This window comes from Lathamus discolor, chromosome Z, assembly GCF_037157495.1.
Source record: "Lathamus discolor isolate bLatDis1 chromosome Z, bLatDis1.hap1, whole genome shotgun sequence".
Classification (NCBI taxonomy): domain Eukaryota; kingdom Metazoa; phylum Chordata; class Aves; order Psittaciformes; family Psittacidae; genus Lathamus; species Lathamus discolor.
In genome coordinates this window covers 10393429-10537607 of record NC_088909.1, presented here as the reverse complement: position 1 = coordinate 10537607, position 144179 = coordinate 10393429, and the positions used below count along the sequence as shown (strand labels likewise).

The window sequence follows — 144179 nt, the reverse complement described above, 5'->3', positions numbered from 1 at the left end:
ACAGTATCTCCTCCTGGATTGTGCAGTGGGTATTTGGAGTGCTCACGTTTGTCAGAGGCGCTTGCAGTCAGGAAAGGAGGAAGCTGCTCTGTTCTTGATTAGGAAAAGAAGCAGTAGACATTTATGGATTGAAGCATGGAAGAGCTAGATTAGATGTTAGGAGAAACAGACAAATGGCAAAGAGGGTGAAGTACTGGAACAGATTCCCTTGGGCTTGGGGAACCTCCATCACTAAAGGGTTTTAGAGAGAATTAGGCAGATATCTGCCAGGAGTTATGCAGGTATTGTTGATCCTGCCTTGAGCAGGGGTGTGGATTGGCTCACCTATTGAGTTCCCTTCCAGCCCTATTTGTTATGATTTTATGTTGCAGAGAAGCATCTGTGCTCAGAGTTTTATGAAGTACAGAATCTCTACCATTTGTGGTTGTACAGCTGAAAGGAAGGCAAAGCTTTAGTCTTAAAAAATCTCATTATAGATATCAGGAAATTTCTGTTCTACAGGGCAGTTTGTTTCTTTGCTTGTTTATTATATTTTGTTTTAAATGCATGTGTAAATCTAGTCTGGATTAGCAAGGCAATAAAATAAAATTAACCAATAAGGCTGTTGTTTAATTGCTGTGTTTCAGACAAAATGAATGCCTTATTCATAAACTCTAGTGCTTGATTCTTGACTTGATCACTGATTTTTTCTGCTCCTTCCCCAGAACCATGAAATTAATGGCTCCATCTTACAGGACTCTTTTCAGTAAGCAGTTCACAGTTATCTAAACTGTTGTTTCCCTGTACTACTTTCCCTTTAACTTTTCAACTTTATTGACTCTGTGTGGTTTTTGTGTCATTCAAGAGCCCATATGCAGCCCCTGTAATGTCAGCTCTGTGTTTTTCTTGCCTGCAGTTCTGTGGTGTATAGCTTAGTAGATGTGATAACAATCTGCAAAAATCTTAAGACTGTAAACACCAAAGAGAAGCAGGAATGGGCCCAAGTATGTGTGGGAAGAAGTTGACCAAAGAAGCGTGTATATTGAATGCTGTGATAAGTATCTTCACAGTTGGATTTATGCGAATGGAATATGCATTCAAAGATTTTCAGACCAGTTTAAATAAATAGTGAAAACTGGTCTGCACTGTCAGCTGTTGATGGTGCTGTGGCTCTTACCACTCCATCAGAGCACATATGCTCATTCTTTCCTCCATAAAACTAGCTAAAAGACATGAAAAACTTCCACTGCAGCTGCCATATGTCATAAGATAAAATTCCTTGGAGTTTTATTGCTGGTTTGAAAATTCAAAAGCTGCTTGTGATCCTCAGTACAGCTAAATTTCTCTACAGACTCAGCCCTTCTGCTCCCCTATTTGAGATTTCTATGGGTCTCAAGTAGCAAATTTTGCTCTCCTACTTGAAGGATCTATTAGTACTTCATTTCCTAGTATTCCAAACCAAGAAGGTTTTAATGAATTCCATATACTTTTCTGCTCCTTGCAAGCCCTGTTTGCTTATGCAATGTGAAAATGCTAATGGCAGTAATAAATTTAGTACATTTGCTGTCTTCTGAAATGAAACCTCCCTGGGCTAGGTGATAAGAATGTAACTGCATCTTCATAGGTTTGTCTTGCCTGTTGAGCTCTGAGAAGCTGGGCAGATATGAAGCATTATGAGGCATGCAAGGGACAGCCTCTGCTGTAATTATAGTCCTATAAATCTTTGAGGCTACATAGATCTGTGATTCAGTGAAAGATCTCTTCAACCTGTTGTCCTCCCAGGCAAAAATTCAACAGCCACACTTCTGTTGACGTAGGGTCCCTTCTGTCACCTCCAAGTGTGGTCTTGGCGAGCAGAGTGGTAGTCATCCCTCTATATTATTTCCTATGATACTGTGAGCAGAAAAACTGGTCTTGTTTCTAAATGATGCTGTGAGTGTTTGTCCTCCCACCCTTCTCCATGTGCTTGCTTCAAATGGAGCCCATTAGAAATGGTGTTTGTTTTGTGCGCATTCTCAGAGGCTTTTCTAGCAGACACCCTACTCCTGTCCAGAATCTGGGTGCAAATGTATCATTAATGCTACAGCAGAGAATCTGATAAGACTTTCAGGTTTTCCCACCATGCTTTAAAACACCATTATCGGTTTTCTGTCACTTGTCTTCAGGCCTGATTAATACTACGTAAAACCGAAGATTTCACAGCTATTCTTCAAAAGGATTTAAAGTCCCCTGATTTCCCACAGTGAAGTAAGCAATTGCGTTATTTCAATGTGAAGGAGAGAAAATTGAGATCAATATCCTATTGTAAATACGATGCTGCAATTCGTAATAACAATGGTGACGTAGTTTTTTTGAAAGCCAAGGGGCCAAATATGCAGCAGTTACTGTATTCTTTCATAGCTATGTATTTATGTGCTAAACTGCTCCAGTTAGTCGACTTGATGTTACAGGGCTCGAGGAATGTCTTCTGGATCTGTTCTGAAGAAAATATCAAGAAACTTTCTTTCACAAAATTTGGGGGAAACTTTGCTTGTCCCAAGCATTTTCCGGGCTCTGTGGTGATCCAGGCTTCCTTTCAACCCCAGGCAACAAAAAGTGGAAGAGATTATACACAATCAGTCTGGAAATGGTTCATCTGAGGCCTGTTTAGCTTATACATGAAGATTTAAATGCCTGCCACCAGATTCAGAAAAGGTAAAGATTACTGATGAGCACTTTGAAGAATTAAGTTTTCTTGCACAGAAGTGGGACATTTCTCATACTCTGATGCTTCAACTTGGAGGCAGCAACATCCTGCAGGTAGCAGGACAGAAAAACTGGCAATTAGTTATTTTTTAGAAACCATGAAGTTAGGGTGCTTTTGATTAAATCATGTGAGAACTGAAACACAGTAGACGTGCTCATATAGCTGAAGAGCAAGGCATATATGTGCAAAGATATTACAGCAAAGACAGAATCTTAAAATCTGAACACTAAATCCTTGGAGGTAGGAATGACTATTAATATTAACATGAAGCAAAAAAATCTTTTAGGGACTACTGGAAAATATAAGATGCAAAGTAACCATGTATTCACAGTAAGAATAGGAACATAATAGAGTACGTTATTTGTCTCATAGAATCATAGAAAAGATAGAGTTGGAAAGGACCTTAAGATCTTTTAGTTCCAACCCTCCTGCCATAGGCAGGGACACTTCACTTTAGACCATGTAGCCCAAGACTCTGTCCAACCTGGCTTCAACCTGGCATCAAATTAAAAATATAGATTACCATGTAATAAAATGTGATGTCTATCTCTTTTGCTGTTACTTGTATAGACCTTAGCAGGGATTATATAAATTTACGGATGCAGGTTCTCTACAGCTAGGCAGCGTAAATTCAGGTCTCTCCGTGGGTAACAAAACCTGGCTAACAAATTCATATTCCTTATCATCCACATCCAGAAAGACTGATTTCCAGGATTCCTTGTGTTGCTGAGAAATTGCTGAAACCCTAGATTTTTTTGTTTGTTTGTTTGCTTGTTTTTTTGTTGTTGTTTTTGGTTTTGGTTTTTTTGTTTTTTTTTTTTTAGATGACTTGGTTCATTTTTTAGTGTCTGGAGCCAGATGGGGAAGGTAATAAACTCTTTTGGGGGTTGAGGGATTGAACTGGTGAAGTGTTGGGTAGGAGCTAGAATTAATTTCATATCCAGAGATGCCTGAATGTAGTTTGTGATAACTCTAGAAGTCTAACTATTGGACTAGATTTTCTTGAAGAAAATATATATTAAGAGAGTGAAAAAAAGGTTAGGTGCTTCTTGTGCAGAGAGACTAGGGAACTGCAGAATTTATGGATCCTCTCTGTGGCTGAGATTAGATAGCCAGCAACAGTAGCTAAGGGAAAAATCTACTATAATTTGCATGCAGCCAGGTAATTACAAGTTCCTCCATTAAATCTTCACCTCTGCATATGGATCTATGGTTTAGCTGGGACAAGCCCAATTACCTTCCTACGCTTTACATGGAAATCTACTTGAAGTTCACTTGGGGCAGAATAAGGCTGCCAGTATGTTTGGTGATATTAGTTTGATGTGAATATACTGTAACAGCTGGAGAGCTGTGGTGTGTTTCCATTTGCTTCTATGTATAATTCAGGATGTTCATAAAGAGCATGAACATCCTGGATATCTGAAGGATACTTTGTGGCCATCAAGGGAGTTCAATTGATTGGTTATGAGACGAGCAGTTGAAAAATTTCACTTCAGCCAGTAAAATAATTTCAGGCTTCCAGTTAGTATAACATTCAAACCATTTCTGTTAGCAGAGCAGGAAGAATGGATGCAAGTAATGGAACCCTGGGCTTTTTATTGAATCTCAGCCCTTTAATACATCTTTGTATAATAATAGCAAGGTGTCATCAGTTCTGCACATGCGTTGTGCTATTCCTCCAGAAAATATGCTTGAAAGCTAGCTTCTTCCTGTCTGTTGCTTCCTCTCTGACAGTCTTCCAGTCAAGAGGTTTTTAGACTAAATCATTTCTGATTATTCTTTCACAAGATCTTTAAGACAAAGTAAAAATAACATTCATTTTTTGTCTAAGAAGTCTTTTAAAGTTCAGTTTTGCCAGTGCTGCTTTTACAGTGAGTCTGGGCTGTGACCCTGTAGCCCACATTCCAATGAGAAGTGACTAATTAATTTTTCATGTCCATCCAAGTAGGTGATCCTTGGAGGGAAAAGAAGTCTGATGTCATGCTGCTGTCCAGTGAAGGCTGTAATGAAATGACTGACCACATTTCAAATGCTTATTTCAGCTTATTTTTCACTCTGGTATCTGAAGGATTAAGACAGCATTAAACTGCAAGATCTTACTTTCTCTCCATCTCTTCTTCATTCACTCCTTGCTGATAAATAATAGATACAGAAGAACGAATAAAGCACTAAACCTGTGCCTCTGGGACCAAAGTTTACAGCTAATTGGTGGTCCAGTCCAGTGTGAAATCTATTTGGTGGTTTGGTCCTTCTGGAACAGTATTCTTCCTGTGAAGTTATTAAATGTAAAAAAAGGCAGCACAGCAAAGCAATTATAGTGTCTGTTTGAGAAAGGCCAAAGATTAAGTTAACATAGAAGCAGATTTACCTCCCACTCATACAGAAGAGTATCTACAGGTCAGCCTTTACTAGAATGCAATGAGGGAAATGGTATTGTGCCTACACACGCTCTCTGTCTAGCTTCTGGTCACTAGACAACTTCTGATTTTCAGTGTTTGGGCTTTCAAGTAGATGATTTTTATATGTTGTATTTATTTTTATGTATGTATTCATAAGTATAATGATAAATGCATGTACAAATGCATAGATATACATGTATACATATATATGTGTGTATATGGACATATATACAAAATTTAAAAATATTCCCCTCACTGTTGATTCAGATAGGGGAAAACAGCTGGTTATGACTGGAAAAGCAAATGTCTAATGCCACTGTAACATCACTGTAAGAACTATCTAAAAAAGAAAGAAAGAAATCTACAGCTGTTACAAATGTGCTGATTGCAAATCTTCATAGTTCACATGTGTAAAATAAATACACTGGTTTTGATTTTGTTTTTTTTTTTTAGCTTAATATATCCTTTGTATCTTGAAAGTTGAATAGAATTAGACAGAAGTTATTCAGAGTTGGTCATTTCAGCTCATATTCTGTGCCTTTTGGATTCCTATGAAAAGTGCATTTCCGTACAATCACTTGTCTTCCTTCAAATGAGTAATGGTAATTTTATATGAATTATCTTCTCATGCCAGAATGACCTCAGAAACCTAGCTGAGATTCATTGGCAGAAAAATGCTGAAATAGGGAACATTTAAGCACCTGTATATGAATGCAGGGCCAGTTCAGTGGTTTTTAATGTATTTAAAAGTGACAGCGTCAGAACATTCTGAATGCAGTAATTGGTGCTGTGGTCTGAAATCATATGTGTATTTTGTAGTCTGGGCTTGCCATTAAGGGGCACTAACTACAAAATTGTTCATGGCAGTGCTGGTCCCTAAAAGTATTCCCTTGTGCTTAAAAATTATTCTAGTTTTGCTTCTCATCTCTATAATCACAAGAGCAGTTGGTGGTATGTGGCATTAAGAAAATTATTTTTGTGTTAGGAGCATTAGGAATGTTATGAGTTGGCTAGTCCCTTCCCCAGACTTCCACTATCCAGGGCTTGGGATAGGTATTGTAATTTCTGAGATCCATCCAGTCTGTGTAACAATTGTTCAGACACCTGGAGATGTCTGTATGAAGCCAATTAAAGTTAGCGGTGGGTGAGATACAAAGTTTTGTAATCATGCTTTTATTTGTGGATAACAGACTACATAAAAGATTAAAAGATATGACAGACTTAGAAATTACTGAAATTATCTCAGTTTTTTTTTCTGTCTAATAACACAGAGAGTATTCCAACATCCCCTGTAAAACTTTGTTACATTGCAGAATAAAAAATTCAAAGTGTGCTGAGGTCAACAGAAAATTATTGTTGGCTTCAGTGAATATTGAAGCAGCTGCTAAATTAAATCTCACTGTAAACCCACAATGTTTATATTTTCTTCTTGTGGGGGGAAGGCAGTAGATGGGAAAGGCAAGATATGTAAACAAGCTATGCATTGCTGTTCACTGCAAAGTAAACCTTAGTGAAGAGCTCTTAGAATCTCAGCAATAGTGTCTGGTGGAAGAACTTCAAAACAAGAGATAAGAACAGTGAAGCTTTCCATCTTCCAGTAGTGTCAGTATGTCTCTCCCAACAGAAGACACACTGCAGCAGCCATTGCTGGCAGGCAGTGGGGGGTCAGGTCCATATCTCTAATGAAAAGCCTTATGAAGCAGGAGATGCCAAACCGGTGGCTCTTTCCAAGCAGAATTTCTGAGTTTCAAAGGCAATCTGCTTAAAAAGCAGATTAAAACTGCTGTTTATCTTCATCCTTGAGAAATCTCTTCAATAACAAACTGGAATGTTAACGAATAACAACCAAAATTTCTGACCAGAATATTGAATGTGCTAAATAAAAAGCTGTCTTATTGAATAGCTTGTGTGATGTGTCCAAGACACAAACTTCAGCAAGTTCCTGCTCATCACCATCTGTCCTCTTGAAGGTAATAAATAATATAAACCGTTGGAAATAAGTGTTTCAGTAGTTTATCTTGGCTTTAGATGTTGCTAAACCTCATGACTATGTCCAAAGGAATTGTTTCATATAGATCCATGTCAATAAGATCTTATGTGAGCTAAACCGACCAATTCAAGAGTGCAAGACTCAGTCATCTTGTTGACAAGCTGCTTTCATGTTAGATATATTTTGTTATTGATGTAATTTTCAACAGATCCCAGAATAATACTAGGTTTGTTCTAAAATTAATATCCTTTTTCATGGTTCATTAGTTCAATGAGGTCTGGATAACAGGGCTACAAAAACCAAGCAAACAATAGCTCACATTTCATCTCAGATCAAATTTTGAAATTAAAGGTGTGTTTTGTGTTTTGTTGGGTTTTTCGTGGGGCTTCCTGGCTTTGGGGGGAGTGCAGGTTTCTTGCTTGCTGTTTGTTGGTTGTTGTTTTTTTTTCTGGATTGTGGGTTTGGGTTTTTTTGTTTGTTTTTATTTTGAACTTTTAGGAATCTTTATAGAAATGCTAAAAATGGCATGACCATTTTTCCTTTCACTTTCACATGCCTAACTAGTCCTAATCAGAGTGATAATTAAAATGTTAAAATACAGTGAAATAATCTATCTGCAAAGTGTTTCTAACCAGAAATTAAGATCTCTTGCAAGATTTACAGCTGATATGTGCAGATCCAGAGGATCTAGCTATTTCTGATAAACCCAGATAAGGCCATGGACTTCTGAATACTTATCAGACCTGAACTGAGAGTTTGAGCTTGATGAAGTTCACCTGTTTCTAATTTAAGTTGTTTTATCAGCTGTCATTATATAACTTTCCTTCCTCTTCCCACCTTCAACATCCCTCCTACCTCCCACCCCCCCCCCCGCCCCTAATCCAGCCTGGCATTTTAGATGCAAATCCCATTTAAATATTATTAACTTCAATACAATAGTTATTAGATCAATATATTTTAATTGATATCTACAGACCCTGGTAGAGATCAACAACTGTATTACACAGCAAGGGTGTTTAAAGCCCTCACAGATTTAAAAATCTATAGAATCTTGGATGACATAATTTCCACCCATAAGTATTTAGTTGCTAAAGAAGTAGTTCAATAAGAATTAATGTAAGTTTACACCTATGCTTTCCTTCTTATAAACAATAATTTCTATTGCACTGTTAAACACAATCCTGTATTCTTTCAGTTTCCCCAAGAGCTCAGAATATTACTGCGTCTTTTTTAACCTCAATTTCATAGCAAGGTAAACCTGCCTGAATAGTTCTAATTATTTCCCAAACATAGTATCTATAATGTTCTTGTTGTAATTAGGAACAATTCATTATAATGGTAGATTTTTTTTAAGAGAGTAATTTATGCTTGCTAGTCTGTGTTCAACAAGGCTCATCACTTTAAATTTAGAAATGTTTAAAGGTAATTATACACATCTTGAGTTGTAGTGAAAAAGCACACAATTACAAGTTTGCTTAAGGGCTGTACAACACTAATGTTTTTGTTTTAAACTCTTCCCTCTTCAAGATTTATAATTGTCCAGGACACTCACATGATTTGCCTAACTGACTTTGTTACTAGAGTGATACTTGGCGATACATAAGCATAGCTCAGAAAAACACATTCAGAGGTCTCTAACTGGAGTCTAATCCAAATTTCTGCAGTTCAAGGGAATGCCCCTTATGTTTATGATTTTTAGAACATCTGCTTCCATAATAGAATTAGCATTGTCATTATTAATGTGTGATTCCATAATTACTTGATATTTAACCTTCTTATCCCACTTGGGGAGGGATTGAAAAATTATAATTTTCTATGGGACACAACTTCCAAATTTTAATCATTTTGATGTTAAGTTTCTGCATTTTCAGGTATGGAATAATTTGGTTTAATTATTTTGTTATTTAAAGTGCTCTTCCACTTCATTCCAATGTCATTTCAATTCCCTGTTGGAATTTCTGGGTGCTTTTAATGTTCTGCTCAACACTAGACGGAAACTCATATCAAGAAATGAGAACTTACATATTTCTATCTAGCAAGGTGTATTGTAATCTTTTGCATTCTTAATTCAACTTAAACAGGAACATAAAGTTTATGTAACCAAACATAAAAAGCTGGCTTTTTAAGATGCTACATCAGATGCTGAAGAAAATATAAAAGGGATGAGGCTATGTAACATTGCAAATTCAAGATCTAGTGTGAAGCAATGTGCCTTGTCTGACAAGTATTAGAAGGGTAAGGCCATGCCTAATGCCAAATGCTTCTGTGCCCTACAATGGTGACAGGAATGTAGCACAATTATGTGCCAGTGATGCTCTCTCTCTAGCAGAATATGAGTTAGTAACTGTGTTCCTTTTTTTTTTTTTTTTTTTTTTGTAGAGAAAATTGATTACTAAGGGCAGTTCTTATAAATATTATAAGACAAAGATTCGCGCTCTGAAAAATGGCAAAGAAAATTTCTGATCTGATTTTCATCTTCTCTTTGAAAGTGGAGGTGAATCTTGTATATACACAGACAGATTGGAGAACTGTATCTTTCCCCCTCAAGCTGTGCATTTAAAGGTCCTTAGGAGATTATATAAAAGATGTTGACAGTTTGTGAAACAGGAATGCTGCAGATTCATCTGCCATGTAGAGGAATCTTTATTTCTGACAATTATAAATTAGTTATAGTCAGGCAAGCTTAAAAAGCTGTAAAGTTCTCACTTATTGTGCCTGTTCAGATTAAATTATTAGTTGAAAACTTACGTTTCTAGAATTTCCATCTCAGAAGACTTGAAGCAGTTATTCAGACTTCTTGGTGAATGGTGTTGCTTTAAACACAAGATGAAAATATGTTATAGCTGTAATGCTATTGATTCCTTATTGCAGATGTTAATATTTTTTTTTTTAGCAGTAAACAACAAAGATGGGCAAGGGGAATAGGATGAGCTTCCCAATGGAATATTAAGTAAATAGATTTTGGGCTGTGACTGCTGGATGTAGGTATTTCATGTAAGAATTCTGCTTTTTCACAGCTCTTTCTACAATGTCATGTCTGCATTTTAGGTAGGAAAAGGTGAACTCTGCGTAGTTACACATTTTTACTCAACTTTATGGCTTTGGGAGGATGACTCACATTCATATTCAGTTTCCACTATGAAGAGAACTGGCAAAGAGCAGAATGGAGATGAGAAACAGAAGACTCTTTTTCCTGCATATGGGTGTGAAAACAAAAGTGAAGTAAAAAACAAATAGGGGGCAGTAGGATTTTTTGAAAGCATTGGGTTAGATTCTTATTCATATTCAGACTGAAAAAAAAGTTTGTCTTCATTTTCAGAATTGTTCAGCATTTTCTAAATTCACTGTGAGAGATTTGAGCTCTGTACATCTTAAAACCTAGGCACTTCTTTTACCTTAAATACAGACAAGAGACCAATTGTAGCTCTTCTTTTTTTTCTTATGCTGGGCCTAAGTGTACTATATACTATCAGTATATCCAGTGAATCTCTAGCTCATGGAAGTTATTTTTCTATCCCTTAAGACATTTGTAAAACCAACATAAAAAACTCAGCCTGGTAAAATGGTTTGAATTACCCAGAGGCAGATCTTGCTAAGGCAGTTGAATTTTGTGAGCCTAAAACAGCCTTTGAAAGGTATACACACTATCCAGTAGTGTGTCGCTTAGCTGCTTCCCCGGGTAACCAGTCATTTGGATGACAAATGGTGTGGTTAGGCAAGGCATTGGGCATTTTGGACTCCTGAATTTTTATTAGGATTGAGGGTGTCTGTCATTTTCTGCGCTGGATACAAATGACAAAGATCTGCTGTAATTGAGGATAGGACTTTCTACTTCTAGTAGAGTTTGGTAGGTATCTAATGTGATGTAAGATATGTTAGGTGTAAGACAGACTGGCAAGTTTTTAAGAAGTTCGACTGGAGCAATTTTCTTTATTACAACTGGCAGATTAAGGATGTCTTTACCTTTTAGATAGTGTTGTAAGTAAAGCTTTCAGTTGGTGACATGATCACTGATAGTAATGACAGACAATTGGATCTGTCTGCCCATTTTAATGAGGTCTTGCTGCAAAGGCCCTCTCCAAAGCAATCATTGTGTCACTAATCCTCCTAGTGCCTATGAGATTAAAGTGAGATGTTTCTGGAAATGTTCAAATGATTTATTTTATTTTATTAATTTAATTTTATTTTATTTTATTTTATTCTGTTTTCTAGGTGGAAAATCGGGCTTTCAGGATAGATTTCTGTTGGAAACTTGGATCTGGATCCTCCAGAGCCAGTTTTTGTTTATTCTGTATGCTGTCTCACTTCCATGGCCTGAAATTTTCCTTTTTAACACCTGAATAAGATTGAAGCCTATGACACATCTATCTAAAGAATTCTGAAATCATTGATCACTAGAGAACAAACAATTGGGTGTATTAATAAGCTCTCAATAGCTATTCTAGAAAGTATTTGGGAATAAATTTTTTTTCTTCATTATTCTTTATCCGAAGAAATCTACATCTTCCAATGGAAAAAAAATAGCAGTCTTCAACCAGGTATATTTAAATACAGATCTGTAGTTCCAGGATGAATAGTTCTGTTTATATGATGAATACAATATGACATAGAAGTTTACTTTTGATAAGTTTATTCCAAGAACAGAATAGACGTGAGAGAGAAACGGATGCAGTCTGCAAATAACCTGTTTAATGATTGAGACAAAACCCAGGTTACCCAGAGGATGGCCATAATAGAAGTAAAAATGTGTGTTTATGACAAAACCCTAATCAGTACCAACACAACTGTCATCTGCATCTTAAAACCTCTATTTTTATGAAGTTTGATTAATTTACGCTTTCTGAAACACACCAACATTTTTCACCCATTTCTTTGGCTTCTTCTCTGAAAGAAACAAATGTATGTTAATTTATTTAGAAAAACAGGATGCTTTGCAGAAGAAATTTTCACATTCCTGTCCAGCTGACTTTCAATCCCTACATCAAGAACTGCTTAACACAATGACATGCCTGCATGCAATACAAATTAGGAAAGACTGTGTTTTAAGTTTTTGTGCTAGCAAAGTATAAGAATACAGACTGTGGTAGTAGAACATATCACTTATTTTGTATGTGATGCAGAATATTAATGTTCTCTGTAGCTGGTATTGACTAATGCAGTCTGAGTAAGTGCACTGTTTTCTGGATCAGATTCAGTGATTGTGCAACCCATACCCTAGAGGAATAGTCCATGTTACTTTTGCTGGCAAAATACATGGGGTCGTCATGGACTGTTTTCTTTTAACCCTGGCTCTCATGTAGTATTTTCAACAATCACGTATGTTTGCAGGCAGTATTTTGAAGCTCAGGGTACGGTAATGTACAGTACCAGTTAAATTAGCAACAGAAACTTTACTGACTTACATATTGTTTTTATTCAAGGGTTGTTTTTTTTTTCTCTCTGTGCTTTCCCTTTTTAGACTGAAATTCTGTAACATGCGTCAGTATGTAGGAGTTCTTCTAAAAACTACTGCTAATGGAAGGCTTGATTATTAATGCAGAGATTGGGAGATAAATGCAGGTATCTTGTGCCAAGAATGAGGGCAGAATCAGACTACACTGCACTGCAGCCATCCAGTATGGCAATTTGCACCTGGGTTTTCATCCCATGTCAGGTAAATGCTCTCTAAACTGACCTGACAAGATGAATGACTAGAATGGAGATTCTACCCTTAGCCATACAAGCCTGTAGTACTATAAATCTAACTGTAAGACTAAAAAAAGCCCAAGATTTTTAGATTTGCTAATGTTTCCAAAATGTAATTTGATTAATTATGGACAAATATGCAGAAGTAATGAAAGGATTTCATAATTACCCAATGTACATATAAAATATTTTAAAAATATATTAGCTGTAGGTGAAACTGGCCAACACTTACATCAGTGTGTTTTATCATTTGAGCAAATGGACTTGAAGTCAAATTAGTCACTTATTTTGCTGTCATTTCTGCTCATTAATGGAAAAAAAGAATAGATATAAAACCCCAAAATTGTTCTAAAATGTAATATTTAAGGAAATGTGTCCTAGCATATACTTAAGGCTATGTAAATGAGAGCTTTGCTGTGTCTGTACAAAAACATAATCAAAATATTCCCTCAAATTAATTTATCTTCGTTTATCAGAATAAAATGTGTGAGGTATTAGAGGCCCTACATTTCCTCCTTCTGGTAACAGCAGACCTTGTTTACTTCTTGTGGCTTTTCATGGGTTTGGTTGACCTGAATTTTTTTTTTTTTTACTGTTTTAGGAAATACTTGGTTCTTATTTTTCTGACATAGGACGAGTCTAATATAATTGTGCTAAACTTTATCCTCCTTCTCATAATGAGTTGTTACTGTTGTGGTGTAGATAAAAAGAAGTGGGAACAGGAAATTACTCTGGTTTTTAAATAGGTTTTTTATGAGTGCCTTCCAGGAGTGCATTAAGCAACATGACTTACATCTGTCTCATCTTGTGTTTTGTTCTCTGGTTCTCTCCCTAAGGGAGAATGGTGTGTGCGGCGGAGCATTTTGTTTTGGTAGAGTTTGTCATTTGATTTGCTTTATATACAAACTGTCTCTGTTTATGCTGGACAGAAGGGTGTCTTGCATTTGGAGCACAGGTGGTGAACTGTATGATGCCTCTTAAGGCTTGTAGGAGTCATTGAAGGAAATGCCACAATGCCAAGCTACTGACATAATTTTAAAGAGTCTTAACATGACAATTCTTGTTAAACATTTTTAAAACTCATTTATTCAAAGCATTTTGTGGGGATTTGTCTGAATTTTAATTTGGGGATTCATTTTTTATTGGTTGCATTAGCAATTCCTCCATCTAAGTGGAAAACCTCTGTATCCAGAGGGTGACACTGAGTTATAAATATCAATCAGAGCCTCCCCACCTCCCCCCCCCCCCCGCCAAAGACTTTCAATACAAACCAACCTCTTCATTTACTAACAATATTTTTTATCTTCTCAATGAACAACACAAGAAAAAAATAATAGGGATAAAAGCTGATGGGAAGAAGTATGGTTTGCTATTATTACCATTCTTCATCGGGTTTAGGTAGTGTCCAGAAAGACCAATTAGAATTAGACTCCTCTTGTGTTAGACCCTATATATACTAGAGTAAATTTTACAGCTTATTTTCATCTGTGTATCATTTATAAGTACATTGCTTGGTGTAGGCAGACAGGTTGAACGCCAAGCAATGCAGACAATGCAGGAAATCACGTGGCCTCCTTTACAGTATATGCAACTATGTAGTGTTGTATTTGTTTCTGCTGTTGTGTTCAGCCCTGTACAACAGAGAAGTACATCTACATCTGGGCTGGCATTTTTCTGTGTCGTACATTATCTGCTAGACAACAACAGTAATTAGACTAAATTTAGAATGTACAGAGTGGTGAATTTAAGTTTTCAAAACAGCCTTACACTGGAGTTATGCACACAAGAATGTCATAAATTAGGTATTGAAAGAAAAAAGAAATGGCCTAAATCACTTATAATTTTCTGGAGAAAAAAATGTCTGTAACATATGCTAAAGGATACAAATGGGCAGAAAATGCCATTGTAAGCTGGAATTCAGATCTGATCTCATTTCTTGTCCAGCTGTAAGACTAGGAAGAATAGAATTTTTGTCAGATTTGTACAGTCTTGACTGTATCCTTGTGATGTTACTGTTGTAACAATGAGATATTTACTTTAGTCATTGAGCAGATGCAGAAAGGGTGCATATTCTGCTAAAAAGAGACTAACATAATTGTGTGTAAACTGTGAATACAGCATTGCCTGTGCAAATGGTATGAATATTTGAAAGTAAAGAAGGAAGAGCAGTCTGGTCTGAAGATGTGTACTGGAAGAGATACTACTTTTGTGGGTTTTTTTTTTATTTACCATTAGGGTTCCCAATAAAAAAAAAAATGTAGATCAGGAAATTTAATCTTATTTTTGTTCTGTTTACTATTTTGCCACTTTATGATATGTCAAGTTCAGTCAGACATTTGAATGGAACAGAAAATCTGTTTTGTTCTAATGCTACTAAATATTGGAAAAGTTAAGAAGAATAAGGAAAACTCATGCTTTTTGTTAAGATGCTTCAACTTATAACTGAATCGGTAAGAAAATCACACTTTCTTACAGAATGCGTAACTAAAAGCTGCTCAGGACCAGTATATTTGTAAAGTCTGTATACATTTTTCTAACATTTGAAAAGAACTTCTAGAAATCACATCATTAAGAAACTGTCTAAAATTAATAAAAATATTTTGCATTCTTACATCACTGTTAGTTTTAAAATCAGAGGAAATAATGCTCTCCTGTTTCCTGCAGTAGGTAAAGCAGAAAAGTGAGCACTGAACAAATGAGTTGTGTGGCTTTGGTTGGCGAAGCAATGCCAGAAGGTTTGCAGCCTAGTGCCAGGGAGTGGCAGATTCGCTTTCCCTGGGGCAGTTTGTTGCTATTTTTTACTTGGCAGATACAAATATTCTGTATTTTGCTAACTGTACTTATTTGAATATAATATTTTTTTTTTTTATCCTACATAATTATTTTCAAGTAATGACTTACATTAGTTCTCTTTTTATTCTGTTGTTTTTTTTTTTTGAGACAAAAGTGACACATTTTTATTTTACTTTCTTAAAGAAATAAAACTTAGTTTTCTTGGGGAGCTGGGATTGAAAGAAAAACATGCAGCATGTCAAAATCTGCAGTAAAGTAATGAGCTCTCATTAACACTGTATTTCACCCAAAGTTTCTTGCTCTTCCTAATAGCTTTTTCATACCAACAGTTTTCCCAGTACAATACTTTCCCAGTACTATGCTTTGTATAGTACCTAACTTTAAGATGACAGATGCGTTCAAAGACATGTTGCTGAGATTTTTGCTTACAGATTAGCTAAAATAAACACATATTTCCTTCTAATTTCCATGCAAACACAATAAATACACAAAATTGCATCTTGCTAAAATGTTAAGCTTTTCAGCTATTTTTTTTTAACTTTTCCTAATATAAAACATTCCTCAAAATATATATTGTATTTAAAGATATAGTGCTAACTGAATTCTTGCAATACTTTTCCACAGTATTTCTATGGAAAAAACAAAAAAATTAATGGGAATTTAAATAATGGTGAGGACTTTATCAGTATTTTTAGTACAACCTTTTTATTTATTTTGTTACAATCCATCACTAAACCCCTACACAAATAGAGGATTTAAAATTATATTAATACACAATATACAGGGCACAGGGACTGGATGAAGATGGAGATGACAGTGGTCTGCTTACTGAAGTCTTAGAAACTAAATGAAATTGCGTTTCTAAAGGGGTATGCAGCGTATGCGGATGTAGGATGGAAGTGAAGTGAAAGGGAAAGTAGGTGATAGCTTGTTGCATTATAAATGTTCAGCAGTAGGTATTTGGAATGGCTCCCTCACTTCCATACTGTGGAATCATAAGGGAGTTATGCTGCATCCCAAATGAGTGCTAATGAAACCTTTATAGCGAGCACCATCATGTATTGTGCATCTGCTACATATGATGTGGAAAAGCTCAAATTAAAATTGAGGGGGAGAAAGAACATGACATGGAGTGGCATAACGGTTTTATCAGCACAGGGTTAGGAGGGGGTGCCTTACTCACAAAAACAAAGCTGAATTTATTAGTTCACATTTTTGTCTCCCTCTGAGCCCTCACTCTTGGCACTCACTGTAGAACTTGGGCTTACGGGCACAGGCTACAAAACCAGTTTTGATATCCTTTTTTAACCCACCTTTTTATCTTTTAATAAATACTTTTTTGACAGAATATATGAGTTCAAGGTACAAAAGTCTTACCAGCACTTGTTTGGAATGCTCTGCATTTCTCACTCCTAATTTTGCAGTCTGGAAATGCGTGTGTATGTGCATTTGGGTGCTTTTGAACTCCCATATCTGAGCTTCAGCCATTCATCTAGCCAACTGACACAAAAAAGTTTCTTGTAAGAATCAACATTTCTTCCTGCATCTTCCCTCTTCACCTTCTCTACCAGAAAATGATCTTTTTTTCCTTTCTCCTTAGGTGTATCAGTTGTTATCCCTTCCTGACTCTCAGCATCTGGACACTGTGCAATTCTGGATTAGTGATTTTGATGTTGTAACCCAAGAGTGATAGAAAGTTGGGAATGTGAGAGTGCTGCACAGGCTCTCCCATTTGGTTTATATCAGTGAAGCTCATTGTAGGTATTGGAGGTAATTTTGTGGAAATTTTAAAACTGCTGCCTTCCCAAGGTCAGTGCAGTTTTGAGTCATGATGCTTTTACAAATCAATAAACATCTAAAATAGCTTAAAGAAAAAAAAAAAAAGGCTGAGATCTATAGTCATGCATCATTCGGCTTGTAGTAGTGATAGTTATATGTGCAAAATCAAGCATTTCCAGGAAAGTAACCACTGTGAAATACTTGTGCCATTAGAAGTAGCTTCCTACCTTCACCTTTGTTTTCAACAATATTACTTCTGGTCTCTCTCTCTCTTTCTGTAGTATTTTGTTTGGCCTGTCCGTAGCTGTAGTTCTAGAACAACCAGTAGTAGTACAATTTTTTAACATGTTAGCTGACTTATGCTTTTTGGACTAGAAACAGGCAGAAGCAGTCTTTAATAAAGATGACCTTTAGTTACACTGCATGATAAGTAGTGAGAGAGGAAGGGAAAATATACTAAAGCATTAAGAGTTTGTGGTGCTTCTTAGTGACAGGAAAAAGCTATGCAAATCTTTTTTTACTCATTAAGATCAATTGATCATTATGTTCTTGCATCTATTGCATGATTTTACAAAGGTAATGTAGCATGGAGAAAGGTTTTTTCCTTCTATGTCTTGTCTTCTTTCTGGCCTGAAGCTTTCACTCAACAGCAGAAATTCCTCATCTCATTTTTTCCTGGTTGCCCAAAATGAGTCCTTTAATAGCACTTCATCTTCCCCCCTCTCCTCCCACCCGAAAGAAAAATCATACATTACCATAAAAAAAAAAAAAAAAAAAAAAGGCAGGTAGAAGGTCTGGAATATTTGTTCCTACATATGATAAAGTTTTAAATATTTTTTTTTATTATTATTGCTCAAATATATTTTCTCTGCTGTGTGGATAATGGAGAAAAAAAACAAATCATGGGAAGAGAAATGGAAACTATTCTTGCCATAAATCTTCCCTTTTTCTCTATTTACTGAAATAGAAAATTGGCTACGAGTTGAAATGCAGTTTGTATATGCGTGTCTGCATGCTTCTGAACCTTTCTCACCAATGTAAGAAGTGACATTTTCCTAATTTTAATTTATATAAAAAGGCTTTGCATGACTTTGATTTTCATAACACGAAGGTCAAAAAATTCAGAGTAGAAACAATAATATTCTTCAGAAATTGACCCATGAAATTGTATTCAAGTGGTTTCTGGAATACTGCCCTTCAAAACTCCTTCCCAAGTAAACTTGCAATGTCATTTCAAAGAGAGAACATGGATACCAGTAACTACGGGGAATTTTTTGGATTGTTTCTGCTAATTTAGTAACCACACACAAAATACCTGTTGCACAAATCAAACTCTAGTAATTTATTGTCCAGGTGCCTGATCTTGTAACAGCCACCATGCTGAGAAAACATTTGAGGATATTCAGCTCAGTTTATATACATTCTGTATTGCTTTTTTTCTTACTTTGATTGTTGATCTAACTTCCTGAGGCCTTTAATATTGAAAGAGATAAAGCTACTGCCCTGTTAAAGCACAAGGAATTCAAATATCAGAGTAATTTGATGCCAAATAGGTCATTCAGTTAAGAATTGAGATTTCATCATGGTTTTATATATTTTTTTGTTCTTTTTCATAAAGAAATAAAATGTGGTGTTGCCTAGCTGGACTCAAGTGTTTGGGTGAGATAAATGTACTGACTGTGTAGACGTAATACCTCCATACCTTCAGCAATAACAGGGACAGGAAGGATTGTTAGAACTGGAAAATCGCAGGTCTGGAGTGTCTGGGGATCTGTCTTATCTTCCCATCTCTGTCAGACTTCATAAGTGAAGCTTTGCAACAGCTTTCGGAGGTAAGTACAGATCATCCTCCTTTTACAGAAAGGAAAACTGAACAACAGAGTGATTCTCAGGAACTTAAAGGCAGTATGTACATTTTACCTGAAGACACAGAAGTAGCCTAGCAGAGTTCGGAAGCTAGCTCAGAAGCCCTCCTGAGGTTTGGTACAGAGGATTTGTGTGGCAAGTTCATCCTGAATATTCTTTGAATGTAGACAGTCAAGTTAGGAGGCTTTGCTTTTACTGGAGATACTGCAAAAGTGTGAGAAGGGGAAGGGGTTTTGTTAGAAAATTTACAAAGAACAAATCTTTATTTAACCTTCTGTGGATATTCTTTGACCTCTGTCTTGAGCTCTCTCTCCTTTGTTGCAGGATATTACCTAATACTTAAGAAGCATATATATATATAAGTATTAGGTAATATCCTGCAGATATTATAAGAATATTCTCATAAGAATACTTTATGAGTATGTTAAATAATGTATTGGAAAACATACAAGACACTGCAGTGATGAGGATCTGGTGAAGGATAAAACCTCCCCATCTCTGATTAACTGTTCATAGGCATGGAGGAGTTCATGCACTGAGAAAACTCTGGCTGGGTCCTGTGCCATGTGCTGGGAGCACAGCTGGAAAACCAAAAGGCCTGATTCACAGGGCAAGTCTTGCTTAATGTCTGGGTAGTTTTGCCTTCCTGGGTAGCACATTACTTGCCTAGTGACTCTTTTGATATGATGCCTGAGCCTTGAAAAGGAAATACTTGACACCAGCTCTCATTAGTGTTAGTCTTATTAATTATGTATTATCTATATGCTAGATAAAAGTTGAAGCAGCTGTATAGAATACCTGGTGGAATTTTATTTAAAATATATATAGCTTCTTAAAGACTGAGTGTAGCTGTGGATGAATATGCAGGTCCATTTGTTCTACAAAAACGTACCCATGAAAACAAATATGAGTTGTCCATGTTTCAATTTTATAATTTTGGAAGTAATTACGCTATGGATTTCTTCTGTTTGTTGCCCTCTGGTTTTAGTTCTTTAAATTTAGACCTGACTAATTTTTTCTATTTCTCTCGCCTTTTTAAAAAAGGAAAAGATATTTTTAGACTGAAAAACCTTATGACACGATTTCTAAAGGAAATACCACGTATTGATCCATAGTCGTGTGGTCTGTTGTGGTTGGCATTGTTTTATTGCCTAGGTTTAATGGTTTTTATTGGTTAAAGCTTTTAGTCTCAAGTCACAGCAGTTACAAGGGAGCATTGTGAATGTCTTGTGGTTGTAAGTAGGGTATTAACCTGTCTTGTTTAACTGCTCGCTCATTCCTCTGGAGGCATCATGCTTGTCAGATCATTTTTCAACTGTGCCACACAGGCCTGTGATTTTATTCTCCCTGCAACAAGTTCTTTAATCTATAGATGGGGTGCTTAGGAGCTCTGTTTTGTTGCATACTGTTATTATAATGAATTTTAAAGTAAGTTTTGGATAGGTCTTTCTTTTTTTTAGCTCTTTTATATCAAAACGTGTATTGTGCACTGAGTGCACTGAGTAATCTTGTTATGATGTGTGGTAATTGAGAGTTATGAGTCTCTTCTCTGGTTTGAGTACAACGTGACCAGATGGCAGTAGCCAGTGCAATTTCTTTTGTTGCCACTGAATTTCAGCTTAGCTTCCTGTAGCCTTTCAGCTACTTTCAAAGGCTTCTCAGGGGGACTGGAATCCCATGGTTATCACATAGTATGTGAAGCCGAACCATGAGGAGGCTGCTGTTTGCCCTAAATGTTCTTGGCTCTGACCCTTGAACACTTGAAAATGTGTACCTATGGCACAGGATCAAAGCTGGAAAACAGCTGTGTTTCTGTGCCAGAAAAGCATGTTCCTGATTTGAAGACCAAGGGAGTATTTCTTCATCTGGAAGAAGTTTGCTACTCTCTTTTAGCTGCTGTCAGTCACCTTTATTTCTCTCAGGTATTTATAAGGCACCTATCCCTTCAGGATCTAAATGATGCGGGCCTCCTATGGAAGGCAGTTTGGATAAAATAACTAAGTGGAATAACTGACAGACAGCAGAGTCTCTCCAGATGTGAATTCACTTGGGAGAATGAATAAATCCTACACCATTTAGCTACTAACATGTAAACTCAGTTGTAGATATTTATACTGTACAGTATAGCATATTTGGGGTACATTGTCCATAAAATCTTGATATTTTGAGAATAGTAGAATTTAATTTTCATATATTTCATGTAACTGTATTTTTAATCAATTTTCCACAGAACTATATGCTGAACTGCAGGAGGAGTAAAGTAAATACTAATGAAAACACATTTAGCATAATCTTTTAATAATGAAGATCTACTTGGTAATACTAGAGTATTGTATTATAGATACAAAAATATACCTGGCTAAATTCTGAAGTCATACTGTAAGATGGGTTTCCAGAGCTTCAATTAGCAGATTCCAAATGAAGGAATGATAGATTTGGAGCAGTATATGTTTTCCTTTAGGTTTGAATGGTGACGGATAGAAATATTTTGAGAATGTTGCTTGGGTGTCACTGAAATGCTACGTTCTGCAGTAGTAAAATTCAGGATCAAAAATCTATTGCTTTTTTTACACTTAGCTTGGATAACAGGGAGAAGTATTTCAGTTTAATAAAATATCTGATAATCATTTTAGTGGAAACAGAACTGTTCAGAAGATAGGGGTTACTTTAAGAGGAATATGGTATAGGCAGAGGTAAATTAAAGAATCTGTTAACACGTTCTAATGAAAATGCTTGAGCATCATCTATGTATTTTACTTAGAGTTCCAGGTTCACAGACTTTTAATCATTCTCACAAGTATTGCTCCCAATAATGTTAAACTTTGGAATGTTGCAACTGTAGTGAATATACAATAAAGAAACGGGTACAATTTATTTAGTTAAAATCTGTAAATCAAAGGAAGGGAAAACGCATTAAAAATTACCTGCTGTTTTGCTGTTATTAGAAAAGCAAAAGTTTGAAGTGTTTAGGGGAGGTTTAGCTCTTTGCATTGACCCCATTTCATATGTTCAAGTGTTCTGCAGGTAAAACTGTTACCAGGCACTAAGTGTGCTTCAATTTATCTCCTCTCATGAGCTCTAAATCCGAAAAGGTGGCAAAAATGGCTGTTTCAGTGAACTCTTTCACAGCATCATGCTAGACCTAAACCCCAGAGCATCTATAACACACACACACCATGCTTTGAACAAGTAGAATATATTTTCAACTCCTAAATAAAGTTTAATATTTTTTGTCTGGAGTTGGTTTTCTACTGTCAGCAAAAAAAAGACCATGGATGCAGTTGTGTATTTATGAGCAAATTTTATCTCTAAACAGATTTGTAACTAAAAACAGAAATATCTTTTTATGGGAGACAGCTGGTTGGGAGATTAAAGAAACACAGCAAGGGAGGGGAGTTCAAATTAACAAACATTCCTAGACAAGGAATGCCTGTAAGCTTTAGCAAGCTTTTAGCTTGCGACCTAAAAACATACCTAATCTCATCCATGGTCTGTACTGATGGGTTTCACTTTGTTATTTGCTGATAAATCTTTGAAAAGCCCAGTGTGGAGCCCTAAGTCTTGTACATCTTTAAGTGTTAGACAAACCCTACAGATATGTGTCAGCCTGAAAATTTCCAATTATGCCATGAGATGGGGCTCAAATAGTGTGAAGCAGTTAAATCTAACATGGCTTGTGCTGGTAAAGTTTTCACTGGGATAAATTGCTTTGAGCCTTTAGCACCTTCACAGGAAGCTACTGGGTCCTTGGGCAGTCTTGCAGAGACTTTTCACCGGAGCAGATGTTTTGTTGTAGAGAAGACAAAATTTGCTCCCTAAAGAGCAAAATATCTGAATATGGGCAGAATTGGCTTGTCCACAGCACACTCAGTGTGTAAGGCAGGTCATAATGGTCCATGGTGTTGAGCACTCAAAACCCTGTCACAAGAAACTGCAAGAAAATTTGCATTATGTTTTTGCTGGCATCAAGATGGTAGCCTCAGATAGAAGCTTCTAAGCACATGTTTAATAACTCTACAAAAAGGCAGCTCTCAAAAAAAAAGAGGCAATTGTTCTGTGCAGAAGCATGTGAATAGCTAGGCCTTGTTATTTGACAAATCTGGTTGAACTTTTCTCATAAAGTATACAGCAATATGTCATTTAAAAATAGTTGGAATATGCTTGTGCATATTGTATTCTGTCTTTCCTTATTTAAATATTATTATTGGGAATGCTGCCAACTTCTAACAGAACTATTGTTTGTTTTTAAATCAGTATAGCTACATTTGGAATTGTGTTCATCCTTCATACTGTGTTCATTTTTATTTCATTTTTCAAGTTTGTCTTATAAGGGCACATCATCTGCTGGAGTAAACTGCCTCAGATCTACTGACTTTCAATTGCACCGTAACAGAATCTTATCTGTGATGTTCAGAAAATTTCCAGAAATATTTGGGCCAAAGAGAGAAACTGAAGTAAAGCATTCTTAACATCATCTTTGAAGCCAGTTTTTTTTTTTTTCTTCTTAAGTTTTGCCTGACATATAATTATGTTTTTTGTGCTATAGCTCATAAAAAAAAAAAAAAAAGAGAAAAAGGGTGGAAAATCCTATTCTCAGCGTAGTTAGTTAAATACAAGTTGCCTAATATCCATATGTTCATCACATCTGCTTTACTTGTTTAAAAAAACCATGTTTGCTCTGAAAGAATGATGAGAAGAAGGGAGACAAAAAATAACTACTCTGACAGCCTATAAATCCCAGAAAGAGGGAGAAGAATGGCCAGTATGTGACTGACTTTGTGTTGCAGATAAAATCTTGAAGAAAAATTTGGAGCAAGTTTCTATGCTAGAAAGCATGCGCTTGCACATCTTTGTGCTCTGACCCCAATTCCCCCAAGAAGCTTCTGAATGCTGATATCCAGCCATTAAATATGGTTTGATGAAGGGATGCAGGTGAATATGAACATAAATGAGTTGAGATACTTTACCTCTGTTCCTTGGTTTCTTGTCTTCTGTTTCACTTATGTGACTTTATTTCTCCTGCTCCACTCAGGATTCAAGGTATTTTGTGGAAGATAGATGATCTCATCTATGTCTGACATCCAAATTCCCCAGTAGAAGTTTGTTTGAAAACATGCAGAATCAAATCTTCTTAGGAGACATCAGAGATTACTTGGATGTTGTACTCAATGCAAATACTAAGCCTATATGCTGTGGAAGATTTCTCATTACTGACTTTTAGATCAAAGAACAAAATATATGGTTGTTGAAAAGCAAGCAAAATACATTTTAAGATGGAAGTTATAGGATCCTTATATTATGTTTCTGTCAAATCACAGATCCAATTGAGGTTTCTTCTTTTTGGTGTTTTTGTTGGGTTTGGTTGGTTGGTTTTTGTCTGCTTTTATGCAAGATATGAAAAAATATTTAGGCACTTATATACATAGTAAGGGTGGGTTTCTTTGGGTTTGTTTTTTTTTCTGTAAGGCTTGTGACAAATATTTTGAGGATTAAATATGGACTTTAGAATTATTATTTACTTTTTAAAACATATTGAATGCAGCTGTTTGTAGCACTTCATGCTTTTCACCTTTGTTGCTGCTATTGTGTATATACATTCTAAATTCAAAACTCTACCTCTAAAAATTTTTCTTTCATTGCTTTGTGAGTTTAGATCTTGCTCACACATGTTCATGATTATATCCTAATGAGGAAACATTTTTCAAATTCATAAGTTAAAAAAAGGGTAAACTGTATCTGATTCTTCAACCCAAGAAAGTAATGCGAGATTTGCTTTGTTTTGACTGGAATTCTTTCTTCATTATGTGCAATTCTAATCCAGAACACATTTTTATTCTCCTCCAATTGACATTCTTTCAGCATGTGCTTAGATAGAGATCAGCAAAAAGACTTAAATACATAGTGAAAGCACTTTCTTTTTCTTTTTTTACATAAAAATAATATTGGTGAACACGTATTCCGCATATTTATGCATGGAATATTGCCCTTTTCATACTCATTGCTGTTGGCTGGCCAGTCATATAAATTGACATGTAAGGGACCTATCAATTGGTGTATTTGTCTGCTATACAAAGATATTCACTAGGTATTTTAAGATTAGATTTGTTGGCTTGGTGGTGGCTTTATGGGTTTGGTGGGTTTTGGTTTGTTTTTTTTTTTTTTTTTTGTTTTTTTTTGTTGTTGTTGTTGTTTTTTCCCCCAAAATTGCATGATTTGTCTCTTCCATTTACATTTATGCCATATTAACTAAACTTGGCAAGTCATATCTTAGATATTTCTGTGGACAGTACTTAAATCCTATTTTCATTTATTTTAAGAACATATCTTGAGTGCATCCTGGTACATTCTACTGTTCAGGAAAAAAAATAGGATATTTTTCATAAACAAAAAAATATAATCTAAACTTTTGATTTGAGCAGTGTCCAATTTTTTCAGTGTGAATAGCCTTTGGTGCATACTGCCTAGTGCATACTATAGAATGTTCATACCCTTTAGTAGGGTATACTAATCTTGAAAATATCAACCATAAAGTCATAAAGGGGCAAGTTCTATTGAAAATAAAAACCAAAAAGTTAATAGACTTCTTCTGCTAACTTGTTTCTTAAGCATTTAAAAAATAAATAAATGAATAAATAAATCAACATGAAGAATAGCAACTGGAAGTAAAGGAGCACTATGAAAGAAATTCTGTCTGTAGTACAGGCATTTATGAAGGCATGCAGATGTATAGAGCTTAGAGAGCAAGTAATCAAAAAGTGTTTTTAATTTCAGAATTGGATAGAACCATTAGATTATCTGGTTTGACCTTTTATGTGCAATAAATCTTGCCCTTTAACTTTACTGTAGTGGGCCCCATGATGCAAATGAGGTAAATAGCACTTTAACAAGAAAAGCATCTAGATGGGAAAATGTGAAGGCACCATCCTCAATTATTGCTGTGTTCAATTATCCATTACAAATATATGCCCCGTTTGAATTTTTCTGATTTAAGGATGTTTTACGTCAGTTACGTTTAGGATTTCTCCAGCTGAGATTGAGCTCTTAAGTTCACTATATTCATCTTAGAGTTTAATACTGTTCTTCTTGTCCTGGATTCAGCAGTAGCAGTTATTTTTCTCCTTAGTGCTGGTGCAGTGCTGTTTTTGACTTTCAGCCTAGGAACAGCGCTGATAACACCAATGTTTTTAGTTGCTGCTCAGTAATGTTTACTTTGACAAGGACTTTCTGAGTCTCATGCTCTGCCAGGGTGGAAGGGAAGTCAGGAGGAGACAGAGACAGGACACCTGACCCAAACTAACCAAAGAGGTATTCCATACCATAGAACATCATGCCCAGTATATAAACTGGGGGCAGTTACCCAGAAGGGCTAGATCACTGCTTGGGTTGGGCTGGATATTGGTCTGCTTGTGGTGAGCGGTTGTATTCTCTTGCCTTGTTATTTCCCTTATCATTATTATTATTGATGGTAGCAGTAGTGGTTTGTGTTATACCTTAGTTACTGGACTGTTCTTATCTCAGCCCGTGGGAGTTACATGTCAGCTGGTGTAGCTGCTGTAATTGGAGTTGGAGTAGCTGCGTTATCTCTTGCAGTCAGAGTTTGAGTAGCTGCTGTACTTGTCACTAGGGTTGGTGTAGCTGCTGTATTTGGAGATGGAGTAGCTGCTGTATTTGGAGTTGGAGTAGCTGCTGTATTTGGAGTTAAGAGTAGCTGCTTTGTCAGTTGCTTTGCCATCAGATCCAGAGACGTTTTTTTCCTTTGAAGGTGCTGGACGTTGTTGAATGGGGTTCTGTAAGCATAGGCCAAGCCCCAGCACATTGCCATGATTTGTCCCTCTCTGGTACAACAGGGATGACAACACACCTCATTTAAATATTTTACTAATTTTTCTGGATTTTGCACTTGTTCAGTGGTGAAGTACCAATGCAAGGACAGTATCCACCCCTTATTCCATACCATTCACATCATGCTCAGGTCCTACATTTTCAATATACCATCGCTCTTATCTCATACATATACATGTACATGTACATATACATATACATATACGTATACGTGTACGTATACGTATACATATATCCGCAGAGAGAGAGAAAGATCATTCCTTAGTGCATGGACCAGTCCCAATAAAGCTGCTGCGTCCATTCGGTCTATGATGTCGGGCTCCATCTCTTGTAACAGTCTTTCTGAGCAGGAGAGGCTGTGTGCAGTGTTGGATCGTTGCCTGCTGGTGATACCACAGAACTTGTCTGGTTTCATCAAAGTTCGTTCATAGTTGGGATGATGGTTGGAGGGAAGTCAGGGCCAGTCTCTGGTGACCTGAAGACATCTAGTTGGTGGGCTACAAAAGTGCTACATAGCAGGCAACAGCACACAATTAAGTTCATTGGCTGTTTTCCCCTAAAATCAAATCCACTTGAGGTACACATCGGACTTCCCCATCTTCCCGCATTACCCACCAAGTATATCCGGGTCCCTGAGCAAAAGCAATCCCACGAGTGAGTTTGCCTTTACCTGAAGCAGGAATAACCCAGACTGTCTTCCCGAGCAAATTCTTTATGTGCACCACAGGAACTTTATCTGCCTCTACAATATGTAAAAGTTCTGACTGGGCTGGGCCAGCCCTGTTGGCAGATCCTCTGGTGTTGACCAACCAGGTGACCTTTGGTAAATATGTATCCCAGCTTGAAAGTCCCACACCCACTGCTCTCAGTGTAGTTTTTAATAGCCCATTGTACCGTTTGATTTTCCCAGAGGCTGGTGCATGGTAGGGGATGTGATACATCCACTCAATGCCATGCTTTTTGGTCCAACTGTCTATAAGTTTGTTCCGGAAATAAGTCCCATTGTCTGACAGAAGAATTTTGACAGTGCTTTCTTAGTAGCCATAACACTTATTAATTCTGTTAGGGTTATGTTTATACTCTGCAGAACTAAAATCATAAAAATCCCTAGTAAACAGGTAAAATAATAAGATATCCACAATTACAACAAACCTGAAAAGTAGGTATGCTCCTTTTTTTCTTCAAGTTTGTACTACTTCCCCTTATTGGCAGGGCTACATCAGTACCAGTATTCTAATGCCTTGCTGTCAACTTATCAGTGAGAATTCCAAGGACTTTTAAGTTAATTCTTATTTAAATGTTGAAGGATACAATGCAGTGAACTGTTGCTGTCATACAACCAGGTCTAGAGTTCTGTGCAGATCCAAAATAAGTCATTGACAGTGAGATGAAATTAAGACAAGGATCTTAGTTAGTGTCACTCAAGCATTTTTCAAATTCTGGAAAATAATAAGTACAGTTGCAGTAACAATTGTAAGCACTGCAAATAACAGAAAACACATTCTTATCATACTGGAAACATTAAAAAGTGATGTTAAGGAGAAGAAAACCTCCTGATATTAGTACAAAAAGAAAGAAGATTATGCATCACACTATTGATTTAGTACAATTATTACAGCTGTTCAGTGGTTAAGTAAATGGTTAGCTGAAGATTAAATAAGAGTAATAATAAAGTAGAAATAAAGAAGAAAAAGAAGCAGAGGAAGAGACAGAAAGATAGAGTGGAATTATCTTATCGATAGCCTGGATCAATTATATTTTTCCTCAAGAGACTTTACAAGATGTCCTATCATCCTTCCATAATTATCTCCTGCTACCGCAGTAGCTTTTTCTCTCTTCTGGCAGCCAGGCAGTTCTGCACTGACAATGTAGAATCCAATTTATTTTTATGTTGTATTCTTCATTCAAGGCATAACAAAATGCTTTTCAAATAGAGGCAACTTTACATTTTTTTCATAAAATTTCCATTGCTATTTTCCCCTGTGAATTTTCCTAGATGGAAGCACTGTTCACTACAGCAGTAGTCCAAGACATGTAACATATAGATGGGTTTGGATGGGATTAATTGATACTGCTATATTGTAGTGAGCAAGTCAATATCAACAGGTCACAGATAGAGTTAGCCTAACAGGAGATTTTTAATAAGAATGTCTAAACCAAACATGTCTTTGCTGGATGTTTCAGTATGTTCTGGTGGATATTTTAGTCCATAATAATCCCTTACCACTGTCAAAGTTTGAGGATTTCTTTGGCTTCCTGTAAGGAATCTGTAAATACTAAGAGTTTTATGACTGCAGACCCTCAAGGTGATATAGAATGTTTTAATCGTGACTTGTGCAGCATATGCTGTTTATTCTCATACTAATAAATGAGCCATTTTATACAAGAAAATTCAGAAGAAATGGGGTGTAGTGCAGCTTTTCCATAGATTTTATATAATTCAGATCCTAGCATGGCCTGTACCAAAAAGTTTGAGGAAAAATGGAATTTTGTAACCTTGATAGGTGACTAAAGGTGGAATAAATATTTCAGCTGAAATGGGATGAACGTTTCAAGGTGAAGAAAAGTTCCTTTAGTGTCCTTGAAACAGGAAGATTCCATGTAGATCTGGTCTGGAAGGCAAGGTAGAGTCAGGTTTAACCTACCTTTTGTGCAATAGAGAGTATAATAAAACTTATTTCTAAGATGAGTGATTGATGGCTGTGTAAGAATTGAGAACAGTTACTTTTTACCCCAAAACCGGTGAAATACTGACTGAGAAAAAAAAACCAAACAAAACTTAGCAGGAGATCATGTTTATTTTTGCATTACATACCATATTATTTTTAATCTGCTTAGAGAAAATAACATAGACATGTGATTTAGGATTTACTAATGTAGGTCATTAATTCTGCTGTTCTTGATCTTTTGGAATGGTTTAGTTTAAACATTATCTTGATGCATATCTTGCCACATTCAAAGCATCAGTGGAGGAAAACAGAGCTAATGCTTCTGTCAGAAGACACTGAAGTGTATGAACACTATGAAAAAACATGGTTGTGTATAGGCACTCGTACTCCATAGTGACGGGACTGCGCTGCAGAGTCTTAGTAGTTCCCAAAAGGCTCTCCAAGGAGCTATGAAAAATTCTTTTAACTAGTGTTTTCTTAGACTAAGACGGAACCTCTACAGCTAAAAGTATATTTTTCTGCAAATTTCTTTCAATTACTTGAACATGATACGTAAAAACCATGAAGAAAGTGCATTCTGATGTATTTACTTTCACAGTAAATAAAATAATTAGTTAAAACACAAACATTTTCTATTTTTAAAAGTGATAGTTTAAGCAAATCTATGAAATGCATTATAAATTAATAAGCCGAGGGACTCCTAAAATGGTATTTTATGTATCTCCAGAAGGTTATGCTGAATGATGCAAATAACCATGTTAACTTACCAAGACAATATCCACAAAGGACGGTGTAATGATTGATTAAGGACACTGTATTAAGTACACCTGTTTGCTTTTACAAATCCAATGAAATCTAGTGTAATTTACTTAGAATATTCTAGGTATTTTCTTTTTTTTTGGTTGGTTAGTTGGTTGAGTTTTTTTTTTTTTGTTTTTTTTTTTTGCTTTTTTTTGGCTCTGTTTTTGAAGTGTTCTATCTGAAATGTTATCCTTCCATGCCAACAGGAAGAGTAAGTATTGCTAGTTACAGTGTTCTGGAAAACTGCATATTTTTAAGGTGAACAGCAATTAGCACATTTTTATTTTAAGATTATTTTAAATATCTCTTTTCTTTCACCTTTGTACATTGCCTTGTGGCTATTATCCTCACTGTTTTATACTGCATTTGATGTCTGGTTTAGGGGTTTTTCTGTCTTGTGATTCAGACATCAAGTGTTTATGATTTTTGTAGGTCCCTTCAATGTTATATTCATATTGGATTCTTTCAGGCAGTCTGTGCTTTGAACAGAAGCAGCAATATGTAGTTTTTTCCTGTACCTTTCTCTTCACTTTGTATTTTTTTTTTTTGGCTTCTTGGACAGTGTTTCATATGTCTCTATGTTTTATTGGAGGATCAACACTTTATTTTTTATAATCACGTTGTGAACTGGAGAGTGACAAGGATCAACATATAAACAGAATATTTCTGTTTGCCAGTGGCATAAATGTGGATGAGTTTAGTGGTGACTTGAAGAACATGAGAAAGCATAAGAAGAGCAGCATAAGAAGAGAAATTGTATTCTGAATCAGAGGAAAATAAGTAGCTGTGTAGAGCAAATGCTACTTCAAGCAACATTAACTTCCCTGTGTACTCTGTGGACTTTCCATAAAAATCTGGTAGTCTGTAAGACAAGAACCAGTGGACTGCTGGTTCTTACACAATGTTAAGAAAATGGGAACCTCAGCAGTTGTCAAGTTGGCTTCTGTCAGAAGTTCCATAAATTTTGGTGGTTTGGTCTCCTCTGACTTCTGAGCCATAGAGTATGTCTTGTGGGTTCTGCACAGGTCTTGTAGATGGAGAATAGAGTTTGTATGGTTGCAGAGCATGGAGATTTATCTGTCTCCTTATATGTCCTGGTGTGAGGAAACGAGAGCATATTTTGATTTTACAAGTTTTTAAGGTCTGGAAATCATGTTTTAGAAAGCTTTATTCAGGTACTGTTCTGTAACAAGACCTTTCAGTAAGCAAACAGGTCAAGGCCAGATTGCAGTAGAGAGATGCATGTCTGTGGTCTGGAGATGTGATGCTGGACTACCCAAGGAGCAAAATCCTAGATTTCCTCAGTGTACAGGATTAGCAGCTATGATAAGGATTAGCACTATGCTAAGCATTCCTTTGAATCATGAGCATGTATGTCCAATTTGCTGTGATAGCTGCTCAGGGTCAGAGTGAATAGCAATGTCATTTGTTTTTCACCCTTTGTACATGGCATATGTGTCCTTTAATTATCCCAAACCATTCTGTGATAAAAGCTGAGAATGTTGCTAATTATTTTCCAAGCCATCAGAAAAAGCAAAAGTAAAAGAAACTGCTCCCAAACTAACTTATTTATTATTCTATTAAAAGTAACAAGCATGTTAGTTTCCAGTGTACTCGAATAAAAGCCTTTTCTGTACATCTGATATGATGTTTCCACAAAGAATTACTGTTACCTTGAACATTATCAAGGCAAAATGAACCCATCATTCCATAGAGGAATTTACATAACAATGAAGCTATTCCACCCCCATATTATAAGTAATACAGTAATCTACTTGTTATCTCCCTTGGCTTTTTAAGCCTTTTCTAAAGTGTTGTACAATAAACTTGATTTAAATAAAATATTTCTTGATAAAAACAAGAAATCTGATAGAGGTTTTCTATAATTGTATGAAGTTAGAAATAATGGGCAGAATATTCTGTACATGAAAACCAGCACAACTGCAGTGACTTCCAATCAGTTTTGTGAATTAATCCTGGAATTTAAGAGCTGTAGGTGTAAGCTGCGATGGGTTCAATATGTGAAGACTGAACAGCACTATTGAAGTTAGTAGGCTGGTTTAGGTTTAACTGGAGAAAAAACATGAGAGCTTGATCTTCCTGAAGCAGGAGCAAATTACTTCAACTGCAATTAATAAAAGTTACTTTTATCCATGTAAAGTCCAAAATCTTTAATACACATACTTTGTCTCTTCCCCAAAACAATAACAAACAAATGCAAAACAATTCAGGAGAGAAACAAAACAGAAAGGAGTAGTTAATTATGATTTATAAATGTATTAACTTGCTGAATATTCTAATGAACCAAAGCAGGAATTTAATTTCAATGCTATTCAGCTGAGGAATGTTGCCAGAAATAGCACCTATGGAAAGAAAGTAATACCTGTCAGATTATGGTTTGAGATCATTAAAAAAACGTAACCTCTTAAACTTTGTTGTCAATTTCTCACTTTCAGATAAGTGAGTAAAAGTGATAGGTGATCTGCATGGTGTAACTGAACCTTGCAAAGAATCATTAATACTTAATCAGTAGGAAACATCAGTGGCAAAAGCTGTAGCTTAGCTGCAAGTCTGCCTGCCAAAGGTGCTTGCTAGAGCTCTCATTCTGGTGGGGAGCATCCGCAATGCTTCCCACATATTCCTCTGTGTATGTGGATGCTGACTGTAGCAGTTCTGCTTCTGTATCACAGTGGATGAGTTGGTGTTGATATATGGAATGAGAATCTCTCCTTCAACAGCAGTAGCCCAGTCCTATTCATTTAATGGCATAGATTTTAAGGTGAGTCTATGTTGCTGCCTGGGATGGCAAAAAAATATCTCAAATTTTCAGCTAATGATAATGAAAAAATGTTGGAGGCATTAAATACATTTGTTGACTTAAACTACTTGGGGGGGGGGTGGTGGTGGTGTTGAAATACAGAGGAAAAGGGTAATTTAAAAAAAATGTAATTTCCACTTTTTTATTTTATATACTTGCATATATTTTTACTTTGTCACCCTCTTTGTGCAATGTTCTTTCGAACAGCACTTGAATGAACTTAGAGGAGACAGTTAATATGCAGTGTCCTGAGCTGCAGCTGCTGCTCACCAAGGTAGAGGCTGAATTGACAGACATAGACTACATGTGCCTGCACTGTGCCAAGCTGTAATTCAGACGCAATTCTCTGTATAGCAATGACATCTTGGGGCTGGAAATGCAAGAAGATAGTCCCAATAGTTTCCCTCCCTGGATCCAGGTTTGGATCTAATAGTAATAGAAGCTTTACAGGGGAATAAGTGAGCTGTTAAAATCATAAATTAATTCATGTGTATGAGTGCCCTTTCCTAAAGCACTTTATTTGATGACAATGATAATACTATTTTGTATTATGATGATAACACTTTGTGTGTCTTCAGCATCTTTCATCTCACGATTTCAAAGAGCTTCAGAAACGTAATGAATCATGCTTCACAACACCCTTGTAAAGGAGATGAATGACAAGTCTCATTATAAGTGCTTTGTAATGAAGGCAGATTTTTAGCATTTATATTTAATGGAGTTATGGTATTTTCCTCGTTGAGAAGGCAGTACAAATTTTTTTAATATATTGGCAAGTCTGTAGATTCTTTAGACAACATTTCATTTTATCTCATTCTTCCCTTTTCTTGGTGTAGTTTAGTATGGTTAGGAATCTGATTAGATTTGCTGTTCTTTTTTTTCTTTGCTCTTACCACTGCTAGTATTTAAAAATAGTTAACCCCCTCCCCAAAAAAATTATAAACACTTCTTACTTTGAACAGAAAATATTCATCTTTAGAAAGAAAGAACCTGCATTCACTGAGACGAAGTTTCTTCCCAAATCCTAGCCACTGTCAGAAACTCCATTTTTTCCCCCCAGTTTGAACTGGTGGCACATAACACAGGTCACCAGAATATTTAATGGCTTTTCTGTATTTTGCAAACCTAGTTCTGTAATCAGGCCAAAGGTCTATTGTTTGGCATATGGATCAAGTGTTTTGGTTTTGGTTTTGTTTTTTTTTTTTTTTCCCAAGTACACTATAGGAAGATTACAAAACTATACAATGCTTTGGTAGTCTTCTGTGGAAGAACTATATACTATAATTATGAGCAGCACCTAATACACATACGTTCCTCTTACTTTTATGCAAGTCCATGACTTTCTGGTTATGTAAAAGTTTATTACAATGGGTTATCTAATCCTCTCTCTTTGCCAGTTAGATACATAATTTTTCAAATGTGCATTCAGGGACTTTGGTTACAATAAAATATTTTGATGGCCAATGCTGCTTACCTGTAAATTCCACCCAGAAAATGCATAATGGTGTGATAATCTTGTTATTTTGAACATTGAACTGCTTTTAAGAGAACTTCACTTAACTGTCTTCATCAGTCATCAGATGTCATCTAATCTGCACCATGAATAAATTGACATTTGTGCTCAGACTTTGTTATATCACTATAAATGTTTGGTTTTACACATCTTAACTGCTTCTTTTTCACATTTCTTTGCCTCTTACATATCTAATATGTATGAAGATTGATAGAAATAGGCTGTTCTGTTTTTTTCTGAGAATATGTAAATTATAAAAATATATTTATACTGGATAAATTATTGTGAGAACCCACCCATAAGCTCCTGGGGAACAAAGTCACAGAAGTACTTTATTACCAAACCAGTGAACTTCATAATTTGGAAGTTCAGTGGAATATTTCTATGCAGATTATTATCATATTATTTGATATAAATGCTCATAGGTGTTCTCATAAAGCTTACTTAACCTGAGCAGAAAACTGATTTTTTTTCCATTTTTGTAGCAGAATGAAACAATTTAAGCTTATTTTCTCAACGGTAGTCACAAAATATTTTTACTGTTGAACTAAATGTCTTCTGCTTAAAGAAGGTGTTTCAGCTACATTTTAAATATTTAGATTTGAGCATTCAATTTTTGCTACATTTCATTTTGGTTTACATCTATAAATGACATTTTTACCTGTTTTGTTTAAAACATATTAAAGCAGTTTTTTGACTTTTCTAAAATGTTTCCCTTCCCAATTGCTCTCAGTCAAACCTGTATCCTGGATTTAACATCAATTTACAAATAGTTTGTTGTTAAAAATTCAGTTTAACATTTTGGCAAATAACTAATAAAAATTCAAGTAAATCTATTATGGAAATGAACCCTCTAAGCTGTAGCTAATAAAAAGACATGCAAATTAAGGCCCAAATTAAAGAAGGCACTGAATATTTTGTGCTGAAAAGAAATACTCTTTTTGTTAATTGGAATTTTAATTGGAGCTTTACAAAAGCTGAAGTGCCAGATGCTTTGAAAGGTAGGATATTGAGTGCCACAAGGGCTATTTGATTTAGGACAGAGAGGTGAAATGAACAGAAGCCATGGATATAACTCCAAGCAGCACAGAACAGGAGCAAGGTACTGCAGAAATGTATAGAATGAATTACTCAGGAGCGTCATGTGGGTCATGCTTCAGTACATGGTATACACATTTTGGCTTTTTATTATAATGAATGAAAAATACCAGTTCATATTTCCTAGTGACAACTTTGTTTCTAGAGAATGAAGTTATATTGAAATTTTAATTCTTTCTTTGGTCTTTTTTATCAGACTCTGCAGCCTTTATGTCTGATTTCAGGCTGTAATTGCTCTGAGCAATAAAAATAGACTCTTTTACTTGTATGTGCATTTCAGTTCCATTTTATTTCAGAAACCTGCTATATAATTGTATGAAATGTGCACTAGAGCATTGTTGCATTATATCGTCCAAATAATAAAGAAATCACTTCCAAATTAGAGAAGATGTTTTCTTTAAGATTTTTCCTCAGCCACATTCAAGCACAGTAGAATATAAAGACTTCTTCAAATTAGCCCATTATATAATGTTTTCTGTGTAACTTATAATGACTATATATAGATTATTGAAAATAATTCTCTTGGTGTCTTTAAAACCTGTATCCTTCAGTTACTACAGAACATCCCTGAAAGGATGACTTATAGTGCTTGATTTTCAGGGTTAAAGGTGCAACAATACTTTGTTGTACAGAACCATTATAGTTGTGCTCAGAAAACATACAAATATCTGCTTAACTTCATGATTTTGTACATGCATACATAAGCAAATTGGAAGGACACACAATATGCAAAATTGCACACATAGCCTGGGAATATAGCATTAATCCCTTCTCAATATCTGTTACCTGTAGATCAGCACCAAAACAGAATACATTGTTTCTTAATCAGTTCTTTGGGATTCTCATTTATTCAAGAAAATTTATCAACTGAGCCTGAGAGTTTCAGAGTTACCAGAAGATGGATATTGTGTCATCTTTTGCCAGATGAGAAATTAATTTGAGCAAAGTTAAAATCATCCTTTGCCTTAAGAATTGGAGATTAGATTGTTGCTCTCATCTCACTGATGCTCTTACAGTATCCTGCAAATAACAGCTACAAAGATCTAAGAGCACAGGCCCCCAGACAAAAATATTTTTTCCATTATATTATATTCTATAGGAATACTGTTTAAGGAATGAAGGAAAGAAAATCAGGCATCATCACTGGAGTCAATATTCAGACGCAAAAATGAGTATTAGTCTCATGCCCAGAAAAAAACCAACTCAGACCAAAACATTGAAATGTCTTCTAAGTTGATTTCGGTATGGGTCTATCACAAACAGAATTAGGTAGCCAAATGTGGACCTTGATATCAAAATAAATATATTTGTGCTTTAAATCTGTACAAAAAGTTGTATTGAAGGAGTAGCTAGAAGAATAGCATAGACCTCTATCTAGTAATGTATGTAGGCACCCATAAATGCACTTGGAGTTCCCTTCCACTTGTTTACAGTCTTGCTGCAAACTCTGTTATACTTTTCTATGCTCTGTTATACTCTTCTATGATGTTCAGTTTCTCTGCCAACTTCCAGGTCCTTTAAACAGGTTCTTTTGGCAGCTGTGAATGCTCTTATCGGCAGCTGCATTTGAAATTTCTCCAAGTCTGACAGTTGTAAAATCTTGCAAATTGAAAATCCTTGGGTCTCCTGGGACGTAGCTGTTTAAGATCATGTTTAATCTCCTTTTAATATCCTCTCAGCAGTTTGATCCTGATCTTACAGTGATGTAAATTCAAAGTAACTCTCCTGAAGTCAATGTAAAATCTAAGTAAGCCAATGGTGTTATATTGGATTTATGGCATGAGAACAGAATCTGGCATAGCATCCTTATGTTTTAGCTCATTGAAATAGCAAGTGTAAAAGTTTCTGAGTCATGTACTCTTCTTTCTTCATCTTTACTAGCGAAAAGGTTGGTTTGCTTTATTTGAGCTTATCTGACTAGTGACATTAACAATTAGCAATTATGTTCTCTGCTTCTTTACCTCATCTGTTTGCTTCTTTATTTTGCAATCCTCCTATAAAGTCTTCGTCAACTTTTCAAAAGAGCAGATACTGAAGTGGTACAGGAACAGTACTAATTTAATTGCCTAAATCACTGCACTAAAAGAAAAAAAATAATCACTTGTCTCTGCATGATCAGGAGCTTAAAACATTTGGGTATATTTCTTAATCTTGGTTTTCATGGACACTTGTTGCCGTCACTATTATAAATTTTAGTATTATAATTAAAAACCTAAAGGTCTGTGGATCCAGTCTTTCTTCAAATGTGTAAGTGTGTGGAACTCTTGAGGACATAATGATGTTATTTATCAGTAATGCTCTTAAATTCTGATTCTGATATTCTTGAATTAAAATTTTCAAATGCTATGATCTATCAGAATTCATTCAGTCCAATTAAAACTTCAAAATAATGCTAAACTGCATTATCAAACTGAAAAAGAAAACACCTGTGCCTATAATATGTACTTTATGTATGGTACCATAAAAATCAAGTTTCAAGAGGTAACTCCATGACTTTATTTGTAGAAGGCTAGATGAGACTCCAATGAAATGAGTTTTGAGATCTGAGGAATCTCTTTACTGGCTCATTTTAACATCTTGTAGTTATGTGTTTGAAATTTCAGACGAGTACCTTGGTCCATTCAGGACAGGTCTCAGTGCCTGGTATGGCATACAGGGTAGGCAGTAATGGAAGAGAATGTCCACTCTTTTTCTTTTTTTTTTTTTTTTTTTTTTTCCCTGAAAATGCTGCAGAAAGCAACACATTTCCAAAAGGTTGCTTAGAAAAGCATCCTTAAAAGTAGAAAGATACAGAGAACCTCTTGGAGGTTGCTGCACAGGAGAGGGCTGCAGGTACTGCTTTCAATTCCATGGAAATGAGTTCATCCTGATGCTAAACAGTTTAGTAAGGGCTACTTGCACATTTCTACTGCAGCAGTGGAAAATAGAGAAAGATGAGGCTTTCTACAAGTAGGTCTTATTAAGGACCTGGGTTAAGGGCTCTGAAGATCCAGAACATACGCAATTTTCCCCAATACTCCTAGGAAAAAGCCATTCAGATGTGCAAATTGCATTAGATACCTGTGGAAGGCATTTCTTTGTGTTGCATAACCTGAACATAGGCTGAAGAGTCATATTCTTTGGAAACTCACATTAGTTTCTTTTTTTATATATGCAGTTTTTCTTCCTTTGTTGATTAAATTAATGGGGTTGGTGTATTGGATTTTCAGATGAATATGTTTTTCTTTTAGTTGTATTTGACAGTGTGGCAGCATAGTTTGAGCATATTTTCTATGATTTGTTAACACCCACAATATTTCATTCAGAAAAAAACCTGACGTTGTTTGATGCATTAAGCATCAATGTTAATCTACCTTCTGATTTTGAAAAATGGAAGGCAAACAGTAACACATCTCAGCTATTGAATCAACAGAAGATTTGTGTTTGGGTTTTTTTGTTGTTTTGTTGTTTGGGGATTTTTTTCTCAAAAACTAAAAGACATCACTAGATAGACAGAACAAATAACCAAAAGTATCAAATGACAAAGCAATAGAAAAGCATTATAAAAAGCTGTTTTCTCTCAGTGGTGTCATAAAATACAGTAGGGACAGTAATCTTACTTTTTTAAGTACGGAAATATCACAGATTAAACTGGCATCCAAAATGCAAGTCACATAATTTTTCTACAGTAGTTTATGTGATTGTTGCTGGGACATTATTCCTCTAATAGTGGTAGTGTATTTGTAATGGCTGTTTAACTGCATAGGTACACAGTGGGTCTCTGTGATGAGCTGAGCTGTGCAGCTGAAGACCTACCAGATAACATGTGTCTTCATGAGCACTTCCTGGTTGGTCAAAGGATAAAAGCTTGTTCAATCCTTTCTCATGTGTGGATGTTGCAAAGCTGTTGAGGCCTGAGCTAAAGCTCACACAAGTCAATGAGAAGCCTTTACCAACTTCTGTAGTCATTGGACATGCCCTGTTAGAATCTCCCATTTTGTCTTCCTTCAGATGTACAACCTTAATGTTTGTACTGGTTTCTGACATACGCCTAAAGGACACCTTTTTTTTTTTTTTATCTTTTTTTTTTTTTTTTCCATAGAACCTTGTTAGATTATCTGTCTAAACTTGAATTAAAGATAAATACATACCTGAGTTTCCTGAAGTAAAGCCTATAATTTTCAAGCATGCCTCTCATTCACCTATTTGAGTGATTTATAACCCTTGACCTACTTGTACACGGAACTAAAATTGCCATGTAATGTTGGGTTTATGTTATTGGGAAATACAGGGGAAAAAAAAATCACAAGACTTTAAATAATTACCTGGACTCAAAATGATACCTTATTATACATAGGATTTAAAAAAAATAATCTTGGTGATCAATGAAATTTTAAGCCACATGACAGATTGATAGTAAAGCAGTACCATTTCATTTTTCAATAAATTTAATAACTGAGATTGTTTACTTGTTTTGTGATTGATTACTGTATGAATCATCTAATGTTTTTAGTTATGACTCATCTGACAAACTCTAAAGTTTGTTATATTTTTATGTTCTGATAAAAGCAATATTAAAGAATTATCATCTTGTGGGCTTCAAATAGTCAAGCAAACAACCTATATTTCTTTTTATAACTCTTTTACTCCAGCTCATTAGAGAAACATTATTTAGTGTTTTTTTCTGCAGTGGATAGAAGTTAATGCAGTGATAGCATATCACTTGTTTCAGTAGTATGTATGGCTTAAAGTAGAATTTATATCTAAAGGTTTATAATTTTGTCATTATTTTGCTGGTCTATATAGAAAAGCTATATTTATAATTTTTTACCGAACTCTTGTAATCATGATGATGACTGATTCCCTGGAACTGTGCAACATGGTTATTCATACAGTGGTTTAAAAATGCCTTTGATTGCGACCTTGTATACCTCGAGAAGTAGCTACCAGCTTATAGTACCTGGAACAGCATGGGGACATACCCAGAAATCACAAATAATGATCTGGAATACCTGAGGCACATGCTGGGCAAGATTGACTATCTCAAGCTGCAGGCATTAAATGAAGAAAGATCTTTGTGCTAGATAAGCATGACTGCCTGGTGTTCATCAGTACAGAAGGGTTAGCAGCTGAGATTACAGGAACATCATTCTGCTTTAAATCTTCTTGGGCGCTGTTTCGGCTATTTGCAAACTGATATTAGATATACCCAATATACATGTAAAGAGTATTTGTTGCAGGCAAAAGTACATTCTAACAAATCAAATGTGTATTTTTTAAACAAAACAGTGGAAAATGGAGGGGGGAAAAAAAACAAAATTCTGAAGATACAATGGATTTTTTTTTCTTAGGTTTTGGCAGAAATATGAACAGTAATTGTACAGCACAACCTGCACAAAATAAATAACACTTAGAAAGAGAATTAAAAGACATAACTATTGCCAGTGATTTAGCTATGCTATGTCTTGCTATCAATGATGTGTGTATAAGCTATGCATGCTCTCTAGTAAGAGCCAGTAATTTTTTTCAAACTTGTTTTCTAAAAAAAATAAATTATATAAGCTAGAAGTTCAGAACTTTAGAAGAATATATTTGGAGCCCTCATCCTGCTTGATAGCCTATGTAGGCAGTGCCATACACACAAATGTGTGTGAGTACACATATATATATAAATGCATTTCTTTTTTTAATGTACAGCATCAGAAATAAATACGTTTCATTTTCCCAACTAAATAATCCCTTGTCTAAATGAGAAATTTAATTTTTTGATCTGTATTTTTAAAAACCCATTAGCAAAAGACGTTGATACATTACAAAACTCAAGATCTGACGCACCATTGAGGTATTTTTTCCCCTTGAATTTTTTTGCTCTTTAATGTCTGGATACTAGGTTGGAACTATAGATAGAGTTTATACATGGGTTAGCAGATCCTCTGCATACAGCATTTTTCAGTTGATGTCCTTCTGAATACTATTCTCTGGTAATCTACTTCGGTACTGTAAAACCCACCCAGACAGGGCTTCATCCTCGATTGGGTCAAGTCTGTAACCCAAGGGAACCAAAAGGCTGTTTCAGTGCCTCTGAAGATTTCCCAGCCTTGAGAGAACCCTGACTGGTCCAGTCCTGCCTGGTCTTTGGTATGTCACTGTAGAGCTGAGGAAATGGGATGATGGCCAGTATGCTGCTGCATCCTTACTTAATCACGCCGCTTTTCAAAACTGAATTAAATAGTCCCAAAAGATTCTGAGAACCGTAAGATGGTCTCAAAACTCAGTGAAAGAAATGTCTAATTGTCCATACTCAGTACATACCAAACCATTTCTTCAGATTTTGTAAAACAATGTAGCACCTCTAATCAAAGTCTTAATAAAAACAGACCTAGCTCTAAAAGATCTCTGAAAACTAGAGAAAAATAGTCTTTTATTCTACTGCAGCCTAAATGAAATTGGACTCAGTTCTGTTGTCTTTTATGGGTAGGCAGGTGCTTATACTGTGTTCTGAGTCTGGCCACTTGGGTTTGGCTGAAGATGAGGATTTTCATTTTCATCATGAAAACAAGTTAAAATGTGAAATGTCATCAAGGCCAGACTCCATCTGCAGATGAATGAGAAGAGATTTGCCTCAGTCTGCTGTGGGAATGAGATGTTTTTTTTTGTAGTGAACAGGGAAAGGAAAACAAGACCGAAATACTAGGTCCTTCTTGATATACAATGCATATCAGTCATGTATTTGAAAGTACCACCTTGGGCACCATTTGGAATAGGTGATTCATACTGAGGATTTATCAGTGTAGGTAGTGCACTTATAAGAAGCTCCATGTGTGTATCTGAAATTTAAAGAAATACCACTACCACCAAACCTTGCATAGCACTGTTTATAGAACTGTAGTATTTCTGTAGTTCAGTTTGGTTTTTACTGTATTCCTCTTCCCATTTCAAAATTTCCTTTTGTTTCTGGGTTTCAATGCTCGAGTACAATGCACTTGAGAAAAATAAAGCCAAAGAAAGAATTTTGCATTGCTAACTTTGTGGAAATAACTTTTGTATCAGTTGCTTTGTTTAGATTTTTTTTTAACCTCAGTGGTTTTGCTTTTCTTTAACCTTTCTCTCCAAGTACGCACTTGTTGTTATATTCTTATATTTCTACAGGTAAGACCTTTGTAATGGAAAAAAAACAGCTTTAGATTATAGCTGCTTTGAGCTGTCCATTCTTCATTGTGCAAAACAAGATACATGCTTCTGTTTAGTTATACTCTTCTTACACACTTGTCTTCTCACTGTGCTGGTATGGTGGCTTAATTAGTTTTCCTTTTCTTTTTTTTTTTAGAGTCATTAAGAACATTTTTTTTTTTTTGTCTCCTTCAATCCTGCTTACCCTCGCATTTTCACATAGGAATCAAACTTTATTTCACTAGCAAAATGACACTGAAACTGAAGGGCATTTTGGACAAAAGCCTTGTTCAGACTATGTGGAATACTCTTTATTATAAACTTCTTTCGCTGCCTCTCTTGCTTCTTACTGAACTCCCAGCTCCTGCAGATAGCACTATGCTGTTCATGTGCCTTTTAAGTCCCTAATACTTTCCAGGTGAGAAGAAAAGTGAAGGAAATTGCAGGTCTGTTAAAGGTAGCAGAGAAGGAGGAGAGTCTGCTGGAAGCCGTGTGCCTTTAGGGCCTGGAGAAAACAGGGTCAAAAGATGGAAAGAAGTTTTTTCTTTCATATTTACGTGTAGATATGTTCCAGCTACTGAGTAAATGAAACATTGATAAATTCTTTTAAATTGTGAAAGGCTTTTTGGAGTTCAGTTTCTGAAGTTCACAGTTCAAGTTTTTTCATCCACCCTAATACAAATGTTCGGCTCAAACTTATACCTGATGATGCTTATTTCAGGAACTCAGTTGCAATGTTTGCTAGAACAATGATTCAATTAGAAGTGCATGTACCCCTTCAAATGCTTAGAAAACAAATCAGCCAGCTTGTTTGCAAATGATAAATGGGTTAACTTACCAAGCAATTAGCCGAATTTTAACAAACTTTAGATTCTGTAAGCCCACAGTAGATAGAGAAGCCTTTTATTAGGTTTTTCAGATTTGTTATCACAGATGTTCTTAACCTAAATATATGGATATGCAAAACCAAATAATGTTTAAAATATGTATAAACTTCCTTTGTTTATGTGACACTGATTTCATTCTGACACCAGGTTTTAAACAGCTGTAAATGCTAACGCTAGACCTTGTGGTACTCCCCTGCTGCTCTGCCATGACATCCATGACAGCAGCATAGCTAAAGCCTGCTTTTTTGGTTTGCATCTAACATTTTGTGAAGAGAGGTGGCAACTGTGTTTAGAAAGATTTCCCACTAGTTAGTATGATAGTGTCCACATTGAATTTACATTGGTTTCAACATGCCATTCATCTAGCCTAAGGTTTCATAGATGAAGAATCACCAACCAGTAGAAAGTCTGCAAAACAGAAATTTGCAGTAGATTATCCTCTTTTCCTTGTTGGGAAGCAATGTTCCTGAGCTTGGAGCAGGTGATCCTTGAACATCCATCTACATTCTTGGCCTCCCTATCCTCTAAGGCTTTATCCCATGCAACCTTATTGAGCAGGTTCCTGAAGAGGCCAAAGTCTGCTCTCTTGAAGTCCAGGGCAGTGAGCTTGCTTTGTGCCCTTCTCGCTGCCTTGAGGACCTTGACCTCAATCATCTCATGATCACTGCAGCCAAGGCTGTCCTGGAGCATCATATTCCCCACCAGCCCTTCTCTGTTGGTGAGCATGAGGTCAAGCATGGCACCTCTCCTTGAAAGCCCCTCTATTACTTGCAAGAGGGAATTGTCTTCCACACAATAGAGGAACCTCCTAGGTTGTTTGTGCCAGGCCATACATGCTCCATTTTAAATGGCTTGAGGTAGGTGAAATTAATTTCACAGTGGTTATCAATGTAATCAGACTTGGGAGTTGGCCAGAGGTGCAAATACATAGGTTTCAGCAGGAGATTCGCTGTAATTTTGTTTGCAGATAAGGACTATTTATCTACAGAACCTATAGCAAGATGAACAGATGAGAGAAAAATAATAACAGAATCTGATTTGTTTACACCGAGATTTCAGTACAGAAGGAAGTGATGAAACGTGCCACTCACCAGATCAGATGTTACTGCACTCATTTGTTAATGTGCCTCCTTGAATGGAATTAATGAAACCTCTCATTGTAGATCAATACTCTCTTTGACTAGAGAATATTATGGGTACTTATTGTATATGCTTAATTAGATTGAAATTGCTTTTGCATTTCCTTTATATTAAAAAAAAATCTGATCTCAGCAGTTTAAAAAAGGGAATTACAAAAGTCATCCCCTCCATTGTGCTGCTAAAGCTAGCAAGAGAAAGGAAAATGGGAAAAATCCCCAGCCAACTGCCCAGGTCTGGCCTTCAGCTTGGTGGCAATTTTGGCAGAGATGCACTAAGCAGTACTCACTGCAGTGTGTCCATAAAGAAAACAAATGGTAATTCTCATACTATCATCACAGGAGATTGATGGTGTCCATTAAAGGCAATAGGCTTGGACTGGGACTGTATGGAACTATTTTGAAACACATTTCCCTTCCTCTCACGTTTTCTGTCCAAACCCAATTTCGACAAAACTGTTCCAAATTAATATACATCACCCTCCTTCCTCAGCTACATCTCCCCCTAAACATTCTGGAGTGATCCTTTACATGCTTTATTTCTTGATGGCAATTTATTACTCCTTGAATTTTCTATCAAAAAACATTCCTAAAACTAATTTTCTTAGCACCACAGCCTTACCCCTATCAAAACGAAGCACTTAATATTTCAATATCAATTAATTAGTGGTCTTGTTACGTCATGCTTTTAGCTCAGCCCAGCATGTTTCTGAGTTTGCTTATTGTTTTCCTGTGCCTGTTCCAAGCTCTAAGCCCACACCAGAACTGCTCTGCTGGTTACTCTCCTGTCTTATGCTCAGCGCACTGGGTCCTGGTGAGGACCTGGGTGCTGCTCAGCGTTCTGGGTTACTTTGCCCTGCATTCACCTAGGAGCCCTTCCACCCTGCACCCTTTCACTTCATGGCACACACACCATTCCCTGCTAAATTTGTGAATCAAATTGTGAACTCTCAACTGCTTTCTGAAGCGTAATTTAGCCTTAAATTCTCCAAGGCGCCCTGCTCTGCAGCCAGAACACTCCTGCTTTTTCCCTAGGGCTGACATCAGACAGGACTGGGGTGGTTTAGCTGGAGAAAAGGAGGCTCAGGGGAGACCTTATAGTGCTCTACGACTGCCCTGAAAGGAAATTGTAGCAAGGTGGGAGTAGGTACCTTCTCACAAGTAACAAGTGATAGGACAAGAGGAAATGGCCTCAAGTTGTGCCAGGGGAGGTTTAGTCTGCATGTTAGGAAAAATTTCTTCACCTAAAGGGTGCCAAGTACTGGAACAGGCTGCCCAGGGAAGTGGTTGAGTCACCATCCCTGGAGGTGTTTAAGAGATGTGTAGATGTGATGCTTAGGGACATGGTTTAATGGTGGATGTGGCAGTGCTATGTTAATGGTTGGACTTGATGTGCTTGAAGGTATTTTCCAGACTGAACTATTCTATGATTCTATGACTTGCTACCATGCTATGCTAAGTTCGGTGTCCCTTGGCCTGCAAGAATGCACTGTTTATCGTTTTTTTTCTCCTCCTAGATTCTTTGTTTGTACAGTGGCAGCTTTTGTGCCAATTATTTTCTTTTTCTTTGCCTGGAGTTATTGGCAGAGCTAATTAACCACAGAATATAAAAGCCTTGTTCTCTGGGGCTGAGTGATGTGGTCACAGAGCAGTGTGAGTGCTGCCTTGTGGCGTGGGAGATGAGCAGTCGGGTGGGTTGCCTGAGGATCTGCCGATTATCCTGACAAAGAGGCGCCTAGTTATTTCCAACAGCAAATGTAATCCTTATTTTTGAGGGGCTGCACACTGCATCTTTCTTTGCTCTCTCCGCAGTGCTCCACAGCTCCGCAGATGGCACTGACTATGCAGACAGTCACCTTAGAGCATGCAGGTCTTGGCCACTGTGAGGAAAGCTGGTGGGTGAGAAGGGACTTAGCGAGCTCAGGTGTGCCTGTGTGGGCATGACATGAGGGCACTGCATGGTGCCTCTGAGTTTGGACAGGTACACTGACTCAGGGCACTTCTCCTTGGGCTCGTAGAGCTGAACCCTGCCTGAGAATTAATTTTTACTGGGGGTTTCACTTTAGGTAAAGAAAACACAGAGAGTGAGAGTGGCAGCCCCTGGGCCAGGTGTATTTGGAAAGGAAAGAATCACCTCCTCCACCCAAGTGGTAGGGCAGCCTGCCGGGGCAGAAGCCTGGCCTCTGTGCTGCACCCGACCAGGATTTTCCACATCCAGAAATGCCCGGGGAACTTATTCGGTTTTCTTTTTTTTTTTTTTTTTTTTTTTCTTTCCTTTTTTTTTCCTTTTTTTTTTTTTTTTTTTTTTTCTCCTGGACAAATGTCTGCTCATGACAGGAAACAGGAGTGGATTCGGTATAAAACGCTCCTGCTGTTTGTGCAGCTCAGACGGTTTCCCTGGCGGTGCTCCGCGGTGGGGGTAGACCCGCGCAGGAGCCCTCCTGCAGCGGCGGTGGTCCGGATGCCCGTGTCCCAGGCTTTCGTCGCGGTTCCAGCCCCCCCCCGCCCTCAGCCTCCGTCGTGGGGTGGTCCTGAGCTGCCCGCAGAGAAGCGGCGCCAGGGAAGGGACTGGGCATTGTTGCCGGCAGCCCGCGGGCAGCAGGACGCGTGTCCCCGCGTCCCCGCAGACGTGTGTGTGGGTGCTCGTGAGCGGTGGTGCAGGACCGGCTCGTGGGGCGGGGACGGCGAACTCTCCTCATCGCCGGGACTTGGGGGTGCAGAGAGAGCCCCGGGCTCCTCAACCCCTCGGTTTGCCCTTCCAACCCCAGCTTCTCCCCCGCAGGCATCAGAGGGCACACGGGACTCGGGGCCCTTCGGGAGGGCAGGCTCTGGGGTCTGCTTTCCTTTGGGGTGGGGGGAAGGGAGAAGAAAATAGAGAAGCAACAGCCTCCAGCTTTTCCCTTCCTCTAATCTTGCTTCACTCCCCCTTGCTCCCTCTCCCTCCCTCTCTCCTTTCCTTTCCCCTTTCCCCTCCCTCCCTCTTTCTAATTCCTGCCACTAGCTCAGAGCCTCATTCAGCAGCCGCTGCCCGTGGAGTGTAATAGGCTGAAGATGCTGCCGTGTGTGCTCAGCGTCTAGTTGTGAATGGGACTTGCCTCCTCTCCCTCCTCCGGAGGTGGCTAAGGGAAGCAGCCAGCCCCCGCTGGACCGGCAGGTAAGCGGCGGCAGCAGCCGCAGCCCCGGGGAGCAGGGGGACACAGAGACGCCGGACTCATTTTGGGGGAGCGGGGAGCGCTGCTGCCAGGCAAAGCAGCAGCGAGGGGAAAGACAAGGAGCAGGAGCGGGGCGGCGGGGGAATGGTCCTTCGCTGCAGCTCAGAGCAAGAGGACCGAGAGGAGGATGCGTGCGTGCACAGACGAAACTTGACAGCAGCCGCGGGGCTGGGGCGGGGTGCGGGGTGCCGACCCGGGGGTGCGCTCTCGGCTGTGGCTGGGAGCAGAGAGGCGAGGTGGTCTCTCCACAGGCTGAAAGGGAACACTGTGGAAAACGGTAGCATTGTTTTTATAAATACCGTTCTTGCTCGGGGAGGGGGGCGGGCGAGCATTTGTCCGTTTTAAAATGTTCCTCCGGATAAGCAGATATTGAAACCCCCGAACTGAAAATCTTTTACTCGCACTGTAGCTCCCAGGCATGAAATGGATATGCTGAAATTATGAGTGCGTGAAATGAAGGATGCTCTATCCAGAATAAAAAAAAAGGGGAAGATTTTGATTTATATGTTATGGAGTTTTTTCGTGGGTTGTTTTTATTTTCTTTTTTTTTTTTTTTTTTGTTTGTTTGTTTGTTTTGTTTTTTTTTCCTTTGATTTTATTTTGCTTGCTGGCTTTCAAGTGAATTACTATTTGCAAGGTACCAAAATGGTATCTGTTTCTATTACGGGCTAGTCCAAAAAGCATTAGACTCTTGGGTGATACATGCATAAGCACATCTCCAAGAATGGTAAAATAGATCAGGCTGCGGGTCCCCATAAATACCATTAACTTTTAGAATAAAAGTGCTTCCTGTGCAGTCCTTCGGGAGCACATATAGCAGTCTGACATCATGATGCAAATGCCTTTACCTTCTACAGAAGTCCCCCTTTATTGTCTACTCTTTTAAATATTCATTTAGCGAGGAGAGAACCAGTGTATGCTAGGAGATCTTCTTTGTACCACTGCTACAAAGGACAGTGTGGCTGTGTAACACAGTATTTACCTACAGAGATATCTGTGACAAAGGAACCTCTTTAGCAAATGAGGTCACTAATTCAGAAATTGGCTCTTTATGAGGAGAATGCTCATTTCTTTTTCACATTCCAGTGACTAGTAACTCACTGGGAAAGACTTTCTTTTTCTTGGTTTGTGATGGTGATACAAAAAGAATTTCACGGACTCTGCACCCCTCTATTAAGAAATTAAATATTTTTAATTATTTAATAATGAAACTGTTGAATGAGAAAAATCAGTTAGCAGATTCAGAAACAGGGAAGCACACACTCAGACATTACTGAATGTCCATCTCTTTTCCCCTCATTGCTTTCATGCTTGCTTCAGTGTTTCCAAAGTCTGTGTGATTTTCCAGGTACTTTGTTCTTTTTCTATACTGGCTAATGTATGCCAATAAATAAATTTGCTTTCAGTGTAGGAGTTCTGCAATAATTAATTTGACATCTGCCTCAGTCAGGTCTGTCCACTGAGATTTAGAACACAAATCGATGATTGTACTTAGCCCTTTAGATGATTTTATGTGGAGAGATATATAGAAGTATATGGAAATGGAATTGCAGATGTTTGCTTATGAACAGCATTTTCATAGCTGAGTGGTGCAGTTCATACTATTGGGTGAGGGCAGTAAGAACTGTAAAGAGACTGAGAGCAGAAGGTCTGATTTGAGCTTCATACTTAAACATGCAAAACATTCTTCTAGCATATCTCTTAGTCTACTACACTCCAGAAAACAGAAGTTTCTGGGTGTCTCTCCTCTTGGAGAAAAACTAAGAACAACATCTTCAATAAAAGAATTGGAAATTCTTCAGGAAAGTTGCCTACAAAACATCTTTCTTCTGTAGGCTTTGTTCTTAGGCCCTTGAATAGGATATGGTTTTGGGTTTTTTTCACCTCAGCCTTGCACTGGAGCATCAGAGGGTGCACATGGACAGAGAATGCTATTTATAGACTTTTCTACATCAGCTTTAGCTTTGCTAAAATTTTAAGTGTTGGCTGTCCAAAAAAAAATCACTTGGGAGTAGATTACTTCATTTCCAGAAATTCTGCTACAATAGGGTATGTCAGGAGATGGGATAAGTCATTGCGATTTATCATCAGGAGTTTCAGACGGAAATATGTGTGAAAATGGTTGATTGAGAGACGGGACAGCTAAATGCATTTTTCTTTTGCATAACAGTGAGGGAAAACTACAAAGATTAAGATGACTTGTGTGATTTATCTGATCAAATGTTTTAAAATGTATCATGTGATTTCAGCTTCAATTAATATGCTATTCTGACACCATTATTTGACATATTTAATTTAATGTAATAAAAAGGTAAAGTTTGTAGTTCCTGTAGACTAAGATTTGTTTTCTGCAGACGCTGTAACTAAACAAAGCTTAACTTGTGAAACAAATATTTTATTGTTATGATTTCCACAGTAGAAGTTATTTCTAGCTCAGATATTTTAGAAATTAAAAGTGAAATCCAACTTGAGACTAGTGTCTCCCCTTTTTTGGTGAACATCCTAAATAATTTCTGAATCCATTTTGTGAGCTGGGTGTTTAGCGAAATATCGTCAGTGTGTGAGAAGCAGAGGTCTCATCTGGAATCAATTAATTTGAAGCAGTTTAGCAACATACTTTCTAGACTTGTTTTGTGCCTGAGTTTTTCTATGAACATTTTAAGCTAAAAATCTATGTATAATTTCCTATGCTATACTCCTCTTTTTTGTCTAATAACACTTCAGTTTTCATTGTCCCTTTGTTGGGACCAAGCCAAAGCTTTGGGAAATCAACTGAAAGATGGCCACAAATTTAAACGTAGTTTGGATGAGGCGCTTTGTCCATATGAATCAAGAGGTTTTACTTTACACTTAAGTATTGTCTTTTCATGTTATATCCTTATATTTTACTTCATCTCTTACCAGAAAAGGAGCAATGTGGTCATGTACTCTACAATTCTTTTATAGTATTTCAGGAGAAAATGTAGTCCTGGGTTTGGGTTCTAATGCTGAAGACTCTGATACTTCTAGGCTGGGAAATTATTGACTTGTTTAAACGCAAGCCTGCCTATGCCAGATTAGTAAACCCATTCATTTCCTTTTCCTGTGTAAGGACGGACTTTTGAATCGTTTAAACACTACCGAATGGTGGCAAATTTACTTACGGCACTCCGAGAGGTGGGGTTTTTACTCAGGAGCAGGGGTTTATGAAAGCCGTTCTCCCGGTGTTGAGCTTACTGCTATGGCTCCACTTTGCCCAACGGGTCCTTGAAGGCGGCCTGAGGAAAGGCCGGCAGAGGGGCGGTCGCGGACCGGGGACTGCTCTGCGGAGCTCGGCAAGGTGACAGCCGTTCGGTCACTAGAGGGCACTGACGCTCTTCGCCGCCGGCTCCTCCGCTTCTCCGGGCGCTGTGAAAAACTGTTTTGTTACCACCAGCATCGCAGGCCCTCTCAGGGGAGACGGGATTCAATCTCGCTGTGGTGCGGGCTAATGCTCGGGCAGTTTGTCAGGATTAGCATCGTTCTAGTCGCTAGCGTTACCTTCGGCGTCGTGTTACCGCCTTGCGGAGTTTTGGAATCCGGTAACTTCATGTTAGCTGAAGAGTGCCACGGCTGTAGTCTAGCTGTAAACTAAACACCACTCAGGACTCTCAGTGGCAGTGGTTTGTAAGGGGTTTACTATCTCTTTCTTCCTTTTCCAAAGGCAGTGTCAGCTCCTGCTATGCCAAGAGAAAGAGTTTAAAGACAGAAACAACGTCAAAGCAAAAAATACATCTTTCAAAATATTGTCATGCTTGATAGGTCTTACAAAGATGTCCTTGAAAGAAAAAAAAAAAACCCGAACATATTAAGCCTAATTGGTCTAATTTTGCCCATACATTGATATCTAGGTCAGTGGAGCTTAGAACTGAAGAACTGAGAAAAGTAGACTGGTCCAAATAATTTCTGTATATCCTGTAGCACCTTGGAATAGAAAAGATGTTGTTACAACCTGTCCTTGGAAATGCTGACCAAAAAGGACGTACATAACACTGTAGATGTTAAATGGTTGCAGGCTTGGAAGGAGTCTCATTTCCACCTGCCCTCTTCTGATGTTCTTCCCTAGACATCTGCTTTGGGGTAGTGCTACGGGCAGGATGCTGGACTGCACAGATTTTCGATTTAACTTATAGACTAGTTGAATTCCTGTGTATAAAAAATATATACTATAGGTAACAAAGTGCAGAGTGTTATAATATTGTTTTGTATCTCTGGCAGATAAGCAGACAGAGAAACTAATGTGTCTAATAGACATTGTTATCTATAACATTGATGCCAGAGATGGGCAACACAGGGCTGTAATAGTTGTATAAGTTTCTGTCAATCACAGGATTTAGGATAGTAATTAAGAATTATCGTAAAATAACAACTCTTGGTGAGAGATCAACTACCGCACTGGAAAATGAGTACTGCTTTGCTGAGGAGCCCTGTGTTGCAAAGAGCAGTCCAAGGCCCCTTAGCTGCATCCTCTGTGCTCCAGGGCAGGGAACATCTCTTCGACTGTTAGATGTGCCCAAGGTGGATGCAAAAGTTAGAGCTGGCAGTCATGTTCAAGGCCCCCCAGAGAACATTATGCATGGCTGGGACATTAGCAGTGCCTTGCAAGCCAGCAGGAATTCAGAGGCAAATATCTGGAGCAGCCAGGCCTGCTGCTGAGCAGTGTCCGTGGGGAAGGTGACATTATGGTTAATTTTGCCTGACAAAGACATGAAGCTTTCTTCCATAACTGCTTGGGTGGTGCAGTGGTTTTCTGGCATCCCAGTCCCACTGAGCTCTGTGCGCTCCATGAACCATAATTTATCTCTTCAATTTTAAAGTGCTGGCTTAAGCAAATTCTAAGGGGTTTTGTGTGTTTTCTCCAAAGTTTGGCAACGAGTAGAAACCCTTCCCCTTCTGAATCAGCAAGAGCTCATCAGAACTTGTAATTGTAGTGCAATGGCAGGCAGAGTTGGAGTAGTAGAAATCAATGTAAATGGATTATAAGAAAAGGACCAAGGAACTGAATATAAAAGAGTAGCCAGGATTTTCCAGAGTGATGGATGAACAATGAAGCAATAGGCTCAAATGATCATTTAATTGTTCATCTACAGATAGATTGTAGCCACATTGTAGATAAATTAACATAAAATGCAGTATAAAATGAAGTATTACAAAGCAGGCAAGATTGAACAGAACTTTGATACATGAATGTATGATGTAGGGAGTACCCATCTACTCAGTAATTACACATAAGCTTTCCTTTAATTGTGTTGGTATGGTTTGACAATGTTACAGAGTTCCCAGTGATGCTGTGAACGCATTGGCCCACACAAGCGAAGATTGGAGTGAGGAGCAGAAGAACTTCTATTCAGTAACCCTTTAAAACACAGTCACAGAATTTCCATGTTTATGAGCTTCATAGCATGACATTTAGCTCTCTTATGTTTGAATTGTATAACAGGTTTTCCTGCCCTACCAGCATACATCAGCAGTACTTCATAGCTTGAAAACAGCCTAGCTTATATGGCTGTGTGCAGGGTTATTCTTTTCACATAAACTCCTAATCCCACAGGGTTTGTGCTAGCTTGATATACTAAAAAGTTCCTTAACTTGATGTCAATCCCATTGCAGAACTGCTTCTTCTGCGCTGAATTCAGCACTCTTCCTTTTATAAAGTGCAATCATCAGATATTCCATGTGGAAGTATTACGTTTAAGAGTAAGCCAGTGCCATATAAACTCTGGTTCAACATAATTTTATCCCAATGAGGCTTCTGATATATATATATATTTAAGTAAAATAAAACTTCAGAAACATATTAATTGGTCTCAACGGTTAAGTTAAATAGTTAAATACATGCATACATATCATTCTGCCAAGGATAAGTCATTAGTTCAGTATAAACCAGAAATGATAGCTCTACTTGAATCAGGAGACTAAACCCTATTTCCATTAATGTTAACTGTTTTATTAATATATGCATGTGTCGGCATTAAGTCACAAATTTAAATGGTCTGTCCTTTCTTGATTTAAAGTAATTATCTCAAAGATCTTGGCTGCTGAACGAATAACTGAATTACTGCTTTAATCTTTTACCAACTTCTGTCTTCTTTTTTTGTATGTAGACATTGTAAGGCAAACAAAAGAAATACACTTTGTGCAAAGTTAGATGGCATTTGAACCAAAAATAAATGTATTTTAATTACTAGAGCAGAACACTTGTAACTACACCATCCCCGAGACAAGGATTCTCAGTTAAGTTACATAACATTATGGATCTGCCTGTACCTTACGTGTACTTCATGCACATTTATGTATATTTTCATTTATATAGTTAAAATTAATTTTTGTGTGTTAGTGGAAAATTTTAATTGAAGCAACAGGTTAAAAAAATGTAAATTTAAATTCTTTGACAAAAATGACATTCAAAAGGTTTGTACCTAAATCTTGGAATTAATTTTATCTGCAAGAAATCCTGAGGTAAACACAGGACTTTGAATAGTATTTTCAAAATAAAAACCTAGTCTTGTTAGCACTAGGAAACATACTTGAAATTTTTGGATTAAAACTTCTCCTTTCAGAACAGGTCTTCTGACAGGCAGTCATCCATTTCAGCTGACTTGACCGCATATTGATATAGTTAGGTGTTTTGAAGTATCACTCAGCTCATTTTAGATCACCATGCAAGACGTTAGTGCATTTTTTCATCACAGAGTACTTTCTGGTCAATGCAGAAATGATTGTAAGTTTTTTTTGAAGAATGACCAGTATTAAAGCCATTGAATGCTTCCAGGTTAATTTGGTGTGTACAGCACAGTGATTAAAAGCTCAGGTCTCATACTGCATGAACGACAGAGATTACCAAACTGATGTAACTGAGGATGTACTAAAACATTTATCTAATGCACACAGTGAACAGAAATTCTAAAAGATAACATCTTCTTCCCATTCTTTTTCAGCATATTTTTCTTGCAATTAAAATTCCAGTGAAAATCTTCAATATTTCACATCAGTGAAAGCTACTGTTCATTCACAGTTTCAAATCTAATTTCTCCAGACATAAGAGGTTCCAAAATTTTGAAAAGCAGTTGAATAATTTTATTTGGGACTCTGATTCAAACAGAAAAAAATGTCCACCACTGATTGTTTCCTTTTTATTTGTTACAGTTTTAGTTATAGCTGGTATAGCTCAGAGAATATGTCTGATTAGTATGCATTTCAATTCTTTTTAACACAGTGGGAATTTATATAGCTTTTTTTTTTTTTTTCTAAAGCAAGAAGAAAACATAGCAGGCATTGACATTTACACACAAAACGGCTGACTAGGCAGCAATACCAAGTGACTGTAGGTCAGATTTTGGATGGGCATTATAGTTCTTTCTGTCCTTAAAACTGTGAAATTTGCAATATTTATATGGAAAAAAAAATGTGTTTATAAAGTATGAATATGTAGTCATGGTTCAAGTACCAAATTTAACAATCCTCTTAGAGATCTCTAGTGTGTGGTTTTCTGTGGTGCAGTCATCAGCTATACCCCTGTAGTGAAGCTAGTTTAAGACTTCCCCAGTGATGCCCAATCCTGTACTGCAGTTCACAGTCCACTGATCTATACAAAGTTGATTTGGAGACTTCAGAGCTAATTGGGGTATCTTGATCTGTATTAAAACAAACCATATACAGTAGTCAAGGTTGCTGTCTATACAACCTTGTTAACATAGAGCCTGTGCTCCTAGTCATAGTTCTTGGCTTCTTAGGTTTCTGTATCATCATCCTGAGGTCACTGAAACTGCTTATGTTTAGATGATATTTCTTGTGCCTTACTTTATTAGCATCTGCTCCCCTCTACCATGAAAATCTAACATTCAGTGAACTTTTCACCTTCACAGTTTCCCACTTTTCAAGGCAAACTTTCCTCTGCCCTCCATAACCTCCATTTTATCAGGTATAGTGGACTTTTCTAGCCTTTCTTTTTATTTTGATATTTTTTCTTTACTCAGCCATTGCTACTTATCCTCAAATGTGGAGACATTCTTCTATGATTGGGTCAGGCTCAACCAACACATGGCTTTTCCTTTAACAATTTCTTCTACCTGAATTAAACAAGTGCTTCTCATTCCTAGGCTGCAGTGTAATCACTGCAATCCCGTAATGTCCAGTTACCCTCTGTGCATGTTACTTACTTAGGTTTTTGGATCCATAAGCAGAAGTTTTACTTTCTTTGTATTTGGATAGGTATGTCAGACTACTGGGATATGATAAAAAAATTACTCTTAGTATGTTCAATGACTTCCTATACATTCAAAGCAAGCTCCACATTTAAATAAGGTGACATTGGTGTGATCTGAGAAACACTGAAGCAATATAATGAAAAAAGAAACAGAAACTAGCTTTACTCTCTAGACCATTTATATACAACATGCAGATGTTACATGTAACTAGGACATGATGAACTTCGTTGAAAGAGGTAATGCAAAGATTTGCTCCATGCTGCAGTGCTGCAGTGAAGTGCTGGGATTCTATAGCATCACAATTTAGTAAGTAAGTGGCTGCTGGCCTTGGGTTTTAAAGAAGCAGTCAAAAAACATTATGAAAATCAAAAGTCACATTATAAAAGTCTATTTTTTTTTGAGTGGCATTGAGTTGACATTGAATCATAGAATCACAGAATTATTAGGGTTGAAAGGGACCTCAAAGATCATCTAGTTCAAACTCACCTGCCATTGGGAGGGACACCTTCCACTAGACCAGGTTGCTCAAGGCCCCAGCCATCTTATTGTGACCTTCACTATGTATTTGTATACTTCAGAGACTAGCTAAATGTCCACTTTATTTAATATATGCTCAGAGTCTTTTTATTGTTGTTAGCAGACTTTTTACAGTGACTTCTGTGAGCAGACAAGTTTAAACTATTTAACTGATGTTTTCACTCTACTGTTTTGAAATTCTGTCTAGTGAGTCTGATACAAACTAGAGGAACTGGAGTCCGTGGGGTTACTAATAGACATTGGTATTACTAAACAGTATACTCGATATGTAAATTTAAAGTATTTTTGGTAATTATATTAACTCATGTTTTTAAAGAGTTTATATGGAGGTGTGCATTTCAGGGCTAAGCCGGCTTTTAGTCCTACAAGCATTAAAAATGCTGTCAATCCACCACCATATGTAAGAAATTGCACTAATATCTGTTTAATTATCTAATCAAATTGAACAAGAAATGAGTTTGGCTGAAATAATCAAGTCTATAGAGAAAGCGCCAGCTCTGATACTTACCAAGATTTGACAGTTGCTTGTTGTCATGACCTTGGCTTTTTTCATGATGAGTTAGAGGTCAGAAAGTGTGCTAGCTGTAATTACTGCCTCCATAAGAGTCTGTAGGCTATCCTCTGCAGTAGACTTGAACCAGATTGTCTGCATGTATCTCATTACTTATGGGACTGCGTGCAAATCTTACAGCTGTTAAATCCTGTTTCTATCACCGTATACAGCCTGTGGAACAGCTTAGCCCTTATATTTTCCTTGAAAATGAATGACTAGCAAGTTGTCTCTTGAAAGCTGTGCATAATGTGAGAAATACCGAAAACTGAACATTTGCTTATTTTTTTGCAAAAAATGTAAAGGAGGTCATTGATACTTTATCAAGAAAAGAAAGTGATGTAAATGAAATTAATAATACGTACAAAAGACTTTTCCATTGGTGCTAAATCAGTTTGCCTACTGGAGGAGAGAAGAGTTTTTTTGCCCAGAGGTATACCCCATCTGGAAACTAAATCCATTTTTAGTTGAAATGAAATAATTCAAAATAAACTGCACAAATGCTTGTGTTTTAACTGTTTCCATGTGCTTAAGCATAGACTTTATTTAACTCATAAATGCTTTGGGCATTTTATTACTTTGAGTTAACAAATGCTAATTGCTTCTTGAATTTAAGATCAGCAGCTCCTCCTTTCAGGCTTTTCAATGTTACAAGGAGTGGTTTGAGTCAGATATGACAATTTTCTGTTTCACATGTTAGTTATATATGCAGCTCCTGTAACTTCATGGAAAAGAAACCATTAAATTGTATACATATTAACTTCCTTTTTCTTTCTTACCAATTGATTACATGCGTTTCCCCTTTGGGCTTTATAAAAAGCCCCAGGATTTATTTTCCAACAAGTTAGAAACATACCAACTTTTTAATAACATATCAAGTGTTTTAAATGTAAAGACATAATTTCTCTCTACATCCTTATGCACCAAAATAATTTGTCTATTATCTAAAGAAAGACAGGCATATTCCTTGTGCTTTCCTATGCCTATAACCTTATGAATTGAGATGTCAGTCTGAACAACATGAATCCCTTTCCACAGCTGTGCCTTGAAGGACAGATGTCTTTCTACCATGAATGATGCCAGAAAATGTCCTGTTGCAAAACTGTTTTTCCCACTTCTCAGTAGTCTGGTGAGGTCATTTCCATAATCCATGGAACTGTTGCTAAAATTATGGGTGTATATATATGTATGGTAATGTTGTTGAAGCTGTATAGGGAACTAAGTAAAAGATCCCTATTCGTTAATTATGCCTTCTAATTATGCTGCTTGTTTTAGTAACCTCCTCACTTACTGAAAGGATCCTAGAATGGATGAAGAAGAGCCTAATTCTTTATTTATGGAAAGGAATTATTTCAGTAGTCATGTTCAAAATTACAGATCAGCTGAGAGGACAGCATTTGTACTCCTAGTTTCTATTGGCTTGGACTTTAACTTCTTAATGACTTCATCCGGGTGCTTGCATTTGAGGAGAGAGAAGAATGAAAGACTTAAATCTATCAGTTTGTTTTCCCTATTTTAAAAGTGTCCTTTGACCTGACTAGATGAGTGTGTGCCCACTCGGGTTTCTTTAAGGGGAAATAGTTGAAAGCATGGAACATGATGAAAACTTGTACTGCAAAGGCAAACTTCCTCACTTCTCAGAAGTACATTTATGTGTCTCAGTGACATGCCATCTAAACAGCAGCTTTCAAAGCATAATATTAAGTCAAGTTAACTTGACTGAAAAACAAGCGCAGCTTGTTTAGGGAGGGAGTTTTAATCTTTCAATGAACTTCACATCAAGTCTGTAGTGTAAGGAACCTATTGGGCCTAGTATACCTATTTTACTCCTATTGGAGCAGCATCCCCAAACGATATTGAGGTGCTCACTCTGAAATGCCGGAACACTGCATAAAATCGGCTGCTAGTGGCAAAGGATTAAAAACCATATGGGCTAGTTATCTGTTTGGAGCTTCAAACAGCCACATTCTACATCAAAAAGGGCTGCAGCAACTCGTTGATCAAAGCTCAGGTAATTTAATTATTTGCCTTCATGAATCAAGGGGTCCTTGAACAAGCTCAGGATGTCTGGGTATTAGAATATAGGAAATTTATTGTTTCACTCCTTCTAATATTCCAACATCAAAGGAGCTTCTCCCTATAAACAAAGCAGTCTGAAGTCAAAGAATTCAAGCAAAAGCTAGCATGGAGAGATTCGGTTTTCTAGGATCTTTGTGAACTGGAAATTAAGCTGATTCTTGTAGGGTGAGATATTTACCACTGTGATTCTTTGTGTTTATTTTATATAACTAAACATCTGTGCCAAATCTTGCAAACTGAAACACTTAGCTCCCACTCCTGTGAGTTCACTTGCTGACATTGGCTTTCCTGTTTCTCAGTTTTACCTGAGTTTTTGTTTTGCAAATATCTGTTTGCTAAACTCTGTGTCTTTGACCACGTCATGCTTTGAGATTCAAATTATCAGTGTGATGTAGACTGTGCACTGTAATTTGGAGGAGAGCTTTCATAGCTAATTCTTCCAGCAGCCCCAGCCAGAAGTCAGTATAAATTCAGGGTGGTGAGGGAAGCCTATGGTCTGAAAGAACAGTACTCAGTCCCAAGGGGTCTCTGTGCTTCTCACCATTGGTGGCAGCTGCATTAGTTGAGGATTAATGAAGTAAAAATTGGTTGGCAAATTTAAAACTCTAAGCATAGCAGAGATGTGCATGCTGATCCAAGAATGGATTTTCAGCCTGCAAAAATAAATGACACTTTATTTCAGAGAAAGATTAATTCTTTCGTATCTTTCACTTTTATTTTTATATTTTCTTCATTTGGTCTGCCAGATTTCCGTTCACAAGTGGGACCTGCCTCCTTCCTCTTTTTAACATGTTCATGGACCAAACATAAACTAAACATAACATGTACTAAAATTTCTTATGGTAAGTGCCACACTTTGTGTGTGTTGTATGTTTATCTGTTATGTCATTTCCATGTGAAAGCTCTTACATTGCCTGTGTTAACCTGATTTTGTATCTGTTGTGACCTGCAACAATACTGTATGTCAAAAACCTGTTGAAGCCAGGGAGCTGTCTTTGTGCAGAGTGCTTCCTTACATATTAGCAGGAACAGAAATATATTAGTAGGAGACAGTCAGAAGAGACAGGAAACAAATGCAGTCGCTACATGTGGTGACAAATGTTTCTGAGAATAATGTCGAAGTTACATATATAGAAAGAAAATAAAAGAGGTTGGCTCATCCCACCTTCTCCTATTTACCTGTGAAAGGAGAAGTGCCACAAATTTCTAATACTGAAAATCCTTTTGCAAATGAAAAATTTTCTTTAATAATGGCATGGAAATTTTTATAGAAAAAAAGTACTGCAAAATTGTGATAAATAATATAATTATTTCATATAACACAATAAATAATGAAGACAAAATTAGCAATGCATAATTCATATCATACTGGTGAGGAGCTCTACAGAGTATTTTATTTTAAATGGTGACATGATGCTTGGCGAGACATGTTGCTCTGCTTTGTGTGGGAAAGGTAGTCTACTTCACATATCAGCTAGCTGCAAAACTGTTCTATTAGCTATGTGCACTGCAGTTCCTTACAACAAGGTTAAAGAATTAAATCAATTATACGTATTTTTGTAAAGACATTACAATTTTCTATCATAATTCCTAGGTAACTGTTCTTGGAAGAAAAACATTGTTTTTGTCAAACTTTTGAAACCACTGTGTGTGATTTTTCAGTTTCTTCAATATGGACAGAAACCTGTGTTTTAAGCTTGAAAGACCTAGCTTTTAAATTCACATGCTCAGATCTTTACTATGTGATAATCTTATTACATATTTTCTAAGAGATCAGACAGCAGAAGGGTGATTATTTCATTCCAGGTGAAGTTATTTGACTTTTATCACACCAAATGTACAGTAACATTCACTACACCAGTATTATACTTGACCAGGCAGTATTGCCAAAAAGGTGGTTTTATTTGTGTGTGTGTGTATATATATGTATACATACACACACACACAACGTTATGTGTCTGTATATATACGCACTTACGAGAACACTCACCCTTCCTCAATGTCTATCACAGTTCTACTGTGAAATTGCTGACGACAAAAAGGATCATATATGTGAGTTTATATAAGTCTTAATTTCTGCCATATAAATGATGCGGTGATGTGAGTCGTTACATTTGCCAGTGAATGATGTAGTGACTGTGCACATGCCTGTGCCATCACCAGAGGAGGAGGAATTGATTAGCAATAACACACTTCATTAACACTGCACTTTCTCAATCACTGTAATTGTGGCTCTTCCCCTGAAACATCAAGTGGAACAGGTTTCATTTCAACCAAATCAATCCAATGTGTTAAAATTTACATAATTTTCTCTCATTGCATTTATAGAGCAGCAGGAATTTTAATTTGCATTGTCTTCATAGTCTATAATCAAAGTGTTAAGAGCACAAGGTTTATTTATTACGTATGGCATGTGGTGACAAATTTACACAATAGGCTGCATCTTGCTGAAATATCCCTTCTCTCCTCACACCCACCTCTACAATTTTGGTTATAACTTATTTTCTATAAACCTGTTAAATCAATTGCACAAGCCTTTGAGTTCCATAGGACATTTATTAGGGAGACAGATCCTTAGAAAAATAAATTAATAAAATGTCATACGGAAAGGTGAGAGGTTCTAAGCTAAGGGAAAGCATTGGAAACTGGACTGTTTCCTGATTTTGGGAGAAGGCTGTTAAAAAACCCACCATGGTATGGACTATCACTGTATACCAAAGACAGACATTTACAGATTGAATGGAAAGGTACCTTTTTTGCTTGTTTAGTGTCAATTACTGTAGAGTGGCTGACACACCAGAGGACTGTGCTGCCATTCAGCGAGACCTGGACAGGCTGGAGAGTTGGGCGGGGAGAAACTTGATGAAATTTAACAAGGGCAAGTGTAGAGTCTTGCATCTGGGGAAGAACAACCCCATGTACCAGTACAGGTTGGGGGTTAACCTGCTGGAAAGTAGTGAAGGGGAAAGGGACCTGGGGGTCCTGGTGGATAGGAGGATGACCATGAGCCAGCAATGTGCTCTTGTGGCCAAGAAGGCAAATGGCATCTTAGGGTGCATTAGAAAGGGAGTGGTTAGTAGGTCAAGAGAGGTTCTCCTCCCCCTCTACTCAGCCTTGGTGAGGCCACATCTGGAATATTGCGTCCAGTTCTGGGCCCCTCTGTTCAAGAAGGACAGGGAATTGCTTGAAGGAGTCCAGCGCAGAGCCACAAAGATGATTAAGGGAGTGGAACATCTCCCTTATGAGGAGAGGCTGAGGGAGCTGGGTCTCTTTAGCTTGCAAAAGAGGAGACTGAGGGGTGACCTCATCAATGTTTACAAATATGTGAAGGGTAGGTGTCAGGATGATGGAGCTAGGCTTTTTTTCAGTGATATCCAGTGATAGGACAAGGGGCAATGGGTGTAAACTGGAACATAGGAAGTTCCACGTTAACATCAGGAAGAACTTCTTTACTGTAAGAGTGACAGAGCACTGGAACAGGTTGCCCAGGGGGGTTGTGGAGTCTCCTACACTGGAGATATTCAAGGCCCGCCTGGACAAGTTCCTGTGTGATGTACTGTAGGTTACCCTGCTCTTGCAGGGGGGTTGGACTAGATGATCTTTTGAGGTCCCTTCCAACCCTTGGGATTCTGTGATTCTGTGATTCTGTTAGTACTAAAAAGCAGCTAGGAAGTTAAATGCTGTAAATGTAAATTCCAACACTGATTGTTGCCTGCTATGGGCGACCTTTGCTTTATGAAAAGAAAAATGCTTAACGAGATATTTTTGATATAACATTGTTTTAGTAAACAGATAAAAAAAGAGAGTATTTTAATAACACTTGTAGGAGTTCGAAATACTTTCTAAATAAGGAACGCAAGCCATCCAATGGTTTAGATATATAGGTCTTCTGTGGAGCGTCACAGAACTACCATAGTATAAGATTTATCATTTAGATCTTTGAATGACTGAGTTCTATGAGACATGCATCAGATAGTACCCATCTCCTTTCACTGCCTGAATAAGGATATTCAGACTAAAATGTAGGAATATACTTTTATTATATTGTACTCTCTCGTAATGCAACAGAACAAACAAATATATTCCATGTGCTAGCATGCACAGAAATTCAGGTCATACAAGATTTATCTATCTTTGATCAAAGAAAAAGTGTGTAGAACCTCTTAACAGTACTGCAGAATGTAGTTAGATGTTAAGAGTCATGTTTTTAGAAAGAGGTTATATGGGCACATGTTTGTCCTCTACCAAAACCTTCACACACAGTTTTATTAATACATAACTAAATCACTGATCTGATGTTAAGAGTTTAAAACTGTCAGTGTATTGTATTTGAACTATATTTTAGTCCATGCTAAGAAAAAGGCACATGGGTGTATTACATGCATGATGACTTGTATTTTCAAGTTATATAAGTATCGAAGCAGACACAAATCTGACATTTGTAATTTTTTCGATCCCTGTATGAAGTTGGAATGAAACTTCATTTTATATAGCAACTGTTAACATCCAACATGTGCCAAAATGCTTCTAAAGAGTATTATGTCAATGTAGCTGAAACAACTGCAAAAATAGAAATGACAGTGAACACTAAATAAATTCACATTACTGACGTTCTAAGATTAATACATAGACAGTAAGGTCATGCTTAGTAGGTTTATAGAGGTGCAAAAGAGAAATGTAAAGCCAGTTAAACTTTGAGAGAGATATTCAGGGTAAGAGGAGACTAATTCTGTAGCTGAGCTCACCAATAAAAGGGCCTGTTAAAGTGATTATGAAGCTGTAACACTGTCCACTTTTTGGTTTGGTTTGGTTTTGGTTTTGGTTTGCTTTGGGTTTTTTTCATCTTTTCACAGAAGTTACTGTATGGGCTGCACAGTCCTTGAATGTCATCTCATTTTGCTATCAAAGCTCCTCTGAGAAAGGATTCTTTTGCCACCTTCCATCTTTTTACTTTGTTACCTGTTTTCCCATGATTTCTCCACATCCATTGAATATTGTTTAAAAATCTACAAGGAACTGTCAAGAGGGGAAGGCTTACAGATAGATGGATGTAGCAAAGGCAAGTAAAGTCATAATTTTTACCTGTTTGCCCAGTCGTATTCTCAGAGATAAACAATGATGATGCTCAGTATTCATATTGCTCTAGTAGAACCTTTCTGTATGACTGTAGAATAGGGGGTGAGGGAGTGTGCTACAGCTTTTAAATTATTTCCTTTAAGTGAACAGTGTGTGACAATTGTATGAACCCCAAACTGATTTTGTGAGCTTTGAAGAATATTCATGTCAAATTGAAACCTTGCTTGACCTACACCTGGTTTTGGACTCTGATGTTTCCAAGCATCAGCACATCTTGCTGTTGATTAAGCATCAGCTGAAAAAATGCCAATTGGAAATGTTACCAAAGCTGTTCTTTGTTAGAGCAGCTCCTGGCAGTCTGGGGTGAGCCTGCCAGCCTGCATGGGTGAGAATGGATGTTCCTGAAAGCCCAAGAAGAAAAGGGGGAAGGTGGAAATATATAAAGAGATAGATGCAATGCCAGTTCGTGTTTCTCTGGAGAGTTGCACAGGGAGGTTAATTGAACCAAGTTAAGTGCTATGTTTACATCTAACCCAGATGAAATAAACTCCTGAGTTCAGTTTGGGAAATTTTACCTTATTCAGTAGCACCTCAGAGCTGGCTCAGTCCCGCTGTTTTGAGCTTTCCAGGAGAGTAAGACCTGCTGATGTCTAAACAGAAGTACACTCAATCTGCTGTTGCCATGAGAGTAAAATACAGTAGTCAAAGCCATATATCTTAACCAGCTCTGCTGATGTGATGTTCAGCAATGCACCTACTACTGAGGTGCTATTGTTTATATCCTGCTTCATTCAATTTCATACATAGTTTTTCTTGTCTGTGGCTTCAGCAGCTGTCATGTAGATCAGACTTCAGCTGAAATCTGTGGCACTCTTTATGAATAAGAAAAATGTGGTTTACAGCTCAGTATGAGAGATGAAAGAGAAATCAGATAAAGTTAAAATGTTTTAGAAGTTTAAGAAGTTGTGTCTTCATATGGCTATAGAGCTTGGCTAGACAGTAGAATAAAATAAAATAAATAAAATAAAATAAAATAATAATAATCATTGTTCAGTTGAAATATCAGATAAAGATTTATTATAAATACTATGGTGTTACAAATAAACAGGAACACTATTTTTCTGCAAACCAAAATGCAGTTTCGCTATCAACCCAATAACTTAGCTTTGTTTGAAAAGGCTATAGGTAATCTGATTAGAGAAATGTGTAAAATTACAATAATTAAAACACCAGTGGTGCTTCCTTTCTTACTCCCTGAGGGATAGTTTGGCATCCAGGCAGGAGAAGGGAATGGTTCACCTTTCTCTTAGATTCTTAGATGCTGTGGTTTGGGCAGGACTTAAGGAGGTTCAGATCAGACTCCCTCTGATTTTTTTTCAATTTGTACTTTTTTTCTTCTGTAACATGTTTTGGTTTTTTTTTTTTTTTTTTTTTTTTTAGTATCATCTGGGGCTTTTATATAACAAACATGTTCTTCTTCCAGGACCTTTCAATTTCTCAAGCTCTGCTGTTATGGCACATTATACTTTTAGGTTTTTGATCTTGTATTGTGTGTCTTCGATTTACTATAGCATGTGCTGAAACCTATATGCTGCAGCACATGATCGTGCTTGTGAGTGGATGCACCTTTTGAAAGTGCTTCTGCTTTGCCCACCTGAGGTGGCTGGAGTCAGAGGCTAAAAATATCTGGTGCTTCTCTTTCTTTTTATGTGTGCATAGAAGCAATTTCTTTGCTTATTTGCATGATATCACAGAAGTGAGAGCAGACATCCCTTGTTGTAAGTGCTAATATTTACACAGTTCTTTAGACAAAGCTAAAAATATTAATTTTGACAGCTTTCAAAGGAAATAGATCAGCTTCAAATAGACAAAATATTTTACTAATTTAGTGTTTCTTTCCCTCCTTGATCCTGTTTCAATTCAGGGGCTATACAAAACTTCAGTATTTAATAGGTTTTTTGAAACTTAGTTTTAAATAGGGGAAAAATCAGCAATATGACATTGCCAGCTCTAAAGGAAAAATGAAATGTCAAGTAACTGAAATAATCGCTATAACTCTTTGTGAGGCAATTACTTTTTTTTTTTTTTTTTTTTTTTCCCTGGCTGATTAGATTTTATAAATATCCCGCTGTGTACAGGTATGTTCTCATCTCCCCATCTACCAGTACAGGCTGCTGGGTTGTCTTCCACTCTTAGATGACAAACAGCCAGCCGCAGTTAATGACAGCACTGGAATTTTTGGCATCTTCTTTGCACTACACTGACTCCATGCTCACAGGATAATTATCTCTCAGTTTTCCTTTATGTCACTGAATACGGGACATACATCAGTGCTTCTTCAAGAAATTTCCAAAGAATTTTTCCATGAAACTTATGATATCTTAATATCTGTGAGGAAATGGACTCTTGACTTCAAATATAACTAAGACAGGGGTATCACTGACATCAGTTTATTGGTTCCTCTTTTCTGAAGTGAATTTTGGTCAGGGTGTAGCATTGTGATAAGGGATGATAAGCAACTCTATATATTCCTGGATATCTAAGGAATCTCAGCACATATTTGTGTGGAAGTCATCAGCGGTTTTGAGGATGGATTAACATGCTCAATTATAGGCAAAGATCATGGAAGTGTACTTAAAATTTCTTTTTCCTGTTCAGTTTTATTCTGCAGTGTGCTACATTCATGCGCTCCATTGTGAGAGCTGAGATAAAAAATAGACTAAGCAGTGCCAGAGCCAGGAAGAACATGGATCTTCTTTGCTCCATATGCACTCTGTCAAATGAAATTTCTTTTTGTTCCTCTTGCATTACAGAAGACAGAGATAAAATTAATTCTTATTCTTGACTATCCCCCCTATATTGCTTAGTTTTTCATCTTTTAAGTGCCTGGATCCTTCTTTTAACCCATGTCTATTGCCCATTCTTAAACTTATTAATATTGCAGACTCTCTTTCCCCATTCTTGTACTCCTTGCAATGAGGTTTTACTACTTAACTTCAATGGGTCACATAAGTGACCAATTGTGTTCCGTTCAAATTTTCTAGCATACTTACTGCAGGGATTCCCCTTATTTCCTTCTCTTTTTTTTTTTTTTTTTTTTTTAACTGTAATTCTAATTATTTCTAGCACAATTATGTACTTAAAAATTTTGGAAGTACTAAATAGCATGCAAAACACTAAAACAGGCAGATCATATGCATCTTATCCTCAAAAGCAGACAGTATTAGAAGTCTCTTGAAGAGGCCATAGATTGCTACAAGGAAGCTGAGCGAAGAGGACTGGATTACTTATGCCAGAATATTTACATGGCACTGAGCCTAAATGATTGTCAGAAGAGTCCCTCCTGTTCAGTGATCAAGATAAAGCTGCTACAGTCCTTCCAACCCATTCAGCTGTACAAGCTTTAATTACCTAAACCTGGACTAAACCCACTAAATCAGTCTGTTTCTTCTTAACTGCAGTCATTAAATAACTTATCCCCCATAACACCCTGGTGTGAGTTGTTGCTTCTAAGTCGTTGGAAGAAACACTATTGGAATAGGCATTTTTGAGCAAAAGAACACCAACACTTTTCTCAAAATAATCTGCTAATAAGAAAATTAAGGGTGAATTTGTTACAGTTACCCTTTTCTGATTTATTTGACATCTTTCAGCTTGGAGAAGATGACTTTTATTTTCAGTGTGTTTTCCTGTATGAAATAGCTCTTGTGCTATTTAAAATCAAATATTGCATATTTTTTATATTCTTAGAGCCTGAGAAAACCGTGGGACATATACTTGAATAATAGGCCTGTATCAAAATCCATAGTCTTGTCTTTACCATAGAAAAATAGATTTTGTGAATATTCATTATTATGTTCCAGATCGTAGGATGCTCCCTGTATTTCCTTTATTCTTTTGCAAGTTTGGTGGGGGGGGGGTTGTTTTTTTTTTTCCCCAAGAAGTTCAATACTACTAATTCAGTTCTGACTCTTTCTTTAGATTTAAGATGGAGGAAATGTAAATATTTTATTTCTTCAGTAAACTGTTCTTCAAGGAGGTGTAAGGGTACCACAGAATAAGAAATAAGAAAAAATTCAGGCAAATCTTGCTGTGATAGTCTCCCGGGGAACTGTTATGGTTTCCAAAAGAAAGAGCATTAAATCAATAAAGGTTATAATTTCTTTCAAGTATTTTTCCGGATATTATTCTATAGAATTTCAGTAGATTTTTTCCACATTCTTGAACCGTTATCATATTCTCTGTCTTTTTTTACAAGTAATGTTGCCAAGTATCCATTTCACTCATAGACCAAATAGTTGCAATTCTCAGATGCTAAACCAGGAAAAATCATAAAGTGACAGATTTGCTGCTATTTTAGATAATTCTTTCCGGGGGGGGGCGGGGGGGGAATACAAATTTTAATTGAGAGGAAAATGAATGCCATCCCCTACTGTTCTTACAAAATGACTCATGTAAGAGTTTTCAAGATAATTAGGAAATCCTTCTTTTGATAATATGGAAGATTGAACTTAAGAGGAATTGCTAGCTCCCACATCATGTGAGTTGGACTTAGCTGAATCTAGTTTCCAAATTTTTGTCATTGTCAGACTCTTGTTTCTCTATAAGACAGAATATATGGATATATTGGAAGTCATGTGGATGCATTGAAATGTATGTATACTTAATGGGAGAGTCTTCTGTTTTGTGTACCATCATTACTAGCTGTTTCTGTTCAGCATGATGAGAATAGGAAAAATCCAGATTAAACTTCTGGAGCTACCAAATCTAGAGGTGGCCTTTACAGGTAAAATGTCTGAAATTACTTTTTGGTTTGTTTTTTGTGTTTTTTTTTTTGTTGTTGTTTTTAGTTGTTGGGGTTTTTTTTTAATATATTAGTGTTTGTAATTAGTTTTAGGTAGAAAAAAACAAGAATTGCTTCAAAATTAGAAGATGGTACTTTTTAAGGAAATTCTCTCTCTCTAGATCTTCTGCTCTACAATTAAAGCAATTTTTTTGTTCAAGATTTAAAAAAGAAAAAAATCTGGTAGAAATTATTTTGGTCTTCTTCTGCAGTAGAAAGTGTTTGCTGATATAGTTATGCCAGGATATCCGTATCAATAAGAGTCCTTATTTTAACCACAGTATGTGTTGGCAAAGGAATGCTCTCATCCGTTCATAAATGAAACTCACATAGCAGAAATGATTCGTCTTCACCAGCTGAAATATTTCTGTTCTCAGGTTTTTGTCTTACATGGTTATCAGTGAGAACAGACTGAAACTGTGCATCTCTGGCTGATGTAGGCTGCACTCGTATTTTCAGGGTGCCAAAGAAAGTAAAACATTGCTAATTTAGACATCTCTAAAGTTTCTGCTATTTAAAAAAATGTATTTCTGGAGTAATGGAAAAAGGTGTCAGTGAAAAGGTATTTTAGGTCCTGTAAAAACTGATAAAACAAATTTTTAGATAGAGTATATGTGTTAACTTCACATAACGTAAAAGATGTGGATAGTTCTCCTACCATTGTGGATTTCTTAAATTCATGTTTTATGGCCTTTATCCTGGTCATTTGTCTTTACGAGGTATCTGTGCCCACCTCTTATGATATGTTTGCACATGGTTTTAGAAATCAAGAGCCTTTAGGGAAATATGCCCTCTTGTCAAACCAGAAATAATTTCTATTCTAAGTAATCTAAATGACTGAAGAGTTTTCTTGCATAAAAGTCTTGTGCAGGAGACTAAAAACCCATGGATACAAGTAACAGTCTGACTACAACTGAGTGTGGCCCACGGTGACCTTCAGTTCAGAATCTGCAGAAGGATTCACAGTTAACTATATGCATCAACATAAAATTAACAAAATAGATCACTTCTTATCTTGGAAATGCATGATTCATGATATAATCAGTAGTGCTTATAGTTGAGCACCATGTTCCATTCTTCTGAGTATAGGCTGTTAAGTGGAAAACATATTTAGTCCAAACTTGGGGTGTTTTTCACTGTATCTGAAGGTATGATTGTTTAAGGAAAAGTAGGAAAAAACATAAGTAAAAAAAGACATTTGTAACAGATCAATCTTTGGATGTGTCAGTAGCAGTTACACGAGGACAAAAGTGCTAAATTGGTACAGATCTTTTGCTGCTTGCCCACTAAGGAGGCTAATATTACTGCATCACACATAGCTTTTTAGCATTTTTCTGCTGTTCACCTTATTGTAGCTGATAACTGAGAAATTGTCAAAGCCAAGTTCTTGTTCTTCCAAAATCAGAGAGCTGATTCTTTAGGTCAGAGCAGTCATGGGTTGTGGTTGTCTTAGGTTAAAAGATGCTACAGCTGTTAAGCAGAACTCAGACACTAAGGAAGATGTGCAAGTAGAGAAAATATGCAAGTGATGTGAGCTACAAATATGAGGAGCATTCCTTCCTATGGAAGTGTTTGTGGATTTATTTCCTCATCACTGTTATTGGTTTATATAATATATCTGTGAATGTATAATATAGAGATTTAGCACAAATCAAAATAAATACAGAGTGAGACACTAGATCTTTTCTTTGCTGTTAGGTTGAGAAAAGTCTTGACAAATATATCCTTTTTGGTAGCATTGTCCTTTAGCATGAATTCCTGGTTGTGGGCTTTTTTTGTCGTTCTTTCTCAAAAAAATTAGATTTACTGAATATGGGGTACAGATTTGGTTTCTTCTTTGTGTATGAATCTTCTTTGATAGAATGCTTTGAATTTTATTATTTTTGTCACCTTTTTACATAGAAAAATTACATGAATTAAGAAAAACATATTCTTTGCTTTTGGGGATTTAGGAACAAGAAAGATGAGGTAAGCCTAAACAGGAAAAGGATGACCAATGCAGATGCTATAAAGATACTTAAGGTTGCGAAAATAATGAATTAAAAAAATACTTAAATTTTAAAGCATATAGAACTATCTTAGCTTGGGATGAGAGAAGGGTGGCATGTTGGCACAATGGCTGTGCTGAAGATATCATAGCAATGGCATTTTGGACATCAAGAAAAAGTTGTCATCTTCTTAGAGATACAGTCAAATTCATCTTTCCTGCCTTCCAGCTGAAGCTGGTTAATCCTTAGCTCTTGCTAAATAGATAGCAGTTGCAAGATGCTCTATCTCCAGCCGAAAACTACCTGAGAAAAATGTGAAATGAAATTATTACCGAAAACATGCTAGTGTTTAATCTAAGACAGTAAAAATATTAATATCAATTTACTGAATTGGAGTTTTTCCTTCCCAAGAGCAGAAAGATCTTACTTGTGGAGTGTAAGCAGTTTATTTGGGATTGTACTAAATGGCAATGAAGGAGGATGAAGTGCTTACTAGATACTGCACGGGTGCCCCAAATCAAACTGAGCTTCTGCTAGTATCTTGCCAGGATCACAGGGTAGTACTTGCAGTACATCAGAATGTGTGATCTGTCAAAAAATAGAGGTGAGTTGAACTTGTGCTTGGCTTACTTACTTTTTCCTAATTTTGGGGGACTAAATTTTGAGTATAAATTAGATATCTGAATAGCTCTTATTATGTTTATTGTTTCAGTACAGCAAAGTATTTTATATTGTTGGATAATAAAAATGATTGTTGCTTGAGATGATATATTTTATTAGGCTTCGTATCAATTAAAATTATCTTGCCCAAATCTGCACTTCAGCCCAAGTGGTGGGAATTTCAGAACGTCACTTGTTATGTTTTTCATTGAGGCAGCCATCAAATTTTCTAACTGTAGCTACTTATTGCTAAAAATTGGACTGCAGTTTGTTTAGGTTTGACAACAGAAATGTTGGGCATTCTACTGGACATAGATAATGAGAAACTAATTGTGATTATTACAGTTTATCCTACCAGATGCTCCTAGCTTGCCATAAAATCATGGTTATGTATCCTCCTTACATCAGAATTTACAAATTAAACTTAAACAAATGGATGAAACATGTAACGTCACATGGAGGAGAGCTTTACATTTTTTTTAGTATGATGTATCTAAATATCTATATATTGCTACAGTACCTGGCTCACAACACGTGTCGGCCATGGTATGAGAGGTTCAGACAAAAGTTAGTACATATTGTGCCACCCAGTGTCCGTCTTAAAATATCTTGAGATATTTATTACAACTTGTTGAAATGAACACAGACAGCTAAAGAAGCTTTGCAACTGTCTATTATTAGTTAGGCCTATTGATGTTTCATAACACTTCATATAAATGAAAGATGTAGCTAGATACAGTAGAAATCTTTCTGAGTTTTTGGATTTGTCATGGTTGTGTTGCTGATGGTGGCGTATGGAAGCATGCTCAGCTGAATGGGTTGTATTAAGTAAACTAAGCAATAACAGCAAATGCTGCCTCAGAGGTAGCTTTGCTGGATGAAAGTCTCTACAAATAGCTGTAGCCTCACAAGAAACAGGCAAAGGAATACAGATATTGACCAAAGAATAATGTAGGAGTGTAGCAGTTGAAAATGTGTTGTAATTATGAACTTGGTAGTCAATATTTTGTTTATGTGTTTGTATATACTGCAGAAGACAGTGATTTTGGTGACTTTCAGAAACAGTTGCAGTGTTTTAAAAGTGAAATAAAAAATCATTAATAAATATTGATTTCATGAAAAGAATGGCTAATATGTTAAGGCACAAAAAGTAGCTGCCAAGGGCATTTATTTAACTGGCTTGCATTGATTTCATCTGGAGGTACTTCAGGTCTACAAAGAACAATATTAAATCACATCAGCTTAATTTTCAGTTGTGCAGTCTAGAACTGTATCTTTTAATAAAACATTATGGATCCATTTAATATAGCAACATTTTGTATATATATATATATATAGTTGAGATTATGTATTTTTTTTACAGGAGAATAGTTAATTTGTAACAAACAATTCATTAATTGATGGTAATCTTGCCTTACCATTGGCAATATGTTCATGCAATAGTTACTAATATATTATTTGAATATTAGTTAATTTCAGCAAAATATTAAGCAAACACTTGTGTGTCATCAGCTTTCGTCATCTCAGTAGACCACTTGCACAATCACTAATGTGTTGTTAAGATAATAATATTTTATTTTGGTCATTTTTTTCTAGCCATTTGATGCATTTTGATTTGTGTTGATAGTATGTACAAGTAATGTGATACCCTTCCTTTTCCTAAATGGATGTGTATTTCTTTGAGTTAGGTTTCTGACATTAATATTAGCAATTACAGTTGGAAGTCTGTATGGATGGTTAAGTAAAATATGGTGTTTCAGCAAATATGCTTGATAATCTGAATTCAGGGAAATATTTGCAGAAAAGGAATCTGAAAGTGTGCGAATCTGATAAAAACATTTAATATTATATGAATATTCATAGATGTAATGGAAATATTTGCATAATTTTTATAATTGCTTATGGCTGTATCAGAATATCGTCAATTTCTTATCATGTAAAAGAGGAAGGAATTAAATGCGGGTAAGTAGCTAAATACAGAAACAAACTCTTCTCTGCTTTCAGATAATTTGAATTAGGTTCTCCTCAATAAAACTGACGGCTAAACTGGTTCCATGGGTCCAAAGCATGGCTGCTCATCCGTGTAAGACAAAGACTTGTAATAGTGAACCCCATGATAAATCACACTGGTTCTGCAGCACAGCACAAGACAGACTGTTGTGCCTGGGCAGACAGTTTAACTGGCTCCCTGTAGAAGCCTGCCAGGACATTGTGCATTGCCCTGAACACTGTTCTGAACTTAAGTGTTTGGGAAAACCTTTCGCATGTCAACAGCATCCTACAGAAAACTGGCACTCCTGTAGGATCTCCCCACTCAATACTGCCTTGCTGCTGTTCCAAGCTACATACTGTTAGTTTTTTCATTTGTTTATATTCTGTCCAGATTGAGAACTGCATCCATCTTGCCCATCCTTGAAAAATGTTGTCGATTTGTAGGCTCAGGTACCTAAGATGCCTTTTTTCCTCACACAGAAGTACTTAAAATATTGTCATTGTTTGCTTACTCAAAGGTAAAAATGGACTTGTGTGTTTTGCCTTCTGTCATATTAGCAAGAATGTGAATTTCACGTCAAGTGCTTGTCAAGTGCTTGTATAAATATTTCATTATAAAAATGTCTTTAAAATTCACAGCTTTAATTGCTTTACAGCCTTGGTTTGAAAGCAATGAAAAGTTTGCAGTAAAGACTTCCTGCAACTCTTTGGATACATAAAACTTATTTTTAACTTTTTACTTACAACTTAATGACTTCAGCTCTCTGATGGTATTTTCTTACTGATAGAGTGAGTCATGCAGTCTCTTTCATTGTTTTGTTCTCTTTCCCATGCTGCTGATCTTTTGATCTGTCTGTCTCACATACACTTAGTTCAGCAGCATGGTTGGGCATTAGTGTGTTAGATTATTTGTTTTCAACTACTAGATTTTCTTTAGTGCATCAAATGTGCATTTGACTAAAGTCTTTGCAGCCAATTTCCACCAAGGACACTAGTTTCTTCCTACAATGCAATGTGTTTTCTGTACAATTAGGACCTTTCACCTTCAGCTTTTGAGCACAAACCATTCCATCCCTAGGTCACCATGTTTTATGGTGACTAACAATAATTATTTGTTTGGTTTACTATTTTCTCTGAAATTACTGATTCTTATTTGTAACAGTCTTTGTTTTTCTGGTTGTGATCACTGCTGGTTACTGGATTCTGAAACTCATTTTTTACCTTCCCTTAGAATATTTCATGCAGTTTTATTACTGAACAGTTTAGAATAAAAGGTAATTTTGGATAAAGGTTAAATGTCAATAGCAACTTTCAGGAAATGTCAATTTTAGCAAGATTAGAAAAACTTTTCTTTTTTTTTTTTTTCCAAAGCTTTATGAAATGTAATATGTTTTGTTGTTTAAGAGCAGCAAAGTCCACAGCAGTTTGGATCGTTATATCTCTAAGCAAATTTGGATAGTTTTGTTAAGAGTATGAAGGTTAGGTAAAAGTAACTTGACATTGAATTTTTATTCACATAATTTATACATCCACAAAATTTGTAATGACTAAATTTTTTTCATCTGACTCATTTTAAATTCCAGAAGATTTAGTTTTCTAGTCTATAATTGGGTTAAAATAACACATATAAGCAACTTTCATTTGCCTGGTTAACATGCAGATAGTGCCCCTAGCCCTGCCTGCTGCCAGCTAACCACTTCCTGAGGAACCCCATACACATACTATATGTATCTTTTAAACTTTCTCTTCTAGATGTTTTATTTATTTGTGCACTATATTTGTTAAAATTAGACAGCCTTGCTTTTCCCTTATAATGTCTATAAAATTTCTTTACCCATCTCAGTAATTCATAAACTAATTTCTTACACTTGTAAAATAATCTTGGGTTCCTTTTTAGGCTTCAAAAAGTTGTTCAAAACCAGAGGGGAACATTGTTTTAAAACTCTGCAGCATGGCTCCTTGCACAGAAATCCTACCAAAACCCACGGTCTCTCAATCTTTATGTTAGCTTTTCCTGAGGTATGTGCTGGGGCAAACACTTGAAAACCGCAGCCAGCCCACCCTGCCCTCCAGTCTCTTCCTGGTACAAGGCATGACTCTGCATCTGCCCAGCAGGGAAAGATACATGCAAGGACTCATGCAAGTACTCCTAACACCTGTGGCTGCTTGCAAGAACTAGTAGTTTATTTGACAACCTCTGGTTCATGTTAGTACTGTGTTAGATTAGATACTAGCTAACAGTTTAGGAAAAGTATAATTTCTGGATTAGAGCTATTTCTTAAAAACTATGTCTGCTGTATAGTTTGGAAAAAAATAAGCATGTTTTTTAACAGAGAATGGCCCTTGCATCTCTGTTTTCCATGCATGACCTTTCAGTTCAGCTGCTCAAATGACTAATTTTAAATACTGTGCCATAAAATTAATGGACAAGATTGTGGCTTATTTACTAGCATGCAGATGAAAAGGGTAGTGGAAGCTCATTCCTTAGTGTGCTGTAATATTGAAGGAAATAAACATTGAACCAAAAACAGTCTACACAGGGCTGTTACCTTTACTTGTGACATAGGTTACTATGGTCCACACCTGATGCTGCAGCCCAGTCAGTATACCTGTGTCAGGTGCGCTCCCTTTGTGGTTTGAGTAAGTTTAACGTCGTGCTGCCCTTTATTCATTGCTTGAGACAAACCTCAGCTCTGATGACTCTTCACAATGTAATGTTTTTTAACAGCAAGATATAAAGAATGCCAGCAAGTGAGCTATTGTACGTTTGCTAGCAGCTGACTTGGAACAATGTTATCTGAGTACAAGATAAAGCTTTGGAAATCTCATTTTTCTGCTTTGTAAATGTATACGTATGGCTCCTGAAATGTGTTGAGAACCCAATTCACACAATCTTGTGGCTCAAAATGGCAAAGGTTTTGTGTCCTTTGACAAGGTTGAGAAGTAGCCTTTATTTCAATAGTCAATCTAAATCTAAATGCACATCAAATCCATTTGATCTGGAACCCCAGATCAAGATATTATTTGTGTGGAGGACAGTAGAAAATATTGTGAAATATTTCATAATAGTAGCTCCACTAATAAGCCTCTGTTGCTTTAAAAAATATAATGTGAAAATATAATGAAAAAGGTTTGGACTTTGGCCAAAAAAAAAAAAAAATTAAACCTTTATGGTGGATTAAACTGTTTTGGAGCTAAATACTGCTTTTCTCTGAAACAACCCATTCCCTCATGCAACTAAATACTGCCATATGTTTAAATTCTTGCAGCCCTCCTAAGGCTGACCCAGAAGAAATGTCAACAAATGTTTGTGAGTCCTTGTGGCCTTGTAACGTTTTCTTTAAAATGTGAAGAATGGAACAGCAGGAGCTGTAACACTCCCACTGAACAGACATATGAAGGCATATGGCTAACATAGGAGCCTGCTGGCTTTTCAAAGCTTTCTGGCTTCATTCTTAAGTCTTCCTTTTGTTTCTTCTTTTTCCCCAAGACAGCTAAACTTTTCTATTTCACAAGTTGCTCTGTTCTACTCAGAGCTGAGTTTAGCAAGCTCTACAGCCCCTGACCTGCTATGGGAGAGCGGGTAGATCTGTTGCCAGAGGTATGGTGTTTCTTGACTGGTGCTGAGCTTGGCATGTCCCTAAGGTAATTATTCAGTCATTCAACCCTGTACATAACAGAGAGCTCAAACAGCAGTCTCCTCCCTACTTGTATAAGTATACAGTTTAAAGTATAAATATTCTGCTGGCTCTGATTTTGGAAATTAAAATAAATTACATTTTCTGAAAAGTAGTGGAATGTTCCACTTAAGTTTTGTTGCACTTGTAGGTTTATTACACTTTGAGTTCACCATTATGAGGGAAGTTGCATAGGATCACAAGAGTTTTCAAAGTCTGTGTGATTTAATCATGTAAGAAATTAAGATTTCCAAAAGAACTTATGCTCCTAAAGCTCTTTGATGCTTTGGATTATTTTTTTCTTCCCTGTAAGTATCCTTCCCTGCAATTGCTATTTTTAATTAATTGAAATATTTCTCTGCTGGAATGAGGTAACTTTAGTACTGGAAACTATAGGGAAAAAGTACAGCTCAACAGCTCCACTTTCAACTGTCTTTCATATTTCTGATAATATGCAGCTTCCTGTTTCTAAGGTGATTATTAACATCTGTGTAGCATAAAGTACGGTTTTGCAGGTTTATGTGTTTCCAGAGACCATGCCTGCACCATGCAAGCATGGGTAAATTGGAGGATTATTGTATACAACAGGAGAGCGCATGTGACTGTGTCTTGCCTCAGTTACACAGTGCTCCAGTACAAGCATGTGTGTGGGAATCTTACTGTGCATTTTGAAAGGGTGTTTTGCCCTGATGATATACAGATGTGTGGGCTTCCCTGTTGTCATCTAAATTTATCTGTTTGCACACAGGATTTTGCTCTGAAACTTGAAACTTTTGGTCATTTTTGTTTGTCTATTGTACCATATTCATGGATGTAAGATGTTTTAAACCATAAAATCTTGACCTTTTGAGTTACAACGTTGTGTATTTCTCGATACCACAAGATATTTCTTCACAAAGAATTTTAGAAGATAATTTATGTATCCACTCATAAAATTATGCTTTCTTGATGTGGGGGATTGTTGAGGTTTATTTTCTCAAAAGTGGTTGGGAAAGTTTCTGTGCCATGAAGAATAAAATGCAAAATATAAAAGGAAAAATTTTATAATTCAACATTTATGGAGTTTCTGTGGTTTATTTCTTATCCTCTGTCTTACTTTGTGCACTACGGTTACAGTAATAAATAAATAGTAATGTAAAAACAATGAATAATTTTTGTGAGATTGACAGCATGAGTAATTAGATTTCTTTTTAAAAAAGGAGTGGGGAAGCATATTATTGCCATTTGAAACTTCTCACATGAATTTTCTGAAGTGTTCAGCCATAATTTAGCATGTAGAATGCTGTCTGTTAAAAAGGACTACATTATAATTTACAGTTGTTGTGAGTACTGACTGCAGAATGAGCAAGGTGTTTAAGCAAAGTCGTCCACACTCTTAGGTGAAATTATTAGGTGACTTGTTTCCATATACAACTCACTTACGTCAACACTTTCTGAAAATAAGAGGTTTGTTTAGATAAATTGAGTTGCCAATACTCATAAGCCTTACGAACCTGAAGATAATACCAAAGATATGAGCATCTATTTGTATTATCCAAATGGAGAGCTCACCAAATTGAACATAAAATATGTATAGAGCCTTATTTTGGCTCAGTTCCACAGCATAAATATGCAAAAAGGTTTACTCCCTTAAGTAGTAATTATATGGCTATATGAGTCTAGTTTTAGAGCATCTTAACATTCATTGTTAGATTAAATTATCTTACCTTCACAATACCATTTTCAGATATAGGTGTTAATTATTATCTCCATTTTAGTGATGGAGCTGAGGAGCAGAGGGCATGTCGACAAAGTCTATTGCTGGCAGATGGAATCTCAGCCCACCAGAGCTACACAAACATGTTTATCACAGTGCCAAATCTGAATTAGCAGGTCTGATCACAAGCTCATATGCCTTGGCTCACAGTAGGATTTGGTGGGTTGGGCACAGTGTGCTGTGCTAACCACATTTATTCAGCTTCAACTCAGCTTGGAACTTGGGCAGTAAAAGCTCACATCTGCCAGCAATATACTGTGTAGATACTCCCAACAAAGGCCCAAGGCCACCAAGGAGTCTTAAGTTATGGCCTGTAATATTCCATCCCTGTCTAGTTCAGTTGAAAAAGAAGAGAGTTACTGCTGTATAAAAATGATTACATTTATACAGCTTTAGATAAGCTTTTAGCAAATAGACCTTTCTATTCATTTGCTGGAAAGTCACGTGTCTGTACAGATGGCAAAGAGACTTCTTTCATTATTATGAAGTTATCTCTGCTTTTTATTAGGCATTAGGCTATTTCCACATGCAGTCGTCCTTTTTGTCTATGTATGTTAACACTGGGCACTCCTGGCTGAGACCCAGAAGAAAGTAAGTGAAACTTAGAGAGTAGCTGCATTTCTGAAATAATTTAATATCGTGCATACAGGTCCTCAAGTTTCAATCAATAGGGGGAGGGTTGTTTGTTTATTTGTTGTTGTTGTTGTTTGGGGTTTTTTAGCACTCTGGAGCTGATTTATTGTTATTTAAAGAAATGCCTTAATTACACCTAAGACTATCTACATGAGGCAAAACTCCCATTGATGTCAGTAGGAATTCTTTCCTAATTATGCAATTTCTCCTGAATATGCAGAGCACTTGCTCTGTTGTTATTTGGTTATGCATGTTTCTATTTCACAATCATTGTTTTGAAGAAACCTCTTAATGCACTTGCTCATGGCTTACAATAATTACACTACAGAAAATTAAAGTCTCGTTGGTATTTGGGAGGCATAGTGAATAGCAGACAAATGTTAAATATTAAAATTGTCAAATATTCTGCTTAATTTTGGCTGTGAACTTCACTGTTACAAGCACTTCATTATATGATGCAGCTGAAATACATATCTGTGTTTATGTTTCAGATATCAAGAAAAGATAGGTGGGGATGTTACCAAATAGCAAAATAAGTCCATGAAAAGTACATTATAATTTCTGGAGTGGAATACCCTGAAATTATAGGTGGTGGGAAATTATATCATCCTTGCTATAAACATTGCTGAAATTCTGAAAAGTTAGAGTAGAAACTTCACACCAGGCATCATGAAACACTCTTAGTTCTTGTACATCTTCCAAGTTCTGTCACAACTCCCAAGTTCTATCAGTCACTGATATTTTTCTGTATCTTTAATTGCCATTTCTTAAAAATTATATAGTTGAGGATAGTGTCAGAACATCAGTTGGTCAGTATTGCTGAGTCCTCAAAACCGAAATGTATCTTTGAAAGAGGCTTAGATTTGGAATCAGTAATGTTTAGCTTGTCTGCATTTAATTTTTAAGTTTCCCTTTGTCAACACTTGAAGACTGTTTAATGGACAAACAAATGTGTTTGACATTGCCTTGTCCTTGATTGAGAAGCCAACTGTGAAATGTCTTTTGAGAAAACACAAAAGAGGAAAAGACAGAGACTGAATCCTTTTGGTTGATGTAATATGAGCTTACTGTCTATTTTCCCTTCCTTTCACTCTCCCTACATCTAGACAAGCTATGACCTACGGGAGTTTGGGAGGAGGATGGGGTGGAATAGAGAAAAAGGTGTATTCAGTCCAGAAATAAAACTGAATTAAACTTAAAAAAAAAAAAAAAAGAACTTTAAAAATGTTTGAAGGTATTTTGCTGGGTTTGCAATAGGTTTCCCATAATGAATCATGTCTCTTTCCCAGGCTGACAGAGATATTCAGTGCGTTGAATGAGGCACACAGAAATTCAGAAATGTCAGATCTCTGTGGTGACTCTTAACACATCCTCTTTTCTTTATTTATTAATAAAAGGGAGAAGGTGTAGGAAAAAAATATCTGTAAGACCAAAGAACTCTGTCTCCCTTGAGTGTCCTGGAAGAATTCTGTGCTATTCTCCTTAATGGTATCTCTGATGTCCCAGAATTATTCTTTCTTGGGTGTATCTAGTGGACCTGGAACCAGCAGGATGATTTTGTAGAACATTTATATAAAGACTTTTTTGAAAGACTAGTTGATTTTTATTTCTTTTTTCCACTTCTGTGTGTCCCCTACAGCTTGACTAATGGGGGCATTCAGCATATACTTCAGTGGCTCTCAATTTTTAGTTTTTTTTTTTCAGGTCACTGGAAGAGATTGATAAAAGAGAGCTGAAGAAAGCCAGAGGAAAGAAATAGAGAGCAACCTACTGAAATTGGCAGCAGAGATAAGATAAATAGAGTTCCAAATGCTAGTGAAGACAGTCTTTGATATAGTTTTCCTCCAGAGGAAGGATCTATCCATTTGTGTTTAGTGGAAGAAAATAATGCACGAATATAAATATGAAAATGGCAAAGGGAGAAAACAAGCAAGAAAAAAATATCTGCAAGATCCCACTCTAGCAGTCTCTGTCATCTGCTGCCAGTGGAAGCTGAGTTCCAGGATGGCTTAGAGGGCTCTGGAGTAATTCTGTGTGCCTCTTGCAATGGTAGTAACTGATTTTAAATGCTTTGTATGTCTAATATGTTTTTCCAAGAGAGAATATATATGCAGATTTTACTGGTGGTGGCTCAAGAACATAAGTTTATGTGTTAAACAGCAAATATAAAAAGTCAAGTTTTTAGAGGACAAATTAAGACATTTTCCAGATGCAGGGAATTCAAATTATGTGCAGTGTAGTACACAGGAATATTTTTTTATTCATGGTAAGGTTATATAAAGTGTTTTATTAAGATTTATTTACATGCATATGTAGCTGTATATGCATGTATGTATAAAAAGTATGTATCTACTTGATGTGGATCCTGTTCTTCCAAATTTACTTTTTAGAAGAAACTCAGGGAAGGTGGAAACATTGGAAGGCTTGATTTATGATATTTAAAATGACAGAACATACCTGCCTTCAGGCCACCCAATCCACTTGTATTCTTGGTACCTGGATAGGATGGGACTGAAGCAGTATGAAGCTAATTAGTACAGACTTTATCCTCAAGCGTCTATCATTTACCTCCAGGCACTTGTGACCCAAAAGCAAGAAAAAAAACTGATAAAGTCATATCATATTGTTTTTGTGTGCAGAGCTGGAGCGCTCATGTGATCTGTAAATAGCTTTTTTAAGTGGAGCTAATTTGTTCATTGTGAACAAATGAACCTTTTTCTTACTTACATGAACCTTTTTTCTTACTGCTATTTAATTTGGCCTTGAACAGATGAGATTTTGTCATTAGTCTGCAGTCTGTTAATATTCTGAAAAGCCTTAAAATGTATTTTTGTCCCTTGTGATAACATACAGCTATTCTGGTTTTTAGTTTGTTGATTTCTGCCACCGTTCATGTCTTTCCATGTCTAGCAGATTAGTATTCAGGACAGTCAACTACTTTTCAACACAAAGGATTTATAAGAAGTCAATCTCACCAATTCCCTGCTTGTGCCATTTGCAACTTGCTGAATGTTAGTCAGCACTCAACAGCATTGTGAAGGTATGGGAATACCAAGGGAAAATAATTTTGTAGAACGTATAATGTAAAATCGGAATAGTTCATAAGAGAAAGAGGCTGTTTACCTGCTTTGAAAAGAACCTTATTTGTGTGAAACCTCTGCAGCTCTCTTAGGTTTTGTCCTTTTGTTGTGTGTCCTGACTTTCTTGCATGTCCTGCCTTCCACAAGCTACCCTCCTGTGTGGAAAGGTCCTTCTTTCCTTCTGCAGGAAGGTACAGGATGGTACAACTGCGTGGTTCAAAATTGGTTTCAAGCTTCTTTTATGATAGCCTTATGCAAATCACAGGTTGTAAACTTAGCTCCTCCAGGACTTAACTCTGTGCTGTAGGACACTTTTTAACACTTTCCTACCTCAGAACCAGGTGGTAATAAAAACAAGCTGAACTATCACGGTGGAGGAAGCCAGTAACAGGAAATGTGTGCTACATCACTGCTGCTCAACTAGAGGTACACCTTAAATATGCTGAAGGTGTTCTAGGTGCTCAGGAGCATATACAGAGCATTTCAAATGTCTCCTGACTCAGAAATGAGGTCAGGTATCAAAGTCATTGGCCCTGACCTGCCAACAGTCCCTGTAATTGCGCGCTTATGTATTTATAAGGCAGATATAATTGCATTCTTTCTAATGCAATTCTTGCTCTTTGTTTTGTTGTATTACTTTTCATGTGACTATATTTCAGCATAAGATGGTAAGCCCTTGAAGTGTTCATGTCCATACAGTGACCTTGGTCATACTGCTAATTTCAGCTATTAACATTAATGAAGTGACAGCCTTAATAACCTAAAGTAACTGATCTTGGTGCTGCTTTAGGTGGTGAAGTTGGACCAGATGTCCTCCAGAGGTCCCTTCCCACCTGCATTATTCTAGGATGGTTACTGCATGTATGGATTCATGTTACTTGACTTGAACAGTTAATTATTCACCGAGGAGAGAAGGTGAGAGAAAAAATGATGAAGCTCTGCATCCAAACAGTAGAGATACTCAGCTGGCTTGTGGGAAGTTGAATTGAGGTCTCTCTCCTCTGATTTTTATACTGACTAGTACATTTTTCATAGGTGAAATGTTTTATAGTGTGCCTTCGTTCCCTTTAGAAATGGTTCAAAGGTTAAGCGGTATGTGGCAGGGTCAGACTACAAATTCAGTGTGGAAACCAAGGAAAGCCCACATATTTCTAAATCACAGATTCTGTTTTGTGATTATGAGCTTGAATCTTATACTTCTATTTTTATTTTAAATGTTGTTAGACTTTTTTTTTTTTTTAATATTTTAACAGTATTCTTATTGGTTATTATGTACATTCTGAATATTTAATTTTCCCACTTGAATAGCTGTTTAATATGCAGGTTAGAAATACCTCTATGTTTTATAGGCTTGTAGTGATTAGACACAGGGAAAAAAAGCTATTCAGCCACTCAGCCTATTTGGCAGGGCTGTGTAAAAACATTGTTTCCATATTGGATTTGAATAAGTAATTGATGATCAATAATTCAGTCAAGGAGTTTCAACTTCTTCAGGTTTTAATTCAGCCATACAGATTACTCTGGCACTTTGAATATGGTCAGTACAGTTTATTTGAGCCATACTTTAGGTTAATAATGTTTTTCCTTAGTAATTGTGTACGGTGTAAATTGTATTTCCATAAGCACTTTTCTAGTAAATTGTAAGCAAATAACTGTTTATTTGGAAACCTTATAAAATGGAATTCTGACTATGTTAGAAATGCTTTTTGAAGTTGCATGTATATATATATATATTTGGAATATTTTGGTCTCTTTCATTTCTGTGATAGCTGCTAGAATTTTTTGGGGGATTGAAAAAGTTGCAGTAATCTGGAACTGCTTCATTTCAGAAACTGATCCCTAGTGCCTCTCACTAACAGGGAGCTAAGTGTGTAGCTATAAATCCACAGTTTAAATCCTTTTATGACTGTAAGTATTTTGTCTCTATTTCATTAAACTCTCAGATTTTTCCCAAGTTTATTTCTGTAATTGCTCTTCTGGAAATATTTAACTTTAAAAAGACACTGGGTGCAATTTTGCTCAGATCTGAGATCTTTGAAGTTTTCTAATACTTTGAATCTTTTTTTTAGTGAGTGTAATATACCTAGATCTTTTTTATAGACACAAATGTGTATTCAGAGTAATTCCATGCAATAAAGAAGGGGGAAAATAGAGAGGAAAAGAGCGGTTTGGGGTTGTTTTGGGTGTCCTTGATTTAAATCTCATATTTTGCATGCTTCTTGATTGTATTAGTTTATTCATTTTGCCAAACAGACCACAAAGCTGTGAATATTTATTTAGTGCTGTTCCTAATAGTTTTTCTAATAGGGAATTATTTTGGTACAATGAAAGACATTTGTAAATGAAGCAGATAAACCCTTTGGCAGACAAGGAGTGTTTTGTTCAACACAAGAATTCTATTGTCCACTGCTTTAGTTGTCAAGTGCCTGGGGAGCCCAGGATTTATGATGATGTTACAATGGCCCTTTCAGAGCGAAGTCTAAGAAGCTGTGAGATTCCGTTCCTCTGCTTTTCAGACTTTCAAATCTTTTTATCATGCAAGGACAATGCAGGATTCAGCTGCTTCTTAGGCCACAGGACTGCCCATTTAACATCAGGCATTGTGAAATAATTACCATAGTGACAATGGGTTTGGGTTGGGTTTTTTGCCCCTCTAACTAGCAACATTTCAAAATTGTTCTAGTTGTCACTTTGTATAAACCGACTCTGAAGCCACAGCTTATTTAAAAAAATAAAAAAAATCTTGTTAGGAGATTTGATGTAAAATGTCACTGTGTCAAATCTATTTGGAACATTGGAAAACTGTTTAATGTATTTTTTTTTTTTTTATTTTTTTTCTTAGTTTTCTTGTGATTATAATTGGACTTTGAAATAGCCCTCTGCAAATAGAGCAGTTGTTTTTCTTTTGGCTTTTTTGCATTTTGTAAATGTTATAGAGTAAGTAAATCCTTACTATTGAAGCTATATTTAGCTGCAGCAGAAAATAAGAAAATAAAAAAGGTGATATGTGTAAAACTAGTGTCTGATACCCCCATATCAATTCATCAACTGAACTATTTCTTGTGCTGCAATGATGGAAGTCATTCATCAGTCTTGAATTATGTTTTTCTTGAAAATTTATATCTGGAGGAGTTTCTCCTTGCTTGATGATAACACGAAGATTTACTTGCTTCAAATAGTGATTAGTGGTGAAAAAAATATTGATTTGTAATCTCTGATGTCTGTTTAAATGCAGTGTAACTGGAAAATGGAGCCTTGACAGTTAAATTTTTATGCGCATGGGCACTTCACTGCTAGTAGGTATATGTGCAGGAAAAAGCTTAAAAGTGAAGCGGGTTAGATTGAGGACTCATAGTATCAATTAACTATTTGCTGCTCCTAAAAGCAAAACAGAGATCAAAAAAAATTAGACAACAGGGACGTGTAGGAGGAGATTTTGAGAAATACTTATTTAAGCAACTTCAAATGTCGGGCAAAAATTAATCTTGAGCTACAAAGTCATCTGTAAAGACGTTATCTGTAAAGATACCGAACAAATTGTCAAAATTAGAAAGTTTATTCAGTTTTAGTCTTTCTTTTCATTCATTCATATTAATTTTGAATTAGTTCAAAAGAGTCCTCTGGGATAGAAGACTGCATGCAAAAAGAGAATATTTTAAAATGCCATATGTATTTCATAGCACATTGCATAAATACATTGAACGTATACAGTATTTTTATAAACCAAATGCTTTATATGTTGCTGACTGGGTCATCATACAGAATGTACCTCACTTGAGAGAGCTCACCTCAGCAAAATTTGCTTTCTAGGAATGTGTTTTTTATTGAACGTTTATCACAGATTTTTAAAAAAACATGAGTCAATGTACCTACAGTCACAACTGGCAATAGAAGCCATGTGACATTATTTCTTCCTTTGATGGAGTGCGAAATATATTTGTGCAATACTGCAATATTGGATATGTAATATTCAGTGAATGTCTATTAATTTCTCCTCAATGCTTTTGCTAGCAACCTTGAAATTTGGGTTGTGCTGCTGAAATATCTTCTTTGTGATTTGGTTGCTTTAATGGGGGTGAAAAGTGAGTATAAAATGGAGGATTGATATAAATGAAATATCTTTAACAATTAAATACTGAAAAACATTACTTGTTTGTGTGTATCAACCCAAATGACAGAAGCTATTTTGCAATAATTCTTCCTGTAAATTCTCAATTAAAAAAATTTTAAGTACTGAGTAATCTAGTCTGATTTCCTAGGCTAGAATGAATATTAGTCCTAAAATTCATGTAGTACCCATTTAGGACTTTATCAATGTATCAATGAACATCAGAAATATAGTGTCTGCCTCAGTATATAATAATAGATCACACTGAGTGTTTTGCTAGTCTTCAAATGCTTTTTAGGCTACTGTGGTAGTTTATAGGCTAGACTTTAGTTTTGTTATGGTGCCAATATTGCATTGGATTTCAAATGCACTTTTTTATTTGTTGTAGCCAGAACTGAAGTACTGGATGAGTGGCAGCAGAAAGCTTACATCTGCATTGTCGTCACAGTTTCATTAAGTGGCATTTCAAATGTGTGGAATATGCTACATAAATTGGCAACAAGTTTCCAGTGGGTGAAGGTAGGTAGTACATCAAAGTGTGTGATCTTCTGAGTGATGTCAGATATGAACAGCTAGGCTTTTGTTTCTAAGGCGTCTGCAATATTTGTATAATATATGGAATATTTCTTCAATGACTTGCCTTTTGTGTGCTGTCTGCCGCTTTTTCTCATGCAATGTAGAGTTTATCCATTGTTCTTGATTGTCACTTAGGAGAACTGATGCTGCAGGACACTGACCATCCTGCTATGACAGTAAAGCACGGTTTGACACGGTACATATTTATGGATCCATTTGTTTAATTTCTTGCTTAAAACAGCAGAGAACCTCTTGAAAACTCACAGCAGTATAGTACTGAGGAAGAGAAATGTAAGGAGTTTTCTAATATTTAGTTTTCCAACTTGGTTTTAGCAAGTCAAATGGATTCATACTTTCCTTATTCTAGGCCTACAGGAATAAGTGATTAATTCCATATTTGGTTTATTTCTCCGGTATTTTGTACAATACCACTAAGCTTAATATAACTACTCAGACTTGGGTTAGAAAAATATTTTAGTGGTGACCCTTACACTTTAGAGAAGGTGGCTGTGGAAAGTTCGGAAAAAGAAAACTATGGGAAAATCTGGACCTAAAAATAGTCGTATCTGCTGCTCTGATGCCTTTAATTTTTCATATCATCTGTGGCTTTCACTTGTGCTATCACTGAAACCAGTGATTCCACAGAAGTAAGAATTGTACACTTCAAGGAGTTTCCATGCTTTTTTAAAAAAATAATAGAGAAACAGATTAAAGGTAGTAGATAATAAATATGTAAATACTGTCATTTTTACAGAATCAAAGGCATGATCCCACCTGAATCATCTGGATAAAGAGTACAAAGCCAGGATATCAAAACTCTTTGTCTAGCTGATTCATCCACATTTTTTTTATTCAGTGCAGTCAAGTTCTGTTTGGCAGATGCTTCATTTCTGTGTAAATGTCCTTGAATGATGATGATCTTATTTCTGGCAACCAAATGGGCTGTATACTTCAAACTTCCTTGTGAGCAGCTATATAAGATATATGTTTGTGGTATGCACTGACTTGTTAAGGTAGATTGCAGCTATTAGTATCAGGTTGAAACAGAGTGTATTTGACAGTGACATCAATAGCATTCAATTTAATTTAGGTGGAAATGTGTAAGTTCCTTTCCTTCTGAGGAAGAGCTGTAGCTCAGCAGGTGAGATTCTTATCCTGTCTAAATACAACAGCCAAATTTGCAAACAATGCTCAATTCTTGTTCGGATACAACTTTTCAAGTGAATGAAATTAAAGTGAGTTTGGTCTAACTGAAGACTTCCTGACTAGGTTTCAAATTCATATATGGGTCTCAGGAAGACATAGCAAAAATATCTTAAATTAGTTAGCACATTCAGTTTCTCTGAGTCTCCCCTCCATGAAGTGGTACGTGAATTTTCCCACCACTGTTTCAGTTTACCTCTTCTGTCATTTTCTTATATCTCAGTTCAAGGTTTAGTTCAGGCCTCTTTCTAGTCTTATTCTTGACTTCAAAGCTACACTTCCTAGTAGATTAAATTTTTACAAATTAAAGAACTTCGAAGAATAATATTAAAAGAAAACTTAAAGGACCATTGCTCTCACTAGTATATGAGATAAGTGAATTTACAAACTGGGTACTTATTGAAGTTTTTTTCATGTCTTATCTGAGAAACTGTTGTGTCTATTTTCGGAGACTTTTTTACATTTCAGAGTTCAAGCAGATAATTTCTGAAAGAAAGCTTCCTGCAGAGTGACTGTGAGATACTGCTTGGTGTGTGAACTACCTCCCTGTAAAAGAGGAGGAACAAGAACCGCTTTTGTTGATTATCATGTAAACCTGGGCATCCTGCTTCTATAGGCTTTACATGTACTTCTTAAATTTTCTTCTCTTCTTTTGAAGTATTTTTTCTTAAATTGCTCATAGCTGTGCCTGTGCAGGAATGCAAATTTTGTGTTATAATATCTAGATTATTAAACAACTGAGAAGGTAAAATATTCATGTTTAACTATTGTTAATGGAACAAAGAACAGGGCAGACAGAAAGGTACTACTGAGCTCGTATGGAGCTGTAACACGGGCTTGGCTACCCAGTCACTGGAGAATGGCCAGTAGATTCATTAAGAGGTTATGTCTTACAGTGCTAGCACATTTAATGAGGCCTACCTATCTAAATAGCAAAGTGCTACAAGTTCAGTGTCTTGCTTTATCCCATGTTACACTTCTCACTTTGCTTCTGTACAAGCAGATGTTTATATAGGTTCTAAGACCAGAATTAGAAATAATTTTATGTTAAAACATAATCCATTGTGTGTTTTGAATGTATATATTGTATATAAAAAGATTACGGTGAACTCAGCCATTCAAGGTTTCATATGGAACAAAAACTCAGAAGCTAGTTTGCTATCTCATACATTCTGTATGTTATAAAATAAAGCAAAATTTAGTGTATTTAATACTTTAAAGGTATTTAACCAAACCAATTATGTAATTGAAAGTCACCTTTGAAGAAAAACTTCTTAAAAATGTCTTCAGTGTCTTTCAGGAATACTTGCTAATTCAAGCATGCTAACGTATGCAATTTATGTTACTTTACTAATCTTTATAAACAGTAATAAAGTCACACAAGATATGACTGCTAAAATCTAATGTAATGCAAAGGATATTCCCATTTTATTCCTGACAACCTGCATTTGCAACCATTTAGTTACTTTATTTTAAAATGGCTTTTCAATTACATTCTAGTGCTGCAGGGAAAAGCCTTTTGACAGAGGCATGACATAAACCATTTATACCGTAGCTCCATCATAACTCCCACAGCTAAACTAGACTGGACAGTTCATTAAAAAGAAAAATTAATAGTACAAGGTTGCAGGGAAACAATAACAGATTATGACTGGACTGTGGCAGCTCACTGAATTCATGTAGTGGAATAAAAATAATTCCCTTGTCTTGTAAATGAAGGCTTGTTCCAAGGTTTTAAGCAAAGTCTATACTTCTGTTCCTTTAAAGGAAAAGGCTTTACAGTTTCTAGTCTGTAAAAGCAATACTTTACAATTCCTGCAGAAGATTAATATGTACTCTTTTGGGATGGAAATAACTTTTAATAACCTTTTAATGCATAATAACAAGCCAAATATAAAAGAATAGAATGGTACACAGTGAACCACTATGTCAAAGCAAAAAACTAACCTTCTCAGAGCTGGGCAGAGGCATGGAGTGCCAAAGAGAGGGCAGTGTCAGGACTCAGTCCCATTTTTTCTTATCTAAGGTGGTAACTGCTCTAGACCATTGTAATATCACTATACTTCAGTGTGCAAAAGATAAAACATTTGCGATTCAGTGGCATTTATTTTAGGTCTATTGCTGCTACCTGCCTAACATCATATGTGATTTATCTATTGCTTAAGGTTGTTCTAATGGCCTCTTGCTAGATGTCACTGCATATTTTTTCCCAGTTTCCTCAGGGTTTCGTGGTTCAAATTTTCTATATAATTCTGGTATGTATGGCAAGTACACAGACTTTAATGTTGAAATCTGAGTTTTATTATAGCAATACTATAAATTTCTGTCTCAGAAGATATTTCAAAGAATATGTGCTCTGGGATGCATTAACCATTATTTTTGGCTGGTGGCCACAACCTTCTAGTAAATTCAAGGGGTTTACAGGAGAGGCCAGAAAAGGGGAAGTCTGAGCCAATATGATGTTTGGAATCAAATACAGGACTGACCCTCCAGGGTATTCTCTGGTTCTGTTTATGAACACAGCCTTCTTTTAGAAACAACAGCCTAAAATACTGAAAAGTCATGGTTCTGTACTTTTACAGGTTTATGTCTACTTCTATGAGAGAACTTGGATACTTGGCCTCTCATTCTCTCTTCTCTCCCCCCAAAATAGAAAAACAGATTATGTAATCACAAAAGTCTGGTCTCAGAGAGGCCTCCTGGATATCTTGGCTTAGTTTCATGCTATGAGCTATATTTTGTGAACCAAGATTGCACTGAAGCAAAAAATAACCTACCAGCCAAAAGACTCCCTTGACCTTCTGAGCTGTTTTCATGTTTTCACTGCAGGCAACATGTATGAGTTGCAGTATGTTGGAGAGAAGAAAATTTCTTTTAATTTTTAAAGGAAATGTGTTTGCACAAACCTTCAGCACTCACTAATGAGCTGTTCAACACTGGATACTAACTACAGACTTCATTGCTCTGTTGTATTTACATGTCCTAAGGCACTTCCATCTTCTCTCCGTCTTGTGTCAGACACAAGAGAGAACAGCCCTTTCACAGGAAACAGTTTCAGTGAATCACAATGACTTAATGCAAGGAAAGTTCAGCAAAGACTATGTTGTGCTGTTTCACAGTAAAGCTAGTGACCCAGTGGCTTCTGCTACTGTGCTGCTTGCAGGATAAACAGAATAATACAGTAGTTGTGGATTCAAGAACCATCATTCTCAAATGGAACAACCTTTTTTCTTGTAGGTCTGTAGTGATTTGATTTGCTCCCCACATGCTGTTAACTCCTTTAAGCTGAAACTCTAGGAGCTCACACATGGTTGACAACATTGTCTTCTGTCTGACTGAACAGTCACTTTGCCTGTGACTGGATACAAGTGTGTTGTATCCAGGTTTCAACTTAGGTTGCTTGAAGTCTCCATTAGTTTATTATGCTACAGCTTGTGGAACTGATTTAGGCAAAAAGAACAAGCCAAAATTGTAGTTAATGTAAAGTCTTAACGCTCTAACCAAAAATCATTAGTTCACCTGTGCTGAGCTCATACAAGCTGAGCTCTTATCCAAGTTATGTACAGTAAAACATGAAACACATAAGCTTTCTACTATCTACCCTTTCCCTGGTGCTACACTCACCATCAGCTGCCCCTCAGGCAGGTATCTTCTTGCAGGGATGGGAATGGAGACCTCTTGCACCCATAGCTATAGACTGATGGTTCGTTCTTCCTTCTTACTCTACAATCCACCTAGAGTCATTTTTAAGTTTGACAACATGCTTCACATCTCCATACCTTGCACATTCTTCACTGCTCTGTAGTTCCACATTACATTGAGTTTTACTGTGAATGGTGTCTTCTACATATATTCAATATTGTCCTTTGTTTTCTATGTTACCTCTAAAACTAGTTTTGTGCAGCTTCCAAGGTTGTATTTTTCAGTGTCTGGTAGTTGACCTTGGTGAGCAGTTTACAGCCCTGGGGTCTCCAATATCATCTTCTACCTGGACTTTCAAATTGCTTCATATTGTCTCCTGCCTGTCTCTATGTTGAATTTTGTTTAGAGTCATAGATAGTTTGTTCTATATGGAATAGTGAGTTGTTGTTATCCATTAAAAATACACGAATAAACGTAATGTATTACAGCACACAGTCATCCAAAGCTAAGCGAAAAGCCAAAATTAATTAGGCAGTAGTCACCTGGTCTGTAGATAACCTGTTACAGCCAAAAAAGCTAACCAGAACCAAACCTCAGGCAGGCCAGAAGAAGTCCTGATGAACCGTAACATAGGCACTTAGTAAATGTTCATATTAGCAATCTTATTCTTATATAATCGTTTGTGTCACATTATAGTTGGGTTTATATACAGTTGGGTTTACAAATAACTTAATAGCATAAGTGGATGCTTATGACCTTCATAATGGGTTCTTTCTGTTTATATTTATCATTCTTTGAGTATGATTCTAAGCTCACTTACTAAAGCTTAAATCAGAAGGGGCCCAAAAATTTGTACAGATTCAAAAAAAAAAAAAAAAGTTTTTTTAAGGCAATGTTTACTCTGACAGCCATTACATTTGAACCAGTAATATGTCTGTCTGTTCAGAAAAATGTTCCCAGTTCTTGGATGAATCCCCAGATCCAGTTTCTCCAGCTGGTGCCTGTCTGGTGCTTTATTCTCTCTGTCCACTGGATTTCCAGGAAGATATTTTTGATTGTAGATATAGTACAAATGGTACCAAGTAGTTTATTTTTTTTTTTTTTTTTGCTAGCTCTTCTGAGTTTTTGAGTTGAAAACACTCGCTTTTGGCCTTCAAAGTGGCCATAAAATAAGAGGTTAGTAGAAGAGCATTATATCACAGTCCTTGGATGTGATATTGTAAAAACATCATCACAAAATTCAAATACTGATCCATATGTGTCAGTCTTATGCAATCTTATATTATTTACCAAAGAGACTTAGACAGAAAAGGAAGACGGGAGTGTTCAGCATTATACACAAAGAAAAACATACCCACTGGAGTTTTGAATAGACTTTTGAATTAAAAGCTACAGATTCTTTGTAATGTGAACAAAACCAACAAACATCAGTGTTGCATTTAAATTCTGTGAAGTCTCAGATACCAGACTAGACTAGAGAACAAGGTAGAGGGTTATGTCAGCCTGTTCTGATGGTTACATCAGTGGATGATACATGTTGCTTAGCAGGTATATGGTGAATTTCCACAAATAATAGGGGTATCTTTAGAAAAGTTGGAACTTAATCTGAGAAAAAACATAAAACTCACGATACACTTAAAAAACTGCAACAGACAATTTTAGCCTGAGTTGTAAGCAAGAGGAGAAGTACAGGTGAAACACATATTTGAAAATTACTTGAAACTGTGAAAGCCCCATTTCTGTCTATAAAGGATAGTAAAATTCACAGAGATGAGAGGTATTTGATCTGATGAATTGCCGTACACAGAACCTTCTTATCTTAATAGAACTGCAGTAACCTGGTCTCCAAAGCGTCGTGCTCTTGAAACATGATGTATTTGGGCCTGCATGGAAAACGCCGTTTGATACAATACACTTGATCATTAGTCTTGGGCTTTCAGTCACCTTCATCTTGTTCAACAGCTACTTGCTTCTAATGTAGTAACTTGGGCTTCTAGTTCACACTAGCTCTCTTCCCATTGACACATATGGTCTTTAAAAGCTTTCTATTGACACAACTTCCATTTTTTTTCTCTAGGTTCTCAGCGGTCATTTTAGTTTGTTTCTTGCTTCAAATATGAAGTCAACATTCTTTCACAAAACTGAAAAAGGTCCAAAAGTTTCTAAGTATTCCATCCTTCTTCCTATAAATGTAACATGTACCAACGTATTTAGAAAGATTATGTTTGGTGACAGACTCTCATCTTTCTTTACTCTAATAGTTCCTTTTCCAGAAAAAAACATAATTACTCCAAGAGCAATTTATTGAATTATCACTATGGGAGACTTCAAAGGAAATTGATTGGATTGAAATAGTGATAACACCCTATCAACTTTTTGAAAAGAACATTTTGATAGAAAATGTGCTGTATATTTAAGGGGTTTATATATATATGTGTGTGTGTATACATATATACACATATGTTAATTCTTTTTATTGATTTTATCAGACTTTTTTTTTTCTTCTATGAATATAAATACTTCCTCCTGTACTTTTCTCATGTTAAAATTGTTTCATCCAAATATTGTGCTGTCCAGCAGTTCTATCAGCTTGTTTTCCTCTTTCACAAGCTCATTTTAAAGTTGCACTTCAGTGGTCTTCATTAGGGACAAAACTGGCTGTTACTGATTTGGAAGATAAAACTTTACCTGACTGGACACACATTCATTCACAGTCAAGTACTTTTACTGTCCTGTTGGTTAAAAAGCACATTGGTGATCTAGGATGCAGATATATGCCACAAGCCCTGATATTGCACTTTTAAGGTCAAGACTTGCCCTTAGCTTCAGAGAAATGTTGGCAAATGGAATTTCTGTCTCCAAAACATATAATGCACTTCTGGAATACATCTAAGTATATGTATATGCTTCAGCTATGAATAACACTAATCTACTTAAATAAATGCCCATGTATGCCAATTTCCCATGACCAGCTTTCATGTGGAACATCAGTTTCTAATAGTAGGGCTTTTATGCAAGAGCAGCCAGAGGTTCAAGTTATTTAAGTTTTGCCTCATGTGCTTGATATCATGGTTTCAACTACAGCAAGGAACTGCCTTAAGCCTCCTGTTGTTAATGACTTCTGTGAGAAGAATAGAAATATTTTGTCACAATCATCTGTAATTAAAGGTCAGAATTAGTGTCAATCCATAATCTCTGGGATGTATCAGTGTTTCATAGGATCAGTTAGAGATATGTAGGTTTAACTCAAAATGAATGATGTTCATGAAAAATGTACTGAATCATTTGCCCTTTTTTGCAAATGTATCATTTGCATGAAAACCAAATTTTAATTGCAAGTTGTCAAGACTGTCCTTTTGGTGTTATTTATATGCTTAGCATCTAATTGAATCACCTTTGCACCTCTTGTTGCATTTTTTATTTTGGATCATAATGTTGGGCATTATATCTTAACCTTATAGCTTTAGGACACTGAAAATACAGATAGTTCCTCTGATTTGTGCTCAGAGCGGGTCAGCCTGCACAGGAAGCCAAAGGGAAAGTTGTATATAAGGAAGGTGGTATTTTCTTTGTGAGTGTTTGCATGGTTTTTAAGGTAAATTTAAATATTCTATGGTGACTCTTTACTACAATACATCTCAGAAGATACGCAAATATTGTTTGAATTATAATCTTGTGATTTAATAGATTGTAAATAATAATTTAAATTTGAAGTCTCAGTCCTTTCAGCTGTAACTTGCCATTAGGTAGTTAAACAGCAATGGTCTCCTTTATTAGAGCTTTTGGTGCTGTATTAGAAATGTGTTTGAACATTCTGATGTTATTTCATTATATTGAGTCAAAATAGATCTCTTCACAGTCTCTGCCTATGCAAAAATTAATTATTGATTCATTTTTTCACTCAGAAGATCGCAAAATGGCTTTTATGCTCTTTATGGAAGAAATTTGCACTACACTGGAACAGCTAAGCAAACTATCAAAAAGACCCTTGCACGTGCATGCATGGCTGAAGAATCTGAACTCTTCCCTGTGCAGCTCCAAGAAAACTGAGAAAAGGAGAAGGCTCTTTGATTAGAAATTTACCTCTCACTTTTTTTTCTCTAGCAAATGTATTTGAAAAAGACACTCTTAGTAATTCTCTAACTTGTCAAGTTTCATAAAGATAAGTGTTACAGAGGATCTAATTATGTGAACCTCTCTAAATGAGAGTCACAATGGCCTCCAGACTTAAACAAACTGCTGTCAGGGTGTATTGCATGTGCTTCTGAAGTGGCAATCTTTTATCAGAAAATATCCTACTAGAGGGAGACCAAATTGAAAGGGCCAGGGAATCGAGCAGTCTAGTAGGATTATATTCAAAGTGGAAAAATGTTCTGTAGAGAAACCTATTGGTCCTATAAAGACCACACAAGATGTTGCAATAGTTGGCATTTCAGCAGCACTGCTGAAGAGGCCTCTAGAAATGAAGTTGTAAGTACAATACCACAGACTGAGTTTAGATTTCTGGCTGCATGGAGGCTGTCAGCCTTTCAGCAAGAAATTCTAGATAAGAACAGAAATGGATTGGTCATTGGAATTCTTTCTGTTAAGGTTTGGTAGCAGAATAGGCTTGCCTGTAGTCATTAGTTTTTGATAGGTTTTCAGTTACCACTCTATAATCCTGTATTTCTGACTCGTTTTTGGCATAAACTAGGAAGACCATCAGTAACAACGCAAGTGTTACTTAGCCATTCATAAATATAAGTTCTTAGAGGAAAAAAAAAATATTCAGGGTTGGCTTAGCATGTAAGTACAGCATTAGCAGTTGGCCATAAGATGACTTCAGTTATCATTTGTATCCTCCTTGGTATATCGTTTATGGCCACTTACATAAGAGCAAACTATTTTGAAACTAGCATGGACATAGGCTGCAGCTATATTGGCTCTTGAGTATACAGGAAATTAAGAGAATCCCAGTTTGTCTGAGATGCACAAGAACACAATTACTATTTAAAATAAACTCTACCAAGAGCCTAGTCATTACTTCAATTGACTCTATCAATCATCATGTTCTTTAATAAGACTACCTTTCTTATGCTAGTTGTTTTCCTGTAGAGTTTATACTTAAAACCAGACATCCTCTGTCACATTTATCTTAAGTGGATCTCCCCGGGGCAGCAAGTAAATGTAAAACTGTTTACAGCCATTTTTCACTTCCCAGACCTTTTAATATCACTCTCTCAGGCTTATTTCTCTGTCATTCACTTCATAATGGACTAAGTTTTCTTCCTACTTTCTATTGCTTTGCATGTGGTACACCAAGTGGCAATTCCATTCTTCTTGGATGAGTATAAATTAAATCAAAGCCTGAATGAAAATACTTTCTTTCCATGATGATTTCAAAGTTAGATACTGAAGGATATGTTACGTCATATTACTCAGGAGGTTATTTTTCCTCCTCTTTCATGCAAAAAGACTTCTATTTTCAAAAAGCCATCATTTCATGGTCTTGTCTATGGTTTCCTAATGCTGAGTCTCAAAGCTGCTATAGCAAAATATGGCTTCATTTCAAGAAATATTCTTTAGAGCAGCTGGGGATTATTGGCTTTAAACCTCTCAGTAATCCAATACAGTGCTATAAAACCTAAAGTGCAAAGGATTAAGACTTCCTTTCATAGGATTTCTACAGAACTCAGAATAGGATTCTACAAAATTTAGCATTTTTAAGGGAATTATTGCTAAAGATGAAAATTGCTAGTTCTGTAATGATTTTATGTATGTATTTAGTACATACAAATCTTGCCATGACCTAGAATGCCTCTGTAGTAGAATACTCCTAGAATCTTGGCTGTTTGCACACCATATACAAAGTTATATATACGCTTAGCTCTGCAGAACTACAGCCTCAGATTATAACCTTTCTAATTGCATTGTGCTCCCACACAAAACAGCAGGATAGGAACTGGGGGAGTGTGAGGTTCTCACTATTTAGTGGAATAACTATGAGATTTTTTTTTTTCCCAAGTATCTTTAAATATGAAAAACTTCCTTTTCTGGACTAAATATTTTGTCTTATAAGACTAATTATGTTTTGTGAATGACACAAAAGGCTTTATACCAATTTGCATTTGGATTCAGATGAGGGTTATTTGCTGTTCGCTCCAGTAAGAACTGAAATATGCTTCAATGAGAGATTCAGCGTTTCAGGGGGGCTCACAGGGAGTTGATTGCTGGCGGTCTGCTTTAGAATTGGGAAAAATGAAATTTAGCAGTTACATATGCATCATGAAAATGTTTTCCTGTATTAGAGATCAGAGCTCTTGTCATTGAAACAAAATGGTTTGGTTTACATTAGACTACTGCTTATTGGCTTTTAATGCTTGGTTCCCAGTAGATACATTATATATATGACTAGTCTCATGGGTTTAGTCATATTCATAAAATCAGTTTGTTGGGTATGGAGTTCTTCAGTTTTTAATCTTCCTATTTTTTAATTTTCCTATTTTGTATGTGATGAGTAAGGGCCATGGACCTCGTACTTGGAGAATGAACTCTGCTGATGTGTGAATAGAGCTCTATGACCTAATGCTGCCCTTGGAAAAAGGGTTCATTTGAGGAAGCAAAACTCCATCTCCTAATGGGGTTATTTCCTACTGGAAAGACATGCGTAAAGCCCTTGACTGCTGAGGTGCAGCTGAAAGTTTAAAAAGCTGATGTTGTCTCATTCTCCAGTCCAGTTCATTCCATTTAAAGTACATCTTGCAAACGATGGAGAAGGCTGTGTGGAGACCTCATAGCAGCTTTCCAATATCTGAAGGGAGTGCTGTGGAGAATCAAGACCCTGATTCTTGGTATTATTATTTTATTTTTTTTCATAAACAAAGGGGACCAGTTATTTGTTTACTTTCATGTACCATTTCCTTGAAATGGGTTAAGGAAGATAACAAAGTTTTCTTAAACAGGGAAAAAATAAAAATTAAAAACCTGACTAATTTAAATTTTTAATTGCAAACTAAACCCAAATGTTAAGTTATGAAGATGTGTGAAACTTACTGCTAGGGCTGAATAGCTTTCTGCAGCAAGAACTAGTATCTTCCAAAATATTTTCATATTAATTCATAGAAATTTCTTGAAAATACTTGGGCATCAGATATTTGAATACAGCAATCTACAAGAGGATAAAAATACATGCCAGGCTGAACTCCTGCATTCTCAGTGCTATGCATACATTCATACATACTCAATGCACATGAGTAATGAAACACGGAACTATTCCACATCCCTCAATACATGTATTTTATTAAAAACTGCTAAAGTAGTTAAATTCATGATATGCCCTAGAGATTAACCAGTGTGGGCTGAGTAGGATTCTACTGATATTTGATCTGGAAATCTTTTTCCTACCTTCTTTCCATGTGAACTGCTCATTTTTCATGACCCTGATTACAGTATCTGGGAAGAAAGAGAGTGTTAGCTAACCACTGAAGTTAAACCATGGAGTATGAACCCTGAGGCTGCTCAGAACAGCCCTTCCCAAAACTGGAAAATGCCCAAGTTCTTGTTAGCTTTACTGTGCTGGATCACACAGAGGAGAGGTCCCTACAAAGCTGGGTGCATTGCCTAGCCACAGTAGGTCCCTCCCTGCCTTCATGGGAATCAGCCATCTGTACCCACCACTCCATGCTTATGCCCAAAATTCAGACATCTTTAACTTCAGAACTAATATGGTCCAATATTTATTCAGCTGTTAAAAAACTATTCATGTCCTTGTCTGACAATAAAATTATTGTAAAATAAATCATTCATCTTTTCAGCTAATTCTAATTACAGCTACAGTCTCAATTGGAATGTGAGTTCGCTATATTTACTTGATACTTTTGCAAAATATTTCAGAACATAATCATCCATTATTATGTTGCTACAATGTGTTCTTGACTGCTCTCTGCCAAGTGTATTCCTAAGAACAATTGCTATTTCAATGTATCATCCAGAAGTTATGGCCTACAGAAATCAGAAAAATTGTTTAGTCTATTATAATTTGGCATATGGTCATTTAATAGCCCGCAGGAAGTCATCATGAATGTTTGGGATTATCTTTGCTATAAATATAATGAAAGAAATTTAAAATTGGCTAGACTTCACTTCCGCAACTGATCTTGTCATTAAAATAATCTTTGCTGGCTCTTTATTTTTGGCTATTAGTCATCTATGAACAGTCATTCAAATTTGTGTGTGAAGTTTTGTGGAGCAGACTGACTTTAGAATAGCCCATTAGAGCTGGGATAACTCCACAATGCCACCTCTCCCCTATGCTGTGCTGTGGGTTGATTCTCTGTGATTGGCCATCTCAGTGCAAGATTGCACAAAGAGGATGGAACTGATGCGCTGTGGAGAGTCAAGACCCTGATTCTACTCTGTGCTGAATACCTTGACTGATCAACTTACACAGGCAGTATTGGAATCTCATTGCATTCATGTGTCACTCTGATGTGATTTGCTCTTGTGTGGTGGCTGGTTAACTCTTATTTTCCCTTTAGCCCAGATAGAGCTATTATTTAGTATCAAAATTTGCCAATATTTGTTTGTGTTCAGTTCAAATATGTTAATGAAATTCTTCCTTTTGAGAAAAAGTCCATCTTAGTTCATGCACTAAGTTTAAGGAAGTGGGAAGCAGATTTTTTTTACAGATTTGTTGGGAAAACTTAGGATTTCAAAATTACATGTTGTGCAATTCTAAATGACAATGGAAAAAACTAGGATGTTGCAGTTTGGTCAACTTCCCACTGAGATAGGCTTTGCTGTAGTTGAGGATTATAATGTATGCGCAGAAATAACAATAATATTGAGGTATCTCCAAGGTCATGATTTTTTAAATAAACTAGAAATAGAAATAAAAAATGATTCTGACAATTTCCTATCTGTGTAGTGTTGTGCAATGCCTGAATAAAAGTGTAGCACTCAAAGAATTTGTGCTCACCAGAGCAGCAGTCGAGTCAGCTGTGGCAATTGTCATCGCCAGGTCTGTATTCCATGCTTACAGGATTATGAAGTATTTTTCCAAAAGAAAATGAATTACTTTATAAATTATTTACCTGCTTTTCCATATTTCCTGCTTGAAGAAGTAGGAAACTGTAGAATTTCAGCAGCCGACTTAAGGTTGAAATGTTTGAAAGGTTTTAAGTAGATTGTTTTGGGGAAAAAAAAAAAAAAAAGGAAAAAAAAAAGCTGTCTTCTTTCCTGTTAGTAAAGACTGACTTGTGTGTTAATGAAGTCTATTTTAGCTTTAAGAGCATCTTGTGTACCTTGCCTTTTAGGAAGAAACTAGTTTATGAAAAGCCAAACTGTAGCTGTTTTGAATGTAAGTAATTTCACAGACTTCAGTGTAACCCTGTTGGTTTGTTCTATTAGCTTTCCTTATGCCAGTAAGAGTCAGAGGGCTTGCTACTGTGGCAACCACTATGTAACTGAACAGAGTATGAACCTTAGGAAGAGAGGAGGTGAGAGAAGCATGAGGAGGCCAGAGAGACCTTACTGGCTGCAGCTCTAGCTTTAATTTCAGCCTATCTACAAGTAGGTCATTTATTAAAGAGCCAATTTCACATTATTGGTGAGGAATCCTTTCACATTATAACTCAAACCAGAAGCAATTACCATAAAGAATCTTAGCGATTTTTTATGAGAGATAACATCAAAACTTTGTCTTGAAGATATGTGGTCTTATTGCTTCTTCTCTATACGTGTGTATGCAGAAGATAAAACAAAAGGTTAGCAAACAATTATTGCTTTAAATTCTTATTAGTAAATTAAGCATGGATATGTGATTAATATTTCATTGCCAGCACTTCACACTAGAATAGCTGGTAATAAGCAGCATATGTATCAGCCTGGCTCTTCCATTATTGTTAAGCATCTTTATAAAATGTTTACTGATTTACATAACAGTATTGAGAAGTTTGGGAATAATGGTCATATTTGTTTACTTATTATCATTATTGAGATCATTATGTGGTATTAATGATGAATAATTATCAGTGAGTTTAATTTTCAAACACTTCCAAGATCTGTTAATCTAAGTAGTTTACTTACTTTTTTTTTTTTTTCACAGCAAGTTTGAAAATGCACAGTTGTCTAGGCATTACCTTCCCATTTTTTTTGCTGTTTGGAATATGTAGGCTCCATTTAACAGTCCGAGCTCCAAATCCAACACAGGAGTGACATGCTGTAGATCCCTATAGCAGGAATACTTGCCCAGCACAATTGGCTATGCTGGGCATGGCACTGAAAACTGTTGAGCCCAAACGACACTTCATAAGCAAACTACATCTCAAACAGCAGTATCCTCGATTAACTGCATGCAATTATGAAGCAGATTGAACTGGCTTTAATATGTATGTGAATTTCTGTAGACAGAAGTAACATCAGAGCCGGCTTGTTGTAGAAATAAATCTATACCTGCCACAGGGATGTAAATCTAGAGGTGTTTACTAAGCAGGACAGAATAAATCATTTTACATCTGTGGGATAAGTAGAAAATAAAATGGCTTGTCTTTAAAAAGATTTATTATGGTTTAATAAAGTTAAATGATAGGGAATATTCATAAGTACTGCATACTATGGGCTTCAATTTTTTTTTTTTTATTTTTTTTTTCATATGCAAAACTTGGGGCGAAAGAAGTGTCCTTGCCTTTTGGAACTAACTATTATTTTTGCATATGCCTGTATGAATATGACATTGAGGTTTCATTAGTATCTTGCAGAAGAGTGAAGTGAATTACCCTGAAAGCTGAAATAGTGTAGGGACCTTCTAAAAACTGGCTGTGCTTTTAAGACTGAAGGAGAATATATTGGAAACCCCAGGGATAAGTCAAAGTGGCCTTTATGATGGATTGCTAGCTACTGGAGGTATAGAGCTCTGTTCAGACTTCACTGTATTATGCAATTTCTGCTTCAAATATTAATTCTGACTTTTAATAATTATTAGAAAGTAAGAAATCTGCATAATTCTGGTAATTAAAATCACAGGAGAAGTAAGAATAAATACCTTAAGCAAATGCTATATCATCAAAAGTATCTGAATATGTTTTTATTGGTTTGTGGCACTTACTGCCACCAGCCCAAAGACGGCAGATTTGGCAATCAATGCTGCTTCTCTGTGTTGATGACTTGAGCCTCAGAGGGAGGTAGAACAGCTACTTCAACAGTCTAAATCCAAAACATAGGTCTTCTGAGTTCTGCCAGCCACTGCTCCTGCCTAGTAAAACACTGGTAGTTATTTTCAGCATGAAAATCTGTTGGTCATCAAGAAGCATTTCTCCAGGCATGTGTAGAAGTTTTCCATTCTTGATAAGCAAATATCTTGCATCTATCTTATATCTAAATCTATGGCTTAACAGCTTATATCTAAGCTTTGTATCTAAGCTCCAAAGGGGGCTTAGATATAAATTAGGTATTTCTACACTTGCCTTGCATCTTAGGCTAAATCTATTTCGAAGGATCATAGGAGAATATGATTTTCTCTCTTTCAACTTCCAAATGAATCAGGAGCAGCAAGTCAGGAGATTTTACAAGGTGGCGGTTACATGTAACATGTACATGTAGCAAAACTACAAATATGTTTATTATTCAGTGTGTCATAATTATTAATATATTTTACTCTTCTCATTGTCTCAATATTTCATAAAGTAATTCTAGTTTTATTTTGTTTAATGAAAAAATTACTGCACTTCAAAGACATAAAAGAACTGACAATCTTCTCTATTTTACTTTCTTTCAGGAATTAAGTTGGGAAGCTTCAGAGCATTAAAGTGATGCGCTTAATGTGTGGTGGCATCCTATGTGCACAACATTTGATCTGAAATTTTTCAGTAGCCCCAAACTTTTTGACTTCAAAGGTGGAAGGGGTTGATTTTTGGATACTCCTGTGCCTACAAAATAACCAAAAATGAAGGAGGATAATTGTTTACACGCTGCTCTTATCTGCCTGGGCATGTTGTATTACAGCCATGCCATAACTACAGAAAAACTGAACCACACAAGGCCATCACTTCATGGTCACCATGAGAAAGGAAAAGAAGGACAAGTTCTGCATCGGTCAAAAAGAGGCTGGGTGTGGAATCAGTTCTTTGTTATAGAAGAGTATACAGGACCAGATCCTGTACTAGTAGGAAGGGTAAGAATGAATTTCTTTTTTCATCCATCAGTTAATATTCTTAATTTATATTATTTTGTGAGTTGCTTTTTTTCTTGCTGTTCTTTTCAGTTGTATTAGTTGCTTCTTCAGCAGCTACTTATTCACCTAGAATTCAGGCGATAAACAAAATACTACTGAAGAAAATACAATTTATTTTTTTTTCCGTTGACCTCAGCAGTCTTCAAATGAAGGTGTACAAGCTCTTATTTAATACAACAGCAAGAGCCACAGCAACCACTAGAGCAACAATATGTCTCAAGAATACATGGTATCAATTTTTGGTCGTTAAAAGTAATAATGTCTAACCCAGCATCTCAGTGAAAGTGTACTGCTCAATAGGTATCTCGTCTTTTCATTTTCAAGTTATCAGTAAAATTAAATATATGAGGAGTAGATATATAGGGAGACCAAGCTGTGTGATTTGGTTGATAAGCTGGAGGGAAGGAATGCCATCCAGAGGGACCTTGACATGCTTGTGAGGTGGGCTGATGCCAACCTCATGAAGTTTAACCATGCCAAATGCAGGATCCTACACCTGGGTCGGAGCAATCCCAGGCACAGCTACAGAGAAGAGTATTGGGCAGAGAAGAGAGTCAGAGTAGCCCTGTGGAGAAGGACTTGGGGGTGTTGGACATAAAAAGGACATGGAACTGTTGGAACAAGTCCAGAGGAGGGCCATGAGGATGATCAGGGGACTGGAGCACCTCCTGTATGAAGATAGGCTGAGAAAGTTGGGGCTGTTCAGCCTGGAGAAGAGAAGACTGCATGGAGACCTCATAGCAGCCTTCTAGTGTCTGAAGGGGGCTATAGGGATGCTGGGGAGGGACTCTTCATTAGGGACTGTAGTGATAGGACAAGGGGTAATGGGTTAAAACTTAAACAGGGGAAGTTTAGATTGGATATAAGGAAGACATTCTTTACTGTGAGGGTGGTGAGGCACTGGAATTAGTTACCCAGGAAAGTTGTGAATGCTCATCCCTGGCAGTGTTCAAGGCCAGGCTGGACAAAGCCTTGGGTGGGATGGTTTAGTGTGAGGTGTCCCTGCCCATGGCAGGGGGGTTGGAACTAGATGATCTTGAGGTTCTTTCCAACCCTAACTTCCTATGATCCTATGATCCTATGATATATCTGTGTGCACGTGTGCACGTACACACATCCTGGACTGATTTTTTATTCTGTTACTGTCTAACACTAACAGAATATAAATACATAAATAAAACAATGTGTTTGCTAGTTTATAAATAGTCAGCATAACTGTGTTAACCCCAGCACAAAAAGAGTGGAGAACAGAATCAGTGACAGCAAATACTATTCTGGGTATTCTGGTTTAAAAGATTAATAGTGTTGTGCAATTTGTAGATGTCAATATAAAATCAATAAGTCTGTAGTTTGACTCAATGTTTCCCCAATTCGTCAAACTGAATTGTGCATTGGTTGTGAAAGTAATAATATTTAGTATTTATTGCTTCGTTTATATTAAAGAGGTGGTAATTAAAAATTTGTTGGCAATCATTGATTGGATCATTCTTTACATCCCGTTTGTCACTTAACACCTTTTACTTGCAACCTCGTAGAATATGACTAGTAGAAACTGTACAAAGTGTAAAAATTACTCTTCCTTCCAACACCATTTGAATAAATATCCTTTTATAACTATCTTCTTATGTATTCTCTTCCTGAAATCTTCAAGCTTGGGTCTCAGTAGCACCCTAAGTGTGGTATCAGCATGCAGGTCTCTGCAGGCAGGGTGGATATGTTCACAGCATGCGCCCGAATATGGATTATTGCTTGATGGAAGGCAAGATTTTTGAAAGATGTGAAATGACAGTAACATCATAAACTCTTTTTTTCATGAACAGGTACACAAAATGTATACCATCCTGTTAAGGTGTATCTGTTTCTCATTTTGTAGCTGCATTCAGATATTGATTCTGGGGATGGAAATATTAAATACATTCTCTCAGGTGAAGGAGCGGGAATCATTTTCGTTATTGATGACAAATCAGGGAACATCCACGCAACAAAGACACTGGACCGGGAGGAGAGAGCTCAGTACACTCTCACGGCACAGGCTGTAGACAGGAACACTAATAGACCTTTAGAACCACCTTCTGAATTCATTGTTAAAGTTCAAGATATAAATGACAACCCGCCTGAGTTTCTTCATGAAAACTACCATGCAAATGTGCCAGAGAGATCAAATGTAGGTAAGTACTCCTAAATGCATTTCAAATCTTGGCCTTATGGAAGATGTTACATTGTCAGTATGTATTGACTTTAATTCTTATTGTCTAGAATTTGGAGAAGTAAAATACACTTCATGCTTAGCCAGTGACTCAGTCAATTTATTTTGTTGCTGACTAAATCAAGCCCTGCACAGCAATAACCTTCATGGCTGAGGTGTCTCAAGGTGGTTCCTAGTATAAGACTTTCGTCCTAAGAAGGACCATTAAGATCCCCTGGAATTTATGGAGTATGAATTCTCTGTGGGGTTAACATCATGATCATTCCTTTGGCAGAGCTGTGTAATAAAAAAAGGGAGTTACTGCCACACTGTCTAATGCATCTTTACATCCTGTTTGAGTCTATATCAGAGATTTCTACAGGAATTGTTTCTCTGAAACTTACTGAGGAAAATGTAAATAATAGAGAGGAAACTCTATTGTTTGGCTGTCTAACGACAAAAGCAATATAATGCTTACACTACTGAGGAAGAAACATAATGTTACGGAGTGACTGCTGGCTTTTATATCTACCTCACTGTTTAGAACACTAATCTACATCACAGATTGTGACAAATCTTGTTGGATCATATGAGTTTATTTTGTCATATATAAATTGCCAAGTAAATTTTTTCACTTACCAAACCTGGAAATAAAAATGTTAAGAAATAGTTATGCTGTATAACTGAAAGCATCTCTGCATGTTTTTTACAGACATGTTTGGTTTTGACTGTAATGTGTCTGTGTTTGCTCTCCGTTTTCAGGTACATCAGTTATTCAGGTAACAGCTTCAGATGCTGATGATCCTACCTATGGGAACAGTGCCAAATTGGTTTACAGTATTCTTGAAGGTCAGCCATACTTCTCAGTGGAAGCTCAAACAGGTATTATTGAGCAGTTTATTTGAGTAGGACCTCATAAATGGAATACATTAAATGTAAAACTAATTGTATTGATTGAGGCAGTACAGCTGGATATATCTACTGATGTGTTTGAGCAAAACTTCCTTTATTTTCTTCTGATTCTAGCTAAGCACTTTTGCAGGTCGGTCTCCTGGCATTTAGTAGAGCTTCTAGGTACACTACCAGTGCCTGTGACCTGAGTCACGGAGTGACCCGAAAGGAGTCGTTTAGTATAACCTCCCTCCCTTGGGACCAACGACCAAGTTCATGATACCCTTGTACTGAATTAAGGTGAAAAGACATCAACCAACCAGTTTTATGATTTATTAATACAAAATATAAGGTTAGATATAATAGCTCAACAATGATTGCTTTAACTGGATAAGTAAGTCCCATGCCACACGTTTTTACTTAGATCTAGTCAATAATCAGTGAAAAAGAGAGGAGAGGAGAAAACAGATAGAAAAAAGGGAAAGAAAGAGATAGAGAATTATCACCACCCATGGATGCAGTGATGTCTCGTCGGTCCTCTTTATCCATGGTATCATCGGTGGTGCGAGCTCTCTCTCTGACCTGAGCCTTGCACTTTTATGCTCATATTCTTTTGGGGTGTTGTCCATAATTTGCATGCGAAACATAGAGAGGCATTACTATGATAATGATGGGCACAGTTTAGTGTTCACTTGTGAAGTTCTGAATCTGGGGTTCCCTTAAGAGTTCTCCATGTTGTCGTTGGCCCTCATGTCATGGTGTCTCCTTTGCAAATCCATCCTCTGAGTGATCCTTGAGTCATCCTTTCACATTCCTGTGGAGGCTTATCAGCTTTGAAGAAAAGGGCCAGAACAATCCTATCTAAGCAATATTGATAGCCGTTGATAACATCCTTTTATTTGCTCTGTTTAGGCTCAAAGCTCCCCATGGTCAAATGCAAATGGTGCCTGAGACAAGCTCAATATCCAGGTTCTCACAATAGACTGTGGCTCAAACACTGCTGGGCTCAGTGTCGGGTATCTTCATTCACAGTGGTTATAGGCACATAAGATCAGAAGGAAGTATAGAAGTGACAATACGCATAATCATACATCGCACGATAGCTGTGCCAGTCATGAACAACATCTTCATTTAACAATAACATGTCTAAAGGTAACTGTTTCTACAAAACCAAAAAGTGTCCCAATGCAAGTTTGAGAATTACAGCTCTGGGAGATCAGAGGATGGTGATTATTCAGAATAGCAATCACAAGGCAAAAAAACTCACATATTAAGATCATATTGTTTCCAGTTAGAGCAATTTGTTACATTTTGGCAAGACTACAATGCTGACTTGTTTGATACTGAGGCAAAAACGAATCCAGGTTTGAATGGTGTGAAACCCTGACTGTCTGATTCAAACCAGGCACTATGATTATTGGGTGGTTATTGTGGGGAGGAGGGCAGGGAGGGTGTTAGCTTTTCTTGTGGGACAATCTTGTTCTCTGTTCCATTGTATGCATGAGGTTGCGTTTATTGGTTGATTAAACTATAGGATATTAGTTTCCCATCCCCAGTGTTGTAAATATATTGTTCCCCATAAAATCTTATCACAGGTAGTTGTATTTAAGCCCCCTTCATAATATGTGCAGGTTGTGCTATTGATGGTGGAAAAATTGAATGGCTGATTAACTTGTACAGAAACTTGCCTTCTATCTAAGGAATAAGAATTATCTACTTCAGAGATACCCCGGGGATTCCACAGTCATAGCAAACTTCCTGATATGTCTATGGGAAGAATATCCATGGAAAGGGAGTCTTCTACAGATTTAGGCAGAGGCAAGCAAGTAGTAATATTAGATTCATTGAGGGCAGTTGCAAACCCCTTTATCAATGTTAGGACTAAGTTGTCCTCCAAACCATGAGTGGTTTGAGTGGATAAAGTATTTTTATGTTGTTTATATTCCTGATTCTGGCAGCAGATTTGCCATAACACATATAAATACATTAATCCAAGACATATCTTTCTAACACAGTTTAAAAATGCTGTTTGACTTGACTTCAAAACAGTTAAGTTGGTGGGGCAATAAAACTGCAGTTAGCTTACTTAGGAGACGAGCATAGATGAGTCACAATTCTCTGATGTTTGTCACCCTAGTTATACATCTTGATCACTGTTGGGTCTGTTACCCAGATGTGGTGGGTAAAAGTGCAAAAAATACCCCATAAAACACTTAGAAATTCCCCAAACCATTGGAGGTACCTGGTAGAGAAGTTAATGGAGACGGACCCAGTAAGGGAATATCAGCATTTGGACGCATGGATCTTCACCTGATTTGCTTTTTGGCCAGTCACTCCTGCAAAGGAATTTTTGGGCTTCATAGTCCAACCACACTTGTACATAACTGATCTAAAAGGAAGGGATGATCCATCTGATATGGATCTGATAATCTTTCCCATGGGCCTCAGTAGCTACCTATGTATACATATTTTTTTGACCTTTCAGTACTAGAGGTGCTTGTCCCACAGTGGGTAAAGCTACTAGAACTGGTTGTCCTGGGTAGTACAATGGATTCCTTGGGTTCTTATTCTCTGTGGTTCTGGATAAGACGGATGGAGGATTACGGCAAAAAGCTGTGAGTCTGGGGCAAGCATATATTCCCCATCATCCACTGACTTTAGTTACTGCATCAGATATTTGTCCCACCTATTCAGGGTCATGTGGTCTCAGGTTCATGTTAGGAGTCCATTAGTACATTTTACAATACCACTTGCCTGAGGATAATATGGAGTATGGAAAATCCATTGTATCCCTTCATCTCGTGCCCATTCTTGAACCACACCAGCAGGAAAGTGGGTACCATTATCTGATTAGGTAAATCTGGGTTTAGAAAAAAAACTAAACCATTGCTTCAGACTGTTCACTATATATTTCCCTGTTGATCACAGGACAACTTCAACTTAAGTTAGTCCAGAAATTACCTCGACTCCTACCAACCCACACCTTTTTCCTTCTGAGAGAAAAAAAGGACTGATGTAATCTATTTGCCAAGTATCCCACAGCCCCTTGTTGTCCCTTAAGTGTAGGGTTTGGTCCTTGAGAAGGTTACGTTCCCATAGTCATGTACAGCATAGGCCACTTGCTGAGAAAACAGTGGTACATCACAGACCATCCCCTACTGACTGCCTCTTCATAAAGGTCTTTACTTCCAGAATGACCTCATTTAACATTCTAACAGCTGTTCCTATTTTTCCCCCTCCACTGCTAATGTGGCTGGATGGGTTAGTGGATCTACTTGATTGTTCAAAAGGTGAGCAGGGTGATCTCCTGTTTGGTGTGCAGCTCCCCATCCTACTAGGAAAGATTTTTGTTTAGCAATGCTGTGGATTTCTTCCCATTTTTCTTCCTGCCACACCAGTACTTGATTAATTTCCCTTTGGTTTTGTTCCCAAAATGGGAGCCATTTGGTGCATCCCTTGATTGCAGCATATGAATCAGTGTTAATGAACACTGATTCTTTGCTTTCTGCTTCTCGACCTATCACATTACAAACTGCTACCAACTCTCCTACCTCAGCACACGCACAGTGAAGGGAAAACAGAATCTGCATCATCACTGCAAGTATTGCTGTATTTTAATGCAAGATATAAATGCAGTAACCGTTTTTTTTTTTTTTTTTTATGATGTGAGCTTGTGAAATTTTTTACGTACTGTATTTTCTTTGTATTCATAGGAATTATACGAACTGCCCTTCCGAATATGGACAGAGAAGCTAAGGAAGAGTATCACGTTGTAATACAGGCAAAAGATATGGGAGGACACATGGGAGGCCTCTCAGGGACAACCAAAGTGACAATTACACTTACAGATGTCAATGACAATCCACCAAAGTTCCCACAGAGTAAGTAACAACAAAATCCTTAATCACATTTACTACTGGTATTGATACATGTATAGTAACAGACATACTCTAAAAAAAGCAGTGATGGATTTTCACAGCACATATGTGAATAGATGAGTATTATTTACACATTTTTGCTTGCAACATATACAGCTTCAATACCTGAATTACTTGCTTTCTGTTGCAAAGCAAGACTTTTTTAAGGTTACATTACATTAAAGATTTCTAGCCCTACATTTAATTTTTGAAACTAGTGGACCATGTCATATTAGAAATGCACCTATGATATGATCAGGGACACATAGTTTGGTCTTCTCTGTTAACAGAGAAAGAAGCCACGTTTCTTGACATCTGTTTTGTGTGTTAAATCAAACCAGTAAAAAATACTAGAAACTGTACCTGCAGCAGTGCTGGGATAAACAGGTTTACTTCATTTCCCGTTTTCCTAATTATACTGTGGATGTAAAAGATACTTTAAAAAAGCAAGCAGTGTTTGCTACTCTGCACAGACCACAAGAACTTTAAGAAATCATTGCACGGAAATTGGAGGAGGTTAAAGCAAAAATCTCCACACGTATTGTGAAGGAACAGATTCTTCTGTGTTGGGAGAGTTGCAGTGTTCACACATGGCATGTATGCATCAGAAAGCTTGCCAGTTAGATTTACAGTGTTTGAAAGAATTTCCCAAGTAGTCTAATCACGCTTTTCAGTACTCCAAGTTCATAGCTATTTGCCCGTATAGTTATGATGGTAATTTTCAATTAACAAATCCACTTTGTTTTTTGATGAAGATGGGCAAAGGAAAGGAGATCTACTTTATGTTCTTACAGCTGCATTTGTCAGGTTTAAAGTCTCTTACTTTTCTTGGACCTTGATGAAAGTGTTACACAATACATTAACAGCTGCTGATTATGCCCTTTCAGGTCTTTGACAGACCTTCAAGTGAGTGAGCATCACATTTTATTTCAGATAGCCTTCCATGTTAAATGTTGATGCTTCATCCTTCACTTCTATAAACACTTCAAGTGAATGATAAATGTCCATAAAGATAAAAGTTAAGACTGGACTCCCAAGACATATTTGTCATGGCAATGCAAACTAAATTTAGTACAATTGCATTTTTAAATTGGTATTTGAAGTGTTTTGCTGGTGGTCAAATAAAGTTATTTTTTTTATACATGTGCTGTTTATTTTTCACATATAAAATTAATCAGGATTGACATTAACAGATTCAGTCTTCGCAGTTGGGTGGAAGTATATTAATAGACCCACACATCTGTTCTGCATCTTACCTCCTCATGGGTTTATGTTGTGTTTTTTGTTTTTTTTTTTTTTTTCTCTGGGTGCAGTGTGCACACCATCCTAGCCCACCATGGTTCTCCTCTGAGCAACCATTATGACATTCATAAATTCTGGACATGACTGTGTCTCCTGACAACAGCTCTTCTTCCAGTGTTGCAGACTTGAGCTCTTATGCAAGTGTTTAAATGACAAAGCCAATACCTACATGTAAAATCTATGTCAGTATTTTCTACCATTCTAATAAGAAAGTATTAAAATGTCAGGTTTTACATACCTCACAAACATACTTTTTCACTCCAAATCTGGGATCCCAGTACCTGGTATTTTATTGAGGAACTCCACCAAATTACGAATTTTTCTCTACAAATTCAAGCTACTTTACTGAGTGTTTTGGAAGAATATTTAAAATTATCAGAAGTGATTGCAGTTACTGTACTTAATCATGCACTGCCAACTTAAAAAACTTAACTTGGAATGCTTTGTACCTGAAAACCAGGATTTGACCTGTTTATATAAACAGCCAAGTGACTGACTTTTTATTCTTTTTTTCTTTTTTCTTGTTCATTGCTCAAAATCTTAATGAGTTATTTGCTTGAATTTATAGTTCTTTCTGACTGGAGTTAATGACCTATTTCTATGACATGTGCCAACTGTTTTTGTGGGTAATGAGCCAAGTTTCTGCCTGGTGTAAGTCTCCTGATATTCCTAGGGTGCTCATGTAGCAACAAAGAGCAATTATGAAGGGGGACATAAATTAGGTTATTTTATTTTCTCATGCTTCTTTTTTCCAATGTATTAATACTGATGAAGTGACAGAAAATGCTAACATAGATCTGTACATTTAGGATCAGGTTGTGTTATCTGACCTCTAGAATGAGTTGGGAAGGTTCTAGAATTGATGCTGCCTAAAAGACAGCTTTAGGAGAGCCAATTTTTCCGGGGTCGCCATTGTTTTCCTCTAGTATGCCCAAATACTCAAGGAGAAACCTGTATGGCACCACATCTGTGGGATGCTTGGAGATGGTTTTCCTAATAGAGGTCGGTGAGGGAAAGCCATTTTTTATTTGGTATGGAATTCCATACAAATTGGTATGTATTCTCTGTTGTGTTAAATTTTAATAATCATTGCTACTGTATGTTCACGCTCCAAATTAAGGCCATAGAAAGCAGCAGATTTTTTTTCTACCTAACACAGCAGCGAGCTCTTATCCAATTCATTGTATATAATTTGTGGCTCCTGAATGAATGAGCAGAAAAGCTCCTGGACTCTACAGAATACAAGGTCATACCACGAGTCATATGAAAGAGAATTTTCCTTCCATTTTTCTAATAACATTTTTGATATGAATTATAACCTTGATGTCACAACAATTTCTGCATTCTGAATGATTGGTTGTCTTTTTAACTCCGCCCTGAACAGAGATACACAGATATTGTTTAAAACATCAGTGAGAAGGTAATGTCATATAGATTATCAATGAATTTTAAGATTTCACAGATGATTTGCTTCTCAGGGCTCTCTATAACACAGAATTCCCTCAGAGGATGTAAGAACTACTGTGCTTATGTGGAAGTCACAAGTTAAATGAGTAAATATACAACTGGAGAGCAGACTGAATATTTAAAGGCAAATGACTTTTTTTCTTCCACCAGGTGTGTACCAGATGTCAGTGTCAGAAGCAGCTGTTCCAGGAGAAGAAGTAGGAAGAGTGAAGGCCAAAGATCCAGATATTGGGGAAAATGGCTTAGTAGCTTACAGCATTATCGATGGGGATGGCATGGATATGTTTGAAATTACAACAGACTATGAGACTCAGGAAGGTGTTGTAAAGCTTAAGAAGGTGAGCAATGCCTACTAATGTGTGGTATTCTTCGGTGCTGACAGCATATTTGGTAATAATGGATTGCCACCTAAGCTAAAATATCAGTAAATGCAATTTCACTTAATTTGTTTCTAAAGCTGTGATTAACTCTTAATATTCCATTTCCCCATTAGCTGAATTGGAATGGAAGAAAATAACCCAGAAGAGTTACATAAATACTGTACAGTGGATTAATTGCACAAACTAAATGAATTCATAATAAAAAGTCACGGTAAAATACAATGCCATCAGCTTCATTGTTAATGAAGTTTTGCCTAGTGCTGATAAGTAGCAGACATTCACTGTTGCTTTATGTTCAGTCTGAATAGCCTCATGCCCTGTAGTTTGAATTCTTCAGCTGTGCATTGTCCACAATATTGTTCTGAAGGAGTCACAGGCTATGAGAAAAGCAGCAAGAATATTAAGGTGATTTCACATACAATACAACAGTGTGATCTTTAAAAATGTTATTAAATGAATTTTCAATTACAAATTATAAATCACAAATCTTATTCATTATTTAAGCATTATTATTTTGCCCTTTGTATCTTTATAGCTGTTAATCTCTCTTGGAGATAATCAAAACTCAAAGAAGAAGGCCTGGACAACTTAACTTCACAGTTAGCCCTGCCCTGCGCATCGGGGCAGTCTCTCAGGAAGAGACCCAGAGGTCTCCTCTGGTCAAAACTATGCTGTAGTTCAATTACTGTGTCTGTTCTAGAGGTGGGAGTGTATTGTATTTTTTGTGTATTTTAACATGTGAGCGAACTGTCACACCATTCAGTCTATGGATTAGCATACTTTGTGAATTGTGGTTGGTACCTGCATGACCATTTTGAAGCTACCAATACTGCAACACTGCAGCCATTTCATGTCAATGACAATGCAGATATGCTGTCACTTTGGTCAGGCTTCCAAAAGGACTTAGATCATGGGGTGTTATTTACCTCCCCTTCTTAAAGTTCTATGACATCTATAGATAGAAAGAATTGCAGAATTGAAAGCACTGGAAACCGTCTTGTTTCCTCTGCTACTAAAATTTAACTTGTCTGTGTCCTATCTCATGGTGCATCTAGTAACAATTCAAGGCACATCCATACCTCTAAAGAAATGCCTGCCAGTTTGGGATAGACCAAGCATGGCATTTTATGTAAAACCCTTTCCTATCCATCACCCTTGTACTACCGGGAAGGTTTAATGTAGAAAAGGTTAATTTTCCCAGAAAAGATGATTTCCTGAGTTATACAGCAGTCAGAGAGCAAGACAAGGACACTGTCATGATATTTTGAGTGCCGTCCTATGCTGCTCCATACATAGAATGTAGCTCCTTCCATTTGAGTCTTTATGCTTTTAAATACACACATTTCAGTCCAAGCTTGTTGACAGATGCTTACATTTGTTTTATGTCATGGAATACGAGGGGACTGCTTACTGCTTTTGCACTCTAGTTTTCCTGACTGTGCAATGCATTATTGTCTTACTTCTTGCAGGTCTTGGATTTTGAAACCAAAAAGTCCTACAGTCTGAAGGTAGAGGCAGCCAATGTACATATTGATCCTAAGTTCATCAGCAATGGACCATTTAAAGACACAGTAACAGTGAAGATATCAGTAGAAGATGCTGATGAGCCACCTGTGTTTTTAAAGCCAAGTTATATTTTTGAAGTACAAGAAAATGCAGCATCTGGTACTGTGGTTGGAAAAGTACATGCCAAAGACCCTGATGCTGCCAACAGTGCTATAAGGTATGCTTCCTTAGGGTAGGCTGTTTCTTTCTAAGCATTAGCTTTTAGAATTGTTATGCAAGTTATTAAGATAGTGTGATAGATCTACCATAGTAATATTCTAAATTCACCCAGAATAATAACTTTAACCATACAGCATTGTTTTTATGTCTTGTTCCATAAGCTACCAGTTTCTCAAAGCCTGTATCACTAAGAAAGCATACCATAGCTATGTCTAAAATATACTTGACATCTGTGCTAAACTCTATTCTAAATTATATTTTCCATAAATATACTGTGCTGTTATAACAGCATGTTTTTTCTCAAAATTTAGAAGTCTACACGGTAGGTATTAGATTATGTTGGCTAATTGCTAAGCATAATGACGAGCACATGCACACACTCTCTGCAGTTACATTGGGTAGTCTTCTATTAATTTATTTTTGTTTGTCATGTTCTCAGTGTAAATTTAAGTATGAAACTCTTTTGTGGCTATAGTTTACATTTCAAAGAATTGCAACCTAAAGATACATAAAGCAGAACTGTGTAAAGCCATACAAATGTGTAGATAATGGTTAATATTTAGTAATCTGGTAAGATTAATTAACATTCTGAGTAATCCAACAACCAGAAAACGTAAAAGATCTTCATGATTAATATGAAACAGAAGAAAATATAAGTATTTCAGTAGATGTTTATCACGTTTTATAAGAGAAGAAAATACAGACTATTTGGGGGCTTGCTTACATATAACCACTTTAAAAAACAATAGTTTTCACTCACTACAAACATTCTGACGTAATATTTTTTTCTAAATGTAATAACCAACCAGGTGAATCTCCTTTTAAAGAGTGCATATCGTCCCTTTGACAATGATATTAAGGGTAACAATAAGTGCATTACTTACAGTTTAAAAAAAAAATAAAAATTAACCAGTTTGGATTCATGAAAATAGCACATCTTTCTTTTATCTAATTACTGGCTTGCAATCTTCTTTAGATATTCAATTGATCGTCACACTGATCTTGAAAGATACTTTATTATTAATGCAGAAGATGGCAATATCAAGACAATAAAAGCTTTGGATAGGGAAGAAATTGCTTGGCATAATATCTCTGTCTTTGCAGTTGAAGTCCGTAAGTATTTTACTGAGGTATTTTATAACCAGTGGTATAAATTCTGTAGACTTCTAATTATCCAGTTTGATAAGCTGAAATAAATCACAATAGAAATACTTGAACCTATTTAATTTTCACCTGGATACAGCTGGGGTTTTGTTTGCTTTGAGGGGATTTCTTGCTTTGTTTTCATTTCAGTTTTGCTTGTTCCTGTAGACAAACAACACCAGGAAGCCAAAGTTCCAGTTGCAATTAAGGTTGTTGATGTCAATGACAATGCTCCAAAATTTGCGGCAGCTTATGAAGCATTTGTCTGTGAGAATGCTCGAAGCAATCAGGTATGCCTGTGCCCACCATTTTCCTTTTTGTAGGGTGTTTGCCCCGTTTTGTGTTGGCAGCTCAAATGAGTGCTAATAAACAAACATTTCTTTTGAAATATTGGCCCAAACGCTTACAGCATTTTGGAAAGGGCACTTTCTGCATATTTGCAGAAGGGCCCTTTCCTGTGTTTTTATTTGTAACAGCTATTAACAGTTATAGATCCAATGCTTCATGCATTTAATATCATTGGTGTTGACTGTGAGTATCCACCATCATATGTGCAATGAAGCTGATTGGGAGCGGCTTTCCCACTTGTGAGCCTCTTTTGTATATTACAGAAATACCATCTTATGGGAAGAATCATGGTACAGTATTTGTAGAGTTTAGCCTACAGATTTATCCCTGAATAATCTGTGAGAAAGAGGTGTTACTATTGCACAGAAATATGGTTCTACTCATTGTCTGCACTTCTGCAGTTAGAGTAGCAGTTTGAAAAGGACATTGTGTTTAAATCCCTCTGAACTGCTGATTTTTCTGCAGAATTTTATTTAGTCTATTATCACTAGCACATATTTGTATATAAGAATTCATATACATGTATACTTTTACACCTATAATTCTGTGTTGTTTAAATGTAATAGCAAATAAAAGTTGCCTATTTGTTAGTTTTGAGTCTGATCTGTGTTTATAATTGCATACATTTGTTGAGGTATTTTGGGGGTTTCTGCAATTCCAAAGTTGTTTGGATGTGAGAGATTTCTCAGAATGCTCTCTATTTGTGATGTATCCAGAGAAGGAGCTGTTTGTTTACAGAGTACTTTTCTTTTACAGCAATTTATTACAATTAGTGCTGATGACAAGGATGACTCAGCCAATGGACCAAGATTTATCTTCAGTTTACCACCTGAAATTATTCATAACCCAAATTTTACACTCAGAGACAACAGAGGTTTGTGTGAAAATTCCTTTTATACTAGAGTCCAAAGAAATGACAAAGTGAAACTAATAGCCAACGTAATGTCATGCAACAGTGTTTTCATTAGCTTTGACAGTGTCTCTTTTCCATAGATTTAGTGGAGGAAGGCAGAAAAAATACAGCTGAAATACAAGGATGTTCTTGGAATAATGTAATGCTTGTTAATTCATTCTCATTTTCTTGAATGCATATTAAATTACATAATAATACCTCACATGAAAAATCACTGCCATTTTATATCCCAGGAAGCAGGTTAAAAACATTGACAGAAACATTCGCTGAATGTAATTGGCAGATCTCCTCAATTTAGGGAAAACTTACTTGTTAAGCTAAAATTGGCTGAGGCAGAATAAATTGTTAGGTTACTTGCATTTGTTCACCTTAGTCTGCGTGCTAGTTTTTGTAAATTGACATGAACTAAGTTCCTAATGAAATATTATCATTGCCATGCTAACCTTTTGTAGGATATATAAATGTGGATGTCTGGTCTGAAACCTACCCAGATATGGGTATCTTTATCTCTTTGGCAGTTTTATGCTCACTAACTATAGTATTTGAGATACTTGCGATAGCCTTGCATTCAGATTGTTGTTAAGATATTAGAAATTTGTAGGCAAAAATGTCCAGGCATAGGTGAACATCAAAACTTGATCATCTAGCGTAAAAGCATCAGTGAACCAAACTTGCTAGAGGCTGAGGAAGCCAGATAGGGGTAAACAAAAACAAACAAACAAACAAAACAACAAACAAAAAAGAAGAAGGCTTCAGCAATTATATGTGTTTATTATATTTATTTTATGGTAATCAATTCAATGTTCTCTTTCAATGTTAATTCATCATTTTCCTGTACAGGGAAAGATCTGTTTCAGCTTCTAAGAAATTTGTTTTAATTAGCAAGTTTTAATGTTTGAAGGAAATTTGATCTTTTTCTGAAAAGTAAAACTCAGTTAAGCTGGTTTAAATAATGAATCCAAATGATTTTTTTCTAGATTGCCAGAAGTACAAAAGGCAACATAATCCAGATACGTGACTTCAATAAAAACTCCTCTCTTGAGTGTTATGTTGTGGCATACTTTATATCTCTGTCAGCCTCTGAAGTGAGGGCAACTGTCATCGGAGTTCCCAAACAAAATTCCTGTTACTCTTGAAGGATCAAAGTAATGCTGTTGCCTGGTGCTTGACACCAGTACCTATGTAGGCAATTCATAATGAATCCAGTGGAGGGGATACATTTATTCTCTTTAAAGTAGCAAACCATAATTTTTTTAAAAAATGATGACTGTATTTTTAGAGATAAGTAAATTAAAATGCATTCTTTGCTTGAGATCCTGAGGCCAAGTTTCTCTTTAAAAGAAATTTGGGGTCACCTTCTCAAACTGAAAACAGATTAGGTTTCAGAATCTGAGATGCAGACAAACGGTATTATGATTCCTGGCTCCAGCCAATTCCACTAATCCTTCATTTCCTTATGCAGCAAATTAATTCTTTTTTTAATGATAAAAGAATAAAACATAAAAATGTTCAATTATAAAACATAAAAATGTTCTATTATGAAACATAACAATGTTTTGTAATTGAAATTATGATGACAGTTAAGTGTAGTGACTGTGCCTGACAATACTGCAAAAGTTTATTTCAACAAGACAGTATTTAAGTGCTGAATATTCCTGTATAATTTTGTGTTTGGGAAATGACTAGTGCAATGAAATCCATCAATTTCCATCTTGTCTTTCCTTCATTTTTGTACAGTCCTCAGTGCAATTATGTTGTTAGTATAACTATTTCTGAGGGGAGGGGGGAGTTAGGTAAGTTATGGTAGAGAGCAAATTAAAAAGTTAAATAAAAAAAAACAAAACATTCTCTTTGTGTTACCATTTGCAAATCAAATAACTTACATGACCATTTGAACTTTGGAGTTTCCTTTAGTTGTAAATCTGAGTAGTCTGTATATACCATGCCATTGCTTTCAGAGGGAATTGCTAGTTTCAAAGAAAAATGGCTTTATTAACTGTGGAGAACAGTTAATGAAAATTCCAATGTTTGGGTCTATTACAGAACTTTAAAATGAATACAGTCCTATAATTATCATTTAATAGAGTTTCTTTCTACCAACTCCTAAAAGTAATCACACATTGCAGTAATCCAAAAAATGTAATCACATTCTACATCCTATTAATAGCCTACTGTGTTACCAAGCTTTTCAGCTGAGGCTATCTTCCATAGAAAACATGAGATAATGGCTTATCACATGCTGTGATAAAACACTGAATTACTTTTGTGCTGTTTACTTACATGATACAGCTTAAATAAACAGCACTGTGTTTGCCTAGGCTCTGTTCAATTTTACTTCCATTGAAGCCAGAGCTTCAAAAGAACAGTAGAGGCTCCTGACACTTCACAGCAGAGAGATGGATTTTTAGCAAATGGATCTTCTGCTTTTAATCCTGCTCTGTCCTGAACTGAAATGCCCCTTACTTGGGCTCATTCACCTTGCATGGAGGCCTGGCACACAGCCAGTGTTGCTGGGAGGGTTGCAGCCAACTTGCTTTGCCATGCTGCACAAGGACAAATTACACTGCAGTGGCAAAAGCGGGGTGTAGTGATGTTCTCAAATGCACAAGATAGTGCTTAAAAAGACTGAAATTGAGTCCACTGAATCAGTGACTAAAATCTGCTTTTTTAGCAGAAACTTTGCCTCTCAATTCCAGACCTTTTAATCAAGACATTTTGAAATATATTAACAATACTATTACAGGAGTTTGCCATGGATTATTCACAGAAATTGCTAGTGCCTGGTAATGATTTTAGACAATTGGACCTCTCTAATGGTTTAGGTTTCTTGCTGAATCAGCATTCACGCTCTGATGTAGGTGAATAATGTTCACACTGCAGTCAGCATCTTTAATCTAGAAGACTACTTACACAAATATTGTAACAAATGCAGACAAAAAAAGCCAACCTAAATTTGCCTGTGTATAGAGGAAAAATTGGAAAACCATCAATAAGATCACCAGAGAAAAATATAAAAATCAGAGGTCAGGAAGTTCACTATAAAGGTCACCATTAAGTAATGCGATTTTAACTTCTAATTATGAAGATTTTATGGAAAGCATAGGTAATCTACACTTGCAACACTTCTGGATGTTGGATATCCCAGACAAAAAAAGCTGGAAAAAACAGAGCATGTGTATTTCTCTGGATTGTGTTGAGAAAGCTATTTTCATCCTTCTGTCTTGTGTTAACCCCCATTGTGTTTGTTAAGACTGTCAGTCAAGTAGCTCCCTTATGTGTTAAGTAATAGTTATAAGCTGGTATTGACATTTAACTTGTTTCTTTGCTTAAAAAATGCCATTATGCCTGGATTATAGTTATACTCCTGGGACTTGAAAATAATGAAAAAGGAAGGATGAGAATATTAGCTAAGATTATATGTTATCTTTTATCTACGTAAAAGAGGTTTATTTCTCCTTATGGATATTATGTTTCTTTTGAATATGAGAAGTGAATGTAAACAGAAAAAAAAATTTTAAAAATGACCTTTTAGAGTTTATATATTGTAGTAATTTCAAACTTTAGTCAGGCGTGTTGATTGGCTTTTCTTTTATATTAAACTAGAAATTGTTTAAAGTTAAACCAGATAAATCAACCATTGGATCAAATTCAGCCTTAGTTTAACGTAATTGACTGCAATGGAATTGGCCAGTATGTTTAATAACTGAATAAGTTGCCATCCTTTTCTTATTTCTAGTTAGGAATACTGTTTAAGCTGCCAACATTTCAGAAAAATAGAATATGTTATAATAAAAAATGCATAGCCAACAGACTAAGTATACTAATATATGATATCACCTGTGTTTCCTTCCGTATCGCGTTTGCAGACTCTAAGCAGTTGTAGCTTAGCCCACTGTTAATGTTTTTTTTTTTGCCACAAGAATAATCTATTGTACTATGATCTTTCATTTAACAGAGTAGGTCTTTGTTCTTATACTGAAGAAATGAAGCATTAAATACATTTTAGCGAATTCTGTGGAATGGTTTTACTTTATATCAATATATATTAATTCCAGTTCTAGTTGATAGGTTAATTGATATTAGATATTTCATTTCTTGTTTATACCAAATTGTTGTGAGCCCCTTAATTTAAAGTCCTAAAATAAAACTCCTATCACACAGATACTGCTATTACTAAGGTCCTTTAAAAAATTGTGCCACAAAACCTAGCTGGGCAAATGTTTCCTGTAAGTATTTAAGAGGTTAGAAAGATTGTGAAAAGAGATGAAGGGCACCTCCAAGACCCAGACGTAATAAATAATTAAGTCTTTATCAGCTTCTCTGTCCTTAGAAAATATGAATATTATGTAAAGGAGAAGTTAGCAAGCTGTTTGCTATTCGTATGTTATTTTTGTGAGACTTCAGTATCAGAAAGACTGCAGTTGTCATGCTGAGGTAATAACCTCATCCAGTGTGCATCCAGTGTGGTGGTCCTGGCAGGAGAGGTGCAGGTATTTGGAGATTAATTTATTTGGCATGTGACAAGCAGATCCTATCTAGGGCAGTCCTAGATGAATTTCATTGTTTCTGGTGTGATCTGCAGAAGTTACTAGTAAAAGTATCAGACAAGCAGGACCCTAGTGCAAACATCCTTCTCATCCCATAAATTGACCTGGGTCTACCAAATCTGGGGACAGTTTCAGACCTCATCCTACATCGGGATACTGCCTGCAAGGGTAGTTAATATAAAGACAGAGTACTTCTCTTTTGGTGTAATTTATTCACAAACTTTCATGGAAATCGCAGTGATTAGATCATTAAGAGAGGTTTTATGATTTGCATTATTAAATTCTGGAATTTATGCTGACTCTTCAACAGGAAAATGATTAATCTTCTGCAGTACCCCAAGGCAATAGTAAAATTGTACCACAGGAGGTGAACAGACCTCCCTTAGTAAATAAAAGAACCTTTCTTTTCCTTTTTTTTTCCCATTCTATACTGAAAAATAAAGAACATGACAAAACAGAAAAGGTTGTGTGAAGTAAATACTCAGGCGAAACTAGTTTTTGAAGGTCTGAAAGCCACGGATATTATTGTTTCATTTTATTTACTTCAGGATGTTTACAATTGTATAAACTTTGGTTCAGTTTGAGAACTGAGAAACAAGGAACACAAAGAAAAGCTGTCCATGTTTCCTAGTCTTTGTCTGTCGTGGCTGGGAGCAGGAAGCACTCCTGGCCATCTCATCCTAGTGTTTCATGTCACACACTTCCCTTTCAAATACTTTTGCCCCAGGAAATATGCAGGACCATACAAAATGACCTTCTGTGCTAAGGTGGCAGCTCAGTTTCCATCCCCTGTGACAGGAGGCCCATGACAGGCAATGGGTCCTTGAGAAAAACTGGAAACAACACTATAACAATACTTTATTTCTTTGTTATATCCATGCAATTTAAAATGTGCCCACACGTACTGTGCATGTGTGATCAAGCTCTCTGAATTCTGACTTTGTGAGTTAGAGTAAAAATCAGGTTCTGATAATATACTGCGTGCTTTAGTATTTCTTACTGAAACAGGCCAACACTGAGGCTCAAATCTGCTAATAGAGAGCAAATGTTGGCTTTCATTTTAGTGGGAGTCTCATTAACACAGGCCATTTTGGTGCAGATTTCTGCCTTCCACTCCTGTAGGTCTGACATCGAGAACAATAAATCAGGAAGGTTTTTTTTCCCCTTAACTGGAGGCTTAATTCTGGGAAGAGAGTAAAACCAGCTCAAACAGCAGTACCAAGGCCCAGTAGTTGGTAGTTGATGAGGTATTGTATTTCCCAGAAAGTTAGTGGGGTGCTAAAAGGAGATACTAACAGATTTTTTGTGTTCCTTATGTTACCCTCATCACCTTAAAATAATTAAAATTGAATGTGTTATGGAATCAATTAAGTGTAGTACTGTAATTGCTCTTGGGTTGTTAAGAAGTGGATACTGTGTGCTGGTTTATTGTACAAATAATACTAAGGTATCTGAAAATTCATAGCCATCGTAGAAAGATTTTTTTTGCAATATTACTATGAGAATGACTGTGGAAAAATTATGACTTTCTTCTTTAAACAGATAACACAGCAAGTGTTCTTGTTAGACGTGAAGGATTTAGTCGCCAAAAGCAAGATTTATATCTTCTTCCTATAGTAATAAGTGATGGTGGACTCCCCCCTATGAGCAGCACCAATACTCTCACCATTCGTGTCTGCGGTTGTGACAGCAATGGCTCCTTGCTTTCCTGTAATGCTGAAGCCTACATCCTCAATGCTGGATTAAGCACTGGAGCTTTGATTGCCATTCTTGCTTGCATTGTGATTTTGTTAGGTAAAAAAAAGTTCTTTACTTATTACTTTTCTGTATTTGTTTGTGTTAAAGAAATTAGCTTTGCATTCACCTTCAAGATGAGTAAATGAATCTTAATTTTTTAGCTTTTGTTTTTATAGGAGGTACTAATCTCACTGGCTGAAATGAAATATTTGATAACTGCAACAGCAAACACCAGTGAATTTGTCTAGGTGTGCTCAGAGAATGTCCTTTTGTCACTTGATATACTGGAGACGCTGTTTAAAGGAGGTCATGACATACAGTTTTAAGTTTTGTGACCTTCCCTGGATGATAAATTCCTTTTTGAGGTCAGACAGGATTAATGGCTCCTGCTAGCTATTTCCCTCTGACTCCTCTTGTGTTTAAGAAAAATGAGAAGACTTCTTTTTAAGAAAGTGCTGTAAAGCATTTCCTGATGATTTGAAAATATTTATATAAGATGTTGATTTGAAAATATTTATATAAGATGTTTTAATTTGCCTATAGCAATTTGTAGTCTTTTTTTCTTATGCATTCTAAGTTATCTTATAGAAATTTGAAGTGAGAAGGATCACAACAACAGAGGCATGTGTTTTGAGGTGTTGCTTAAGAAAAAGTCTATTTTCATGGAAATGAAACATGGAATTACTTAAGTTTTGGGCATACAGGAGTGAGCAAATATTCATCTTTGTTTTGTTGCAGATGTACACCTGATTGGGCTGCTCCAAGGCAGTGTCACTGTTCATGTAACACTGGTAGCGCACTTTTTTTGAATTAGCTTTGCAGTAAGAAGCAATTAGTAAAAGCAATAGCATTCAGCCCAAACAAAAAGCCTCAAAACAGCATGTTCAATTTTGTATACAAACACAAATGTTTTTACCTAGCTAGGTATGCTAAAAATGCAGATGTTAGCAAAACCACGTGATGAACTGCAGCAAAAATCTGAGGTTTCTGTGAATGCATTAATATATTTGTAAATGAGCTACAGTTTTAGAGTGCAGTCTAACTTCTTTATTTTTTTTTTCCTAGTCATTGTAGTGTTGTTTGTAACTCTGAAAAGGCAGAAAAAAGAACCTCTGATTGTTTTTGAAGAAGAAGATGTGCGAGAGAACATTATTACTTATGACGATGAAGGTGGAGGAGAGGAAGATACTGAAGCTTTTGACATAGCTACTTTGCAGAACCCTGATGGCATCAATGGATTTATTCCTCGTAAAGACATAAAACCTGAGTATCAGTATATGCCAAGACCAGGGCTTCGGCCAGCTCCCAATAGCGTTGATGTGGATGATTTCATCAACACAAGAATACAAGAGGCTGATAATGATCCAACTGCTCCTCCTTATGACTCTATTCAGATCTATGGCTATGAAGGAAGAGGCTCAGTGGCTGGTTCACTTAGCTCCTTAGAGTCAGCGACAACAGATTCTGATTTGGACTACGACTATCTACAAAACTGGGGACCTCGATTTAAGAAACTTGCAGACTTGTATGGCTCCAAAGACACTTTTGATGATGATTCTTAACAAGAAAGTTTAAGATTTGGCCTTAAGAACTGTGTCCGATGATGTGATGAATCCAGAAGAAATGTAAGCAGGTATTTTTTTAAAAATCAAGAAAAGTCTCATTTAAACATTTAAGTCTGACAGAGAGGATTGCTTTGATAAAGGACATAGAAGTGGTAAATACTGTGAAGTACCTTTTCCTACAAAAAGCAAATGTAGAAGTTGGCTGCCAACTTCACTAGTGGAAAAAAATCCACTTACAAAACACAAAATATTTAAATGAAGGAAAATGCTAAATGCAAACTTACAAATATGGGGAATATTTTATGTATTATGAACAGCTAATTCTTTTATGTCAAAGAAGCTTCCACACATTAGAAAAGATAACAGTTGTGAGCTGTAATTTCGCCTTAAACTATGGACACTCTATATGGTAGTGCATTTTTAAACTTGAAATATATAATATTCAGCCAGCTTAAACTCGTATGATGTATGTACAGTACAATGTACAATTATTATGTCTCTTGAGCATCAAACTTGTTACTGCTGATTCTTGTAAATCTTTTTGCTTATACTTTCATCTTGAACTAATATGTGCCAGATATAAAAACTCTTGTCTTGTTGCAGTGGGAGGCGCCCTATTTCTATGTCATTTTTAATGTATCTATTTGTACAATTAAAAAAATCTTATTTTAGTATACATGCAAATATCAGTATTCTGACATGTAAGAAATGTTAAAGCATCACACTTATATTTTATGAACATTTTACTGTTGCTTTAATATGTGCTTCAATATAAGAAGCAGACTTTGAAATAAACGGATTCTTTTTTAATTCTTGTTCTGGTTATTAAGCATATAAGAAAAACATAGTGTTTCTAATGTCCCATTTATAGTTCTGACTAATTTACTACAATTGTGACCTTTTAATAGCCTTATTTATTATGTGTTTGTAGTTGGTTTGTTGCCTTGTTAAGTGATTATTTAAAAAACAAGTACATTTTAAAAATGTTTTTTAGATTTAAAGAAAATGTAATGTCTGGTGAACATTTTGTACCCTCTCTATCTACAGCTTTGTGGCTGCTCCCAGAACACAGTAATAATCTTCATGTAATATGACTGTGTTTTCTGGATTAAATTAAGTGTAATACTTTTCAGTATTTCCCATGTAATATGCATTTATCTTATATCTTAGAAATTCCAGAGGTTTCAGAAATGACTTTGTAAGTGGACATAAGTACTCTGTACTTACAATTTACTCCACGCTTGTGAATTTCCGTATCTGTGCTAAGCTTCTGTGGGTTCTAGAGACTTAAATCTGACCCAGTTTAGCTGTAAGTTCCCTAAAGACTGTTCTACCTGACAATTACCTTGCTTGAGTAGTAATTAAGATTCTGGCACTTTTTTTCATCTTTTGATTTTTTTTTTTCACTTACTGCAGTAGAATAGTGTCGTCTACTGATAGGAAGACATTTTAATTTGTGATGGCAGAAATACAGAGTGCGCTCAGAGTTGTTCTTCGTAATGTATGTTTTTAATCGGAAAATGATCTATAACTTTTTTATATTAGTTCAGAATGAGCAGGGGATATGTTCTGTGCACCCACATTTCAGCATCTGTGTACAGCTGTACTTTTGCTAAACTTAATGGAGTTTGCTATACAGTCAGAGATCAGCAGCTGCAATACGGGAAGAGACAATAAATGGAAATGATACACATTTTTCTATCGTTCATTTCACAGACCCTCTCCTTCATTTGCAGTCAGATACCAAATTGCTTGATCTCAGAGGAAACCTGATTTGTTGGTGTATTGCTCTTCTGAAGACCTCCGTATATGTAGTTAGATAAAAATTTAACTTGTTAAAATTATGAATGTTGTTTCAGCTCTATATTCATAACATATTCACTTGTCCCATTATATCCCTATGTTTTATAAGGCAGGGTTTGCTAAATCAGAAGATTTGCTCTACAATGTTTATTGTAATATTTCACTTTACTATAGCTGTATGCATTCTATATAGTTCTATAGTTTACTATTAACTTGATTCAAATTTCTTTGGTTGTTGATTTTTCTCTGTTTATAATCCAAAGAATATTTTGCTAGATTTGCACATTTCTCCATTATAAATTCAAATAAACCTTAAAAAATGAAATTAGTATAAATTTACAAATTAACAAATTGAAATAAAGCAAAAAAAAAAAAAAACGTAATTTGTAGGACTCCATCGTCATTGATGCTGTATGTTTTATTTCACTTTTGAGCAAGTTTTAGAATTAATAACTGCATTTTCTACATTTTTATGTTTAATTTTTATGAAGGACATTGTCAACTACATTTTTTAATAGTTTTAAATGCCTTGAATTTTAGTCTCTATTGTTTGTAGCACTCTCATAGATGCTTGGAAATAAATTTTCTTTCCCTGCTGATTTTGTCTTTTTCATTTGATTATTTTTCCCCCTCCCAGTGAATATGCATTATCATAGTGCTTTATTAAGTTAGTCTTGCTAATCTCAGCCAACACTACCTCTGAAATGCTGGGAATTGTGATAATTATGTATCATCTGCAGCACCCCAAATGAACAGCATGTTTTGGCACAACAACAGGATATTTATTTGTGTTACACTTCACACCAGTGGTCGCTGGAGTCTCAGGCTTATAATCTGAAAGTGTAAAAACCAGCCCAGTGCAGCAGTACTGGGTTACACCCTGACACAAATCAGAGAAGCCTGTGGGCTGGGGTTGTAATTTGTCGCACTGCTCCCAAGGTTCTGAGCAACCTAGGAAGGGATTTACTTGCACGAGTTACTTTAGCATAGTGTCTTTCTCTTCCCTACTGAGCTCAGGAAAGAACTGAACCTCATATGCAGAAAAAGCAACTGAAAGTTTAATTACAACTTCAGCAGGTTTGAAGACAAACTCTAATTAAAAGGAGAATCACCATGACTGAGCCAGGTAACTTAAGGGACTATAACAAGTGCAGGTGACGTTTTTTCCCTTAAATCCTGCCTGACACATCATTGGGAGGGGCATGGTGGGTGCTGCAGGGCCCAACAAACCCCCTCCAAATACCCTCAGTAACAGACAGTGTGATGTTACCAAGAGTAATATTTCTTTTGTAAGCTAAGTTTATGCATATGCTGCTGTTGGTAAAAATACACAGCTCCTTCTCTAGCTGCTTATCACCAGGAATCTTGCATCTGAGCAAAGCTGACATGACCCTCATCTCACATATATCCAAAGTGCATTTGTACACAATTTCTCCCATCAAGTGTAAGAAACAATTAGGTATGCAAGTTCAGTGCTGGTTGCTAAGGCAACTCTCAAAACTTACACCAATATGGAAAGGAAGGATTTGTTTGGGATTTTTCAAATTGTCTTTGTCATGTTCTTGCCATTATGTCAAGCAGGTTTTGATACCGTGTCAAGGAGTGCAAGCTTGCCGTCTTGCCACCAGCATTTACGTGATCTTGTGTAAGATCATGCCTCAGAAACTAATACAACCACAGATGAGAAAAGCTTTTAAATACTTTGCATGTTTTCTTGGCCACATACTGTTGACTCACTGACAAAACAAGATGTTGAATTTTACCATGTTGGTGATGATAAACTTACAGAAAATGTGTGGAACAGAAGTTTAAATCAGGCTCACAAAGAGGCAGCCTTAGTTTTCTGGGATGCGAAAGCTTGGAATTCATTTATGTCATTCCCATCCAGCATTATTGTCAGAATTATGTATTTTTATTGAAAGACTCAGAAAACAAAAAGCTAGGTGGACCCTATGCATGTTTCCAATTTGACTGATCAAAATACTGAGCTACTGTAAACCAAAGCTGAACAATCAGCACCAGAATCATATTCTGTATTAAAATAGTAATAATAACCATGATAATAAAAGGGAGAGAGAGAAGAAAAAGGAATGGCTTCTGAAAAGGAATGAGTGAGCTTGTCAATTAGATGCAGGTCTCTAGAGCTTTGCTATTGTTTTCACTGATTTCTGCTTGGGCTGAGACTAGGGTTCAATAAGTTTGAGCCAGGCATGCTAGTGAACAAATTTTCCATTATTTAATGTCACTAATTTCAGCATTTGATAAGGAAGGCTTTTCCAAATCCTTCACTGACTAACCTGGGCTGGCTGTGACTACACAAGTCACAAGAAGAACAATTTTAACCATCTCTGGTTAGTTGAAATTATTATAAATTACATTATATATATTTATATAATATATATTTATAATAATATATACTACTATAGATAATTATACTACATATGATATATATTTGTATATAAATATAAACACATTTATGTACTATATAATAAAAATATAATTAATATGTCAGAATCTATAATCAGATCAGAATCAAATCAACTCTTATAGGACTCTTTCTGCAGATTTCAAGAAATGCTGCAAAGAGCGGCTGATCTCCTACCTACCTTCTGTTGCTTTGAGGCAAGTATACAGCATGAGGAGGAGTATATTTTAATTTTACTGGAGTAGATTTAAAATATATAACACAGGACTATTCTAGAATATAGTAGAAGTTCATCTCTGATTTACATATACTTAGTAGTTTGAAAAACATGCTGCTTCTAGCTCTGCACAAAGTCCTGGGCCTTTCCTGCTCGCTGCTCAGTATTTGTTACTCCCCCTCTTGGTAATTACAAACATTGCTCCTTCTAGGTCTTCTGACAGCAAAGGAAGTGCAGAAGCAATGACCTCATGCACAGGTAGCAGCTTTGCCACATAACAATGCAGTAACTTCATGTGCGCATACACACAATAAACTTTGCTCCTGTCTCCTGGACAGAGGTGGTGGGTTGTACATAACAGAGGCAAGTGCTTACCCATGTTAGGGTTTCTGCATTTCAGTTTCTTCACAGAAAGAAAGGTAGCATAGGTACACAAAGAGGGGAGACTTGCTTTGGACTGTGTGTGGCTCTAACAGACCTCTTTTTGGGTCAGAGAAGTATACATTTCAGGAGTCTAAGGCATTCTGTTGAAGCAAATTTGTGTTCTATAAATAATTAAATATTAATTGGGGCAGGAAATTTACCCTGAGATTATCTAAGTCCTGGTGAGTTCTCTGTCAAACTCAAAACCCGATTAATTTTTTTTTTTCCTTTTTCATACATGTTTAGTCCGTTTGCTTATAACTGCATCAAGAATAGCAATAGCTGAAATACCAGCCAGGCTCATGGGAAAATCACTCTGTAGCTGGGGAGGAAATCTGCTTTGACATGGCAACTTGGGAGTGGTAAATTCATAGCTGGTTACAATGGGAATAAAACATTATATTTACCCCATATTGCCAGAAGGTAAGAAGGAATAGACACATCTTATGTGTACTGCATTTCTTTTCCTTTTGTGTTTGTAAAATCAGGACCAATAACTGAATACTTACCTAAATCTGGAAGAAGACTTTTGGTTTGTCTTAAATTCTTCTGTCTAGGGCAATATGTTAGACTTTTGATTACAGGGGTGCTCTTTTAAAACAAATCAAACTAAAAGCTTAATAGTTTTAATTTTGGTAGGTTTAAAGACTAGAAAGAGAAAAAAAAAACAAACAAACCACCCAACCTTACTCAAGCAATTCCCTAATTTTAAGAAATGCCTAGCATTTTCAATGGTTAGTGAAAGAGACTCAGGCTTTGTGCCTGCTCTGGATTGATGTGAAGAATTGCTTTCCTTTTCTTTTTTTCTTTTTTCTAAACATGTGAAAAACATGTTTGTTTTAATTGACCAGATCCATATGCTGTTCTCCAGGCCTTTCTGCAAGTGAAGATTTTATTTTGTTGTTGTCTTCTTTTCCAACCTAAATCATTCCATGAGTCAGTGACTCACTACTTTGGCTGCTAAGGCAAATTTCCTCTAGCTGTATCACCAGCAGGCCTTGCAGACATACCTCTCCTCTCACAGATCTGTTTTAGAAATATGAAGCACTTCTGTATTGTTCTTTGTGATAAATGGAGGTCTTAATGAGGATGGGGTGGATACTTTTTGGTTTGTTTTGGAGCTATGGTGCTTTAACTTCCACAGCTACAAAACTGGCTTTCCATGTTTTCGTGCTGTGCTCAGTGCTCTATCTCTGTGTGGTAAAGAGCAATTTTTCAGGGAGTAATAAACTCCCTTATAGTTGGCAGGGTGTCTTTTAGAAAGCCCTATTGTTCCCTGCTTCCAAAGATGGCTTTCCTTTCAGGAGACGATTCTCCCTGCTGCAGCCTGAGCTCATATTTTCCTTCTTATTAGCACACTGAAGAAAGTCATCATTAATCAAATGCAAGCACATTTAGCAAAGTTCAATGTGTATGAAAAATTTATGTCAACCTTTAGGCTGTATGACAGCCCCAAGGCTTCACTTAATAAGTTCTATAATGACTTACTGTTAATGGCCGATTCACATTATCTCTTTGAGGTCTATTGGGCCTTTCAGTAACATTTTCTATTATTGATTATGGAGCTCTTGTATGTTACTCAGACATATAAGCAAAACTTATTTACATTCTTTGCTTTCTAAAATAGGAAGTTGAATGCACTAAATTATAAAACCTCAGAGAACAGGCTTCTCTCTGTAATATGTGTTAATTTATGTAGCTCTAAGATAGTGCAATAGTAACTGAAAGAGTAGCTGTTTGTGGGGGGCTGACTGAAGCTCCTGGAAATTACTGGAAATTTGACATGTCTTGTCCATAGATTTAGCAGAAATCTACACTTCAAAACCAACTATCTACCACTCTAGTTAAAAGTCTCAGAAGAGGTCAAAGACAGAATGACTGACTGCCCTAGGTTCTGCAGTTCTGGTTACTAGTGAATCATATTTAATCTCAGACATTTAATTTCTTTCAGAATTTTATGTGGGGGAAAAAAAATTCAAAGGGAAAGGGTCCTGACCACTGAGCACTGCCTATTTCTGTGGATTTACACCATGCTTTAGCAAATGCTTTCCACCAAACAGTCTCTCAAGATCATTCAGTACTAGTAACTGTATTGTTTTCTAAAGCCCTAGATCCTGTATACACTTACTATTTAGAACTTACTATTTACTGTGAATAAATGATAGCACTCATAGTAAGTAAGTATAACAAGGTTACACTACTATAATCTAAATGCTCTGACACTACTGGAAGCTCATATCTTGCCCTGTGTTGAAACATTGTTAAATGAAAGAATATGAACACTTTATGTGCTTACACATACTGCTACTGCACTGCAGACTACTCTGAAGTACCCAGTATCGTGTAAAAATTCCTTTCATGAAGAAAAATTCCTCCAATAACACCTAAACATCTCACTAAGAACTACTGAAGTGGAATATTATTTTGTCATGACCACCCAAAGAGAGCTGATTGTATGTTTCATTCATGTAAGTAACAATATGCAACTGTAGTAAATGGGGGGAAAAAATAGAAGAGGAAAATAAATAAAACCATAATACTTGCCTTAAAATGTTTTGAAAAAGCAAGAAAACTGTGCGTATTCTTTGTATTGAGAAATACTGTAAATCAACAGTGAGGTCAGCACCTACTATCGACCCACTGTGACATGTAGATCAAAAGTCTTTCTCTCTTGCTGCCCCCTCCTCCCATTTCCCATCATAATTGAAAAATTAAACTTCTCCAAGTGTAGAGATTCAAGGCTAGAAGCCATCAGACTGAACACACAACCACACCAGCACCTAGAACATAGATAGGAGGCTTTTTTGTATGTGCCCTGAGGCTCACTGTAAAACCACCTAATGCTAACTGGATAGATTTGTAAATACATGGCATGGCTTTTGCATTATCAGCTTCACATTTCGGATGCTGCACCAATAGCTTGGTAGTGGAAGAAATGGACAAGCACAGGCAGAAATCTACTGGCTGCTTTTTAAATGAGATCACAGTGTAAACAAACTATTTATCACCAAACTCTTTAAAAAATTAAAAGCTGTGCATATCCCTGTATATTCCAAGGAGGCTGTTGCTAGTAAACTGCTCTTAGCCATAGCGAATAATCAGAAACTTTAGCAAAAAAAGCTGTGTTATTAGCTCTGGTTCAAATAAAAAGGGCATCTGTACCTGACTGTAATGAATAAAACTAGTGCAAAATGTCTGCATTATAATAACAGCGACTACAGTTTTAATAAGAGTTGAGAAAACACAAAGACTAAAATTTCTGGATGTTTATTTGCCCTTGGTGGATTATGAGATAATATAATCCCTGGGTTTTTTTTTAGCATGCAGGTCAGTATGGAGTTGTGCTAATAAAAGAGCATTAGACTCCCGCTGCACCTACAAAATTCAGAACGTAAGCTAACTCTTCCAGTGCAGTGCATGAAGCCTCATGCCAAGGATTCATTGCAAAAATGGCTCCTTCCCATCACACGTGCAAGAGGTGCGTCAAATTTCAGTAACAGTCAGCTGTTCTGTTTATTTGGCATTATGGAGGTTACTGTAATAACCTGTCTCCAAGAACATAGACTATGTCCTTTCTTGTGACCTCCCTCACAAGCCTTGGGTGTTACCATTGTTACCAATATGTGTTGGCTGCAGAGTCTAAAGGCAAAATTTATGACACATTCCTGCGAGTCACAAGCTGGAATAGTCAGAGATGGGCAAGAGATTCAGGATGCCCTGCCGAGCAGAGGGGACATGGGCTCTCTTGGGAACAGTGTAGGTGTATGAACTGCAGAGATGCATCTGCCGAAATAATGAAGTGCCGTGACCAAATCACCATCCTCCAGGCAGAAAAGCATTTCCCAGCTTGTGGAGTCAGGAAACAAATGAAGAGAAGCATTTCTAGGTAGGCTGCCTACATATAAAGACTAAGTAACAGACAAAGTGCTAAAGCAAAGGCATCAGGGAAAGGAGAAGGAGATCAGCTTAAACAATCTTAACCTCCCTGTGTTTACTTTAATTTGTCTTGAAAGCTGTTTCACGGAAGAGTAGGAGAAGATTGAGACAAACTGTTTTGTGGCTGATTTGTACAATGTCATGCAGGACTAGAAATCAAATTCTACAAGACAAGCAAGATAATATGAGCGTGTACAGAGGTGTAAAAGGGACTTGGTTCTCTGCGCTTGCATCAGGCCCCTTTCTCTGCTGCTTTGTTTGTATTGCTATGATGAAGACCTGACACAAAAGCACAGTCAGGGAGACAAATCAATGTGGGGAAAAAGTTTGCTCCTCTGCTAGAAGATAGCTGTTCTGAGGCCATGGCAGACAAAGGTCCTGCAGATCTGTTGAGGGTGAGACATCTTAAAGAATCTAGACCAACACTGACTTGAAATGTAACCTTAGAGCTCTTAAAAATCCCTTTCTCTCATAGCACTATTGATCTTTAAGAATAGTGACACACCCCTAGAAATCTTTCATCTGTTCTCTGCTGGTTCCTTTCCAATCATGTTGTGCTCCAGGAGTCCCCTGTTGGTTTAGTACATCTCTGCCATCATAGCAGTAAGGAAGTCATGTCAGACCATTGTAAAACATGAAATATCCTTTAAGTGCTTTGCTCACAAAAGCTTCCTTATTCACAGCTGAATGGCAGTAAAGTGGGGTGTCCAGCAGGTAAAAGACTGTTGAGCTTAATGGGCATAATTAAGAGTTATTTATTTCTGAAGAGTTTCCATCTCCCAGAAATGTCAGATTTGGCCATTGTCTGTCATTTTGAACCCCATCATTATTTAAACTCAGAGAACTTTATTGTTGTGTTGCTTTAATAGATCTGGTGTCTGACACAACTTTTTTTTCAGGTTCCCCAAGCAGAGTTCAGCATGCTTTTTTTTACTCTATTTATGCTACTCACAGGAAAGGTTGCATGCTCAATTTGGTTTCTGTTTTCAGTTGTTTTCCCTGAAAGATGGTATTTTCTTTCTTGATCTCTTTTAGATTGCAGTTAAAATGTGTTCTGCTTGCCACCTGAGTACTCCATTGATATTGCTTGCCATAAGCATCCAGAACTCAGTGGATTACTCTCTGCTAAGAAAATTTACAGTGTTTATTTTTTTTAGTTAAAGATCAGTGTTTTCACAGAACAGTAGTGTCACTCTCACCAGTTTAATGAATAAATACTAAATGACCTCATCAATGTTTACAAATATGTGAAGGGTAGGTGTCAGGATGATGGAGCTAGGCTTTTTTCAGTGATATCCAGTGATAGGACAAGGGGCAATGGGTGTAAACTGGAGCATAGGAAGTTCCACGTTAACATCAGGAAGAACTTCTTTACTGTAAGAGTGACAGAGCACTGGAACAGGTTGCCCAGGGGGGTTGTGGAGTCTCCTACACTGGAGATATTCAAGGCCCGCCTGGACAAGTTCCTGTGTGATGTACTGTAGGTTACCCTGCTCTTGCAGGGGGGTTGGACTAGATGATCTTTTTAGGTCCCTTCCAACCCTTGGGATTCTGTGATTCTGTGAATGGATAAATGAATGAATAAATGAATGAATATGTGAATAAATGCTAAATCATTGCTCACTTCTGCAGGTCCTTGTGTTTCACTTCCAGAACCTATAAGGAGAATAGATATTATCTATGAGGGCAAAGTTTGTAAAGTTTAGGCCCCATATTAATCAGAAATAAGGTCAGAGGAATCACTAGATTTATGCTAGTGAGAAAGGTGGCGATATGCAAATTTCATGCAGAATAGTCTCACCCTGCCAAAGAAAAGAGAAAGAAAAACACAGAGTATTTTAGGGGCTGCCAATGCATATTATTTAACTTTCATTAACTCTCCTAAGAACAAGCCAGAGAATTGAATTTGGATTCTTGCTGCAGTGCTAAACTGCAGCCCATCTGTTTTCCATCCCCAACAATGGTGGGCCAAAATGTATGAAAAAAAAACAACACCCCAAAATTGCTCTAGGATTTGAAAGTTTAAATAACAGTTACCTCAAAATCTGGTGCATCTCCCCTCTTTCAGAGATGCATTTTAGAAGGGTGTTTTGTGTGCAGGCTTCTTACGACAGTGTTTGAACACTGCTTGAAATGATTCAGGAGTTTTCTTGACAAACGATTGCTGTGATCCAAGGCCCATATGGCTTGTTTTGGAGTGTGTAAAGGTCATTGCTTCTGTTAATACAACTAGTACAAATACTTCCCTGCCATCTGACGATGTTCCTCCTTATTCAGATTGGCAGCCATTTCCCCCCCACAATCTGGAATTTCCTTTCAACGTGGGTTGTTGAAGTGGAGATGATAACAGTTTTAAAATCAAAGGTTGAATGCTTCTGTTGAGTTGTACTTGGAACCAACCATGTTCTGTACAGTGAGAACATCCCATATGGAACGGACATATGTGTTGGATACAATAATACATAAATAGTGGATACAATTTTATATAACCCTTATATTTTTCTAGCTGTTACATATCCTTCTGTAATGAGACAGGTGAAATAGATGACTTTGATACAGATATTTAAGTAATATGTTGAAAGCTTACACAATAAATAAGGAATTTTAAAAACAGATGTAGTGGTTCACTAATTTTCACCATTAGCATTGACATAAGATACCCTTGAAAATCTTATTGAAGTGTCCTAAGACAACAATATAGACAGCATTGTAACTTTGCATTAACAAGAGTTACCCTGGACGGACATGCAGACACACAGAGATTAATATTTAGACTAATTTATTTTTTTTTTCTAGATTGGTTTAAAAAAAATTAACTTGTTTTTGAGGAACAGAATAGGTGAAAAGTTTCAGTGAAAATGTTAGAGCTAAGGTTAAAAGGATCCCGACTGGTTTTGTTATGAAATTTCAGCACTGCTGGGATTTGGAGCTGGGATGTGGAAACTGGCAGGAGGATAACCATGTCATCAGTGATTTACACTTAGCTCTCCCTAAGAAAACCCATTCAAATGTAAAAAATGTATGAACTTGTTAGGGGGAGGAGAAGAAATAAATCTCAGTTACTGGTCAGTGAAGACTGGTTAGTATTTGGCAGCAAAATTCTTTAAAGAGTCCAGGCAGAAAATTTTCCCGTCCTCTCCTTGTCCTCCCCAGGCTCAGTGCCTCAGGGACAAGCTTGAGCATTGAGCTGCTAGTAAGGACAATTAAAACAGAATGTGGGAGGGGTCACCATAATGACACTCTTGTTTATTTTAAAGGAGTTTAAATAAGTTTTCTTAAGAAGTTATGGTCGTTTTATGAACTTGCATTACTCAGTTCCAGATGTCGGGAAGCAGTAGCAATGCATTTCATGCTTATAGTAAGATAGTTGCAATCATTTTTTCCTCATGACTACTTTATGGAACTTTTCAGAAATCATAGGAATATTTGTTTCCCCTCTAGTGACCAAATCACTGGAACTTGTTTTGCTGGAATAATTTTTTAAATCTTATTATTTTATTTTTTCATCTCTACTTTTCATTTTTCTATCAAAAATGCAAAGCATTGGCATTGCTTTGTGAGAACCTTTTGAGAGGGAAATATGTTATTCTCTTAACATATATTCTCTGGAAATTAATCATCTGTCAATCAGATGACGAACCTAATAGTTTGTGGCCATGCAGTTATGACAGTCACACTAACTACTGAAATGTAACTGATTTTTTTCAATGGTACTGTGACAACCAGCAAGCCTTACAGAAGAAACCCACACACTTATTTTATGCTTTTTCATGTATCTGATTAAAAAGTAGCTGAGTGTTTAAACTGAGCTGTGTGTCAATTGAATATAAAAGAAACATTTTCAAGACTTTAAAGCTCTGTTGCTGCCTAGTGCGGGTTTCAAAAGAGCCCTAAATCTGAAATGTCCTTTTTTTTCAAAGTATTTCCTGAGATCCTCCTTGTAAAAGGATCTGTGCTCCATAAATCTATTTGAAAGTTTCCATCTTCTTGTGGGACTAAGCAATTTTTTGTTTGTTTGGTTGGTTTTTTGTTTGTTTTCTATCTAAATAATTGAAAATACTGTGACTCAAACTGGGTTGGAAAAAATCTTACAGTGAATTTCAATGGCCATAACCAGGCTGTTAAAAAATAGATTAACACTGCAGAATCAGAATATATTAACCGGCATGACCACTGCAAACTGGACAGAGGTTGTTGCACTCTACACAGGAACAAGATTGCTTCTTCTCACCTAGCAAATGATTCCTTAACAGTTTTACAGCTTTACAGCCCTAAGAAACAAAAAACTGCCTACCTCATAAGCACTTTCAAGCCAAGTTACCTAGAAAAGACTTCATTGATTTTTTTATAATACCCTTATTATAACCATTATTGACATACTTTGGCTTTTACACTAGGTTGGTAGGGATTTTCACACCCACCAAAAATGAAAGAGCAAACTTCCAGACGTTTCCTCTACAATCTATTACAAAAGTTATGAGGGGAGTTGTAAAGAACCTTCTTGCACCTTTCTGCTGCCTCTCACACATTCTCAGTGTACCAGCGCTGGTGCTCATCCAACTTTCTTCTGTAACATTTAACTGGCAGAAAAATATATATATTTTACATGAAGTTAAATTCTGGCTAGTTTAATGAGCTGAAATGATAAAGCAATAATAAAACTGGCTAAATAACAAAATTTCCTGGAAGCCACCCAAATTGGATGTAATGTTTTACTCACTGTGATGATGACCTTTCATTCTTACCAAGTCTTCTGATCACTGGAGGAAGGCGATATCATTTAGTGATGTAAAAAAATGCTGTAGCCCTTTGAATAGTGCAGTTGATCCTGCAAGTCATCCTGTGTGTGTAACCTTTTATGTCTTTCCCTTTAAAAATAATCAGAGATACTGTGAAGCTTGTTCCACAAGACATTTCCAAGTGAAAATATGTTTTTACTCTTTTGTTTTTTTCTCGTGCACATATCATTCGTTGAGTCACTCTGACACACGTGCGTGTAACTTCCAACAGACTGCTGTATATTTTGGCAGCTTTCAGTTATATGTTATTAAATTACTTGTGTTTTTATAGAACTAATTGTGTTCATAGCTCTTAAAACAGTGCTCCTATAGCAACTGCTGAATTTTGAGGTGGCAGGGAGAGAAGGAGGAAAGGAATGGGAAAAGAAGGGAAAAGGAAAGAAAAGAAAAAGAAAAAGGAAAAAGGAAAAGGAAAAGGAAAAAAAAGAAAAGGAAAGCTTACCAGAAAACTTCACACCTTTTCTAATCATGACTGCACTATAACAGAGTCTTCAAATCACCGTTTCTCTAGCCCAGATGAGCAGCACACCAATTTGGTGTATCAGCTGCTCCTCCCAGCTTTACGTCATCTGCTAACTTGCTGACACTGTACTCTGTCCCGTCATCCAGATCATTAATGAAGACCTCAACCACACTAGAGCTGCCCAAATTAAAAGCTGTTTAGGGGGCTGGAGACACAAGCCTCCATACTTATGCAATCAGAGCTGGCTCCTGAGTTACTGGGCCACTGTGTAGCTGCTGTCTTCACTTCTGGTCTATGTGTTGCTCTTTACTAATTTCTCTTAAGAAATGGGTTTGTGTGCACACTGGAGTACTGTTAACGCATTCGGGCTGAACTCATATCCTCACCCACCACAACCCAGTAATAACAGTACCAGCCTAAGCCTGGTCTCCCTAGCTTTTGCACTCAGAAGCATGACTTCTATCTCTGGACATCTCTGGTACATCACCAGACTGAACATTTCTATGGACATCTCTGGATATTTCTATTATTTCTATACAATTATATTTCGATTTCTATGTATCTCTATTTTCTCTGGGGATATATATTCCTCGGTGCCCCCACCCCACCCCCGACCCCCCCATGTTACTTTCCTTAAGACTGCAGGGGAATGGAAATCTGACTCTAAAGGCTCAAAAGACCTCAGGAAAAAAAAAACAAACCTTACATTTATTACTTTTTAAATCTCAGGGTTTTTTTAAATTTCAGGGTTTTGAGTAAGCCTGACTCACTGCTTTTGATCTCTTGGAGTTGGCAGTTTGGGAAGCAGATTTCATGACAGTAAAAAAACAGGTGCCATTAATATTCTTAGCTTTTTCTCTTTTTTATTTTTTTTTTTTTAATCACTGTATAACATATATCTGTCTTACTACTACAACACAAAACAGAAACCTTGAGCACGATTTATTCCATGCCATTTTTCTTAAGGACTGTTCTCCTGTTCTGTCAAATTCTAATTAACAAAGCAATAGCATCACTGTAAAATTGTGCAATTCCTATTTTAAATGCTTAATGCATACTGCTGCCCTTTTCTGTCAAAGTATTACTGCATGTTTTAGCACAAAAATATCTGCATTTCTATATATTCTACCAATTTTGCAAAGGTTTTATAAGGCCTAATGAATGGAAAATGCTTTGAAAAGCTGTAGATAAAAAGCAATTTTGAAGGCAGTCATTAGTAGTAAATACCCTCATCAAAATTTCTCTTGCTAATCCTTTATGCTCTAGCTGTGAAGGCAGTGCTGTCAGCACAAAACTACCACTCCTCCAAGGTTATTCTAATGCTAACTTACAGACGACAACTATAAGAGTCACTTATAAATACAATTTCACTGGCATGAATGTCACCCTCTTACTAAATTTGATCAAAGTGTGCCACCTTAACATTACAAATCAATAGCAAAAAGAAATTCATAGACTTTCTAATAGTGCACCATTAAAACTAATATTGTGTAACTAGAAATCAACGGCTTCAATTAATGGGAATATATGGCTTCATTTTTGTAGGCACAACCTTTACATTTGAAAGTTCAGTGACATATGGGCTCCCACTGGTGCTATAATTATACCATGCTTAAAAGTTATCATTAGTTTAAAATGTGGAGATATACTTTTTTTTATAATGAACAATCTTGTGCTCGTTAAGAGTGCCTGAGTCTTTTCTTCTAGTACCAGTTTCAATGGCACTCACTCATTTAGTTCACAGTTCCTCCAATGGCTGCTGCATACCCCTGGGTGTCAGCGTGGGATTTCCAGGTTGACAGCTGTATGTGTGAATTGCAGGCTTACAATGGTCCTCTTCACCTATAATTGTAAGACAATGACGTATTGTTTTTCACTGGGTCAAGGATAATGTCCTTTACAATACAGTAATTAGACCTGCACCCCAATAGTCTTCCCCTGCAAGAAGGTGACAGGAACAGGAACATTTAAAGCAGGTGGGAGGCAGAATGAGGCTAATTGAGACAGGTCCTAAATGACTTCAAAAAATGTACAAGTGAGACACTGATGGTAACCTGGGAGAACAACCTTCAGAAAAGGAAGAAATAAAAAGGCCCACCAAGTGCCTAATTGCAGTTATTGATTACCAAAATTTGCAATAGGAAGGTGATATGCAAGGTCCTACACCTGGGTTGAAGCAATCCCAGGCACAGTTGCAGGTTGGGCAAAGAAAAGATTCAGAGCATCCCTGCGGAGAAGGACTTAGTGATGTTGGTAGATGAGAAACTTAACATAAGCCAGCTTCAGTGTGTGCCTGCAGCCCAGAAACCAACCGTATCCTGAGCTGCATCAAAAGGAGTGTGACCAGCAGGTCGAAGGAGGTGGTCCTGCCCCTCTACTCTGCTCTTGTGAGACATCACTTGCAGTATTGTGTGCAGTTCTGGTGTCCTCAACATAAAAAGGACAATGGAACTGCTGGAACAAGTCCAGAGGAGGGCCACGAGGATGATCAGGGGACTGGAGCACCTCCCGTATGAAGATAGGCTGAGAAAGTTGGGGCTGTTCAGCCTGGAGAAGAGAAGGCTGCGTGGAGACCTCATAGCAGCCTTCCAGTACCTGAAGGTGGCCTATAGGGATGCTGGGGAGGGACTCTTTGTCAGGGACTGTAGTGACAGGACAAGGGGTAACAGGTTAAAACTTAAACAGGGGAAGTTTAGATTGGATATAAGGAGGAAATTCTTTACTGTAAGGGTGGTGAGGTACTGGAATGGGTTGCCCAGGGAGGCTGTGAATGCTCCATCCCTGGCAGTGTTCAAGGT

General features: G+C 36.7%; 1 protein-coding gene across 5 annotated transcripts; it reads left to right on the top strand.

Moving 5' to 3' along the window:
* Window positions 1-48138: 48138 nt before the first annotated feature.
* Window positions 48139-128125, top strand: CDH11 (cadherin 11). 5 transcript variants are annotated; one of them, XM_065661808.1, is made up of 14 exons: window positions 48139-48304; window positions 60500-60595; window positions 87955-88085; window positions 104740-105135; window positions 107069-107363; window positions 108143-108262; window positions 111985-112152; window positions 115108-115295; window positions 116807-117060; window positions 118039-118175; window positions 118374-118495; window positions 119310-119427; window positions 125556-125807; window positions 126816-128125. In XM_065661808.1, the coding sequence occupies exons 4-14, from the start codon at window positions 104908-104910 to the stop codon at window positions 127310-127312; spliced, it is 2379 nt and encodes a 792-aa protein (XP_065517880.1). In that variant the 5' UTR covers window positions 48139-48304; window positions 60500-60595; window positions 87955-88085; window positions 104740-104907; the 3' UTR covers window positions 127313-128125. The 5 variants fall into 5 exon arrangements, with proteins under 5 accessions (XP_065517880.1, XP_065517879.1, XP_065517883.1 ...); XM_065661807.1 differs by lacking the exon at window positions 60500-60595; XM_065661809.1 differs by lacking the exons at window positions 48139-48304; window positions 60500-60595 and adding an exon at window positions 84286-84373.
* The last annotated feature ends 16054 nt before the right edge of the window (window positions 128126-144179 follow it).

What these genes read in the sequence shown, in the direction of transcription:
- CDH11 (XM_065661811.1), top strand. Translation starts at nt 104,908, where the DNA reads ATGAAGGAGGATAATTGTTTACACGCTGCTCTTATCTGCCTGGGCATG. An exon ending in GCCAGAGAGATCAAATGTAG is followed by an intron (nt 107,364 to 108,142) that starts GTAAGTACTCCT and finishes CTCCGTTTTCAG; the next exon opens with GTACATCAGTTATTCAGGTA. An exon ending in TCCACCAAAGTTCCCACAGA is followed by an intron (nt 112,153 to 115,107) that starts GTAAGTAACAAC and finishes TTCTTCCACCAG; the next exon opens with GTGTGTACCAGATGTCAGTG.